Source organism: Euleptes europaea, chromosome 5 (genome assembly GCF_029931775.1).
Source record: "Euleptes europaea isolate rEulEur1 chromosome 5, rEulEur1.hap1, whole genome shotgun sequence".
Classification (NCBI taxonomy): Eukaryota; Metazoa; Chordata; class Lepidosauria; order Squamata; family Sphaerodactylidae; genus Euleptes; species Euleptes europaea.
In genome coordinates this window covers 113528455-113672633 of record NC_079316.1, presented here as the reverse complement: position 1 = coordinate 113672633, position 144179 = coordinate 113528455, and the positions used below count along the sequence as shown (strand labels likewise).

General features: G+C 47.0%; 1 protein-coding gene across 1 annotated transcript; it reads left to right on the top strand.

Moving 5' to 3' along the window:
• Nucleotides 1-55694: 55694 nt before the first annotated feature.
• Nucleotides 55695-143836, top strand: SORBS1 (sorbin and SH3 domain containing 1). The gene is made up of 26 exons (XM_056849463.1): nt 55695-55723; nt 56616-56687; nt 59546-59665; nt 63756-63871; nt 72905-73052; nt 75792-75821; nt 78736-78911; nt 81911-81974; nt 89826-89873; nt 90092-90221; nt 92210-92324; nt 98973-99056; nt 101786-101851; nt 102564-102665; nt 104030-104079; nt 111235-111410; nt 114017-115516; nt 116182-116267; nt 119266-119433; nt 121255-121301; nt 128347-128461; nt 128547-128672; nt 129290-129484; nt 140584-140642; nt 142865-142977; nt 143742-143836. Exons 1-26 carry the CDS (start codon nt 55714-55716, stop codon nt 143807-143809), a joined length of 3984 nt encoding a protein of 1327 aa, XP_056705441.1. The 5' UTR covers nt 55695-55713; the 3' UTR covers nt 143810-143836.
• Nucleotides 143837-144179: the final 343 nt, after the last annotated feature.

Genomic DNA, 144179 nt, shown 5'->3' with positions numbered 1-144179 from the left:
GCAGAGAAGGGTCTGTCTGAAAGACCCCAGTGTGAGGAGACAGGGACATTTTCCAGGCATAACCAAACAACTGCGTGATTTGGGTTAGGTTGGGAGACACCTGTCTGAGGCCAGCCAGTGAGCTGAAATTTGGACTCACCAACCTGGTGTCTATCTGCCACCCTATGTGAGCTCTTCATGCTGTTCGCAAGCAGTGAATGGATTGACTGGTATCAATTAATTACTTTTGCCACCACGATCTATGTGCTGGGGCTTAAACATGGGGATTCTCTCTTGTAGTCGGGGAGGGACTTTGGCTCATTGATAGATTGTCTGCTTGGCATGCACAAAATCCCAGGTTCAATCCCCAGCATCTCCAGTTAAAAGGATCAAGGGAAAGTAAAAGGATCGAGTGAAGATGATGTAAAAGACCTGCTGCCAGTCTGAGTAGACAATACCTGAGACCCTGGAGAGCTGCTGCCAATCTGAGTAGTCAGTACCTGAGACCTTGGAGAGCTGCTGCCGGTCTGAGTTGACAGTACCTGAGACCTTGGAGAGCTGCTGCCAGTCAGAGTAGACAATACCTGAGACCATGGAGAGCTGCTGTCAGTCTGAGTAGTCAGTACCTGAGACCTTGGAGAACTGCTGCCAGTCTGAGTTGACAATACCTGAGACCTTGGAGAGCTGCTGTCAGTCTGAATAGTCAGTACCTGAGACCTTGGAGAGCTGCTGCCGGTCTGAGTTGACAATACCTGAGACCTTGGAGAGCTGCTGTTAGTCAGAAATGCTACCTGTTCCACGTGCAGGACCAGCTAGGCAGGCACAGTTGGTGAGTCTCAATGCGTGGATGAGACGGTGGTGCAGGGAAGAGGGCTTTAGTTTTGTAAGGAACTGGGCAACATTTTGGGACAAGCCGGGCCTATACAAAAGGGATGGGCTCCACTTGAACCAGGATGGAACCAGACTGCTGGCGCATAATATAAAAAAGGTGGCAGAGCAGCTTTTAAACTGAACCAGGGGGGAAAGCCGACAGGAGAAGCATCTGGTTCGGGCAAACTCAGTGCATATGGACAAAGGGAAAATTGCTTCAGATTGCCCACATAGGAATCACTTAGACATGAAAGGGAAAGGAAAAAAAAAGATGGATAGCTACTTAAAGATGCCCAAAGGCACATGCCAGGCAAGTCGAAAGAGAGAAACAGTGTGGAGGTGTTTCTATGCTAATGCTAGAAGCCTCCAAGCAAAAATGGGGGAATTAGAGTGCATGGTTTTAAGAGAAAACATAGATATAGTGAGCATTACAGAAACCTGGTGGAGGGAAGAGAACTAGTGGGATACAGTCATCCCTGGTTACAAACTGTATAGAAATGACAGGGAAGGGCGTATTGGAGGGGGTGTTGCTATGTATATCAAGGAAGGAATAGTGTCTAATAAGCTAGAGACCATAAAAAGGGCAGACTCGTCCACAGAATCCTTATGGGTGACGATTCCGGGCCCCAAAGGAGAATTAGTACTGGGGACATTCTACCGGCCCCCTGACCAAATGGCTCAGGGTGATCTTGAGATGGAGTATGAAATTAGGGAAGCATGTAAAGGTAACTAAGTAGTAATAATGGGAGACTTCAACTTCCCTCATATTGATTGGATAAATGTATGCTCCAGACAAGCCAAAGAGATGAGATTTTTAGACATCCTAAATGACTGTGCCCTCGAACAGTTGGTCATAGACCCAACCAGAGGGGAGGCGATCCTGGATTTAATACTCTGTGGTGCTGCCGGTGACTTAGTGCGGGATGTGGATGTAGTTGAGCCAGTTGGCAATAGTGATCACAATAGCATCAAATTTAATTTAGATGTAAGTGGGAAAGTGACTGGGAAATCTCATACAATTACCTTGACTTTAAAAGAAGGAACTTCTCTAAAATGAGAAAACTGGTAAAGAGGAAGTTGAAAGGAACAGTTAAGAGGGTTAAATCTCTTGAAAAGGCTTGGGGGTTACTCAAGTCCACATTACTAGAGGCTCAGCTAGCTTGTATACCTCAGGTCAGGAAAGGTAGTAATAAGTCCAAGAGGTCACCACCATGGCTAACGGGTAAGGTGAAGGAAGCAATTAGAGAAAAAAAGTCTTCCTTCAGAGACTGGAAAGTTTGCCCAAACGAGGCGAACAGAAGCAAACACAAACTTGCACAAAGGAAATGCAAGCAGATAATTAGAGATGCAAAAAAAGATTTTGAGGGGCATATTGCTAAACACATCAAAACAAACAATAAGAAATTCTTTAAGTATATTAGGAGTAGGAAACCAGCTAGGGAAGCGGTTGGACCATTGGATGACAATGGGAGTAAAGGAACTGTAAGGGAGGATAAAGCGATTGCTGAAAAACTAAATGAATTCTTCTCATCTGTCTTCACTGTTGAAGATACAGGGCAGATTCCTTCTCCTGAACAGAGATTTTGGAGAGGGGAAAATGAGGAACTGAGGCAAATAGTGGTAACAAGGCAGGAAGTCCTAGAACGTCTAGACAAACTGCAAACTAACAAGTCACAGGGACCAGACGGTATTCATCCTAGAGTTCTTCAAGAACTCAAATGGGAAATTGCTGAACTTCTAACCAAGATATGTAATATGTCCCTTCGATCAGCCTCTGTACCAGAGGACTGGAGAATGCCCAATGTAACACCCATTTATAAAAAAGGTTCCAGGGGAGACCCAGAAAATTACAGGCCAGTTAGCTTAACGTCTCTTCCGGGTAAATTAGTGGAAAGCATTATTAAAGATAGAATTGTCAAGCATATAGAAGGGCAAGGTCTGCTGGGCAAAACCCAACATGGCTTCTGTAAGGGTAGGTCCTGTCTCACTAACCTATTAGAGTTTTTTGAAAGCGTCAATAAGTATGTGGACAGGAATGAGCCTGTGGATATTGTGTGTTTGGATTTCCAAAAAGCTTTTGACAAAGTCCCCCACCAAAGACTGCTAAGCAAGCTTCATAGTCACGGGATAAGAGGACAAGTCCTCTTATGGATTGAGAGCTGGCTGAAAAATAGGAAGCAGAGAGTAGGAATCAATGGTCAGTTCTCCCAATGGCGGGATGTGAGCAGTGGGGTGCCTCAGGGATCTGTGTTGGGACCGGTTCTTTTCAACCTGTTCATCAATGACCTGGAGTTGGGGTTAAACAGTGAAGTAGCCAAGTTTGCAGATGACACCAAATTATTTAGGGTGGTTAAAACAAAATCGGCAGGGCCTCTCTTATGTTCTTATGTTCTTATGTGAGTAGTCAGTACCTGAGACCTTGGAGAGCTGCTGCCGGTCTGAGTTGACAATACCTGAGACCTTGGAGAGCTGCTGCCGGTCTGAGTAGATAAGACTGACCTTGATGGACCGAGGAACTGACTCACGATAAGGCAAATTCATGTGTTGGGCTTATTTATTTATTTAGAGTCCCACACTGCACGGTATGGTGGGTACACAAACATGGTTTGCGTTGGCTGCTGGGGAAGGGAAAGCTGCTCAGGTTTGATCCTGCTGCTTATGACTCCCCCCCGCCCTTCCTGGCTGACTGTTCTGATTTCACCACGGAGGGGAGCGGAACAAGCAGTGCTGGCCATTCTCATATGTCTCGCCTAGCATGGTTGCGTCGGAACCTGTGGGAAGGACCCTGCTGGAAGGGGAGCATTGCCATTCCAAGATCTGTGGAAGATGCATCTCTCCATCTGCATCCTTTCTCCCCATTCTTATCTGACTTTCCTAGCCCAAAAAGAAAGGTGGAGATGGACTTGTTGATGAACCGGGCGGCATTTCTGGGAGTTTCCGGGTGGAAGGAGTCACAAACAAAAGGCCCTCTGTTTCCAGATGCCTGTTGTTATTTTAAGGTCTCTGAGTGAGCCAAGGAACCCCACGCTCTGAGGTCTCTGCGGCAGCTCGTGCCCCTCCCCCGCAAAGCCCAACACGTCACCTTTTCCAAGAGCTTTATAAAATAGGGATGTTTTCATAGCTGGAAAGAAGGAGAGTTTGTTCTCGGGACACCTGGCCGGAGCCTGGAGAGAATTCAGAGTTAGATGCTGAGGGCATTGGGGGTCCAGAGCCCTTCTCTTTGGCATTGCCCGAGCGGGGCTTTGGCACAAGGACTGGCACTTGTGGCTTCGGAAGTAGGGGCGTGAGGAAAGGCGATGGGTAGGTTCTGGAAGTTGAAAGGAGTCCACCAGTGAATGCTCACTCTCGCTGTCTTTCACTGAGTCTGTTGCCCGGTTAGATTAATCGTATGAGGGATTAACACACATTAAAGCAGTTAAGTCTGGTGCTGGAAAGGGCTGTTAAACTGCAGCCGACTTACAGCGACCCTGGAGGGTTTTCAGGCAAGCGATGTTCGGAGGTGGTTTTGCCATTGCCTGCCTCTGCAGAGCAACCCTGGACTTCCTTGGTGGTCTCCCATCCAAGTATTAACCAGGGCCGACCCGGCTTAGCTTCTGAGATCTGACAAAATTGGGCTTGCCTGGGCCAGGTCAGGACTAGTTAAAGAAAAGAGCAAGAGTCCAGTAGCATCTTAAAGCCAAACAAAATTTCTGGTAGGGTATGAGCTTTCATGAGGCACAACTCACTTCTTCAGGTACCTCTGAAGAAGTGAGCTGTGACTCACGAAAGCTCATACCCTGCCAGAAATTTTGTTTGGCTTTAAGGTGCTACTGGACTCTTGCTCTTTCCTACTGCTAGAAGAAGAGTTCATTTTTATATGCCGACTTTCTCTACATTTTTTAAGGAGAATCTAACCGGCTTACAACCTCCTTCCCTTCTTCTCCCCACAACAGACACCGTGTGAGGTAGGTGGGGCTGAGAGAACTGTGACTAGCCCAAGGTCACCCAGCTGGCCTCATGTGGAGGAGTGGGGAAATCAACCTGGTTCTCCAGATTATCCACTACACCATGCTGGCAGAGTAACACAGCTACCCATCGTGACCTATCTCAAGGACTAGTGGACTAGTTAAGTCTGCAGACATGTATATATGAATAGAACAACCGTTTTGAAAGGAAAAATAAATCTTTCTTTGGTTTTACATGATGCATTGGTATGTCATGGCAGACACCATATTAGTAATACCCTGTCCATGCATGGTTGGAGAAACTCCATGGAGTGTCTTGTATCGCCTCACTTCTAAGAACCGGGAGACCAATTCTGCTGATTTATGAGAAGGGAACCAAGCCACTGTCTCATATGTGAGTTTTGTTTGGGCTCTTTAACTCCCGATAATTCTAGGGGGAAACGGAATTGTGGTCAGCTTTGTGCAAACTTGTAAATAGCTGCTTTTCTGCTTGCTTGAAGGCAGCTCTTACTCGTCAGCTGCTATCAGAATTTCCCCTAGATTGGAAGAAAATCAGTTTCTTTCATGCCATCATGTACTTGAAGGGCTGTCATATAGAGGATGGTGCCAGTTGTTTTCTGTTGCCCCAGAAGGTCGGACCAGAACCAACGGGTTGAAATTAAATCAAAAGAGTTTCTGTCCAGACATTAGGAAGAACTTTCTAACAGTTAGAGCCTCAGTGGAACAGGCTTCCTCGGGAGGTGGTGAGCTCTCTTTCCTTGGAGGTTTTTAAGCAGAGGCTAGATGGCCATCTATCAGCAATGCTGATTTTATGACCTTAGGCAGATCATAAGAGGGAGAGCATCTTGGCCATCTTATGGGCATGGAGTAGGGGTCACTGGGGGTGTGGGGGGAGGTAATTGTGAATTTCCTGCATTGTGCAGGGGGTTGAACTAGATGACCCTTGTGGTCCCTCCAACTCTATTATTCTATGAGCAACATCAGCCCATGTCGACCCACAGGGTAATAACATTGGTGGTGGAAAACGCCGTCAACTGGCAGCGGACTCACGGCGACCCCTCATGGGGTTTTCAAGGCCGGAGATGTTCAGAGGTGTTTTGCCATCTCCTGCCTCTGCGGAGCAGCTCTGGACTTCCTTGGTGGTCTCTCTTCCAAGTACTGACCTGTGGCCAACCCCGCTTAGCTTCCAAGATCTGTCTAGGTTGGGCTAGCCAGGGCCATCCAGGTCAGGTGAGCATGGGCTAATGACTTCTGTGGATGCCTTGGAAAGACTGTTTTCCTGTTCTGCTGGGAGGAATCTGCCTGAATGCTTGACTGGATGGGCCTAATCCAGCAAGTGCAAGAGATGTGGAAACTACAGGGTGTTGTTTCCATAAGCAAGGCGTGTTAAACTATTTCGGATGAATCAGAGCTATTAATTTCAAACTACTGTTTTCCAACTGCTACGATGTTGTTCGTTTGCTTCAAAGTAATAGAAGCACTCAGCCTCTGTTTTCATTGGATGGGCAGGAGTTCAGTCTAGCTACAAAACTAAGGTTGCCAACCTCCAGGAATTACAATGTATCTCCAAACTACAGAAACCAGTTCCCCTGGAGAAAATGACAGCTTCAGCGAGCAGATTCTATGGCATCCCGTCTCCACTGAGATCCTTCCCCTCCTCAAACTCTGCCTTCTGCAAGCGCACCCTTCCCCCCAAACTCCAGGAACTTCCCAAGCTAGAGTGGTCATCCCAGCACAAAACAGAGGCTGTCCCCCATCTGGCAGGATGATTCAAAACAGAGGAAAGGAAGTATTTCTTCACACAACACATAGTTAAATTGTGGAACTCCCTGCCCCAGGATGTGGTGATGGCTGCCAACTTGGAAGGCTTAAAGAGGGGAGTGGACATGTTCATGGAGGAGAGGGCTATTCGTGGCTACTAGTAAAAATGGATACTAGTCATGATGCACACCTATTATCTCCAGTACCAGAGGAGCATGCCTATTCTATTAGGTGCTGTGGAACACAGGCAGGATAATGCTGCTGCAGCCGTCTTGTTTGTGGGCTTCCTGGAGGCACCAGGTTGGCCACTGTGTGAACAGACTGCTGGACTTGATGGGCCTGGGTCTGATCCAGCAGGGCCTTTCTTATGTTCTTATGATGCTGGGCCCGGTGCTTTCAATGGCCATTTATGCACGGCTGTTTCTTCGCAGCCACCCTGCCAACTACTTCAGGCTTTGCTTTGATTATGCTTGCATTTCCTGACTATCAGAGGTCGCCTCACTCTCCCCACGTGTTTCCGTGCATTTTGCCAGCATTTTCTGAATTTGTGTTAGCCAGGAGAGCGAGGTGACCTCTGACTTTCGGAAAATGCAAGCATAATCGAAGCAAAGCCTCAAAGTAGTCAGCAGGGTGACAGCAAGGAAACAGCCGTGCATAAATGGCCCATGAAGAGCCCTGGAAGTCCCAAGACATACACACAAACCCTTCAGGAAAGCAAAGGTCACACGCATGTTTCCAGATCTTGCCAGGAACCAAGCTTGCATCTTGTAGCAGAATCCACTCTTTCTGCAGGCAGCTTCTGTAGGAATGAGGGTGTGGATTTAGATCCCTCAAGCCATATATTCCTGTTGGGTATTTTAAAAGTCTGTGATCAAGCAACAGCCGCGAAACAGAACTTCAGGATTTGGGGCAAAAAATCAGCCAAGGTCAGAGAACACAGTTTTTAATTTAATCTGAAAATAGCACAAAAGTGTATAAATCTAGATTCAGCTTCCATGCTTTTGGGGAAGTGAATCCTCACCGTTCCGTGACTGGTAAAGACCATTGTTAACTTCTGGAGGGAATGATCGAGTATTCAGGACTACATCCTGTTGGGCTCTGATAACACTGGACTTGCATGGTGTTAGTGGTTAAAGTGGGGGCCAACGTGGTGTAATGGTGAAAAGTGGTGGACTCTAATCTGGAGAACTGGGTTGGTTTTCCCTTCTCCTCCACATGATGCCAGCTGGGTGAACTTGGGCTAGTCACAGTTCTCTCCAAAATCTCAGCCCCACCTACCTCACAAGGTGTCTGTTGTGGGGAGAGGAAAGGAAGGCGATTGGAAGCAGTTTGATTCTTCTTAAATGGTAGAGGAAGTCGACATATAAAAAACAACTCTTCTCCTCCTCCTCCTCCTTTGATACCCCAGACTGGCTTGACCGATCATTTATTTGTACTTGGATCTTTTGTTCACTGACTCTTGTTCTACTTGACAAGCCGGCTGCTGGCCTATTGTTAGAAAGCAGCATTTGATTCCTGCCTTTTGTTTGCTTTTTCGTGATATTTTATCCCACCTTTCCTGGACTCTGAGTGGCTTCCTTAAAAAAAGAAGAAGAAGTAAGTTTAACGTAGTAATTCCGGAACGTCACCAAAAATATAATTTTCAAAAGCAAAAGAACGTTCTACAGCTGAATAAAATCACAAACTAAGAAAGGTTGTTCCTTCTTTTCCAGTTCTTGGGCCTTGTCGCCTGAGAAGAAGAGAAGAGTTGGTTTTTATATGCCAACTTTCTCTACCACTTAAAGGAGACTCAAACCGGCTTACAATCGCCTTCCCTTCCCCTCCCCGCAACAGACACCCTGTGATGTAGGTGGGGCTGAGAGAGCTCTAACAGAGCTGTAACTTGCCCAAGGTCACCTAGCTGGCTTCATGTGGTGGGGTGGGGAAATAAATCCAATCCACCAGATTAGCCTCTGCTGCTCATGTGGAGGAGGGGGAAATCAAACCTGGTTCTCCAGATCAGAGTCCACCACTCCAAACCACCGCTCTTAACCACTACACCACACTGTTTGGGGTTAAAATCAGGAACAGAATGGCTGTTGCGCCACATGACATCGGTCACTGGTGAGAATGCATCACTGGGGGATCCTGCGTTTATTTGCACATGCTGGCTTCTTGATCCTAGGAGTCAGATCCTGCTAAAAACTATTTTAAATCCTGCGTATTTCAGTGTGCTGTCCTCCACCTGCCAGAACCATGGCCAAGGCTTCCTCCTGTTGTGGCTGACACAAGAGAAGGCGTTCAGCGAGACCCCCACCATCACCACACTGCGGCAGCTGACAGTGTTGAGTTCTGACTTCGTCTAAAGAAAGTTGACCGCTCCGTGACCTGGAACTGGCCTCTGTATGCCAGCCAGGGCCATGAGAAGCCTGAAGCCGTATGGAGGTCTTGTGGAATGCGTCCATCAGCAAAGATGTCATCTGGCTGTGGACAGGGTGACGTTCCTTTGGGCTGGTCATATGGGTGTGAAGCCGGCCTAAAAGCCTGGCTTCAGGTTGACTCTGTTTTGTGCTGACGGCTCTCTGAATTTGCTCACTTCCTTTTGGGGAAAGAACGACTGTCTACATTTCCCCAAGGGTACACGAAAGCAACAGCACTCGGGTACGTGGATTCAGATGTGTCCGAGGGTCAGGTCCCAGAGAATTTTTGTGGGGGCAGGAGGGAAAGATCCTTTGCTTGCCGGCCCATACTGGTAGCAGCAATCCTGGCACACGGTCTCCATGTAAGCAGGCAAATCAGGAAAACCTCCAAGCCTCCATTATCTCCCACCGGCGCATGATTCTGTGATCTGTAACCGGCGTGCAAGGCACCACATTTTTAGGCATTTGTACCCTGCCTTTCTTCTTCTCTGGAAACTTGAAGCAACGTACAAAACAAATGCAAAGCCACAGCTTAAACTGGCTAGTGAAAACATGTGCAGGTCAGTGTTCCAGCACTGTAGGCCACTGCATGTTTTACCAGTGTAGCCCACTCTTAGCCATAGGCGATGATCCACAGGCTCAAAGCCAAAGGGCCAAGAGGTTTTTCAAGACGAGATGTTCTGGGGTGGTTTGCCATCATCTTTGCAAATAGAGACACGATCACTGTCCAATCGTGATCACTGCCTGGCCACAGCCAGGCAAAAGACCCGTAGCACAGGAAGAGCTGAAGCTGAGCCCAGTTACTGTACTTCAGCTGGCAAAAAGATGTTCCCAGCCCCTCTCCCTTGCGAGACATGCCCAGGTTCACACCTGCCTTGATTATTCTGTTGTGGCACAGTTATTCTTGGATCTTTGGTTTCTTAGACTTTTGGTTTTCAGAGTCGGCCACTCCTTACCCCTTTCTTTTTCCATTATTAAGAAGGAGTAGGAGTAGGAGGAGTACAATACAATACAATACAAACACCTTTAATCGCATAATACAGTTTTAAAATACAAGGAGTTAGATCGGGTTAAAAATTGGGGTAGTAGTAGTAGCAGTTGGAGGAGTTGGTTTTTATATGCTGACTTTCTCTACCACTTAAAGAAGAATCAAACTGGCTTACAATCACCTTCCCTTCCCCTCCCCACAGCAGACACCCTGTGAGGTAGGTGAGGCTGAGAGAGATCCAAGAGAGCTGTGTTTAGCCCAAGGTCATCCAGCAGGCTTCATGTGGAGGAGTGGGGAATCAAACCCGGTTCTCCAGATCAGAGTCCACCGCTCCAAACCACCGCTCTTAACCAATATACCACACTGGCTTCTCATTTGTCTTCACTGTTGAAGATACGGGGCAGATTCCTTCTCCTGAACAGCGGTTTTGGGGGGGGGGAGAATGAGGAACTGGGGCAAATTGTGGTAACAAGGCAGGAAGTCCTAGAACGTCTAGACAAACTGCAAACTAACAAGTCACAGGGACCAGACGGTATTCATCCTAGAGTTCTTCAAGAACTCAAATGGGAAATTGCTGAACTCCTAACAAAGATACGTAACATGTCCCTTCGATCAGCCTCTGTACCAGAGGACTGGAGAATGGCCAATGAAACACCCATTTATAAAAAAGATTCCGGGGGGACCCAGGAAATTACAGTCCAGTTAGCTTAACGTCTGTTCCAGGTAAATTAGTGGAAAGCATTATTAAAGATAGAATTGTCAAGCATATAGATGGGCAAGGTCTGCTGGGCAAAACCCAACATGGCTTCTGTAAGGGTAGGTCCTGTCTCACTAACCTATTAGAGTTTTTTGAAAGTGTCAATAAGCATGTGGACAGGAATGAGCCTGTGGATATTGTGTATTTGGGTTTCCAAAAGGCTTCTGACAAAGTCCCCCACCAAAGACTTCTAAGCAAACTTCATAGTTATGGGATCAGAGGACAAGTCCTCCTATGGATTGAGAGCTGGCTGGAAAATAGGAAGCAGAGAGTAGGAATCAATGGTCAGTTCTCCCAATGGCGGGATGTGAGCAGTGGGGTCCTTCAGGGATCTGTTTTGGGACTGGTGCTTTTCAACCTGTTCATCAGTGACCTGGAGTTGGGAGTGAACAGTGAGGAGGCCAAGTTTGCAGATGATACCAAATTATTTAGGGTGGTTTAAACAAAATTGGACTGTGAAGGTGCCCAAAAGGATCTCTACAAACTGGAAGAATGGGCATCAAAAAGGCAAATTAGATTCAATGTGAGCAAGTGTAAAGTGATGCATACTGGGGCAAAAAATCCCAACTTCACATATACACTGATGGGATCTGTGCTGGCAGCAACAGACCGAGAAAGGGATCTTGGGGTGGTAGTGGATAGCTCAATAAAGATGTCAACCCAGTGTGCGGCTGCTGTAAAAAAGGCAAATTCCATGCTGGCCATAATTAGACGAGGAATAGAGAATAAAACTACTGCTACCATACTGCCCTTGTACAAATCTATGGTGAGACCACACTTGGAATACAGTGTACAGTTCTGGTCACCACACCTAAAAAAGGATATTGCAGAGCTTGAGAAGGTGCAGAAAAGAGCAACCAAAATGATCAGGGGACTAGATTGAAGAGGGGAGTGGGCATGTTCATGGAGGAGAGGGCTATCTGTGGCTACTAGTTAAAATGGCTACTAATCATAATGTGTACCTATTTTCTCCAGGATCAGAGGAGCATGCCTGTTATATTAGGTGCTTTGGAACGCAGGCAGGATGGTGCTGCTGCAGTCGTCTTGCTTGTGGGCTTCCTGGAGGCCCCTGGTTGGCCCCTGTGTGAACAGATGGCTGGACTTGATGGGCCTCCTTGGTCTGATCCAGCAGGGCCTTTCTTATGTTCTTACGTAAAATTCTAGCGAGTATTGCAGTTAGGTTGCACGCTGATTCTGTTTCCCTTATGATGAAGTAGGCGGTGTCGATCCATTTCTGTGATTTATCCTGTCAGGTTTTTTGTCCATTCCTTTAACCATTTGGGAATATAGTAAAGCTTCGGACTTCCAGTATCTTCTAATAGAATTTTAACGGCTGCAAGCAAATCCAAAATAAATAATCTCATTGCGAAAGGATAATTTACTTACACCTGAGATAAGTAAGACAGACATTGGTCCCGATCTCATATTTACCTCACCGATTTGAGAAACCGCCAGCAGCATCTGGTTTCAGTAGTTTTCATTCCACATGTAAGCTTTCCAGAGTTGGAAAAAGTAACCTGCGCTGGTAAGCATTTCCAGCAGCTATTTGTACATAATATTTTATTTCACATAATTGAAGTCAAGAGCCAGTGAAACGCGGCATTACGTTTAGCTTCCTGTAAAGAAGGCAAATTGAAGAGCTTTTAAACAAACCTTAAATTCTACTCGGCTCCTTTTCCCCAACCTGTTTTATAGAGATCTTTCTTAGAATTCCAGTTTAACAATCTGTTACATCAAACAAGGGGACTCTCCCCCCCCCCCATTATTATGCTTCCAGAGTTTCCATCTTGTTAGCTTCTAAATTTTTGGATGGACAAAGGATCTAATCTGAAATGATAAAGACCAGCCTTCCGGAAGCATGCTTATTTCTTCCCAAGTAAAACAACTGTCTTCTGGCATGGGTTCTTAATATGTTATAAAGAAAAGTCTGTGTTTTTCCCAATCAGAAAAAAACATCTCATTTACTAGTTGGATTAAAAGTGTCTCCAGAACTGAAAATGGGTAGACAATTTCATTCTATTTTTGGCCTGACTTAAAAAAAAAAAAACCAAACAGAAGATTTCCCTTGTAGCCAACTATCTTTTTCGTTCTTCCTCATCTAGGCTAGCCACCGAGCCCAGGGCTGTGATATTTGTCCACGCTTTTAACCATTGTCAATTTTAATCCTTCTTAAACCCACACGCCTCCAAATCAGCTGAGCAGAATCATAACAACATAAAAGATTTGGAAGCGCACAGCCGCCTTTGTTGATTGGCTCCGGCAGGGTTTTTGCCTGCGTCCAGGGATGTTTTGCTGCCCAAGGAGAAATCATATTTTCTGCTAACTCATGACTTCTCTCAAGTCAATAAACAAAGGAAATGGTCTGAACAAAAATGAAAACTTAGGCAGAGTACCTATGGTCCTTTATGCTTGGCTGTTTCACTCGCCATCACCCCTCTGATGACTTCGGGTCTTTGCATTGATTGTGCATGCTGTCATCGACCATCAGGGGCCGCCTCGCTTTCCCCCTGCATTTCCCCGCCTTTTGCCTGCGTTTTCAAATTTTAGATAAAACAGGCCTCTGAAAAAGAGGGCAAAACGCGGGGAAATGCAGGGGGAGAGCAAAGCGACCTCTGACGGTTGGAAACGGCATGCACAATCAACACAAAGACCCGAAGTCGTTGGGGGGAAACAGCCACGCATAAAAGACCTATCTTTAGAGGAACTATTCTTGCAGTTTTCCCAGCAAATGCAATTCACAGTTTCCTGAACTACATGGAATAGTAGTTTATATCTTATCCATTTGTGATCTCTTATTGAACTCCTAAATATCGGATTTTGTCAATTCAAAACCAGATTGTATACTTAACTTGGCATTTCTTGGTTTCTGAGCTATTGATGTCCAAAAACTCTGATTTCTGTCCCAAAAACGGACTGTACATATTTACCAGTATCAAAGAGCTGTGAAAGAGAATGTTCCAACGGCAGGAGAATAGCATCTACATGAAGAGTGATCTTTACCGGGCTGTCTAATGCCTAAACCCATTTAGCAGGTGGATTGGGTATAACTGTTATTGCTAATGGCTTTGTTGGATAACCAAGGGCAGAAGGGGATACCTTGTCTGGTGCCTTATACCAAAGCTATATAGGCTGTCAGTATGACTGATGCTAAATTATTTAGGACGGTGAGACCGCTTTGCACAGTGGTTAGAGTATCAGAGTAGGATCTGGGAAACTGGTAATGAGACAGGAATCCCAGGTCCCTATTCAATCCCAGAGAATGCATTGTCTTGAGCTTCATTATAAATTTTAATTCAGCAGTCTCTCTAATCTCCCATTGAAATCCCTTTGTAAGAGAACTGGATTGAATAGGGACCTGGGATTCCGGTCACATTACCAGTGCTGATTTCTCCACGCCTACCGCCCCTCTGCATATCGCATCTGATCCAGACATGCCTGCTAATGTCATTTACCTGCTATTGACATTTACAGGCTGTTGCCATTGGGTGTGTGAATTCACTCTTCTCTACTTAAGGATAGACGGGCTCACATTGTCAGAAATGGAGACGTTTCTATCCTACTGGGACCAGAGTTGCAGATCTCTCTTCCTGTCTCTGTGCCCTTTTGCAAGTGCTAATGCAAATGTTAGGGCTGTGCAGGGCAATAGAGCAAGAACTGTTAGTGGAACCTGAGTTGCAACTGAGACTCAGGTAAAATTAGCTGTTGGGGGTGTGTAAGATGATCCTTCCGCCGTTATTTGCAGAATTTTACTCACTGGCATAGCGCCTGACAACATGCCCAACAGCAGACACAAACATCTATGAAGTCTAAGGAAGCTGGTTTGGCCGGATACTCATTCTGCCTATTCACATTACACCTGTATTTCATGTTCTCTTATGCAATTATGACAACGGTTCCCTGAGCCTTGGCCAACATAAGGAACATCCACCCACTTACCAGCTCACCCACACTGCATGTAAGAGTTTCAGCCTGCAAGTGTTTACTTGCATTTCAAATAGTTATATTAAACTAGATTGCCTTGGATTGGAAGGTTGCTGCCTGTATGAAAATAGCAGCTTGCGGCACTGTTGCTAGCTAGTAATTGAGGCCTCTGGCTACACGCTTGAATAGCATAGTACCTTTTATGAAGATAGTTTCAGAGAGTAGCTGTGTTGGTCTTCAGTAGAACGGCTAGATTTGAGTCCGGTAGCACCTGAGAGGCAAACCAGAGTTTCATGGTATAAGCTTTCGAGAGTCAAAGACCCCTTTGTCAGACACAGTAGAATAGAAATAGAGATCTGAGTCCTTTTATCCTGGTGAGAAGGTGGGAGGGTTTTTGTAAAAAATGCTAGTAAAGGATGCAGAGGTACCAGGCAGGTTGTAATCAGCTTGATTAGAGCAAAGGAGAAGAAGAGAAGGATGAGAAGGAGTTGGTTTTTTAAACCCCAATTTTCTCTGCCTTTAACGAGTCTCAAAGCAGCTTACAATTACTTTCCCTTCCTCTCCTCACAACAGACACCATGTGAGGTAGGTGGGGCTTAGAGAGTTCAGAGAGAACTGTGACTGGCCCAAGCTCACCCAGCAGGCTTCATGTGGAGGAGTGGGGAATCATACCTGCTTCACATTAGAGTCTGCCACTCATATGGAGGAGTGGGGGATTGAACCCAGTTCTCCAGATTAGAGTCCTCCGCTAATGTGGAGGAGTGGAGAATCGAACCCGGTTCTCCAGATTAGAGTCTGCTGCTCATGTGGAGAAGTGGGGAATCAAGCCCGGTTCTCCAGATTAGAGTCCGCCGCTTATGTGGAGGAGGGAATTGAGCCCGGATCTCCAGATTAGAGTCTGCCGCTCTTAACCCCACTACACCAGGGGGAATGCTTGGAGGCACTCACCATCCTAAACACACCAAACGATCCATCGTCCAAAGCCAAGCTCTGCGCTACAGCCGCATCTGTTCCGATCCCTCCGACAGAGAGTCTCACCTGCAGGATCTACAACAGACCTTCTTGGCATTACAATGCCCACCTGATGTAGTAAGGAAACAGATTGGCCAAGCCAGAACGATACCAAGGGATAACCTGCTACAAGATAAGCCCAAACGAAACAACAAGAGGATGCTGCTGCTGGTCCCATGCAGCTTGCAGCTCAAACCAGTTTAATGCATCGCTAAGGACCAACGTAGGCACAGTCTCCGGGCCTGCAACAAGCCAAGATGCCAACTCTGTCCCCATATCCAGTCTGACAACCCAATAACTGAACCCAACAACACCTGCCATACCATCTCAGGGTTCATTCCCTTGTTGGTCTTCCAACGTTATTTATGTCATCAAATGCCAGCAATGCCTTTCCACTCTCTACATCGGACAAATAGGGTAGTCTCTACGCAACAGAATAAATGGACATAAATCCTACATTAGAAACCGAACACTCAAAAACCAGTGGGAGAATGTTTTATTCTTCCAGGTCATTCCATTGCTGACCCGAAAGTGGCAGTCCTCAAGCAGAGAAGCTTCAAGGGGAGATTACAGTGTGAGATTGCTGAACTTGATTCACAAATTCAGAACAATGGAAACACCCCCCCCCCCGGCTGAATAGGGACATAGGATTCTTATCTCATTATTATCTGCCCCCAAGAATTTCCCCTCAGCTCTGTGGGTGTGTTAAGTGCCATCGCTTCCGACTCCTGGCGACCCTATGAATGGTGGTAGATGTCATTTAACATTTTACCACTTCGGATATCAAGGGTCAGCCTAGAGAATCCCTAGCAAGTGTTCGTTCAGCCTCTGCTTAAAGACGGCCTGTGAGGGGGAGCTTACCACCTCCCCTCCAGGGAAGTCCCATGGGCTCTGACAATCCCTGGGATTTGTGTGTGTGTTACCATCAAATCACATCCAACTCATGGTGACCCTATGAATCAGTGTCCTCCAAAACGTCCTATTGTTAACAGCTGTGCTCAGATCTTGCAAATGGAGAGCTGTGGCTTCCTTGATGGAGTCAATCCATTTCATGTTGGGTCTTCCTCTTTTCTTGCTGCCTTCAACTTTTCCTAGCATGATTGTCTTTCCCAGTGACTTTTGTCTTCTCATAATGTGACCAAAGTACGATAGCCTCATTTTAGTCATTTTAGCTTCTAGGGTCAGTTCAGGCTTGATTTCATCTAGCTGATTACAATGTGCCTGGTACCTCTGCATCCTTCACAAGCATTCTTTACAACACCTCTCCCACCTTCTCACTAGGATAAAAAACCCCTCAGATCTCAATTTCTAGCCTACTGTGTCTGACAAAGGGAGATTTGGCTCTCGAAAACGTATATCCTGAAACTCTTGTTTGTCTCTAAGGTGCGACTGGACTAAAATTTAACTATAGTGTTACGGGGAATGCTGGGGTCTCCAACTTTTGATGGGGAATTAGTCAGTTTGGAGACAAATTTAGAGCACTAACGAGAGGATTTAGCAGGATTTGCAGTCAAAACAGGATGCACTTTATTTAGGGGAAAAGGGGGTACAAATCATACAAACGCAATTGCACACACAATATTCACACACACACACACACACACACAAAAGAGTTCTAAAAGGGATAGCAATAAGGAGAGTCAATGGCTACCTGTCCTGCGAGGTTCCAAGGAGGGAAGCTGTTGAGGGGGGGGGGGCTATTACACGAACCAGCGTGTTATAGCCAAGAAGCCGTGCAGAGACACGGGGCGCTCTTTTTGGATCCGAAGGAGAAGGCACGGACATGTGCCAGGGTTCTTTGCTTTATAGTAAAATTCTGCCCTCGGGGCAGACTGACTCACAGGGCATGTGAGCAGTGGGGCACAAAGGTAACATTGCTTTAAAATTGGAGAAAGATTGAGAGTGAAAAGGCGTGGGCCAGGGTGATCGGAATATGAGGGGATTATTGATGACTGTCAATCCCTCAGTGATTGTGTTATTGGCAGCTGGCAGGAACTGGGAGCAGGGAGGGGAAGGAGAAGATGGGATTAGCCTGCCCTGAGAAGGAATGTAAGGCGTGGAAGGGGAAAACGCTATTGTTCTGAGTCTGAAGTCGTCAGGCAGATCTTGATATGCCGGCTGTGTCTTTGATTATGCAGAGGTGTCCAGGAAGGCAGCTGATCCAGGGGCGAGTCTCTGGCAGAGAGGCTCAGGAGCAGATTTTGGAGTTCCCTGTTCTGCTCTGCATTCAGATCCAAGATGGAGTTCATGTCCCCTTCCCTTCTCGGGGTCTATGTGCTGTGTGCCATTTGCAGGTCCCTGCTGGCTCCGTACAGCGACGTCCTGTGGGGTGCTTGGGATGCTCCTGTGTCTTGGAGTGTGGTGCTGTCTCTCTCCATGCCTCCCCTGCCATTCACCAACAGTCCCAATGTACAGACACAAGAGTCCAAGGGTGTCCATATTACAGGGGGTATAGAAGAGTATCGTTACAATAGTACCTTTTGTGCCTGACGCAGCTACAAGTCTGAATTAATAACTGCACTATGAGCCCTGTGCAGCTCTTGCAGAAGGACACAAATATACAGTCATCTTGACTTTTCCCCCTTGCCAGGGTTATCTCAAGTTTGCATTGAGCAGTGTGCAACAGTCTGGCACAGTTACCTCTCGAATTTTCCAGACTTTTGAAACGCAGTGCTTAGGCAGATTGAGAGAGGGAGGGCGGGCAGGAAGGGTTGCGTCAGTGTTAGGCTCTCAGGGCCCTTTCTTACACGCCCAGGGAAATGCCAATCCTTACTTTGGGGTCAGGAAGCGCCTTTCCTCCAGGCCAGATTGGCCAGGGATCCTGGAGGGGTTCTGTTACCATCTTCTGGGCATGGAATAGGGGTCACTGGGTGTGTGCGTGTGTGTGGGGGGGGAGGTAGTTGTGAAATTCCTGCATTGTGCAGGGGGTTGGACTAGATGACCCTAATGGTCCCTTCCAACACTGTGATTCTATGATTTAGCAACTACTCACACAGTACTATTCCCCCGCACTATTTATTTAGGAAGGGGTGCTTAAAGTAGTAGGAAATAGATCTTGCTGCGTTCCCAGTTTTATTTCATTACATTTCTACCCCGCCCTCCCCAGCCTCCTATGATAGCTAAACAAATATTTATTTTAAAAGCAAGCGTTTAATTTTCTGTTTGGTGTATGTGCTCACGGTGACAGCAGGTCTTTTAAAAAAATAATATTTAGCAGTCCTTTTGATTGTGTGACCTTGTCTGGCGAGGAAGCAGCATTCCTTGATTGGGACTTGGCTGGAGATCTGTCAGGGCTGATCCTGACAACAGGCATTCAGAAATTGCCAGCCATCTGAAACGCGACAGATCTCCAGAGAACGTCAAGGGTTCTTTTTGGGACAGAGAACGTCAAGCGGATTTGCTGGCAGGATGTAACCGAAATTGTGTAAAATAAATAGGTACAAACAAATAAATAATAAGGTGTCTCAGAGTTTCAGTGAGCTTGGGTTACCATTTAAAAGTGGCCGGGGGAGGGGGGCATTATTGTTATAGGTGATGGAGGAGACCTCCATTTCAATCTGACCTCCCAAGACCCTTAAACAGTTTGTAGATTTTGAAAAGGGATCTGAGCCTATGGAGAATTTTTTGGTGTGCTTTCACACATGCTGAATAATGCCCTTTCAATCCACTTTAACGATGGTTTGCAAGTGGATTTTGCCAATTCACACAGTAAAATCCATCTGCAGAGTGCATTGGAAGTGGATTGAAAGTGCATTATTTGGCATGTGTGAAAGCGCCCTCGAGCTTCAGGCATTTTGTGCAATGTCAGGAGCAGTGGCTGTCCGCGGGATGCACGCATTCAGGACTCCGGAGCCATTCTATCAATCGCTTTGAACGCTTGTTTCTTGTGTTAGGGCGTTTAATCGATAGTACTCCTGGCTTCGGAGCAGTGCTTTCTTGGCTAACACCAAGTTGTGTCATTTTGAAAAGTCTCTGGACTGTGAGGTTGCATAAGATGTGTCAGTGGTTGCCGAGTCTGGATTTTTCTCCTGCCCATCCCTCCCATGATGAAGCAAAACCTTTTTTCAAGAGGAGTGAACTTTCTGACTACTGGGAATCTGCCGCTGAACGGTTCCAGATGCCAAGAATTTCAGGAGACGCCACTTCGGACCGTTCCATTCCCTTCTCCAGCAGCTGTTTCCACTCTGCATTTTAATAAGGGGGGTTGAACTTCAGCCAGGGGGGAAGGATTTCCTCTAATGGCAACCCCCCCCCCCCACACACACACACAGGCACACATACTGCGAGTAAAGGACTTCGCTGGCGTGTAATGGTTCTGGCCTTGCGTTATGGGAATGCCTTCAGCTGCAGACTTCCAAAAAAGGGGAAACTTCATGTTCTCCGCCAGTTGAATTCTTGATTACGAGCACTTTTTCTTTCTCTTCACTTCCTCTGGATTTGCAGTTTGACGGGCCTTTGGCCCAGCTGAGTGAGTATTTAAAACTTCCTGAGGTTTAAAAGCCATTGTTGTTGTTCGTCTCCTGCAGTGTAACTTGGATCTCTTGGACTTTTGGAGGCCAATCCAGTTGAAAATGCGGCATTTATTCTGCGTTGCAAAGGTGCCTTTTCTGCACGGTTAGCTCTTAAATTCCGACTTTCCTTCATGGATTTTTTTCCCTTTTAGTATGCTTTACAGAACGTTAAGGACAGAAGGTAATCGGGGCCAACGGGCAGATCCAGAGCGGTTGCATTTCTTTGCATTTGAAATAGTACACGATGGCGAAACTTTCTGATGTGTGCTTAGCCAAGAATGTCATTAAAAACAGAACGCGGGCTCCAGTTTCTCCATATGTTTGACTGTTTTTGTGTGCATATTGGTATTTGCTCTTTGTCTAACATGGGTTGTTTGCTTGGAGAGAAGCGGCTGTCAGTGCAATCCTGAACAGAGTTTCACCCTTCTAAACCCATTGACCTCAACAGATTGAAGAAGCAGGGAACTCTGCTGGGGATCATGGCAGTAACTCGCTTTTATGCTGCAACTCTAGAGTATCTCCACAGAGCTTTGCAAATAGCAGAATTCCCAGGAGAGTACCAAAACACAGCCCAGAAAGTTACCTTCTGCATATGGATTTTATCGGACGAGGGCTTTTAAAAACAACTCCTTAGCATGCTATATTTTAATTGTCAGAAATCATATTCCTAATTAAAGCCATTCTCGGGGTGTCGGTTTTGGTTCACGTTTCTGACGGGAATGCGTTTGTGGTCCTGCTGTCTTGGCAGCCCACTTAGATCAGTGTAGCGCGTGGTGTCGTGCCGTTGGGATCCTTCGCAACCCCTGGAGAAAAGTTAAAGGAAACACGAGAGCCTTTTAAGCTACAGAGAAGACCCAAACACCAATAGGCTCTCTCCCGCCCCCAATACCCATCCTGATGTCTGGGGCGGGCGGGGGGGGGGGAGTTACATTATCAAGATTTTTGTTTTTGCTTGTACTGTTATGGGTCTGTGTTATATTATCAACACTTTGGCTTTTTGCGTTTGCTCATTATTTGGATACTGTAATACTTGTTCTGCAATTTATTTGAACCTTTGTTGTTACTACTATTTTGCATAATTTTGGAGTAGCTACAATTTACTAGGTAAATGCCTTGTAACCTCTGGTGCTTAGCACAATTTTTTCTGTCATCCTGATGTCTGTTCAGGGATCTCAGGACTATGTCAGGGGTGTCAAACACAAGGCCCGAGGGCCGGATCTGGCCCCTTGAGAGCTCTTATCCAGCATGCGAGCCAGCCACCCCCCCACACACACACACACACTCAATCTGGGCTGGTGAGGCACGGCCCAACCGGGTGACATTTATGTCATATCCGGCCCTCGTAACAATCGAGTTCGACACCCCTGCTCTATGTGGTTGTCTCCCTCCTTTTCCCCTTCACAACAACCATGTGAGGTAGGCTGGGCGGATGTATAGTGTCCGGCCTGAGATCATTCAGAAACGGCTAAAGGCTTTGAACCCAAGTCTCTCCGGTCAGGGTCTGGCACCCGGAACGTCATGCTGGTTCGAATGCACCGGCCTCTGTACCTTGGCGGTAAGTGCTGTAGGGAGGGTCTCCCACCTTTGTCTGCCTCCAATTGGTTCTGCCCTGTTTCCTCCCTGGTTGAAATTCAGGTTAGTCTGGAGGGAACCGTGGGGATTGCATATGGTAGCGGGGGAAGAGGGAGCCAGTGTGGGGTAGTGGTTAAGAGCGGTGGTTTGGAGTGGTGGGCGCTAATCTGGTGAACCGGGTTCGGTTCCTCTCTTCTCATGAAGCCAGCTGGGTGACCTTGGGCAAGTCACAGCTCTCTTCCAGCTCTCTCAGCCCCACCTACTTCACAGGGTGTCTGTTGTGGGGAGTGGAAGGGAAGGTGATTGTAAGCTGGTTTGATTTTTCCTTAAGTGGTAGAGAAAACGGGCATATAAAAACCAAGTTGTCGTCGTCATCGTCTTCTTCTTCTTCTTCTTCTTCTTCTTCTTCTTCTTCTTCTTCTTCTTCTATTATTCTTCCTCCTCCTCCTCCTCCTTGCTGGTGTTTCTCTTATGGGCAAAATCCCCCCACAAGTCTTGTGGGTTTCTCATGCCTGTAGAATGTGGTTTGCAAACCAGTTTCCTTGGGACAACCACACACCGTGGTCCAACAATTGTCACACTTGTCTTTGTGTTTTGTTTCTTTGTGTTTTGTTTGTGTTTTTGTTTCGGTCGGAAGGCCCATAACTTAGCAACCTGGCTGAAGCATAACGGCTCTTGCTGCATTACACTGCTTTGAGCTCCAAGATGGGTGGGGTCTAGTTTGTCTCCCCCTGCCCCCAAGCTGTTCCCACGAGCAACCGTGCAGAACACAGAATGCAATGGGATCCCTCTTTCACTGCAGAGGTTCTGTGGAATGTTTTCCTTTTTAAGCCTGCTTGGATTGCTGGATGTGCATCTCAGCACAGAACTGTTGGGTTCAAAGCCTCCTACACATACCTGTTGAGCCATTAGTCAGTGAAGACTCCTATTTCTATGCCAGTCCCCCATTTGTCTTTGCCTTTCTCAGACTTCTGGGTGCAGGAGGGTCCTGGGGGTCAGCGACAGACCAGAAGGGCTCCTGAGATAAGAACATAAGAAAGGCCCTGCTGGATCAGGCCAAGGTCCATCAAGTTCAGCAGTCTGTTCACACAGTGGCCAACCAGGTGCCTCTAGGAAACTGCAGCAGCATTATCCTGCCTGGGTTCCACAGCACCCAATATAATAGGCCTGCTCCTCTGATCCTGGAGAGAATAGGGATGCATCATGACTAGTACCCATTTTGGCTAGTAGCCATGGATAGCCCTCTCCTCCATGAACATGTGCACTCCCCTCTTCAAGCCTTCCAAGTTGGTAGCCATCACCACATCCTGGGGCAGGGAGTTCTACAATTTAACCACATGTGTGAAAAAATACTTCCTTTTATCTGTTTTAAATCTCTCACCCTCCAGCTTCAGTGGATGACTTTGTGTTTTGGTATTATGAGAGAGGGAGAAAAGCTTCTCCCTGTCTGTCCACTCTCTCCAAATCATGCATAATTTCATAGACCTCTATCTTATCTCCCCTTAACTGCCTTCTTTGCAAGCTAAACAGCCCTAAGGGTTTTAACCGTTCCTCATAGGGCAGTTGCTCTAGTCCCCTGATCATTTTGGTTGCTCTTTTCTGCACCTTCTCAAGCTCTGCATTATCCTTTTCGAGGTGTGGTGACCAGAACTGTACACGGTATGCCAAGTGTGGCCTCACCATAGATTTTTTCAAGGGCAGTATGATAGCAGCTGTTGCATGGCAGGGTGTGGTTTTGTGTCTGAGAAGAGTATGATGACTATGTAGCTGCAGGCACCCATAACACGTTGGTAAGTTGGGTGTGGTGACTTTCCAGAAACCCTCAAGGACCACTGGGAAAGATTCCTTGGGCATATGATCCAGTGAGTGAGCATGTCCTGCCTATGCACTCTGTCTGTTTGTTGAAATGGGTCTTGAGGAGTCAGATGCAGGAGGGTGCATGAAACCATGTGGAAAACTGCATACTTCACATATCTCATGAAGGGAGCCGAGACCCTGAAAATCTTGTTGGCCTCCAAGGTGCTACTGGACTTGAATCTAGCTTAGGGTTACCAACCTCCAGGTGGTGGCTGGAGATCTCCTGCTATTACATCTGATCTGCAGCCGATAGAGATCAGTTCACCTGGAGAAAATGGCCGCTTTGGCCATTAGAACACATGAACACATGAAGCTGCCTTATACTGAACCTGATCATCAGTCCATCAAAGTCAGTACTGTCTACTCAGACCAGCAGCGGCTCTCCAGGGTCTCAGGCAGGGGTCTTTCACATCACCTACTTGCCTGGTCCCTTTAACTGGAGATGCCGGGGATTGAACGTGGGACCTTCTGCATGCCAAGCAGAAGCTCTACCATTGAGCTACGGCCCCTCCCCAAACCCCGCCCTCCTCAGGCACCGCTCCCAATATTTCCCGCTGGTGGCGAAGAGGGACCTGGCAACCCTAATCTAGCTATGCTTCACCCCAGATTGTGCAAGTAGGGAACTGGGCAAAAGAACTACGCCAAGCTGAAAAACCAAATCTCGTCTTTCCTGTGGTACAGGAACACATTCAGGGGGTTGTGTGACAAATGTCACTTTGCGCACAGGGCAGGAGATTTTGGGAAGAGGGAGTTCATAAACGGGTAACCATTAAACAGTTCCCTTGGCTTAATATGTGTTGTTTACTCCAACAATTCAGTAACGGTGTTTGCTGAACTCTTGCTTAGAGGCCTCAGCCCTTATTTTGGTTTCTGGGGCGGAGGCTTTACCACCCCGCACCCTTCAGCGTTCCGCACATTCCAGAAAAGGCGTTGGTTTTTCCACCTCACCGTTAGACCCGGCTGCGTCCACTTTCCGGGCGGTGTCTAGGGTGGGAGGCGCAGAGGGGGAGACAAATGCTCAAGCCATTGAAAAGGATGGGAGAAGATGGGGAGCTTCTTCAAGAAATGCCTCTCCCTGTGGTGGGAAGGCAGACATCCCTGGGGCTTGACCTGCCTCTGATTTCTTGGTGCCAAGGTGGAGTCGAACTGGGGCCTGGCTGAAGAGGCAGGAGGGCTGAAATCTCTGAAAAGCAGCCTCTTTTAATAAGGACATAAGAAAATCCCTGCTGGATCAGACCCAGGCCCATCAGTGGCCAGCCAGGTGCCTCCAGGAAGCCCACAAGCAAGACGACTGCAGCAGCACCATCCTGCCGATGTTCCACAGCACCCAACATAACGGGCATGCTCCTCTGATCCTGGAGAGAATAGGCATGCATAATGACTAGTATTCATTTTGACTAGTAGCCATGGCTAGCCCTCTCCTCCATGAACATGTCCACTCCCTTCTTAAAGCTTTTCAAGTTGGCAGCCATCACCACAGCTTGGGGCGGGGAGTTCCACAATTTAACTATGCGTTGTGTGAAGAAATACTTCCTTTTCCTCAGCTGGTTACCTCTTGGAGGGTCAGACGCCTCATATTCCAACAAAGGGAGCCCATGGATGCTTTAAAAAACCTAAACAAAACGCCACGTTGTCTTGGTATTTGTCATTCCAGTACACAATATGAAGAATCCAGTTATCGCTAACTGTGTCTCTTTGCTGCATTTCTTCGTGTATTATAACAAAATGTGTCATTTTTTACATGAGCGCAATTGGCCATAGCCTCTGGAACTGTTTCTATTAGAATCGGTGTCATCTTTCTTTTCCAGTTGGCAGCTGTACCAAGTTTTGCTGTGGTTAGAACTTATGTAGACGTTCTTTATTCATAGAATCACAGAATCATAGAGTTGTAAGGGGCCATCAGGGTCATCTAGTCCAACCCCCTGCACAATGCAGGAATTTCACAACTAACTCCCCACCCCACACCCCTAGTGACCCCTACTCCATGCCCAGAAGATGGCCAAAAAAATCCTCCAAGATCCCTGGCCAATCTGGCCTGGAGAAAAATGGCTTTCTGACCCCAAAGTCATAGTTAGATGCCATTTCCTGTAGGTAACCTAATATTTTTGCTGTAAGGGAATCAAATAACTTCTTCATCTAGCTTTATATTGTGCATCCATAATAAATTTATAATTGATCACTTCCAGAATATATGAATAAAATTGGCATAAATATCATGGTATCGCCCACACTTACTGTTTGTCTGATTATATGCAGCTCTGAAAATAGCTCTGAAAATAGAATTTAAGGAAGTTTCCTCAAGATTTGAGCTTCTATTTTTCATTTTCCGAGAACTGCATCTGCTCATTCTCAGAAAAACTTACCTTCAAGGGCTTTGCCCTACCTTTTTATATCTTTCAGTGTTATTCTGATCCCAAAGTAAACACTTTCCCAGTTAAACTTAGATTTCATGAGATTCTCAGCATTTCAAATTCAATTTTAGTTGTCCTTTTGGTCACAATATATTATCTCAAGAGTTATCTCTGAGAATATATCTGTAGTTTGTGATTATCCCATGCTCGTTCTGCATAGAAAAACCTCATGACCTCATAAATGGATTAACATAGAAGGTTTATTATTTTTTAAAAAAAAGATATCAGTGCAGATAGACCAGAACTAAAAACAAGTTTTTAATTTATACCATATTATCAAGCTGTCAGCACAGATGAAATAATAGCATCATAAATAATAACTTTTAACTTTTTCATACTCTGACCTGCTGTAGTTTTAACTATAGAAAATGGATCTGCCATTTGAGGTCATGGTAATGACGATGAATGAAGAAAGCTTTCTTCTTTACCACTGTTGCGTTGGCGGAATCTCATACGGCTAAATTGTTTGGAGTGTTTAGTGATTTGTCGGAGGAAGAGAATAATTTGGGTTTATCACTGTGATGATTTAGCTAGGTTATTTGCCAACAAATCTCTTGTATTTGCTCCAACTTGGATGCCAAGTTTAAGACGGAGTCAGTGCCAGAACCGTTGGAAGCATCCTCTTCGTCAGTTCCGCTTCAACGCTTCTGCATTTATCTCCCAAATTGAAGTGGACTCTCAGCTTCCTTGGGATTATGGAAGTCACCTTCAGTTAGATGGCTGTTCCTTGCTGCTTAAGATGTCCCTGGCTGTTCCTTGCTGCTTAAATCTTGCCAGAACAAAGTTAGGGTTCCTTTGGCTAGGAATACTGATGCATTGTGAAGGAAGGAAGATAACCCTAAACCCATTAACGAAGCTTAAAAAAACAACATCCCTCTTCTGTGGCACAGGATAGTACGACTAGTTCAAGCTTACCATTCTTGGGCATAGTTCTTGAGTAGGCAGAGGACCTCTAGGCTTACCTGAATGACAGCACTTTGGCCTTTGGCTCATTTCAGTCTGGTTTTAGGCCTGGTTATGGGACAGCAGCTGCTTTAATTGCTCTGCTGGATGATCTCTGGTTTTACATAGGCTTTATAATGCATGGCTGTTTCCCTTGCCGTCACCCCTCTGACTACCTTGAGTCTTGGTTTGAATTATTCATTTCATTTCTGACTGTCAGAGGTCGCCTCTCCTAGGGTTGCCAACCTCCAAGTACTTGCTGGAGATCTCCTGCTATTAAACTGATCTCATAGAATCATAGAATCATAGAGTTGGAAGGGAACACCAGGGTCATCTAGTCCAACCCCCTGCCCAATGCAGGAAATTAACAACTACCCCCCCACATCCCCAGTGACCCCAGCCCTCCCCCCACCATGCAGGATCCCACAATCAAAGCACTCCCGACAGATGGCCATCCAGCCTCTGCTTAAAGACCTCCAAAGACGGGGACTCCACCACCCTCCAAGGCAGTGCATTCCACCATCGAACAGCCCTCACTGTCAGAAAGTTCTTCCTAATGTTTAGGTGGAATCACTTTTCTATTCGTTTAAATCCATTACTCCGTGTCCTAGTCTCTGGAGCAACAGAGAACAAGCTAGTTCCCTCATCAACATGACATCCCTTCAAATATTTAAACATGGCTATCATGTCTCCCCTCAACCTTGTCTTCTCCAAACTAAACAAACCCAACTCCCTAAATCTTTCCTCATAGGGCATGGATTCCAGACCTTTGACTATTCTGGTCGCCCTCCTCTGGACACGCTCCAACTTGTCAACATCCTTCTTAAATTGTGGAGCCCGAAACTGGACACAATATTCCAAGTGAGGTCTGACCAATGCAGAATACCGTGGTAGTATTACTTCCCTTGATCTAGACACAATACTCCTATTGATGCAGCCCAGAATTGCATTGGCCTTCTTAGCCGCCATATCACACTGTTGACTCATGTTCAGTTTGTGGTCCACTAAGACTCCCAGATCTCTTTCACATGTACTGTTGCCAAGCCAACTATCTCCCAACCTGTACCTTTGCCTTATGTTGTTTCTGCCTAGGTGAAGTACCTTACACTTCTCCCTATTGAAATCCATTTTATTACTTATGGCCCAGCTCTCCAGTCTATCGAGGTCATTCTGAACTCTGACCCTACCCTCCGGGGTATTAACTACCCCTCCTAACTTGATGTCATCTGCAGATTTGATTAGCATGCTCTCTATTCCATCATCCAAGTCATTTATAAAAATATTAAATAGTACCGGTCCCAGGTACCCCACTGGTCACTCCTCTCCAAGATGAAGTTGTGCCATTCATGAGCACCCTTTAGGTTCGGTTGGTCAACCAATTACCAATCCACCTAACAGTAGCAGTGTCCAGCTTTACTGAAATCAAGGTATACTACATCTACAGCATTCTCTTCATCTACCATGCTTCTCACTCTTTCAAAAAAAGATATGAGATTAGTTTGGCATGACCTGTTTTTGAGAAAACCATGTTGACTGTCAGCGAGCACGGCATTTCTTTCTAAGTGCTTATAGACCGTCTGTTTAATTATCTGTTCTAGTATTTTACCTGGTATTGATGTCAGGCTGACTGGGCGATAATTGTTTGGGACTTCTTTCCCCCCCTTTTAAAAGATGGGGATCACATTTGCCCTCCTCCAGTCTGCTGGAACTTCTCTTGTTCTCCAGGAATTCTCAAAGATTATTGCCAGTGGTAGAGATCAGTTCCCTGATAGAGGTCAGTTCCCCTGTAGAAAATGGCCGCTTTGGCAATTGGACTCTATGGCACTGAAGTCCCTCCCCTCCCCAAACCCCACCCTCCTCAGGCTCTGCCCCAAAAACCTCCTGCCGGTGGCGAAGATGGAACTGGTAACCCTAGGCTCTCCCCCTGCGTTTCCCCGTGTTTTGCCGACATTTTCAAATTCTAGATAAAACAGGTTCCTCAAAACGCGGGCAAAATGTGGGGAAAGGCAGGGGGAGAGTGAGGTGACCTCTGACAGTTTGAAATGTTGAACTTGTAGGGGGAAAACATTGGGGGAGAGACAAAAATGTGAGGGGAAATTGAAATATAAGTATATTTATGAAATTCAGAAGTATAAAAGCCTTGATTTTCTACAACATAATTGTGGGAAACAGCTGCAAACTGTTGCATCATAAAAAAATAAGAGTTTAAAATAGAAAACTTCCATAGTAAATGAAAGTGTATTGTTTGGATGGAAGCAGTCTCATAAGTCTCAATAAGACTAGCAGCATTTTTGGGTATCAAGTGAAACTTTCTAACATTGATAACTGGATTTTTTTTAAAAATAGCGCATTATTTTATCATGTGCATTATAGCATTAATTGTGGACAAAATTAGTCATGCCTAATCAGTGAACATATCTTTGAGATGTTATATATTTCTACAATATATACAGGGAGCATATAGTTACTGAAGGTTATAAACTCTCTTACTTAAAATGTTCACATTGCGCGTTTTTGAGTGTCCTAAAGCGTTACACTCATGTCAAGAGAGAAAATACTTCATAGGGATCCCCCCCCCCAGAATTTTCCCCAATTTTATTTGGGGGGGGGCTGGAAAAAGTTTTTCAGGGGGAAAAGTAGGACTTACGTTCTTTACCAACCTCCACCCTAAATATTGTCTCTCCCTCAAGTCTTTTTGTTTTCTATCAATGAATAAAATAATTGATACTAGTAATACAATGGGTAAACCAAAACTATTCACAAAGCTGGCATATGGAAACAACTCCCCGCCCCCCGCCCCCAGGTTATATTTTTTCTGCCCTTACTCAAGACTCCTTATATCGACACTCAGTTTTGCTCCCACCTTTGGGAATTTAAGCACAAAAGTATCCCACTTAATCAAGCAAAAAAGAGGGAACTCCATGTGTCAAGGAGCACAGTGGTAAGCTGCAGTACTGCAGTCCAAGCTCTGCTCAAAACCTTTCGATCCCGACGGAAGTTGGTTTCAGGTAGCCACCGGCTCAAGGTTGACTCAGCCTTCCATCCTTCTGAGGTTGGTAAAATGAGGACCCAGCTTGCTTGGGGGTAAAGGGAAGATGACTGGGGAAGGCACTGGCAAACCACCCCATAAAACAAAGTCTGCCTAGTAAACGTTGGGATGTGATGTCACCGCATGGGTCAGGAATGACCTGGTGCTTGCACGGGGGACCTTTACCTTTTCTTTCACCATGTGTCAAACTTTGTCTGTAGCCAATGTTTCCTCTGCCCTCTGCACCCCTGCAATACATGGTGAACTGTATGTTGGCTAAACATGCCTTCCTCCCTTGACAGCTATGAACTCCCTGTAATTTTTTTTAAAAAATTTTTTGGCCTCTTATGAAATGTTCAGATTTAGGAGCACAGCTGGGTGTGAAAAAACTATGAAAATTTTCCCAAGCTGTGTTTTTCATCAGCATTATTTCTGTGCACACACTTGAAAGTAGCGTATGATGCCCACCCACACAGTGTACGCATTCACACTTCTTGAATTCAATAACCTTGAAGCAATTATTATCCCTCACTCATAATACCAGAACGTGGGGTCATCTGCTGAAGCTGGAGGGTGAGAGATTCGAAACAGACAAAAGGAAACATTTGTTCACACAACGCACAGTCAAATTGTGGAACTCCCTGCCCCAGGATGTGGTGATGGCTGCCAACTTGGGAAGAGGGCTAGCCATGGCTACTAGTAAAAATGGATATTAGCCATGATGCAAACCTATTCTCTCCTGGATCAGAGGAGCAGGCCTATTCTGTTAGGTGCTTTGGAAGACAGGCAGGGCAATGCTGCTGCAGCCATCTTGCTTGTGGGCTTCCTGGAGGCACCTGGTTGGCCACTGTGTGATCAGACGGCTGGACTTGATGGGCCTGGGTCTGATCCAGCAGGGTTTTTGGGATGTTCTTATGTTTTTATCTTTTTATAATTAGGTAGCTCTGTAAGACAACAGATTGCATGAGGAAGTTCCGTAGAACTCCGTAGGACTTAATTCTGCAAATGTGCACCCAGGGTTGGGCTGTTAGTTTGCAAAAACATTTTGCCATTATGGTCATCAACAAACCCCATTTTTGATACATTAGTTGGCAAAGAAAACCCATTTTTACAGAAGGAGAACTAGAGATCTGCCACCCACTCAACCAGTGGCTTGGCTGGAATCGCTCTAGGTCATTCCGTCCTGTGCAGGGCTAGATTCCGGGTTCCTCTGTGCCTCAGACCCCACTTGAAGGCAACCATGATGGGAGGCCAAGTATCTGGGAAACCACTGGACAAGTATATCACACCTATCCTGCCATCCACTGGACTTCAACAGAAAAGAAGAAGAGTTGGTTTTTATATGCCAATTTTCTCTCCCTTTTAAGGAGAATCAAACCGGCTTACAATCCCCTTCCCTTCCTCTCCCCACAACAGACACCTTGTGAGGTAGGTGGGGCTGAGAGAGTTCAGAGAGAACTGTGTCTAGCCCAAGGTCACCCAGCTGGCTTCATGTGAAGGAGCGGAGAAACCAACCTGGTTCTCCAGATTAGAATCCACCATTCATATGGAGGAGTGGGGAATCAAAGCTGGTTCTCCAGATTAGAATCCACCTCTCCTAACCACTACTCCACGCTGGCTCATCAGTGCAATCTGGCCTGGAAGAAAATTGGTTCCTGACCCCAAAGAAGTGATCGGCATTTCCCTGGGCAGGTAAGAAAGGGCCACGAGAGCCAAACACTGACACAACCCTTCCTAGCTTTCTTCTGTGATGGCACTCATCTCTGCTCCATTCTACGAGTACTGTTGCCTTCGTACTAAGAAAGAAATTAAGTGCTAAGAGTGGGAGTTCAGTAGGAAGAAAACTTTAAAAATTAAATAATGTATTTTCAAGGATGATGAGGCAATCTGAGGGGGGAACGGGATTTTTTTACCATTCCGTGTGCCCATCTGTTAACTTGATTTAATTTGGCAGTGGGGAGCACCTCTCACAATCCCGCCTCTCATCACTGTTGTTATTTTTAAGAGCCTGAAAAGTTTACAGTTCTTTTTTTCTTCTTCAAAAATATCTGAAACATCACCTCATCAGTTGGGCATTTAACAGCCATATTTGGGAAGTTCTTGGAGTATGGGCGGCCTCGTCTGGTTTATGGGATTCGTTCAGAGAGCATGTGGCAAAGCATTAGAATAATTTGAAAAACAAAATAAGCCGCGAATCTGCAGAGTGTCTAAACAAGAGAACGGCGATCAAAGTTTGGTGGATTCATACACAAATCCTTCTAGAAGTAAGGGAAGTAGAACCATCTAGCTTATGCATGCATAATCTGCTGTCTGGTCTACAAGACACCCTTCTCTGGGCCTATGAAAGACCAGATTGACCAAATTACCAAACGGCAGCGGTGGGGGAGGTTAAATTGGGGGGGGGGGGAAGAGTGTTGGATGGGGTTTAACACCCCCTCTCTCCAGTGATGGGCTCCCAATTGGGCCCTGTGAAGGCCTTCTGATATTTATTTAGGGTTGCCAGGTCCCTCTTTGCCACCGGTGGGAGGTTTTTGGGGCAGAGCCTGAGGAGGGTGGGGTTTGGGGAGGGGAGGGACTTCAATGCCATCGAGTCCAATGGCCAAAGTGGCCATTTTCTCCAAGGGAACTGATCTCTATCAGCTGGACATCAGTTGTAATAGCAGGACATCTCCTGCTACTACCTGGAGGTTGGCAACCCTATATTTATTCCACACCCCTGCATTCACATTGGTAATACTAAGCTTGCCTGTGAACTTTTAGTGACAACAAAAACCAACCACTGGCGTGGATTCCCGCCCCCCCCCCCGCTTTAGAACTGCTTTGTGCAGCATGAAATTGCACACAGGTTGAGTACCCCTTACCCGAAAAATCCGATATCCAAAATGATCCAAAATCCAAAACTTTTTGAGCGCACACAAAGGGTAATAAAACGGCACGTGGTCAGGCCTGTCACGCCAACCGCAGGTTTCCCACAATCCCCCCAAATGCACAAAATTATTTAAAATATTGTATAAAATTACCTTCAGGCTATGCGTGTAAGGTGTATATAAAGCATAAATGAATTTTGTGTTTAGACTTGAGTCCCATCCCCAAAATACCTCATGATATACGGTAGGTGCAAATATTCCAAAATCTGAAATGATCCGAAATCCAGGCATTTTGGATAAGGGATACTCAAGCTGTAGTGGCATGAGAAATCAATCAATCAATAACAGCCAAGAATTTCATCCAAATCTTGTGCTTTTTTGACAAAAAGTATCCAAATTTTAAAAACGAGCCACTGGAAGCATCATTGGTGGGTACCGCTTATTTATCCCTAAAGTGAGTGTTAAATGAAACTCCCTCCGTGCTTAGCCTTTTCCCCCCAGCACCTCTAAATTTAATTGCAGATTAACTCATTTCCTCTTTCGCAAGCGGCGATTAAAATGGGCCCAGTCCAGTACAGGGTGTGACCACAGCCTGTAAAGCACTGCTCTGTATTTATTAGAGAAATGTCTAGAGGTATGGGGATGTGTGTGAGAGAGGAGAAAGTCAAATACTTCACTCCATAAAACACCACCGCTCATCTTTGAGATAAGCAAATTGGAGGAATTTGCTTATGGGCTTCTGTAAGCCTTCCACATATCCAGTGAAATGCCATTTGCTGCCCTGTGGTTATCCTCCAGATTCCTGACAAACGCTGTGTTATTATCACCAATAGCTAGGTTTGCCAACCTCCCGGTGGAGCCTGGAAATCCCCCAGAGTTACAACTGATTTCTAGATGACAGATATCACTTCCCATGGAGAAAATGGCTGTTTTGGAGGGTGGATGCTCTATGGCATTAAATCCTGTTGAGGTCTCTCGCCTCCTCAAGCTCCACCCCCGAATCTCCAGGAATTTCCCCACCCAGAGTTGGCAACCCTACCAGTAGGGGGTCCCACTTCTTTTCCCTTGTCGGTCATCAAAGCATGAGGTTCTAGCAGTTGCTGCTGAAAACAAGAGCTCTTCTCTGAATGGTTTATTTATTAAAATGTTTGAATGCTGCCTTTCCTCTTGGCTCAAGGTGGCTTACAGGAAATAATCAAAACATTACAGATTAAAACCAGACAAACTAAAAAAAAAAAAAAAACCTCCAAATACCTCCCTCCCACCAAATATGCCGGCTCCTTATAGCCCACCAAGAGCCCTGGAAAACAAACACAGCTTGTAGCACTTCCTGAAGGTCTCCCAAATTGTAGCACGTCTTCAAGGAGCCCATTCCACAGAGTGGAGACCATGATGGGAGAGACCCGGGCAGTGGTCCATACTGTATGGGCCACCATGAGTGGGGGAACAACCAGCAACTGGCAACGTGGATACCCTAGTTGATACATGGGGACATATGGGAGGAGTCGGTCCTTCAGATTCGTGGACTGCAGGCCACAAAGAGAATCATAGGGTCGGATGGGACCATCAGGGTCATCTAGTCCAACCCCCTGCACAGTGCAGGAAATTCACACCTACCTCCTTCCCTGCACCCCCAGTGACCCCTACTCCATGCCCAGAAGATGGCCAAAAAAAAAAAAAAAAAACTCCTCCAGGATCCCTGGCCAATCTGGGCTGGAGGAAAATTGCTTCCTGACCCCAAAGTCGCAACTGGCATTACCCTGGGCACGTAAGAAAGGGCCACGTGAGCTGAGCACTGACGCAACCCTTCCTGCCCTCCCTCTCGTGATCTGCCTAAGTTCACAGTTTCAGCCTTGCTGTCAGATGGCCATCCAGCCTCTGCTTCAAAACCTCCAGGGAAGGAAGGAGAGACCACCACCTCCTGAGGAAGCCTGTTCCACTGAGGAACCGCTCTGATTGTAAAGTTACAACTGTTAAGGTTTTAAAGGTTGCAACTGGTACCTGGACTTGGACTTGGAAACAGACTGGCAGCCACTGTCGCTGGTGCAAAACGGGGCAAGACGTCTTCCTGTTTTGAAAGAGCCCTTCATGGACTGGGGATAACAGTATGGTGTAGTGGTTAGACCAGCATCTGGGAGGCCCAGGGTCAAATCCCCACTCTGCCATGGAAGCTTTCTGGGTAGCCTTGGGCTGGTCATGCACTCTCAGCCCTGACCTACCTCACAGGGTTGTTGTGAGGATTAAGAGGAGGAAGGGGGATCAAGGATGCCTGTCTGGGGGGAAAGGCAGGCTATGACCGAAGTGAATTTTTTAAAAAATCTGTGATTTTTTCTTTGCCTTCTTGATCTTGAAGAGTCGCAGGGTGCCGCCATCCTTACCTCTGTTCTGGCTTTCTAGGTGACCTGGGGCCATTCACACCCTTTCAACCTAGCCTACCCCGCAGGGTGGTCATGAGGATAAAACTGAGGAGAAGATATTTATGGCCGCGGCTTTGGGTCCCCATGAGTAAGAAAGTAAAAGAAGTAAATGATAGGTTACATTGGCAGTGGCAAAATTTATCTCAGTCCTTATATCTCTTAAACAATAGAATTAGAAATGTGCTGCTCAAGATTTGTGAATCAAGGAGTTTCTAAGGCAGAAAGGAAAAGGGGAAAAGCAAATGATATCTGAAGGATCGACTCATAGCCATATGGTCAGTTTCTACCTTAACTGATGTATAAAGGCACACAATGTTCCCGTTTTACAGTTTATGTCTCAAAACTGTAGGTAGCTGCCTTGACGGGTGGAAAAAGAAACCCAGAAATGACAATAGCATCTTTTAATTAGGACTATCCAAAATATCACAGTATGGTGAGGCGTTGGCTTGGATCCCGACTAGCGTTTCTGCCAACTCGAGGACTTCGGCTCATAGCGCTTGCTTTTCCTACCTGCCCCCTCAGGAACAGGATGGGGGCATGCTTTTTGGGCTGGTGAGGGGGGGGGGAGGCCAGAAAATGGTGCTCCTGAAGTCTTTGTGCCTGCGGAAACACTAGTAGCGGGGTATCTCTTAAATTCAAGAGGCTTATGGTGGGCAACTGCATGTAATATAAATTTGCAAAGAGCAAATGTGCAAAAAGCACGTATCAACAGAGGCATCAAATCGAAATCGCAAGATGTCACGGTTCCGCTGTACACCACATTGGTCAGGCAGCACCGGGCGTACTGTGTGCAGTTCTGGAGGTCCCACTTCAAAAAGGACGTGGACACAATGAAGGCGGGCGCAGAGGAGAGCGACGAGGATGATCCGGGGCCTGGAGACCGAGCCTGACGAGGAAAGGCTGAGGGACTTGGGCGTGCTTGAATTTTTTGCTGAATTAAAAGGCCTCTATACCGCCCCCCATAGAAGACATTATTCAGTTATGCTAATACGCTGAATTTCAATGTCATGTTGTATTGATGGAAAGCACTTATGCTAGCGAATGGGGATAGCCATCTTCACAAGGGGAGGGGCTGTGGCTCAGTGGTAGAGCATCTGCTTGGCATGCAGAAGGTCCCAGGTTCAATCCCCGGCATCTCCAGTTAAAGGGACCAGGCAGGTAGGTGATGTGAAAGACCCCTGCCTGAGACCCTGGAGAGCCGCTGCCAGTCTGAGTAGACAATACTGACTTTGATGTACAGCTTTGAGTATTCATCTGTACCTATTTCCTTCTCCAGCTGCAGTTCTGCTCTTTGTGCCCCCAAACCAGCCCTGTTCACAAGTTACAGACAATGCACGTTTAGCCTGTGTGCAGCATACATGCAAGTGTTTTTAATACCTGTCTCTGGAAGTTCTCATGTTTTGTTCAGCGCACCTACAGCTGAATGCGTGATTTGAACTCCATATTTGTCCAGGAACTCGTCCCTGGTTTCAAGTGCCAAGGGAATGTGCACCAGCTCTTCCTTACAAACAGATTGTATGTGTGTTCACTGTGACATGTGAACGGGGCCCCCGACCCCCAGGAACAGCATGTTGGCAAGATGAGTGATCAGCAGCAGAAAGAAGGAAGCAGGAAATACCTGTCCCATCAGAGAAGCTAATCTGGATCCAGTCCTTTATATCCATGAAGATTTCCCATGATGTTTTTTTTAATTAAATTTTTATTTTCCAAACAACATAAAGCAGCACCACATAACAACCTTCAACACACACTCTATATACATAATCATTACTCCATGCCTAAAACAAGATCTTCATCCACTACCCTATGAGCAGAGGTACGTCATTCTATACTATTTAGCATTAATCTTTAAACCTTAAAAGTAAATAATTCTTTAAATATTGTCGAAGGCTTTCACGGTCAGAGTTCATTGGTTCTTGTAGGTTATCCGGGCTGTGTAACCGTGGTCTTGGTATTTTCTTTCCTGACGTTTCGCCAGCAGCTGTGGCAGGCATCTTCAGAGGAGTAACACTGTAGGACAGTGTCTCTCAGTGTCAAGTGTGTAGGAAGAGTAATATATAGTCAGAAAGGGGTTGGGTTTGAGCTGAATCATTGTCCTGCAAAAAGTATCAAAGGTAATGTGCTAATCATTGTCCTGTAAGTATCAAGATAATGTGCTAATGAGGGTGTGGAATGTTAATATGGAACCATTGTATCCTGAAGTGATCTGTTAATATGTGAAATCCAAAGCTAATCTGCATGGCTATTGTGGACTGTAGTCTTTGTTAGTCTGGAGGTTTTCAGGACTTGGCTTCCTGTCCTTGGCATGGAGCAGCAATCCTTTCCCTTGGCATGGAACAGCAATCCTTTCCCCCATATTGTTTTCCTAAGCTCAGGCCCTGCCACTTATCTCATAACACACACACACCTCAATCCTGTATCATACCTGTGTGTTTGCTGTGCAGGGGAAAGAGCAGCTGGGATTTGGGAAAAGGGCACAGAAGAGAGAAGTAGAAAAGAGCCAGAGTCTAGTAGCACTTTAAAGACTTAACAAAATTTCTGGCAGGGTGTGAGTTTTCAGGAGTCACAGCTCACTTCTTCAGATACCAAGAGTCCAGTAGCACCTTAAAGACTAACAGAATTTCTGGCAGGGGAATGAGCTTTCATGAGTCTCAGCTCACTTCTTCAGAAGAGAGAAGGTTACACCCCCTACCCGAAATGTTGTGGTCCAATCGCAGGGCCCTCTCAGCTACTGTTAACTTACACAATAAAGATCCGGGAACAAATTTCCCACCCTCCTGTCTCATTTGTTGCTCATCCTTTTGTGAGACCAGGGGACCAGACTGGTCATGAGGCTGAGAGGTCCCCTTGCTTTCAGTAGTAGTTGTTTACAGCAAATTTTAGCTGAGCTGGGATAGAAGCCCTCGCTTGTTCCTGGCCCAGGGAGAAGTGCAGTTCTGTGCTTTGTGCTTTCACAACTTTTCTGGCTGGGGCTTGGTAGATTCTGGGCATTGCCTGAGCTGTAATTGTTGTTCGAAGGAGAGAAGGAACTGACTAATGACTGTGTGTGTGGGGGGGGGGTGTTGCTGATTTAAAGCACGCCACATGGCTATAGCAGAGATGGGAGGTGGAGATGCAGAGTGCTTTCTAGCACAAATTTCTGTATCCTGACCCTGGCTCACTCTCCTGACCCCATCAGGGGCTTCTTCTCATTAGATGGTAGACATCATCTAACATTTTACCACTTCGGATATCAAGGGTCAGCCTAGAGCAGTAGTTCCCAACCTTTTTTTGACCCGGGACCACTAGGACCTTTTTGTTCGGTGCAGGGACACCAAGGTTCAAAATAAAAATTCTGAGAATTTGAAAATAAACTTTAATCATAACTGTTAGTTAAACATTAAACTTAGAATAATATTTGAATATATATTTTTATAATAGAGAACTTTTAATTGAAAATATTAATTTATTATGGGTTTATAACTTTGTTTCACGGACCTTAATTTCGTTCTCGCGGACCCCAGGGGGTCCACGGACCCCTAATTGGGAACCAGTGGCCTAGAGCATCCCTGGCAAGTGTTCGTTCAGCCTCTGCTTAAAGACGGCCGGTGAGGGGGAGCTTACCACCTCCCCTCCAGGGGAGTCCCATGGGCTCTGACAATCCCTGGGATTTGTGTGTATGTTAAGTACCGTCAAGTCGCTTCCAACTCATGGTGACCCTCCAAAACGTCCTATTGTTAACAGCTGTGCTCAGATCTTGCAAATGGAGAGCTGTGGCTTCCTTGATGGAGTCAATCCATTTCATGTTGAGTCTTCCTCTTTTCCTGCTGCCTTCAACTTCTCCAAGCCTGATTGTCTTTCCCAGTGACTCTTGTCTTCTCATAATGTGACCAAAGTACGACAGCCTCAGTTTAGTCATTTTAGTTTCAAGGGTCAGTTCAGGCTTGATTTGATCCCACTGATTAGTTTTTTGGGTGGTCCATGGTATCCATAACTCTCTCCTCCAACACCGCATTTCAAAGGAATCTACTTTCTTCCTATCAGCTTTCTTCACTGTCCAGCTTTCACAACCATACATAGTAATAGGGAATACGATGGCATGAATTAACCTGATCTTGGTGGCCGGTGACACATCCTTACACTTCAGAACCTTTCCTAGCTCCTTCATGGCTGCCCTTCCCAGTCTCCATCTCCTTCTGATTTCTTGGCTGCACTCTCACTTTTGGTTGATGATGGATTTGCCTGAGCCCAGAATCACCAGGATTGGTTCGGTTCTGGGCCCTGGAGAAGCCGGACTTTTAAGGATGGTTGCCACAACAGCCTACTAGTTGTCGAAGGCTTTCACGGTCAGAGTTCATTGATTCTCGTAGTTTATCCGGGCTGTGTAACCGTGGTCTTGGTATTTTCTTTCCTGACGTTTCGCCAGCAGCTGTGGCCGGCATCTTCAGAGGAGTAACACTGAAGGACAGTGTCTCTGAAGGACACTGAAGGACAGTGAGAGACACTGTCCTTCAGTGTTACTCCTCTGAAGATGCCGGCCACAGCTGCTGGCGAAACGTCAGGAAAGAAAATACCAAGACCACGGTTACACAGCCCGGATAACCTACGAGAAGCCTACTAATTATTTGCTGTTGTTGCCATATCCCTCGATCAGTCTTTAATTACCAGTTCTTGTTCAGAGGTGGGGGAAGGCGGCTCCTGTACCCCTTGAATTTCCTTGTGGAAATACCATAACAGGGTATATGGAACTACCGGGGGGGGGGGGGGGGAGTCTCGCAAGACAGAGAAGGCCTATCCGTTCCTTGTACAGTAAAACGTTAGTCTAGGACAGAGGTTCCCAAACTGTGTTCCCCGGAGCACTTGGTGCTCTGCGATACATCTCCTAGTGCTCTGTGAAGAGATTGGAAAGAAAAATAAATAAAATAAATGTGTCAAGATCTCAAAATGGTTAATTTTTGCAGCCATGAACTGTGTGTAGGTATTGAGTAGAAATTATTTAGCTCCTGCCGTGTGCTATGAAGCAGTAACTATAAAGGGCTAGTCAGCGTTCATTGTGCCAAACTCAAATTTGCCGTCTGTCGCCTATCATACCAGCCCTATTTATGTTTTTTGTTGTTTTTTGTGTATATAGTGAAATTAGTGGAGAAAATAAATTTTTTGAATGAAATAAAACTTGATGTTTGACATGCCCAAATGCTTAAACTACCTTCCATCGTCAATACTAGTCATTCGGTTCAGTATGTAGGCGCTAGGTGAAAATTAGTGCTCCGTGATGAATTTCTCTCCTGAAAAGAGCCCCATGACTCAAAAAGTTTGGGAACCGCAGGTCTAGGATATCTAAAAATTCAAAAAGCCCCTGCCCAGTTTGCATCTCTCCTTTGGCCTGTCACCAAGTAAGAATATGTGCAAGGGAGCTCCTAAATCCAGGCTTTGAGCAAGGCGTCTGTAATGTGTTAGATGGCTCAGGCACCGGAAGAGGTGCTCATTCCGGAGAGATGGGTTGTAAGAAAGAGACGGCTCTCAGTCAGCTAGCCGAGGAGCGGTGAAATCGGAGACTTTTTGCAGCACATGAGAGAGGGAGGGAAAGAATGGGCCAGGGCGGCGTCCTCAAAGCGGAGAGCGGATCCACGGGCGCGGCTTTAAAATGCTTCCTCTCAAAATTATTTCACTTCCTTGGTTGATGTGATCATTCCAGCCAAGTCACGTTAGCGCTTTCCCCACATCTCTGTGAGACGCTCTTCAAAATATTCAAAAAGAAAAACTCTTTCTCAGGCAGGATGTGTAAAAAGAGGGGAGGGGAAAAAACGCTTGAAGCGCTTAAGGGCTTTTGCCTCATCCATTTCTTGCCCTTATCATCCCGTATGATGATGAGGTATAAAGAACCCGAAACCTTGAACAATGTTTTGTACGATTTGGGGCCGATTCTGAGGAAAGGTGTTGTGTGGCTTTAGTTTTGGGATTCGGCTGTGGGCCAAGATGGCTACCTGCCGTCTTCGCAGAACGTTGTGGTTCCAAGCAAACAGCAAGGTGGAAGAGCCGGACAAGAACTGCGCCGTTGCGCGCCTGACGGCTGCGGTGTCATGTTTACCAGGAATGCCGGCATGAGGGGTCCCAGCAAAAAAGATTCTGGACTGCTGGTTGTGTGTCAGTTTGGGTTGAGGCCTTCCTAATAATGTAGTGTCTTTGCGAGGAAAGTACCTTTTAATGAGACAAGAAGGCTGAGGCGTTTCAGGTACTCTTAGCGGCAGTTAGAGGAAAGAAAGCCGCCAGTTTTTGTTCTTAGGCCTTTTCTGCCTGGCTGTTTCCCTCGCGGTCACCCCGCGGACTACTTCGGGGCTTTGCTTTGATTATGCTTGCATTTTCCGACAGTCAAAAGTCGCCTCGCTGTCCCTGCTCATTTCCGCGTGTTTTATGGCTTCGTGTTTAGCCAGCATCCAGAAACGCGCGGGGGAAACACGCGGGGAGAGCGAGGAGACCTCTGCCGGTTGGAAAATGCAATCAGAATCCAAGCAAAGCCCTGGAGTAGTCCGCGGGGTGACTGCGAGGGAAACAGCCAGGCATAAATGGCCTTAGATATACTAGATCAAAGCTTCTTAAACTGTGGGTCGCGACCCCGTAACAATGTGGGGGTTGTGAAAAATTTGGCAACAGTAAAAGGTTTCTTTATGATTTATGATCAATAAATGTTTATTGGTTCTTGTAGGTTATCCGGGCTGTGTAACCGTGGTCTTGGAATTTTCTTTCCTGACGTTTCGCCAGCAACTGTGGCAGGCATCTTCAGAGTAGTAACACTGAAGGACAGTGTCTCTCAGTGTCAAGTGTGTAGGAAGAGTAATATATAGTCAGAAAGGGGTTGGGTTTGAGCTGGGTATTGTCCTGCAAAAGTAATGTGCTAATCATTGTCCTGTAAGTATCAAGATAATGTGCTAATGAGGGTATGGTATGTTAATATGGAACCATTGTATCCTGAAGTGATCTGTTAATGTGTGTAATCCAAAGCTAATCTGCATGGCTATTCGACAATAAATGTTTAATTTGTATACTTATTTTATATATCTATGTACCCGGGGTTGCGTAAAAAGTTTTTGGCCGAAAAGGGGTCGCGAGTGGAAAAAGTTTAAGAGGTCCTGTACTAGACAACTGTTAGTCCCTTTTGGATCTTGAAGCGAGGATGGGAGATTCTCCTCTAGGCTGCCTTTGGGAGACCGGAGCCCAACGCTGTAAAATGCCTTGCCTGGACTGCGCTTGGGTTTAGATTACCGGCAGCCTCCCTCGGTGGTTCTAAGATGTGACAGATGACATGAATCATGTCGTCTGCCTTTGGAAAGTCTGGGCCTAGTGGGTGGAGGGTGTTTCAACAGGCATGTTGGGAAGGGCGACTGAGTGAAAGAAAATCCTGGCATTTGCCTCCATAGTCTTAAAGTCATTTGCGATGGTGGTATCACGTGCGAATGGTGATTTTTGGTGACGTTAGACCACGCTGTCCGGAATCTTGCAGACCCCCATTGCCTTCATCATGAACTTTATAACCATTCAAATGTAAAGAAAAGGCTTGCGTCAGAGGGGAAGGTCTCGCTGATTTGGTAAAAGTGTGCCTTCTCCACTAAAAAACAAAACAAAAGCTGCCCAGTGTTTAATATACTTTATTTTTAAAATATGGCTAACGGCCAAACAAATTCAAAAGCATATACAAAAAACAATTTCCAACCGCCCAAACAAATAAAAATACAATAAGACAAGAGTGATCCTACAACAATATTACCGAAACAGATCCTTAAAACACTTGCTATAAAAAAATCTGGTTTTAGTCTATCGTAAAGTTGCTTGGAACAACTTGCCAGATATTAATAGCTGCGGCACAAAACTTAGCAGAGTCAGCAGAGACCCTAGAATTTTCATCTGTGAGTAGCTATTTAGCCCACTGCTCATCCGAGCAGTCTGGAAGTTTATTAATCCAGGGCAGAATAAATTTAGCATGAATCTCCTTATAAAATGGACAGTGAATAAGAACATGCTGCATTGTTCAAGAGAGGAAGGGACATTGCAAGCAGAAGACTCCAGGTTGCTGTGGGGATAGGGTCAGGAAAAATGGCTGCCATGCAGGCCGGAAAATCTGAATTTTCCCACCCGTGCAGCGGCCATTTTACTGAGATCTTTCCTAGAACTTCCGAGCAAAGAAGGTTTGAGAAAGATTGGAGAAAAGCTGGGGAAACCCACAGAGGTGCATGAATGCACTACGACGCTGTGGGGAAACAGAAAAACAAAACACCCAAACCACTTCCCCGAAGCACTGAATTCGGAGCAGATAACCCATGTGGAAGACACCTTTGAGAGACTCACCGGTCTGTCTCAAGAGAATGCATCTTCCCGTGATCGTGTGTCTGTGTATTATCCAAATACATGTTTCAAAAATGAAAGCGTACTCATGAAATGATGCACACCCAGGACTATGAGGATAATCCGCCTTCCTTTCATGACTAAAAATAGTAATTTTTAAAGATGGTTAAAAAAACATTTCCATAGCTGCTCTGAGCAGTGAAGTAGAACAAGCTAGTGTTACTCATCATAACATTCACCGCTTTCAAGTAGGTGGTTCTGACTGCTGGCCAGAAATGGACACCTGTCCGTGTTAGGAGCAATGGGATTTCCAGAGCCTAATTTTTGCTTTTCCTGGGCACAGCTTGAAACGCGACGTGAAGCCACAAATCTGCTTCATCCGGCAACCAGGGCTCAAAAGCAAACCCCAAACATTGCACCGTGGGCAGTAACCGCTCTAGCTAATGCGCTAAGATTCTGAAAATCTGTGGCCTACAAATGGCCTTAAATGTCAGCAAAACTCATTCACAAGTAGGGTTGCCAGCTCCGGGTTGAGAAATACCTGGAGATTTTGGGAGTGGAGCCTTAGGAAGGCGGGGTTTGGAGAGGGGAGGGACTTCCGTGGGGGTATAATGCCATAGAGTCCACCTTCCAAAGTGGCCATATTCTCCAGGTGAACTGGATCAATTGTAATAGTGGGAGATCTCCAGCCACCACCTGGTAATGGGGGGGGGGGGGCTGTCACAGTTTTGAATAGTGGCCCCGAGTGAAGGTTGAAGGGTTAAACACCCTTTCCCTTCCTTATACAGCCTCGAGGCAAATTGAGGCTGCAGGAGCCTGTAATTTGACTTTTATGGACAGACCAAGAAGTCATTATCTTTGTCTCCTCTGTTTGAACCTTTATAAATATATTAATGAGAGAGGAGGAATAGAGAGCACTCAGAACCAACCCCATGGAAGAATCAGGGCCACTTCACACAAGAACAGGTTTCCTTACTTGAAAGATTCATCCATGAAGGACTTTTCCTCCAAGCCAGATTGGCCAGAGGTCCTGGAGGATTTTTTTTTTTTTTTTGCTGTCTTCTGGGCCTGGAGTAGGGGTCACTGGGGTTGTGGATTGGGGGAGGTAGTTGTGAATTTCCTGCGTCGTGTAGAGGGTTGGACTAGATGACCCTGGTGGTCCCTTCTGACTCTATGATTCTGTGATTTATCATATCTGACAAACGTACATGTTTCTGCTTCCCTGTAGGCTCATGGATAGAAAGCTGCTACTATTCATGGATTTATTTTACTTTTTTGGGTTGTACCCTACCTTTCTCCTCAGAGTTTACATTGTTCTCCCCTCCCAATTTTATCCTCACGACATCATTGTGAGGTAGGTTAGGCTAAGAGTGTGTGACTGGCCCAAGGTCACCAAACAAGCTTCCATGGCAGAGAGAGGATTTGAACCTGGGTCAGATCCTCGTCCAGCTCTCTAACCACTACACCACACTGTCTCTGGGCCCAAACCTATATGTGGGATTCTCTCACCATTCTACAAGGAACTTTCTTTATTGCAAACGTTTAATAACTGGCCTTTCCACCACGGGGTTCTTCAAAATGACTGCTGTCTTGTGTGACGTTTCCTCGATATAAACCCCAACAATCTTTAAGCATGGGAGGCTGCAGGCCTCGTGGTCATTTGCCCAAGTAACCAAAGAGCAAGGAAAAGGACTCCCAGTGCAATCCCCCCCCCCACACACACCTGTAGAAAAAACTGTAAAATCTTCCACTGGTTTGGGTGGAGCTGGAAAAAAAATAAAGAATATTAGCAAAAGAAGAGAGGAAACGTTTAGGGCCGGGCTGGTGTATAGTGACAGAGAAATTCGAAGTAACGTTCTTTTAAAATCCTGAATAATGTGATATGGTTCCGTTCCAGGTTTTAAAAGCCAGGGCTTTAAACGAAATCCTTTAAAGGCTATCCCAAAAGTCCTGCAGGATTCCAAGTCCTAATAGGGATTCCTGTAACAGGAAACAGTCGTGTGACGCGCTGCCCCCCCCCCTCCTGATCCAAATAAGCTCCCCTCTGGAGAGACGGCATGACAGGGTTTCAGAGGTCAGTGCTGCGTACACCAGCCCCATTAACTGTCTGTCGTTGTCAGAGTCCATGTACACAACATGAACCTCTGAAACATGCGAATGTTTAGCCTGCTGCATCTCGCAGTTTTGCAAACCTCCCTCAGACTCCCTGTGACTATGCTGCATGAAAACAGTAGGATGCCAGGATATCAGGAGCAAAAACCATACTCAGGGGATTCTGGGAGTCACCCAAGGTAAGCCGCCTCTCCCGGAACGAACCCAAGCCAGCCTACAAAATAAAAATAATAACAACAGAACACTGAAAGATCGTAATTAAAATCCTGCATGGCGCAGGCTAGCCCAATCGCACCAGATCTCGTAAGATAAGCAGGGTCATCCCTGGTTAGTACTTGGATGGGAGACCACCAAGGAAGTCCAGGGTCGCTACGCAGAGGCAGGCAATGGCAAAACCACCTCTGTCTCTTGCCTTGAAAACCCTGCAGGGTCACCATAAATATGCTGCGACTTGACGGCACGCAGGGTCACCATAAATATGCTGCGACTTGACGGCACTTTGCGCCACCCATTAAAACCCAGCATTAAAAACCCAGCCCAGCATAAAAACATAGACTGTAAAAACAGACCTCAGACAGCTTCAAATAACAGTAGGCAGACTCAAAAGTAGTGTTAAAAGATTAAGCCCCTTAACCAGAAGCCCTGGGCGAACAGAAACGTTTTGGCCTGGCGCCTACAAGAGATCAATATGGGTGCCAGGTGAGCCTCATAGGAAAAGGGGGTTCCGTAAGCGAGGTGCCACAACTGGTTGACCCCCCCCACACACACACACACCTTACCTCTTAAGCCGAGGGCACAGAGAGCAGGGTTTAACTGGCGGGCTGGACAATATGGGAGCAGGCCGTCCTTCAAGTACTGGCCCTCAACTATTTATGCCTCCACAACTATTTATGCCTCCAGAGGTAAGCACCAGCACTTTAAATTGGTCGGACGGAGTGCCGAACTTTCAGCGCTGGGGTGATAAAATCCCTGAATCTTCCTCCTGACAATAGCCTGGCTGCTGGCTGTTAGACCAGAGGTTTTCGGACCATTTTCAAAGGTAGCCCCAACATGAAATGCATTACAGTAATCTAACCTGGGTGAGCCAGCATGGCGTAGTGGTTAAGAGCGGCAGCCTCTAATCTGGAGAACCGGGTTGGTTTCCCCACCCCTCCACATGAAGCCTGCTGGGTGACCTTGGGCTAGTCACAGCTCTCTCAGGGCTCTCTCAGCCTCACCTACATCACAGAGTGTCAGTTGTCGGTAGGGGAAGGGAAGGCGATCGTAAGCTGGGTTGAGACTCCTTAAAGGTAGAGAAAACCAGGGTATAAAAACCATCTCTGATCCTCCTCCTCCTCCTCCTCCTCATCATCATCATCTTTCTCCTCTTCCTCCTCCTCCTCCCCCTGCTTCTTCTTCTTGCCAGGAAAATGACTATCCGTGGCATCCTGTAATTTCTTTTGGACCTGTCTCATAGTAGACTATTTCTGGGTACCAGTTTGGCTTCCTCAGCGTGATTCTTCACTTCACTGGCTGTGTGTTGGTGTCCCGGGCTTCTCGTCATCGCAAGTCCTTCAGGCATGAATCCCTGTCCAAGGAACTGGAACAAAAGAATTTGTGATGTAGGGCTGGACTGTAGGCCGTGGATTTTGGGGTGCGCTCAAGATGGCTGCTGGAAGCATGTAGATATGTGCGGTAGGTTGGCGAGTATCTGGTAGAGGGCAGTGCCTATGTAGTTTACCCTTGAAAAGGCTGCCCTGAAATGCCCCCACCCCCCCCCCCCGATAAAGAGGGAGCAAAACATGAAGATAGTTTCAGAGGGTATCCATGTTGGTCTGCCGCAGAAGAGCCAGATTCAAGTCCAGCAGCACCTTAGGGACCAACAAGGTTTTGAGGCGGGGGGGCGTTGAGCTTTCGAGAGTCAAACCTCCCTCCGTCAGATATAAAACACGACGGACTCCTCCTACTTTGCCAGTGTTGCCAAGGGAGGAAATGGAGAACCGCTGTGATCCCTTCCCATTGAAATTGGATCCGTGGCACCCTGTAGTAGATGCCAGTCGTGTGTCGATGTAACGCGAGCGAGCGAGCATGCCCTTCTCGCCTCCAGGGAGAGGCTGCCTATTTCCCTTCAGCCGTGCTTTCCACGTGTTTCAGACGACTATTTTTGTAAAGGCCCTCCTGTCCCCTTTCCTCCCTCTCTCTTCCCCCCCTTGGTGGCGAGCCCCTCTCTGCTGGCTCCCCACAGCTCTGCCGGCAGGGATGGCGAGGACATGATGTCAGAGGGAGAGGAATGCCAGTTATGCTGTGGGTTGTCAAGCCGGCAAGGGACAGAATGACATGACTCAGACATCCCCGGCTAATTAAAGCCCGGCGGTGGGAGGAGTAACGTATTTAAAGGGCCTCAGAGGAGCCTCCTCAAACCAGTCCTGCAGCCGAGCAGCTGAGAGGGACGCCTGCGGAGGGCACTCTCACCTTCGTGGTTAAAAGGGGAGGGGGGCAGGTATGGCACCTCTGACCGAAAAGGCGGACCAAAGGTAAGGATGCCAACCGTCGGGCCTCGCTAGCTGCTTGGTCTTCTGGTGTTGGGTTTAGCGCCGCGCACCCTTACGCGGCTTGGCATTGCATTATCTGGTTTCTTCTTCTGGTTCATTGTTACAAAGCAGTCCCTTTTTGTAAAAAAATAATTACAGGGCTATATGCTATCAGGGTTGGAAGATGGATATGTGTGCGTGTGCGCACATGCAAATGTCCGCGCCTTCTTTCCATGTGTGCCAACAGACTCGGGAGACGTCTGAAATTTCAGAAGTTCAGCTGGACGGAAGCTCTGTGGCTGCTGTAGAGGTGTTTTGCCTGGAGCACAGGTGGCAGAGTTGGAAGGGTAAACCTCGGGATGCCAGGCACCTGCTTTGGGTGGGCATTCTCCCGCTGCCAGGTCTCCCTACCTGCCCCCCGCTACAAGGGCCAGCAGGAGAACATTGTGGGGGTAGGGAGGGGGCGGAAATGACATTGCACATCGTGTCGATGTCACTTGCAGGTGAAAACCTGGACGTGACGCTCTAGAACAGGGGTACCAAACTCATTTGTTACGAGGGCCGGATATGACATAAATGTCACTTGGCCAGGCAGGGCCATGCCTCGCCAGTCCAGATCGGGACGGGGGTGGGGGGGTTGCTGCCCCGGCTGGCTCGCGGGCTGGATAATAGCTGTCAAGGGGGCAGATCCATTCCCAGGCCTTATGTTTGACACCCCTGCTGTAGAAACTATTCTGCCATGCCGTCCCTAAGTAAACCAGGGAGTCCTCAGTTAAAATATTTTGCCATGAACTCCGTAGGTAGCTCCAGGCCAGCTTGTCTCTCTCTCTCTGCCCCCACTCCCAACTGCAGTCCAGGGATAACGATATTGACTTAGCAAGGTTACAGAGGTTACCACAACGTGTATAGGAAGCATCTAATTGTAGCTTGGTGAGTTTTCTTTGCCTGGCCATCTGCAATTAAGCAACCACCCTGAAGCAATATTCGTCTGTAAGGAGATACCGTCATATGAGGCTCCTGCTAAGTGGAGAGGCTTCCGTGGAAGTGATTTCCCGGCCAGTTTGTTTCCTTCTGCATATGCAAATGCATCTGGGCCAGCCATTCAGAATGTTTCCACTGCTGCAACAGCACGTATGAAATTTGATTTGGGGCAAAACCCACTGTGCAAACCCCACTCGCAACTGTTCATCTGAATGGGCTGTTGCGGGAGAATTTCCACCCCAGGGCCTTTTTATTATGTTTTCTTAAGCGTGCGTCTAAATGGTGTAAAGCTTGAATGAGATAAAGTCCTGCCGGTCACCTGCTTGAGGCTTTGGTTCGGAGAGATCCGGGGATGGCTGGGGCCTCCTTTGGACTGTGAGAGATAGACCTAGGCTTGTGGTGGTGTGATGTGTACAACAGCAGCTTGGAAGATCTCAAAACACTCCAAGCATCTCGGTGGAGCCCAGTGTGACTCTTTCCAGAATTCAGAGTAACTATTTCAAGCTTTCTTGGACAGAAATAGTGCACCTCCTTGTGAAAGGCGGCCTCTTTCGTTTCCTCCGGGCCTGGCCCGTGTCTGCCGTTTAAATATATGTTAATTTACTAACCTATTAATATGTATCAGTAATTAAGCCTGCTTTCGCTGATTAGCTGGAGGTTTGTCATATAATTATTTCGGATTATAGATGGCACTCCTTTCAGCTCTTCTCGCTCTGAGAAGCAAGCGTTGTGGAAGCGCACGTGGTGTGAATGTAGAACACTTCTGGGTGGTCTTATTTGTCCCACTGAACACAGGGAGAGTTACTTCCGAGTCAGTGTGTGTAGGATGGGGCTGAAACGTGCGGTTGACGGAGCATCAAAAGCCAGATGAGAGCTGCAGGGTAACTAAGGTAGGGTAACCAGGTCATCTGGTCTGGATGCAACCTGGAGAATGGGCCCCGAGTACCATGAAATTGATTGACAGTTAAATAATATTAAACAATGTCATATTTTCCTTTCATTGTGGAATAATTTTAAGATGGTGGAGAACGCGGTGGGTTTCAGCTTATTTGGAGGCTTAGTGAGAGCAGCCAGCCAGGCAGCGTTAACTCCTTTCATTAGGTCTCTGCTTGCGTAGGAAAATACTTTTCTTCCATTTGATACTTTCAATGCCAAGGGAGAAAACTGGAGACGTGACACTGGACAGCGAAAGATGTAACGTTTTTTGGAAGTTTTGAAGCTGAGGGGGAAAGTTTGGAGGTGTTGTCTGGAAATTTGGGGGGAAACTTGAGATATAGGTGACACTTACTATCCTATCAAACCCAAACTTATTTTACTGTTCTTAACGTCACAATAACTTAGTTATCATATTTGGCATATTGTAGGGTTGCCAGGTCCCTCTTTGCTACCGGCAGGAGGATTTTGGGGTGGAGCCTGAGGAGGGCGAGATTTGGGGAGGGGAGGGACTTCAGTGCCATAGAGTCTAATTGCAAAAGAGTGATTTTCTCCAGGTGAACTGATCTATATTGGCTGGAGTTCAGTTGTAATAGCAGGAGATATCCAGCTTGTACCTGGAGATTGGCAACCCCACATATCAGTGGTATTTAAAAGTATAAATGCCTTTGTTTTCTACAAGCAAAAATGCAAATAATACCCCTGACGGCACTCTGCAGGTGGCTGTAGAGTTTAGTTGTTATTGGAAGCCCTGGCTCTGGAAATAGGGTTGATCAAGCTGTGACAGAGATACAAATTGCATCGTGAAATATAGCAGGTTGTATTGCTGGAAAGACAGAGCTGCCCCCCCACCCCACCCCGGTCTTTATCCCAGTTCCACGATTTGTCTCCAAGGTCTTCAGAGAAGAACTTTCCTGACTGAGAGAGACTTGATGGAGCTGAGAAGGACCATCAGCCCCTAGTGTAGTAGAAGATACTCTAGATCAGGGGTCTCCAGCGTGTTGCCCATGGGCACCAGCAGGGCTTTTACCCAGCAGGGCTTCTGATTCGCACCCAGAGATCTCGACTGGCTGTGCCCATTAGAAGTCATCCTTCCTCAAAGTTGATTCCAAGTTGGATCAGGACTGCAGGGCATGGGGAGAATTTTCTTCAACCTCCCCCACTCCCACACGTTTTCCTCACCAAAAATGTTTCTGAAGAGATGGGGTAGAAAAGGGCAAGAGTCCAGTAGCACCTTAAAGACTAACAAAAATATTTTCTGGCAGGGTATGAGCCTTCGTGAGCCACAGCTCACTTCTTCAGATACAGCTAGAATCTGAAGAAGTGAGCTGTGGCTCACGAAAGCTCATACCCTGCCAGAAAATATTTTTGTTAGTCTTTAAGGTGCTCCTGGACTCTTGCTCTTTTCTACTACTGCAGACAGACTAACACGGCTATCCACTGTGAAGAGATGTGGTTTGCCCAACTGAGGAAACTTACCATGTAGGCCATCAGCACATGCGAAGCCCCTAGTGGAACAAATATAACCCCCTTCCCCCCCAGCCATTTCAGTTTGGGAAAACTGGATGGGGGAGATGATGAAGAAGAAGAGTTGGTTTTTATATGCCGACTTTCTCTATCACTTAAGGGAGAATCAAACCCCCTTACAATCACCTTCCCTTCCCCACCCCACAACAGACACCCGGTGAGATAGGTGAGGCTGAGAGAGCTCTAAGAGAGCTGTGACTAGCCCAAGGTCACCCAGCTGGCTTCATGTGGAGGAGTGGAAAAACCAACTTGGTTCACCAGATTCGCCTCCCCCACTCATGTGGAGGAGTGGGGAATTGAACCCGGTTCTCCAGATCAGAGTCCACTGCTCCAAACCACTGCTCTTAACCACTACACCACGCTGGCTTCAGCACCCTCTCTCCACACACTGTGTTCCCAATCTGAATCAGCCTCTGCATTCCTGGGAATTTTGTACCAAGTGCAAAACTCACAGCAAACATCTCATTTGTGCACAGGCCAGAGCAGAACCCAGAAAAATCCCAACGTGTCATTCAGTAGGTGGTGAAGAACATATGAACACATGAAGCTGCCTTCTACTGAATCAGACCTCCCTTGGTCCATCAAAGTCAGTACTGTCTACTCTGACCGGCAGCGGCTCTCCAGGGTCTCAGGCTGAGGTCTTTCACATCAACTACTTGCCTGGTCCCTTTAACTGGTTATGCCGGGGATTGAACCTGGGACCTTCTGCATGCCAAGCAGAGGCTCTACCACTGAGCCATGGCCCCTCCCCTAAGTAATTTTTGAAGAATGTGTTAGCAGCATCCCCACTTGTATTTAAGACTGGTAGAGGTAGCAGCCTTGTAGCTGCAGACCAACCCAATCTCATCAGAGCCGGGATGCTGAGCAGGGTCGGCCACGGTTAGTATGTGGTTGGGAGACCACTAAGGAAGTCCAAGGTCGCTACGCAGAGGCAGGCAATGGCAAAACCACCTCTGCTCATCTCTTGCCTTGAAAACCCCACGGCCCTGGGCTCGTCATGAGTCGGTTGCGAGTTGAGGGCACACAGTTATTAATAAAGAGAAATAACAATAAACGGAATACTGTGGCATCTTAAAAGAGTAACAGACTTCAGATGCATGAAGCGAATTCTCAGTCAGCAAGATTTTTATACATGGAGAGAAGAAAGAAAGCATTTGTAAAAAGTCCTACTTTGTGACATTTCTATGCTAAGCTCAAAAATATGCTGATATTAACACAGGCCATTTGCCAATGTTTCAGAAGCAATAACAGATTATTTACGTCAAGCAATTTAACACTTATAGAGATTTAAGGAAGTGGTCAGACCTATTCAGCGCCTAGCTAAAACTAATCAAATATGTTGATTTGGGGAGACTTAAATAGCACTGGATTTGTTAAATCTTGTTATGCATAGTAGTAATCCCAGATTTTATCTGTACTGTCTGCTTTAACTATTTTTAAAATTTTAATTCTATGTATTTTTATTATGTAAAATAGATATAAATATTTTTTAAACAATAATTTACTTGTAATTTTCCAGAGTAGCCTAATCCTGCAGAAATGAAATTATTTCTTCCCTCTGAGGAGCAGATATCAGGATCTGAAAAGGCAGTAACTAATTACTGACTCCTAAAAGAGACTCCTCTCGACAACAGAGAAGCCCTTAGAAAAAGAGCCAGCGAAGGGGAGTGGATTTGGTTTGGAGCGCGAGAAGCTGTGTGCAAGGGTGCCCTCATGTGGCAAAGCACATGACCAAGAACAGGAGTGAAATGAACCTCCTTCACTGTGTTAAGAACATATAAAGCTTAATTAAAGGAAAAACATATTATTAAGGATCATTTGGAAACAACTTGAAGGAGGGGTTTGGCTGGGGGTTGAAGAACAGTCTGGTCCGTAGTCGATCTTTGGTCCCACCCATAACCCAAATATTTTTTGAAATCAAAAGTTAACATGCTAAAATAACATGCACCTAAATGCTACATAAAGGACCCCTTGGCACAGAGTGGTAAGCTGCAGTACTGCAGTCAAAAGCTCTGCTCACAACTTGAGTTTGATCCCGACGGAAGCCAGTTTCAGGTAGCTGGCTCAAGGTCGACTCAGCCTTCCATCCTTCCGAGGTTGGTAAAACGAGTACCCAGCTTGCTGGGGGTAAAGAGAAGACGACTGGGGGAGGCACTGGCAAACCACACCGTAAACAAAGTCTGCCTAGGAAACGTCGGGATGTGACATCACCCCATGGGTCAGGAATGACCCTGTGCTTGCACAGGGGACCTTTACCTTTTTAAATGCTACATAATACCTTCCCTGTGCCTAAACTTTACATGGGAATCTGCACGTCAAACACAGAAACCGAATAATTGGTGTGGAAGTCTGTAAGTTTTCATGCTTTTTGGCTTTGGCTGCACAGCCCGCCCCTAATGGCAATTTTTAAATCTTCCATTCATGGCTGGTAAGTTGCCCCTTCCGTACTGGCCTGGGGTTGACCTCCCTCCACCAGTCCACCGAGTACAGCTTCCTCTCAAGTCCCCTGTGAGGCCAAGAGAGCTGCTGCAGAACCCGTTCAGGTTTCCAGAAGGGGCTGGTGCAGTTGGACCCCTTCCAGCCTGGGAAATAACTCTATACTGTTTGTCCCTAGGCTGGAGAGATCTTTCCTTACACACCCATGCACGCTTTCTCCTGGTTGTAAATACCAAGAGAGGAAACTGAGGGGAAGGACACCTTTCTAGGACAACCTTGCAGTGGGAGGGGGAAAGCTGAGCGCATGACGAAACAGGAGGCAGGTCTCAGCCGGACGCAAGCATCGCTTTTTGCCTTCTCCTCCTCAAAAATTCACCAACAGCCGACCTGCTATCAGTTCCCTCAGGTGTAAAAGGCACGCCCACGGACATCTCAGCTACTAAATTCCTTGGACGGTGTTCTCCTTGTAGTCCCTTATTAGCCTATTGTGTGCCTACATGTTTATGTGTTGACATGTTTTGTTTAATTTGCCTGAATGTTTTATACACTGTTTTAATGTTTGAAATGTTTGCAGCTTGGGGGATCCTGAGTTTGGTGGCAGGGCAGAAGAGAAACATTTTAAATAAACGACTAGTGTTTGTTCCAGAAGTAGAACTCCTTTTTGTCTCACATTTATATTTTAGTGTGCATTACCCCCTGAGGGCAAAAAGGAAACAGTTCCTACAGATATTTAAGATGTCTTTTGCGTGGGTTTTACACAGTATACATGTACGCACACATACACACACAGAAATGTTTTGGCCTGGCGCCTACAAGAGATCAATATGGGTGCCAGGTGAGCCTCATAGGAAAAGGGGGTTCCGTAAGCGAGGTGCCACAACTGGTTGACCCCCCCCACACACACACACACACCTTACCTCTTAAGCCGAGGGCACAGAGAGCAGGGTTTAACTGGCGGGCTGGACAATATGGGAGCAGGCCGTCCTTCAAGTACTGGCCCTCAACTATTTATGCCTCCACAACTCTTTATGCCTCCAGAGGTAAGCACCAGCACTTTAAATTGGTCGGACGGAGTGCCGAACTTTCAGCGCTGGGGTGATAAAATCCCTGAATCTTCCTCCTGACAATAGCCTGGCTGCTGGCTGTTGGACCAGCTGAGGTTTTCGGACCATTTTCAAAGGTAGCCCCACCATGAAATGCATTTCAATAATCTAACCTGGGTGAGCCAGCATGGCGTAGTGGTTAAGAGCGGCAAATATTTAAGATGTCTTTTGCGTGGGTTTTACACAGTATACATGTACGCACACGTACACACACACACGCACACACTGATGGGGGGGGCAGTTTCTGCCCACTGTTCAGGAATCAAATAAGCCCATTCATTGCGATCCAAATGTGAATTAAGTCCTGCATCCTTCTTTGTAGTTCCGGGAGAACTCCAGGCCCCATCTCTGGTAACTGTTTTCTCTTGACACAACGTGTGAAATTCATTTCACTATGCTGCCACCAGATATTTATGGATAATCTCTTCACTGTGGGTCTGTTTGTGGGCATGTGCCCACAGTGAGGGGAGGCACAGGGCATTCTCACCATGTTTCCCATTTTTCATTTATCTAGGCAGGACCAGAACTTGGACGTGCAAAAGCCAAGGCTTGCTGCCACCATGACTTCCGGTAAGTGGGATTTCTGTCTTTGTCTGCTTGCCCTTCCCCTGCAAGAAACATCTCAGAGATGTGTCAGGCATCCTTAAAACCAATTTGGACCAACACTTATCCTCCTAAGAGAAGAGTCATATTTGACTAGATGCCCATCAATTTCACCTTTAAGAGACACTGGGGCTGGGGTCTGTGAATAAAAAGAGAAATAGGAGGCATTGACTTGGGTTTCTCTCCCTTTTGATCCCCTCCAACTTCTACTTTTGAAGTTCTAGATTTGCTGTGTTCCAAGGAGAAAATCTATCAACCGGAACATTGACCTGAAAAAAAAAATAGCAAATGCCTTTTTGTTTTTTTGTTATTTGCTTCTACGCTTAGCTTCTTGATAATACCATCCATGTGGTCTTTGAGTGGAACTAATTGTGCAATCCAAAGCAGTTACACTCTTCTAAATCCATTGAAGCCAATGGGCTTGAAAGGTGTAACGCTGCTTAGGATTGTCTTGTAAGTGCTGGAGATTTTTGAGTTACCATTTGAGGGGGGAAACCCCAAGCTATTATCCCTGGCCTTAGCCTTTTTCTTCAGTTGAGACTTCAGTTGTAGCCACAACCCCACACAACTGCCTTTGCCCTTTTAAAAAATCTGGGAAGATCACCCAGCATCATGTCAATAAAATGATTTTATCATATGTTATGTTCAAGCACAGAAATGGTTGTGCTTCTAGTGTATCTCCCACACACACACACACACACCAGGTAATTGGGAGATCTTAAAAACAGATTATTTTCATCTTGTACTTGGATCTTGTGTCTTCTTTCTCCACTGAGTTGGAATTGCTTGGAAATCTTATTCTGCTTTCGGTTGCAGTGTGAAAACACCATGCCGATGATAGTTTCTGTTATTCTTCCAGAACCCGAAGACATTGACGTGGGAAACGCTGTGGTGAATGGATTAATCTCAAGCAGCAATGGACAAGAGAGAGGTGTGTTGAATAGCCGTGGGATCATTATCTCTGTGACCCTTCCCCATACTGACAGTTAGAATACTGCTGTTTTTGACTTGCAAGCTTCAGTCAGGTGGAAAAGTTAATTTGCAAAGCAGGTAAATTAATATGAAATCTTTCTGTTCTGCAGAAGGAATGCAGTTCAGATCAAATTTCAAGGGCACAAAAACAGGCACCGATGGCATGAAGTTGATTAGACCAAGTTCTCTTCCTATTTCCCTCAAAATTTGGCACAGCAAAGGGTAGGGTTGCCAGGTTTCTCTTCGCCACTGGTGGGAGATTTTTGGGGAAGAGCTTGAGGGGGGTGGGGTTTGGGAAGGGAAGGGACTTCAATGCCATAGAGTCCAGCGGCCAAAGCTCCCATTTTTCTCCAGGCGAACTGATCTCTATCGGCTGTTGTAACAGCAGGAGATCTCCAGCTAGTAACTGGAGGTTGGCAACCCTAGCAAAGAGCCCATCGCAGACAACTCGCTAAACTTGCTCCAAGCCAGTCAGAAACTTGTCAGAGTTAGTCAGAGGTGCCTGAAATGCCCCTCCCATGTCTGGAACGAGGTCTGTCTCATCCTAGACAGCATCTAGTACTACAGTATGGGAGGCTGAACTGGAGCCCACAGGCAGTTGGGTTGGCTGATTGGCTTGCTTTAGTTAATAGTTAAGCATGTTTGAAGCGGTGACATGTCATAAAACACAAAAGCAATCCCATTTAAAATCCCATTTTGCTACCTGCAGTTCACAACAGCAACCTTAGTCATTGTCTTCTGTTAGATGGTGAAGACTAGTTTGTTTCCTTTTGATTTTGCATGCCTTTCCTGACTGTCAGAGGTTGCCTCACGCTCCCTGCGTGTTTCCGTGCACTTTTGCCCACGTTTTCCAGATTTTGCCTAAAACAGCATCAGGAAAACACGGGCAAAATGTGCGGGGAGTGCGAGGCATGCATAATGAAAAGGCAGGCATAATCAAAAGGGAAAGGCGTGCATAATCAAAAGGAAGCCCGAAGCAGTCAGTGGGGGTGACTATGAGGGAAACAGCCCTGCATAAATGGCCTATGAGTTACAACTTCTTAAGTCATGTGGGGTGGGGCTGGGGGGCTTGTAACACATCCTGCCTCATCTAGACTAAAATTTTAGCCAGCATTGTTTATAAAATACCATTGCAGCAGGTGCTGCGTTCTCTGAAATGCACATTGGCAGCCAAGAACTAATTGTTCCAGACAGCAGTGCTGCTTTCTCCATAATATGCACATAGTGAATCGGAGGCAACAGAAGACTTTATTCTGTAGTGATTGTATCTCTCCCCTCTGAGCTGCTGTTGCCGATGAAATTTCTGATTGTTCTCAGCTGCCAAGTTGTCGACGCAGTTAGGAGAGTTTGTGGCATGTTTATTCCCGCCCTTATGTTCTTCACCTCTGGATGCACCATCTTCTGTACTTTTATGTTTGCAGTGAATGATGTCCCTTTATGTTCACGCTCTGTTTCTGCTGTTAAAATAATCCCTGTGAAGAAAGTGAAAAGTTCTCCTGGTCTAGTGTTGCCGACAGGTATTTCTTTTTTCCCCAAAATGTTCTTATCAAGCTTTGGCTGTTCATCTACTTGTTGCTAGAATCGTTTCCCTTCGTCTTGTCTCCCTCGCTTTGTAGTCCTACAGATTTCATACTAGAGGCCCATGTTACATTTAAAGGAGAGCACTTTGCGGTATTTTGTTTTCTAAAGTCCTGGACCCAATCTTGGCAGTGTTTTCATTCGTAACAAAAATAAAAATGAAGACAATTTGTTCCTATGCAGCTTGACTTGGTGGATCCATAACCAAAGCTGTGCCTATAACTGGTTTTGCAGAGGTCACTGCTGGCCAATTCTTTCTTCCAGAACCTTGCTGAGGGGTTTTTGCTCCTGTTTGTAAGGGAACTCTTGGGGGGGGGGGTTAAAACAACAGGCTCTGGACAAGACTCACCCCTCGGTGCATAGAAATGGCGTGATGGGGAATGCATACATGTAATCCTCTGCTGGAGCTTTTAGATGTAGGGACTGGCTGCTCCAGAAATCTGTCTCCAAGGCCGGTGTCTGGCGTTGTGCGCTCCTCCTTGGCGCCGGCGCCTTTTAGAGATGCTGCATGAGATTCTCACAGTTCACAGTGGTTGGCCACAAGCCTATAAAGCAGGGGTGTTGAACTCAATTGTTACGAGGGCCGGATATGACATGGCGTATCTTGTGAAAAAGGAAAGGAGGCATTCCTGGGCCGAAAGGGCTCTGGAGGCTGCCTAAAGGCAGCCCCTCCTCTGGCCTTGTGCCGGAACACCCCCGGGAGGCCTGCATTGGAAAGACGGTGTCTGGGCCTTGCCACCAGTGTGTGTGCCATGCTGGGCAGTATAAGTGGCACAGGCACTGGTGCAGGGGGCATGGCTGGCGCAGCCCCTTCCTGGCCTCCAAAGGACTTTTGTCCTTTCGGGCCAAGAATGTGCTGTAAAGACCCTTCAGAAGATGGGACATTAGTCAATAGATCAGAAGAATTATAAAAGCTGGATGATACTTGTCATATAGAACTCTCATCCGTGGTACCAGACTTCTGTCAGTTCCTGTTCTGCTCTGTTTCCCTTTTTGTACTTGTATTGACTGAGTTTGAAAATTTGATTCATACATATCCATAAATAACCTCATTGCTTTTTAAAGCTTGGAATCCAATTTACCTCAGCATCTGGAATCTAATTTACCTCAGCTAATTTACCTCAACATCCATTTGCTCCAAGGCAGCTATGCTAAAATGATGGCAACATCTTGCTCTAACGTTGCATGGTTTGACATTTCTCTCAACTTGTCTGCTATACATTATGTATTTTTCTGTAGACCTGGACCCCGCTAAAGTCTGTGCTGGGAAGGGGGCTGTGACTCTACGGGCATCTCTGACCCATGAGGAAAATCCTGTTACTAGCCCAACATGTCCACCGGTGATCCAGCAGTCCGAAAGTAAGTCCAGCGCTGGATACCAGCCGTAAAATGCACAAAGGTCTTACCTCTTGAGAGATTGCCTGAATGCCCAACTGATTGTGCTTTAACCCTCTTTCCCTTCAGTTAAAGCGTTTGTTTTCTTGCAAAATGTATTCCTAAACTAAATTTAAGATTTTTGTTTTCTTGAAATCAGCACATTTGAAAGCATGGATTTTAAAATTCTGATTTAAAATAAATAAATAATAAATTGTAGATAAATAAATAAATTGTAGTGAGCTAGTTGGTATGACCTGAAAGATTGAGCTTTGACAATGGAATGTGAAAGAGGGGGGGAATTGGTGGCACAAGGCAAGTTTATTCTTTTATGCTTGACTGTTTCCCTCGCCGTCACCCCTCCGATGACTTCAGGTCTTTGTGTTGATTATGCAGGCTGTTTCCGACCATCAGAAGTCACCTCACAATCCCCCTGAGTTTCCCTGCATTTTGCCCACATTTTCAAATTTGAGATAAAACAGGTCTCTGAAAACGCGGGGAAATGCAGGGGGAGAGCGAGACAATCTCTGATGGTCGGAAACGGCATGCATAATCAACACAAAGACCCGAACTCGTTGGAGGGGTGATGGCGAGGGAAACAGCCATGCATAAAAGACCTTTCACTGACGTAATGACCCTTCCCAGACTATTTCCACTGGTTAAAGGTAAAGGTCCCCTGTGCAAGCACCGAGTCATTCCTGACCCACAGGGTGACGTCACATCCCGACGTTTACTAGGCAGACTTTGTTTATGGGGTGGTTTGCCAGTGCCTTCCCCAGTCGTCTTCCCTTTACCCCCAGCAAGCCGGGTACTAATTTTACCACTGGTTAGAAACCCATATATTTAGATGAGTTTTCTCATTTGCAAGGTGTAATGCCTTAGACTCAGCCGAGATACATGGGAGATACAATAAAAGTATCGCAGAAGAACGCAAATGCCCATTTTGTCTGGAGCAAGTGGACTCTCTAGCCTGCATTGTTTTAGCATGTTCACTAAATAATAATATTGCATGAAATAAATATATCACTCCCGGGATAAAAGGGGTAATGACACTTTCTGAGAAGCAAATACTTCGTTATCCGCTGTCAAGTAGATCGGTGAATTGCGTGAGAGATGTGGCAACTTTTCTCTTTATAGCATCAAGAAAAAACTAATCTTCACTTCCCCCTTTTTTGAAGTGTGAAATGGCAGATGAATAGCCAATGGCTGTTAAATCTAGGGAAAATAATAGTGCAGATTTGCATCAGAATTTGAATAGTCTGGCAAAATCTGCATTTTAGAAGTTCAGAATGTGCTGTTTTAGATTTGAATGTGAAGTCACTGATTTGGGAAACTCATCAGATTTCAAAATAGAATCTTGATTCAGCTTAATCTAAAAGTAGAAATGAATTCCAGCCTTCTGCAGCTGCGTGTGTACCTTCACTGTGCTGTGCCCATATTGGGGACAAAGCATATTTTGCCTGGAGGTGGTTGTATTTTCGCACCGCAATGGCATTTTGTTGTGGTCCATGGAAATGGAACAGGATCCCAAGTTGACATCCCCGTCACAGAACTTTGCTGCCCTTTAAATAGCAGCTGTATAATTATAGGAGACCAGCAATGGCCAACAACCTAATTGGGTCATGGGTGTTGAGCAGAGACCAAAGAGGAAAAGAGGTCTCACACTCTCTGTGGCATTCCTGCATCAGTTGTTTTGTAGGAGGCGCCAGAGAGACAAAAGGAAGTAGTTCTTCACGCAACACACAGGTAACTTACAGAAGCCACTGCCACAGATGTGATAGCCACTGGCTTAGATGACTTTAAGAAAGGAGTTAGCAAATTCATGGAGGGTAGAATCTGACGGCAGCTGTTACCTAGCATCAGCAAATTGAACCTCCATATGCATCTCTTAATTCCAGTTGTGGGGAAGCAGATGACAGTGAAAGTGTTGCTTTCTCACTGTTGTTGTTGTTGTTGTTGTTGCTGTTCTTCTTCTTCTTATTATTATTATTATTATTGACAAATGTCTCCCCATCCAACAGTGTTGGAAACTTGATGTTCTCAACGATCCTTTGGTTTGGTCCAGCAGGACTTCTCTTCTTATGCATAATTAATCAAACCCAGTAAGAGAGCCAGCATGGTGTAGTGGTTAAGAGCAGCAGACTCTTAATCGGGAGAACCGGGTTGGTTTCCCCACTCCTCCACATGAAGCCTGCTTGGTGCCCTTGGGCTAGTCACACCTCTCTCCGAACGCTCTCAGCCCCACCTACCTCACAAGGTGTCTGTTGTGGCGAGAGGAAGGGATTGTGATTGGAAACCAATCTGAGACTCCTTAAAGGTAGAGAAAAGCAGGGTATAAAAACCAACTCTTCTTTTTCTTCTTCTTTCTTTTTGTATCCCAGTAGGACCGTTTAAACAGGCATTGTTTATGATGGGTTTTTCCACCTCTGCCAGCATGTAGCAACATACCATTTTAGATTTCCTGCTAGCATCTGGAATCTGAATTCTGCTTCTGCCCACCCCAGTACGGACAAAGCTAGAGGATCCTGTAACATGCCATGCAGATCCTGTCACACTGAAATGAAATAGCTCTGACAGAGTTGGAAGACTTGTGTATAAAACTAGGCAAATGTCTTGCCAGCATGGTGTGGTGGTTAAGAGTAGTGGGCTCTAATCCGGTGAACTAGGTTGGTCTCCCCACTCCTCCACATGTAGCCTGCTGGGTGACCTTGGGCTGGTCACAGTTCTCTCCAAACTCTCTCAGCCCTGCCTACCTCACAGGGTGTCTGTTGTGGGGAGAGGAAGGGAAGGAGATCGTAAGCTGGTTTGATTCTCCTTAAAAGGTAGAGAAAGTTGGCATGTAAAAACCAACCTTCTTCTTCTTCTTCTTCTTCTTCTTCTTCTTCTTCTTCTTCTTCTTCTTCTTCTTCTTCTTCTTCTTCTTCTTCTTCTTCTTCTTCTTCTTCTTCTTCTTGACAAATGTCTCTGTTACTCCCCAAACAACACCCCATTTTGAACCTTCCCCCCTTCCTTCCTACTCTCTGTTTCCCTTCGGTTCTCAGCTTCCGCCCTGCGTGGCCCCTCCCAGTCCTGCCACCAGCCGGTCTGTTTTTCTGCCGGGGCTTTCCAAAACACTTCAGCAACGTGAACGGCAAACACGCCGTTACTATGGCATGAGCTCACGAACACTTGTGCTGACTGTTCCCGTCGCACCGGTGAAAGTGCATTGCTAAGCAAAGAAAAAATGTCTTTAAAGATAGATCTGCACGGGGCTGGAAATAAACGGCACCAGAACGGGGTGCAGGAGAGGGAGAGCGATGAATTTGGATCGGCTTGAAGCCCCTTGCTGCGCTGCAGCGGCACAGTTTGTTCCCCGCCGTCCAACAGGATCTCTGTTTTTTTGGTGGTTTCCAGTATTAGATTCTTCCCACTATGTCAGTATGACCTACATGTAAATAGCACACACTTTCCTGCAGAGCCCTATAAAGATGACACACGTCCTGCCGCCACTTCTAAATCTGTTAGTTTGTGGCTCTCTTCGCCATCTCCCCCGGCAGGGTTAATAAGGACAGACCTATTTTCCCCCTCCCAGCCAACATCACCACGTAAATATTGAGGTCCTTCACTCTTTGACATTTGGGCCCCGTACGGAGAGCTCTGGCTGCCATTTCTACTCGGGAATAAAATGTCAATGGACAATTGTTTCTTCATCACCCTGAATGAATTGCCTTGTGTTTACAAAGGTCAGGATCTGTAAAGGAATCATGTTTAAAGGCCCGTTTCTATGGTAATTAGGCAGCCCCGGCCAAAAGTATTTCATGCACAAGACGAAACAGACAGTTTCTGAACTCGGATTGGTACGTGCTCTCTCCTGATGTCGCTGGCTTTGGGGATTTCATTTTCTATTCCCTCCAATGCAGGAGAGACGGGTCAGGTGTAGAACCAGGAAAAGCACAAACAGGTATTTGCCAAAGGCTTCATTCTTTCCTTATGTCCTTGATGGGCCTTTTGGCTGCATAAGCCAATTGTAACCCTACCCACTAGGACTCCAACCTCCAGCTTTCACCACAGTGGTCTGAAATTCTTCATTTTGCAGGTGACTGGAGGTTATCACCTAACGTTGACTCCAATGGGGATGCACCACCTTCAGCTCTGGCTTCAAAGGGTTATCGCAGCGTGCGGCCAAGCATCCCCTCTGAGACCAAACCACAGGTAAGCACCTTTCGAAAAGTGTGCATGCATTGAAAGATCGCTCAAGTCAGAGCACTGAAAAAATCAAGAGACCCTTGACCCCTTATCACGCTTGGGGAAGCTACTGCTCTGCAACGTGGCAGGGGGGATAATAACCTGGTGCCTGTTAAGGCGAAGAGGAGGATTTAACCAGTTTCCCATCTGTAAAGCATGAACAGCTATTCCTCATCTCGTAGGTGAATGTCGGGAACAGTAGGGAGATTGCAAACAAATAATATTGGAAGTTTTTAAACAGAGGCTGGATGGCCATCTGTCAGCAATGCTGATTCTGTGAACTGAGGCAGATCATGAGAGAGAGGGCAGGAAGGGTTGCGTCAGTGTTTGGCTCTCGTGGCCCCTTTCTTTTTATAAAATTAACCAGAATGAGGATTTGTCAATAAGATGCTGTTAAGATGGCATCTGCTTCCCCAAAATGTAGTTTCTTGTCTCCTGCCCCCCAAAAGAGAGAAAAATTGTATCTTTCTCTGGGTTCCGCAAATTATTTTATGGCTTATCTTGTTCTCAAGGATGGATTAATTTAGAGCACTGTTAACACCTCAGAATTTCCAAAGGAAATAGTACTTGTTGAGGAGCCCTTATCCAGATGGCTTGGGACCAGAAGTGGTCTGTATTTTGGGTCTTTCCATATATTGGAATATTTTGGAATTTTTGCCTATTCATAATGAGATGTCTTGGGGGTGGGACCCAAATTCATTTATGCTTTATATGCACTTTATATGCATACCCTGAATGTAATTTTAAACAATATTTTTAATAATTTTGTGTGCATTGAACCATCAGAAAGCAAAGGTATCACTGTCTCGCCAGAATACCTGTATCAGCTGTTAAACAAGAGCAACAACAAATTAACTAGCAGTGGCCGGCTTCAATCTCCACCTATGATGCAGTGAACGCCACATTTTATTTTTTTAGGTGAATGGAAACATGGAAAGCCGGCAGCACGGCTCTGCCTGCATGCCGGCTTGGAGGGTCTGGTTTTGGATCAGTCCTGGTATGGGATGTCCAGATAAGGGATACTCTACCTGTAGAATGTTTTTGTATATATCCACTTTTCTCCTTGATCGGGGACCCAAAGTTGCTTTTCACATCATTTCCCCCTCCTCCACTTAATCCTTACAACAGCAACCTTGTGAGGTAGGCTGGGCTGAGAGATTGTGATAGGCTCAGGGTCACTTCTGTGTCACTTCAAACCTAGTCTAAGGCTGATGCTCTAACCACTACCCCACCCCAACATGTTGCAGAATGTCTTACACTTTGGATTTGTTATGGTATTTTGAATGTCTTAATATGACAGCTATGGCAAATGTTGGCTGATGTCTCAGTAACAGCCATTTCACTTCTAAAAATCTTGCAGACATACTTGGTTTATGTGGTAGAAGAAAATTAAGAATTATGCTAAAAATGTGCATGTTTTTTAACAGGATTTTCTCTTGCCACCTGTATAAAGAAATTTTAATCCTCGTGACTTTATTCACAGCCAGTGAAATGAATATGTTTGTGTAGGGTGCGTGAATGTGTGTGTGAGATGCTAGTAATTTTTTTTTTGTTCTAGCAGTTAATTACTGACAGAAATAGAAGCGATGCAATGAAATTTCAGGTTTATGTAATTGTGTCTTTTTATTAGACCACAAAACAGTGTTCTGTGCAAATGGGTTTGTTATTCACTGCAGGGAACTTGAACAATAGCGGCCTTTCATTCGGCTTTGGTAGAATCAGAGCTTTGGTATCAGTAAGTTTCATTGTAAAGACCATTTCTAAGGGGAAAGATCCCATAAAAGATGTGCATCACTGTAATGTTGAGAAGATGTATTCCACAAAGCAACAGGACTCGAAGAGGTATCATTGGCCTTTACATAACCGTGGCTTTTGTAGGACTTCTTCAGCAGGCACCTCAATACCTCTGGGTTTTCCATACAGACTTAACACAAGTACCGCAGGTTGTTGACAACAATCCTGAATAAGAACCTGAGCTGAAAACAAATCCCGCTGTCCAGATTTCCTGGGAGGGGCTGCAGGTTCTCAAAAGTAGGTTGTGACTCTCTCAAAGGCAGGTGGCAGGAGGAACTGGAAACCGAAAGTTCTAGCAGGCTCAGTAGCAAATTTGGGCATGCCTCCGTGTCATTTGCATAATAGCCATGAAGTATAGACTGATCCTCAGTAATTCTATGCCTTTATAAATATTAAAAAATAAAATGTAAATGTGTCCAGTGAGAACAGACGTGAGGTTCCTGCATTTTATATTGTGGAAAAGGAAACTCACATCCTGTTACTTTGCAAATGGGTCCTGACAGGCACAATAAATTTAGAAGTAGATCCTTTCTCAAAAGGTTTGAGAACCCCCGCTGAAGATTGCAGAGTTCAGTCCTGACATTCATCTCTAGTAAAAACCCTTCTTGGTTCACTGGGAAATTTTGGTGCTTTTGTGGTCGGTTGGTCAAGTTTTACAAAACATAGGATTCTTTCAGGCCTCGTCCTGTTTTACTCCACAGTACCTCCTGTCGATTTCAGTGTGACGAACTTTCACACTGAAATAAAAGCCAGGTTTGTAGCCAACAAATACGGCATGCCAAAGAGGTGTATTGTCTTTTTAAGAAATATATATTTTTATTGAATATATGGGTTAATATCCCTTAACTTGGGGCCAGAAGTGGTCTGTATTTAGGATCTTTTGGTATTTTGGAATATTTTGGAATTTTTACATATGCATGAACACATGAAGCTGCATTATACTGAATTAGATCCTTGGTCCGTCAAAGTTAGTATTGTCTACTCAGACTGGCAGTGGCTCTCCAGGGTCTCAGGCGGAGGTCTTTCACATCACCTACTTGCCTGGTCCCTTTAACTGGAGTTGCCGGGGATTAAATCTGGGACCTTCTGCATGCCAAGCAGAGGCTCTATATAATGAAGAAGAAGAAGAAGAAGAAGAGATGGTTTTTATATGCCAGATTTCTCTACCACTTAAGGTAGAATCAAATAGGCTTACAATCCCCCAAAATAATGCTCTACATAATGAGATATCTTGGGGATAGGACCAAAGTCTAAACACGAAATTCATTTATGTTTTATATATACTTTATACGCATAGCCTGAATATAATTTTAAACAACATTTTAAATAATTTTGTGTAAATTGAACCATGAATGGCACTCCTGAGGGCCTTTGAGTAACGCCTGCATGCCAGCTCAAAAGGTCCGGTTTTCAGATCAGTCCGCATCAGTCCGCATCCGAAAGCCAGACCTTTTGAGCCAAAACAAAAGATAAAGAGTTATGAATACAAAAAGGAAAAATAGATTAATAAGGTCTGATGTAGAACTCTTGAGGCCATAACATTCATTAAAACATCTAATAGTTTAACCAATAAACAAGAGTTAGCCAACCCTTTATCTTCTATGCAATACATAGTAGTAAAACATTATATGTCAGTGAAATTGCAGTAGTTCTCGAGAGTCCAAGAGGTGTATTGTCAAATGTCAAATGTCAAACTCCTCATGGAAATATCTGGAAATGTTTCAGACGTGGACAGAAGTGAGTGTATTGTGCTAGATGCCGTATTAAACTTTCGTTTCTTGCTGTTAACCCTAATCTAATGACCAACTCAATTTTTTTCCCTTTCCCCCCTTTTTTTGTCCCTTTAACCAAACAGACTCCTTCCCACCCCACTCCTCCCAAAGAGGAGAGCTTTGCTTGGCACCCGCGCACCAACACCAAAATAACCCACCTGCAGCCTGTGCCAATCATGGACTGTGTATACCTCAACGCCCCTAAATCGTCTTCCCCCAACATTGGGGGCAGGCGCAATTTTTCTTCTTCACCTAAGCCCTTCATCGCAGCACCTCACAAATCCGTGGGTTCGATCCACACGGGCAGGGTGCATGCTGGGGAACCGCTTGAGGGGAGCAGCTCCTTGTTACCAGACACATCCCCTGAGTACCAAAACAAACCGGAGGCAGAGCCTCGTAGTGGAGTTGGACTGAAATCCAACCGGGAATCTGGAGCAGAGAAAAAGGTCAGCAGTCTATATGTAGCTTGTTTATCTAACAGCACTGGCTTGGCTGCATCTGAAAATCCCACTGCCTGTGCACATGACCAAACAGAAGGTGCCCGATTTGGAGCCGCGGTCACGGCGGCACCAACCGCCAGCTACGTTTCCTCTGCAACAGATACCGGAGAGCCTCTTCCTCCTCCTTCTCCTCCTCCTCCTCCCGTCCCTCCCAGGCCATTCTTTAACATTGTTCTCAGTGGAGATGCAGTTAGTTGTGGCGAGAGCCATCCTTCCGGGACCCCCCCGGCTGTTGAGGACACACAGATAGAGCCCCCACGTACCAGTGGCAGTGAAGGCAAGATGAGGAAAGACTCGTACGTTACTCAGCACCACCTGCGTGGATGTGGAAGGGTACCTGATTTTCTTCATAACCTTGTTTTGTTTTGTTTTCTTTCCACCAGGCTGATGGTTTTACTGTGACTTGCTCTATCGATGCATTAACCCCTCCGTACTTTTCTCATAATAGCTCCAGCTTGGATGTGTTCTGAGATCTTGGCCACTATTCTGTTTAACAATCTGCCATCTACTCCTGTGAGGTTTTGTGTGTGTGTGTGTGTGAGAAAGAGAGAGAGAGAGAGAGAGAGAGAGAGAAGCTATTGGAAGAGGAGGGATGAGATCTTATGTAAATATTCCTGTTTTGTGTGTGTGTGTGTGTGTGTGTGTGTTAAGAGCCATCGACTCGCTTCCGACTTGTGGTGACCCTACATGAAACCAGCATCCGGTGCTAAGCTGTCTTTGAGGGGGCATCAGAATGCATGATTTAAATTTGGAAGGCTTGATGTGTTGATGATGATGGACTGGGGATGGGGTACGGGGAAAACGGCAGCTGGGCAAAGATTGCTCCTTCTGAAGAAAGGTCGTCTCGTATGAGGTTTGTGGTCTTTGCATGTGTCACTGTGCACCTCCCCAGTTGTGACGGTCGAGGTTTTCCCCCACTGCGTAACGCCACCTTATCTCCCACAGGATGATACCTGCTCCGCCACCACCCCAGCTCAGACTGAGGTTATAGTAGTGCCACTCCACCAGGTTCAGACAGACAGAGGGCGAGAAGCCGGCTCGGGCACCCCGCCACCGCCTCTGGTACCTTTCGGGCAAAGCTCGGCCTGCCCCGAAGCGTCTTCTGCCGGCTTGCACCTGACCTTCCCGACATTAGACGATTTCATTCCCCCTCACCTTCAGAAAGGCCCCCACCACAACCAGCCGTCCTCTGCCTCTGGGACCGCGCCCCACCTTCGCCCGAAACTGCCGTCACTGTCACCACCACCTTCACTGATCCCTCCCGTCACGGAGGGCTCAAGCACAGTCTCGGAGCCCGAAAGCATGGGAGTGACCCTGCGCACAGTAAGCCTCGCTACACGCCGTCCGGACAGCTTTGCTAAATTTATGTGCCCAGGTTACATGACTTTTCTCACTGGCATACTAAACTTGGAACAAAAAGCTCCCTGCCGGCAGCATGACAACCGAGACCTTGTTTATGTCCTGTTATGTTGCATGTAATGTATATCTCTCGCCTCCTCTGCCTGGGAGACCCTTCAGTTGTATATCATTCCCTACAGTCTCTTCCTCTTCTCTGTCCTACTTTTGGCTGTCATCAGCTGTCCTTTTTAAAACTGCCATATAATAGATCAGCAGTTCCCAAACGTTTTGAGTCATGGAGCATTTTTCAGGGGAGAAATTCATCACGGAGCAGTAATTTTCATCTAGCTCCTGTATACTAAACCGAATGACAGTAGTATTTTTCTTTCCAATCTGTTCACGGAGCACTTGGAGATGTTTCCGTAGAGCATAGTTTGGGAACCGGTGTATTAGATTATACCAGGGAAAGTATATAATATGACAATCCTGCCTGTTTCTTAGGACGACTGCCTGTGTTAGTTTCATATGTGCAGATCTGCATTCAAAGATGCGATTTACTTTATTTATTTAGTTAGTTACTTAGTTGTTTGCTTTATTTATACCCTGCCTTTATATATCCTCCACTTGAGCAGTGGCTGCTAATCTGGAGAACCGGGTTGGTTTCCCCACTCCTACACATGAAGCCAGCTGGATGACCTTGGGCCAGTCACAGTTCTCTCTGAACTCTCTCAGCCCCACCAATCTCACAAGGTGTTTGTTGTGGGGAGGGGAAGGGAAGGTGAATGTAAGCAGGTTTGATTCTCCCTTAAGTGGTAGGGAAAGTCGGCATATAATAACCAACTCTTCTTCTTCTGCTGCTGCTGCTGCTTCTTCTGCTTCTGCTGCTGCTTCTTCTGCTTCTTCTTCCTTTCCAACAGGGACCCAAAATGGCTCACATTGTCCTCTTCTCCTCTGTTTTATCCTCAACCCTGTGAGGTAGCTTAGGCTGAGAGTGTGTGACTGCCCAAACTTCCATGGCAGAGTGGGAATTTGCACCTGGATGTCCCAGATCCTAGTCTGACACCCTAACCTGTATGCCAGGGGTGTCAAACATAAGGCCTCTGGGCCGGATCCAGCCCCCTGAGATGTCTTATCCGGCTTGTGAGTAAGCTGAGGCAGCAACCCCTCTCCCCTGCTCCCAGTCTGGGCTGGCGAGGCCTGGCCCGGCCTGACGAAGTGACATTTATGTCATCTCCGGCCCTCGTAACAATTGAGTTCATCACCCCTGCTCTATACCCTCGGGACTCTCTACTTAATTCTGTAAGTACGGCAAATATGCCTTAACATTTTCTTTTGTCTGATACACTCATCTGATAGTGGAAGGGGGGAGGGGGAAGCATAATATGCAAAGGTTTCCATGTTGGTCTGCAGTAGAAGAACTAGATTCGAGTCCAGTAGCACTTTAGAGACCGTCAAGATTTTCAGAGATATAAGCTTTCAAGAGTCAAAGGTATCTGACAGAGGGATCATCGACTCTCAAAAGCTTATACCTTGGAAATGTTGTTGGCCTTTTAAGGTGCTACTGGACTCAGATCTGGCTACTTTAACTGAAGCTCACAGCCAATGCATGCAGTGTGGACTGCATTGCACACATTTGTTAAGTTCCACTTCCCAGGGAAACAAATAAGGGATGTGCTCAAAGCGAAAGGTCGAATGATCTTGCTGCTATGCCCCCTTCATCTTCCGAAGCATCTGCAAACGCTTTCACCACCCCTCTGCTAACAATTAGGTTCTCCATACAAAGTAGATTCAACGTAGCCAAACTGCTCTTTTAGATACTTGTGCGTTGTGGCTTCTTGAATGGTGGGTTGCCCAAGCCCTGCAGTGGCCCGTAGTGAGTATAAAAGATCTCTTTGGGGTTCCTTCCTTTACAGACATGCTCAGAATTGTAGAGGCAGAAGCGGCTGATGGATTCCTTGGTGTGTCACTAGGCTGCATCCTCAGTCTCCCTCTTCCCTGAGCTTAAGATGTAGCTCCGTGTTATTTCACGGCCTCTTTGAAGGCACACCAAAAATTATGATCATTTTACGGCTTAAAGGCTGCATCTGCATACCGGCGCTCTTTTTTGCACAGGAACTGGAGCTCTGTGTTACTTGTTAGAGGGTAACAAGCGTACCTGTGCCCGTCCCCATTGAAAGGGAGGCCCCTGCTATGGTAGAGGCCTCAGCACAGAATCCTGCGTTGTTTAGTTTATTTTTTCACCTGTAAAGGCAAGGAATCTTCTGAGCCTCATTCAGTTGCATGGGAACTGAGCCCCTCGGCGCTTTAAGCTGACAGTTTCCCGAGAGGATTCCAGCATTCACCTTAGAAAAATTCCAAATCTGTGAAATCAGTTGGGTTGCCAACCTCCAAGTACTAGCTGGAGATCTCCTGCTATTACAACTGATCTCCAGCTGACAGAGATCAGTTCCCCTGGAGAAAATGGCCACTTTGGCCATTGGACTCTTTGGCATTGAAGTCCCTCCCCAAACTCCGCCCTCCTCAGGCTCTGCCTCAAAACCTCCCGCCGGTGGCAAAGAGGGACCTGGCCACCCTAGAAATCAGGCTGAGAGAGACCAGCCCAAGGTCACACAGTAAGACTGGGGGGGGGGGATATTGAGCCCCACCTTTATTTTGCAAGACAACCTGGACAGTTAAAGCCCTGCCTGTCCCGTGTGCCATTGGCCACCGCTCTCATTGTCCCAACCCCGGCCTGTACAATAGCCCACAAGCCAAGCAGACAAGCATAGACTGTAGGAATTGTGAGGGTCAACCGCACACTAGATACGCCTCCAACTCTCCTTCAAAATCCTCCTCCTTGCTGGTGTGCCCAAATTCCGTGCCGCAGCCCAGATGCAATTAACTCTGGGCCAAGGCGGTATTCCCCAGCTTTCCCACCATTGTCAGCTGCATAGAAAACAAAAACCTAAATAAACGGGCTCCGCAAAGGGCTGGGGTTGGCCAGTCTTTACTCTGACCCTGGGGCTGGGAGGGGGGCAGGTCATCTGCTGTCCACTCTTGTGTCTCTGCTGGCCCTTACTCCTCCACCTGTTCCCCACATAGTTCTGATCTCGCTGGCGTCCTGCTGTCTAACAGCTTGCGAATGACGGTGCTAAACTTATTTCCCTGATCTCTCTCGTGGAGCCAGCGTCGGTCATCAGGTTTCACTGGGGAACTGCATGGGCTTTGCATGCCCGGTGGCTTGCTGTGAAAGGAATTCCTGTGTTTGAAAAAGGAGAAGGGGTGAGTGTCTGTGGGTGTGTGTGCGTGTGTGTCTCTCTCTGCCCCTCTCTGGACATCCAGAATAGCTCATTCCTGCCACTGAGGGGACATTGGGCCTCACACGATGACTCAATTCAGCGGCACTTCTTCTGGCCGAAGTCCAGCATGGAGGAATTTCATCACGCTGTCCTCTTGTGTGTACTAACTGCAAGGAGCAAGCTGCCCCGTCCTGGCGACTTCTAATGCTCGCACGCCGTACTAAAAAGTCTCTGTGGCCCGTTTGTCCTTAATCCACAGCAGCGCAGAAATCCCAGGTTCATAAGGCGTTAACAACCGGACTGCCTTCTGTGTTTCAGGATCCTTGCCCGGTGCTGAACGAAGCCCCCAGGCTCAGTGGCGGCACCGAAGTCGGTGGTTCCTTCACGTCCGGCAGCAGAACACCCTCCGCTTACCCCTCCACCACCACCGTCAACCCCACCATTGTTCTTCTGCAGCACAACAGAGGTAAAGAACGAGACCGGCGGACGCATTGCCCATCCTCTCCCCCTCTTGGAGCCGTCCTTCCTCTCCAGGCCTTGGGGTGGCCTGTGGTTAGGGTTGCCAGACTCCAGGTGGTGGCTGGAGATCTCCTGTTATTACAACTGATCTCCAGCCGATAGAGATCAGTTCACCTGAAGAAAAATGGCTGCTTTGGCCATTGGACTCTATGGCATTGAAGTCCCTCCCCCTCTCCAAACCACGCCCTCCTCAGGCTCTGCCCCAAAAATCTCCAGGTATTTCCCAACCTGGAGCTGGCAACCCTACCTGTGGTCTCCCAGAGTGGCCCCACTGCGACCCGCGAGAGGCGTGGGCTGCACATCTTTCTTTTTCTTTTTTTAATTTATTTTTATTTTCAAACAACAACACATACAACATACCACACATAATCTATTACATAATCAGTATTTCAAGCTTACAACAAGATCTTCATCTAATACCCAGTGGAGCAGGACTGAATGTCTAATTCTGATCTTAAAAGTGAATAGAACTTTATCAAAAGGAGATGTAAAATTGTACTCTAACAATAACCTTTGTACAAACTAACTAGATTACAAAACTTGAATATTATTAATTTATACTTATGCCATTTACTGAGCCTCTACACCATTACATCTGAGAGATCAATAAACTGCAAATTTGTTATAATGAAACCTAATATACCTATCCCTGTTACCATTTTTAAAAAGAAAAAGCCTATTTTCATTAAACTACATATATTAGTTTGCTTAACAATATTTTATATTTGCAGTTGCTCTATCTTTTACCAGCTTGTTACACCTGCCTTAAATTGACTACATCATAATGCAGTTTCCCATTCTTCTGACATTCTTCCATCGGCCTTTTATTCATGATATTTGTCAGCTTAGCCATTACTGCATATTTTGCTAGTTTTTTCTAGCCAATGGTCTGTTGATGGTATTACTGCTGACTTCCAGTTGAACACAGTTATCACTTTTGCAGCTGTTATCATTTATCTGAACAATTCCGCCTTGTTTTTATCAGTTGCCGATGGTAGTATTCCTAACAGCATTATTTTTGGGTCTGAAGGGCTGCATATCTTGTGACTCAACGACCATGACGGACCGAGGGTTTCTGTGAGATCTGAAACATGGCAGGCCTCAGCGAGACTCCCCCATTCCTGCATTTATTTATTTGTTTTCATTTCTACCCCATCATTCTCCCCAGTGGGGGCCCGAAGCGGCTGGCGTTGTTCTCCATTTTGGAGAACACCCTGCAGGGTGGGGCAGGCTAGGCTGGAAGCGCATGACCAGCCGAAGGTCACTCAGCAAGCTGTCGTGGCAGGGCAGGGATTTGAACCCAGGTCTCTCAGATCCTGGTCTGACAGTCTAACCGCTACACAATCCTGGGTCCCAAGCAGCTGTGTATATGTCAGCCACAGTGCTTTCAGGACCCTCGGGGGCCACGTTGCTGAGGCCCTGTGCTCCTGTGGGAATCTACGGGCGGCGTTGTTCTTTCGTTATTTAAAATAGATTTATTTTATTTAAAATATTCCTGTGCCACCTTTCCACCCAAATACGGTTCCCAAGGCGGCGGACACCCAAAACATTCAACCATTTTAAATTTCATTTAAAAGTAGGTATATATAAAATGTTTAAACAGTCTCCCTCCTTTCTTGACATTTGCCTTCCCATTTATTTGTTTGTTTGTTTGTTTGTTTAAAACATTTATTAGCCCCTTTTCATCATTCAAAAAATTTATTGGCCACTTTGGAAGGCGGACTCTATGGCATTATACTCCACTGAAGTCCCTCCCCTCCCCAAACCCCGACCTCCTCAGGCTCCACCCCTAATATCTCCAGGTATTTCCCAACCCAGAGCTGGCAACCCTAGGTTCCCTTCCCTCCTTCTCCCACTCACTGGTACGAGGGGCTAGTCTGCAGTGGGGGGCTCCTTTGCCTCCCCCCAGCCCTGGCCCCCAGACAGACTAGGCCCTGCTTCTGGGGCCGTGCTGGCTGGTTTTGGAGGGGGGCCCCTCCCATCCTCCGTCAGTCCCCCCTCCTCCTTTCTTGCTAATTTATTTAATTGGTACTCTTAATTCACAACGACCCTACGAGGTAGGTCAGGCTGGGTGAGAACCGCTCCGTTTAAGAACGACTGATATAGTGGCTGAGAGACTAAGGTGCAGATAAGGTTTGAACCCAGTCTTGGCATTTAGAGGGGCCACGATCTCTCTGCCCCAGATCTCTCTCTGTAATAAATGGGCAATAAATGAATTATTGAACCTGCCGTGACCTGTGTTCTAGGGTGGTTGTAAACAGATAACACCTGTGAAATACTTGAGAGCAATATGAATGCTAATTCTCTACCAATTGCAGGCTTTGGCACAGATGTCTCCCGAACAGCATCTGCTGTGCAATTTAGAAATTTAAAAAAAATTAAGTTGTTTTCAGCTTTTAAGAATTTTAAGATCCAACTATACGAATATGTTACTCGCTGACTGTTATTGCGGTAGTGACTTCGAGCCAATGCCGCTATTGGGGTGTGTGTGTGTGCTGAAAGTGTGTTGTCTTTGGTGGGAAGATGGTGGATGTGGGATGGAATTGGGGGGCACCTCAGCACTTTCCACTGGGTGTCGCGTGTGTTTCCAAGCCTGACGTGGTCACCGCAAGAGCCCTGGGTCGTTTGCCACTGCCACGTCTGTCTCACGCACTTGTTCTGTCTGTCGTTTTCTTCCCTACCACAGAGCAACAAAAAAGGCTTAGCAGCCTGGCAGGTATGGTGCCCCTGAATGTCACCCCCCTTTCCCCCTCCCTGCTCTGCTGCCGCCGCCGTGATTTTGCTCGAGGGAGACACGGCTTTGTTCTCTAGAGGAGCACCTTTAGCAAACCCACCTGTGAAGAGCTACCTCTGAAGGGCTGGGGAGGGGCTGTGGCTTAGTGGTAGAGCATCTGCAAGGCATGCAGAAGATCTCAGGTTCAATCCTCGGCATCTCCAGCTTTCTGGCTGTTCCAGTGGGAGGGTCTACTTTCTCGTCTTGACTACAGAAATGTCTCTTTCTTCAACAATTCAACGGCACCTGGAACTTCCATCAAGGCCAGTACTGCCCACTCAGACTGGCAGCGGCACTCTTGGATGTTTGGTCCTTCACATTGCCTACTTCCAGATCCTTTAACTTGAGATGCTGGGGATTGAACCTGGGACCTTCTGCTTGCTGTACATCCAAGGCAGAAACTTTATCCCAAGGAGAAGGATCCAAACTCCAGAGCCAACAAAAACTAGAGGAGAGGAGGGGCCGTGGCTCAGTGGTTAGAGCATCTACTTGGCATGCAGAAGGTCCCATGTTCAATCCCCGGCATCCCCAGTTAAAGGGACCAGGCAAGTAGGTGATGTGAAAGACCTCTGCCTGAGACCCTGGAGAGCCACCGCCAGTCTTAGACAGTACTGACTTTGATGGAACCCAGTGGTCTGATTTGGTATTAGGCAGCTTCATGTGTTCAAAACGGTGATCAGTTCAGTGCCTCTGAAGAATTGCATGTTGTCTGTCTCTTAAAAAGAGTCCAAGGGCCACTTGCTTCTGGCAAGGCCTGCGGATATTGAGGGGCCAGGGAAGCTACCCCCACTGCCACACATGCGCTGAGGGGCATGCCCAGCCTGATCAGCCTCTAACCTCATAACCACACAGCCCTGCCTGGACAGTTCCTTGGGAGGACCTTTAATTGGCTATGAAGGAGAATTGTCACAGGCACCAGTGACATCTCGGAAAAAGAAAAACGTGAGGTGTCTCTACACAAAGATGGATAGGGTGAGCATGGTGAGTCCCACCCTCTCAATAAACAAGCAGCTGCGTTTTATGACTGATTGCCCTTCTGGGTTACCTACAGACGGGGCTGCTGTTATTTTTCCCGGCAGTCCCTTCTGCGCCTTTCTAGGATTGTGTGAGGTACAGAAATGCGACAGGACTTTCTTCAGTGTGTAGATGCGGTGGTGAGAACTGCCTGCTCATTGGCGTTTCTCGTCACACAGCCCTGGCCAGTCTTCTTGCCCAGGGCCATATTTTACAACACTGACCCTGAGCCCTATAAACAAAAAAATTCCCAGCTCCTTCACGGCCTCCCCTCTCCAGCCTTTCTTTCCCCCAGCTTTCTGGCTCTTCCAGTGGGAGGGTCTACTTCCTCTTCTTGACTACAGAAGTGTCTCTTTCTTCAACAATTCAACGGCACCTGGAATTCCATCAAGGTCAGTACTGCCCACTCAGACTGGCAACGTCTCTCCTGGATTTTAGGTCCTTCACATTGCCTACTTCCAGATGCCGGGGATTAAACCTGGGACCTTCTGCATACCAAGCAGAGGCTCTTCCAGGCAGCCACAGCCCCTCCCCACAAAGATACACACGTTTTGTGCCCCTCCTTTAATAAAAATAAACAGTAGCGTGGCTCTTTCCCCTGGAGCAGAACGATTCCAATTTATTTATAACCTGTGTGTGTGTGTGTGTGCAGTGCAAGTCACAGCTTACTTCTGGCGACCCCTTTTGGGGTTTTCATGGCAAGAGACTAAGAGAGGTGGTTTGCCAGTGCCTTCCTCTGCACAGCAACCCCGGTATTCCTTGGTGGTCTCCCATCCAAATACTAACCAGGGCTGACCCTGCTTAGCTTCTGAGATCTGACGAGATCAGGCTAGCCTGGGCCATCCAGGTCAGGGCATTTATAACCTAGAGGATGGTATATTATGGAAATCAGTTACATGATAGTTTCTATCATTCCATCTACGAAGCAGAGCTCAGCTACAGTACCCCATTTCTGCAATCGAGTTCCACAGTTATCGTTTTCGTTTGCAGTTATAAAAATACTCAAGCGGCTTCTGTCACACCTTTCCGACTTCCTGGAGAAGTCAGTAGGGAGGCCAATGCCCTACTGAGGAGAAAGATGTGGCGGAAGTTGCACAGTAGAAGCCTCTTCCCTTGCTGACAGCCAATGGTTTCAAGACAGCCCCTTCCCCGGTCACGAAACAGAGAACGTAGCAAGGCCAAATCCAGCCCAAATCAGCAAGTAGCTCTGGAGTGGGTTTACTCTGGGTGTCCTCGAATCTCCGCTTTGGCTGCCCCCGCATGAGCTGCTCGCAATTCTCCACTCGGTGCCGTACAGTTCTGGTTGGCTTTGGGTATTGCAGTGGTGCGCATGGTTTTCATGCCTGTCCCTGTGTCTCTTTCTAGTTGCATGCTGTGACGACAGAGTTACCTCTACTTGGCAAACTTTGATGAGGCACGCTGTACAGTCCTGCACCCTTCTTACCCCTGAAATCCTTCAGGAAAAATTGTCCCAGGTGGCCCTTTGAGGGGCGGGTTGCCATTTTGTAGCCCCGCATCAGGGTAGCTAGCACACCCATGTGTTCCTTGCTAGACCTCTATGGTGCTTCGAGGATCAGGGCCTAACATGGTTTGTGGATTGGTAAATACAGACGTCTAGGGTGAGAGTTCAGATTTCTTGTGTAGGGCTTAAACGCTGCTACACAAAGAGGTTGTTTTCTTCCTCCTCTAAAATTCAGTGCAGATTTAGTGACATCGTAAATTTTGCGACTAAAGGAAGGACAGACTCATCAATGTTTCACCAATGTTTAGAGTGGTTGGTGTTGGGTGCCCTTGGGTGGCAGTGGACGTCCCGTTGACAAACATTTCCATCCTGCGTTTCCAGAGCCCATGTCAGAGGTTCCAGCGGCAGACAAAGTAAACCACAAAGTAAACCACGCACCTGTCCAAGAAAAAGCCAGCCAGGATAATTCCCAGAGTAAGAAGCGAGCCATGGAAGAGCTGAAGAGCTCACAGTACGTGGTTGATGCCTCAGTGGACGACGTGGGCATTCCACTACGGGTAAGGACCTCGGGCACGTTCACATGTCGCTCCGTGTTCAGTTGTATTTTGGTCAGCTTCAGCCCTTAAAAATTAGGCAATTAATTTCAGTCATGGTGAAACTGGACTTTTTTGTGACAGCTTATTCCATACTGCATGCAACCCTACGATGAACAGCTAGATGGTGAAAATGTATTGAATACCTCAATGTTTCTGAACTTCTCCACTGGAACTGGCATACTGATCACCACTTTGGGGTCAGGAAGCAATTTTTCTCCAGGCCAGATTGGCCAGGGATCCTGGAGGGTTTTTTTGGCCATCTTATGGGCATGGAGTTGGGGTCACTGGGAGTTTGGGGGGGGGAAGGTAGTTGTGAATTTCCTGCATTGTGGAGGGGGTTGGACTAAATGACCCTGGTGGTCCCTTCCAACTCTATGATTCTATGAAAAGAAGCCCCCCCGCCAATAATTGTATTTCCATTTTTAGTGCTGGTTTTATGGTATGTAGTCTTATGGTGTTAAATCGGATTTCTGTCTTTTTTAACGAAGGCATTGGAGACAGAGATCATTTCTTGGTTTCTCTGGACTGTTCTGTAGTTTGTTTCGGGAGGGAAGCAGTTCTTTTGTTTTCCAAATGTTCAGCGCATGTTGGCCTATCTGTAGACCAGTGATGCTCACTCAGTGGGTCAGGAGTTACATGTGGCTCTTCGATGTGCCGTCTCTGGCTCTTCTGAGCACTGTTCCCCAATGTGGCTCCTGCCCCCTTCCAGACAAGTGGGCAAGACCATTGCGGGATCAGGTTAGCAACAAGGTGGATTTGATTTAAATCAAATCGATCACAATTTAAATTGCTAGTCAGTAAGATGGTAATTATGAATGTGGCTCTCTGCAAGCCGTGGATCATGGACTCCTGTGGACAGTTCAGAACTATAGGAGATGTTTTCACGTCGTGTATGCATGAACACATGAAGCTGCCTTCTACTGAATCAGGCCCCTGGTCCATCAAAGTCAGTATTGTCTGCTCAGACTGGCAGCGGCTCTCCAGGGTCTCAGGCAGAGGTCTTTCACACCACCTACTTGCCTAGCCCCTTTGACTGGAGATGCTGGGGATTGAACCTGGGACCTTATGCATGCCAAGCAGAGGCTCTGCCACTGAGCCACAGCCCCTTCCCCACTGGGGCTGGATCGTTGGTCCCTGCCCCCTCCTAGTCCTTCCTGCCAACTCCCCAAAGGGTAGTACTGACCAGAGAGGCCGCTCCACAGTCCCTGGCCAGGCATGTCTCTCGGGGATGCAGTGGGAAGGTGATTGCCAGGATCGGGACCACCAGGACACCAAGGGACCGCCGCTGAACCTAAGGGAGCCCTTTATTGGTCGTTGACCACAAATAAAATTCAATTCTAAGGGAGCCCGAAAGGATACTAGTGAGGGCAGTCAGAGTAATGATGAGCCAATGTATCAATCCCAAACTCAGCGCCCCCAACTCCGAAACTCGCCAGACAGGCGTGGCACCAGCCGCCCCCTCATCTGGCAGCAGATGCGGCGCTCCCTGGCTGGATCGCTGGCTGACGTCTGGCAGAGAGATGGTTTGGTCCTCAGCAGCCTAATAAAATAATCATCACTTCACCCCGGCAGAAGGCAGGGCAGAGCCGGCCTGCGCGCTTCTGGCTCCCGGTTCACTCTGGCCCTTCGACCGCCGCTGCGGTGCATCCTGGGCCAGGCGGGGAGAGGAAGACTGCCTTGGCTAATGCGCGAAGGCATCAAGGATCCCTTCTTGGGTCGCGTTCTGGCCAAGGAGTTCTGAGCTCTGAGACAACCTGGGTGGGCGCGGGAGGCCGAGAGCTGTGGGTTCAGCACCGGGGACAGCGACCTGGGCTGCCCCAGCACCATGCTAGGCAGGCCGACTTGAACACATGAACACATGAAGCTGCCTTATACTGAATTGGGCCCTTGGTCCATCAAAGTCAGTATTGTCTACTCAGACCGGCAGTGGCTCTCCAGGGTCTCAGGCGGAGGTCTTTGGCATCACCTACTGCCTGGTCCTTTTAACTGGAGATGTCGGGGATTAAACCTGGGACCTTTTCTGCCTTAGATGTATAGCTCACCATCATGCTTAAGGCACTGGGTGTCTGTCACAGATAAGCTGAATTTCTGTACTGCTCAACAGCAAAAGTCTCTGAGTGGTTTGCAGTAAAATACAGGCCGTTTATGCACGACTGTTTCCTTGCGGTCACCCCGCCAACTACTTCGGGGCTTTGCTTTGATTCCACGTGCATTTTCTGACCGTCAGAGGTCGCCTCGCACTTTCTGGAAGCTGGCTAAACACAAATCCAGAAAAGGTGGGCAAAACGCGTGGAAACGTGTGGGGGGGGGGGGGAGAGAGAGGCGACCTCTGATGGTCGGAAAATGCATGTGTAATCAAAGCAAAGCCCCGAAATAGTCGGCGGGGTGACCACAAGGAAACAGCCATGCATAAATGGCCACAGAATAAAATTGAACAAGGAATAAAACCTACAAAGCACCATAAATAATGAGGATAAAGAATGCAAGTCAGATTCTCCCGCTAAAACCTTATTCCGCTAAATGCTCTTTGAAATTTAAAAAGAACTAAAAGGAAGGAGGGAGGATGCCAAGGATGGAGCTTCCTGGACAGGAAGTTCCACATCTGGGGAGGGGCCACCACTGGTCAGGCCAAGGGCCAGGGGCTGCTGTCAGCTACCAAAGGAACATCTTTGCTGGAAGAGGGGGGGGCATACACGCCTCCTGGCTGGTATGATATCACTTTTGCTCATCGTTAATCTTAATTTCGCTGAGGCTACAACAGCAAAACAAATCTAGTTTCTGATCCTAAATTCCCTGTGGTATATCTGCCAGCAACATCGGAGGACTTCTGTAGGCCTATCAGGGGATAATTGGGATCTTTTCCATCTATAACATATAACGTATAAGGTAAGCTTATGATATTTTCTGAAATGGCGATTTAATTCACACCAGTGTTTTTGTTTTCTTCTTTTCGGAATTAGAATACAGACCGATCAAAGGACTGGTATAAGACTATGTTCAAACAGATCCACCGGCTGACCAAAGGTACTATTAACTTGCCTTCTGTTATAGATGTGTAGATGCCAGTGGGCATATACGGGGGTCATTCTGCTTTGGATCACCCTGTGAGTCTGGAGAACCTGAGCGGATGCTGAAAAGTTGGTAGAGCATCCCGTGACGGCCTGGGTTGGCACAGACTGGGTATCTGTCAGCCTCGTTCAGGATCCATCTTGACATCATGGCCATTTACTCAGGGACGTTTCCCCATGGTCACCCCTGCCGACTGTTTGGGGCTTCCTTTTGATTACGCATGCCTTTCCCGACCGTCAGAAGTCCCCTTGCTCTCCCCATGGATTTCCGCATGTTTTGCCCGTGTTATCCGGATGCTGTTTTAGCCAGAATCCAGAAAATGCGGGCAAAACATGCGGAAATGTGACCTCTGACGGTCGGGAAAGGTATGCATAATTAAAAGGAAGCCCTGAAATAGTTGGCGGGGGTGACTGCGGGGAAACAGCCCTGCATAAATGGCCCAGCTTTTCTCTAATGGCTGACTGAGCATGCCCACAAGGTCCCGTGTGCCCCCTTCTTACAGCCCTGTGCTTCCAGCAGGATGTTCCCTTGGTGGTGCGGGCGCGTCTTGGTTTTGTGTAGCCAAGGAGAATTGTTTTTAGTTGCCGTCCCCTGATCTTCTCTGTCCTTGTAATTGGATGAATGAGATGGTTTCCTTAGATATTGGGGTGAAAGATATTGGGCATTCCTGATCCAGCTGGACCTGAAAGTGAAGGGGGAATCGGGGTCCCTGCTCTCCTCTTTTCACGCCATTGGTTCCACCCTTCCCTAAACTTCCTTAGTCTCCCACCACTTGGCATTCCTCCTTCCCCCGTACGTTGAGGGCGATGGAGTGGCAGCTGGAGATGAAGGGTAGTGAGGTGAGGCGCTACCGCAGCCATTGGGATGTGTGAAAGGAGTCACCACAGAGGGGAAAAGAGAAGGAGGGCCTGCGTTGGGCTGGCCATATTTGACCCACAAAGCATCGCTTGCATTTTTTCTGGCATTGCTAGCATGCAGCTCTCTGTGTGTGGGTAGGAGGGGCTTCCAGCTGACCTGTCCATCTGTCCATTTAAATCTTTCCTGTCTGTTCTTTGCCCTCTGACGTGCTTTCTCTGCACAGACCCTCCCGAAGAAAACCCTTATTGCCCTACCTACAAATTCCCCGAACTTCCTGATATCCAGCCAAAGCCCGAAGGTACCACACGCTTAGCCAGAGTCTCTGTTGCTTTCTGTTTGGTGTGATCCCTCTCTTATTTCTTGAACTAGAGTGTGCGAGTGGTAAAGCTTTCGGCATGGTTGGACACTGAATGGCATTTGGTGCGTCTCTTTGTATGAAGTGTAAAGAGAGAGAGAGAGTCCTTCCTAACTAAACCATTAATCTCTCTTGAGAGGATGATGTAATATGTTATTATCCTCACCAAAGCGGGCCGCAAAACTTAACTGTGCTGGGACGTTTGGGAAGGGGATGTGTTTCCACTAGTTTAGCGCGGCCGCTATCCAATGCCACTGCTTTTCTCTGCTGCAGAAGAAAATCCTTACTCTCCTACCTACCAGTTTCCTGTGTCTACTCCTAGCCCTAAATCGGAAGGTAATTAGTCCAGTTTGATCCGGTTTTCTATTTGCGCAGCTGCTGCTTCTTTCCCCTTCGTTTTCCAGCCGGAGTTTTCTTTGCCGCCGGCAGTTCTTTGCTTTTCCTTCTAATGATTTTGCTGCCTGTTAACTGTGGCCTTGACTGCTGGGCAATTTTTTCCTGGCTTTGTTGATGTGCTGTTTCAGCTTCCTTAATAGCCTCCTGACTAATGCTTTGGGACCTGGAATTGCCTGGCTTTGTGTGCTTAATCCAAGGTACCAAGCCACGTACCTGTGGTGGTTACTTGTGGACGGAGAGCCCGATCCACCCAGCTTCAAGCCGCAATGAATGGAATGGGGCACACCCCCGTTCTCCATGAGTGGATTGGAAGGCGTCCTGGTCTGAGTTGTGCCTCCTCCTGGCTCCATGGGCAGGGCAGAGGCTGGACTTGTTGGTTTTTTGCGCGAAGGCTTCCACAGCTCTCTTGCCTCGTTTAGAAACAAGCAGAAGATGCTGAAACGCCTGAAGCTGAAACGCCATCAGCTCCCTCTGCCTCTCACTTGTTGGCAGGAGGAGGAGATGAAGGAGGAGGAGGAGGAGAAAGAGGAGAAGGAGAAGGAGAAGAAGCTGTCTTGTATGGGACCCCCCAAGGCCACAACTTGTGCACAACTTCCTTTCCTTCCCCACTCATCATATTTGACAGGGGTGAAAAGAGGAGATGCCATTGAAGAAGGGATGAGGATTTCACACACACACACACACACACACACACACACACACACACACACACACACACACTCTTCTTCTTCTTCCCCACCCCCACACAGGAGGAGATGGGAAAAGGGACCCAGCAGATGCCAGCGCCATTCCTCAGAGGAACCTGGCTGGTACTCCCTGGATCCCAGCACCACCAACTGAGCCTGGCATCACCGCTCCTCTTGGCCCTGCCCACAATCTCCAGGCCTAGACTCTCTGCCCCGTGGAATCATAGAATCCTGGAGATGGAAGGGACCACCAGGGTCATCTAGTCCAACCCCCTGGCACAATGCAGGAAATTCACAATACCTCCCCCCACACACCCCCAGTGACCCCTACTCCATGCCCAGAAGATGGAGGGGGAAAAAACGCTCCATGATCCCTGGCCAATCTGGCCTGGAGGAAAATTGCTTCCTGGCCCCAAAGTGGCTATTGGCATTTCCCTGGGCATGTGAGAAAGGGCCACGAGAGCCAAACACTGACGCAACCCTTCCTGCCCTCCCTCTCATCATCTGCCTAAGTTCACAGAATCAGCATTGCTGTCAGATGGCCATCTAGCCTCTGCTTCAAAAACCCCAAAGAAGGAGAGGCCACCACCTCCCGAGGAAGCCTATTCCACTGAGGAACCGCTCTGTCAGGAAGTTCTTCCTCATGTTTAGCCGGAAACTCTTTTGATTTAATTTCAACCCGTTGGTTCTGATCCGACCTTCTGGGGCAACAGAAAACAACTCCGCACCATCCTCTATACGACAGCCCGTCTGGCCATTTTGTTAGTTGCTGCCCATTCTCTGAGAGCAGAGCCGCTGCATCTGCAGCCTCCCCCTGCCCCTCGCCAGTACAGTGGTTGCAGAAATCTGTAGGGCGGTTCCATGGACATTGACCTCTGCTTTTGTGAAACCCTATAGAATAGACATGTTTGGCTCAGCTGACGTGGCATTTGGCAGAAGAGGCTTCCAAAAAGTATCTTCTCAATTATTCTTCCCCTCTCCATCATTTTCCATCTGGGATAACGGAGTTCTTCAGTATCCTATTCCAGGACACCTTCCTCCACTGATGGAGAAAGAAAACTTGGACTTACCATGAGGGTTCTTCTCATCAGTGGATTGGAAGGTATCTTTCTCCCCATCGATGGGGAGGGCATCTGGGGTTTACTTATCCTGCTCTTCAGAGTTATAGGCCATTTATACATGGCTGTTTCCTCGCGGTCACCCCACCGACTACTTCGGGGCTTTGCTTTGATTATGCTTGCATTTTCCGGCTTGCATTAGTTGCCTCACTCTCCCCGTGCATTTCTGCACATTGTCCCCATGTTTTCTGGATGCTGGCTAAACACAAATCCAGAAAACACGGGGAAAACATGCAGAAACATGCGGGAAGAGCGAGGTGACCTCTGATGATTGGAAAATGCAAGCATAATCAAAGCAAAGTTCCAAAGTAGTTGGCGGGGTGGCCGCGAGGAAAGAGCCACGCATAAATGGCCATATTATCTCCAGTTAAAGGTCTCCAGAGACAAGTCAATCTACATCTATGATTGCTCTGCTAGAGGTGGATGCATCTTCATTAGAAGCTTGGCAAGACATGAACCCCCTGTTCACATTCCTAGGGGGTTCATGTGGTTTGAACTTCATGATAGCATGTCGAAGGCTTTCACGGTCAGAGTTCATTGGTTCTTGTAGGTTATCCGGGCTGTGTAACCGTGGTCTTGGTATTTTCTTTCCTGACGTTTCGCCAGCAGCTGTGGCAGGCATCTTCAGAGGAGTAACACTGAAGGACAGTGTCTTTCACTGCCACAGCTGCTGGCGAAACGTCAGGAAAGAAAATACCAAGACCACGGTTACACAGCCCGGATAACCTACAAGAACCACTGCATGATAGCCTTTGCACACACACAAAATCTGCACATGCCCTGCCCACTGAGGAAAGAGGAGGCACAGCCCATACCAGGATGCTTTCCAATCTGCCGAGGAGAAGGAATCCTCACAGTATGTCCCAGCGTTTTATTGTCTTTCACAACCCCCCCCCCATTTATTGCAATGGAGTGTTCCTAGTGGATTGGGCCCATGATGCTGATTGACTTGATCATTTTGAGAGACAATGTAATTTTAAAGTGTAATTTTAAAATGATGTTACCCGCCCTGAGCTGGCTTGCTGGGGGTCGGGTTATAAGTCTAATAAATAAATTAATTAATTAACCAAGTGTGCGTTTTTAAAAATTTGTCTTGCATTTGTTTTCCAGGCTCCATTGACTACTTTGTTAATGTGGTCATAGAACAAGAGCAGATTGAAAGGAGAGAAACAGTTGCCCGTGGGCCTGTCTGGGTATTGGGGTCGGGCCCTTAGTGAGGGTTTTGAATGCATTCTCTGATTCTTCTTCTTCTCAAAATGCTTAGACTCAGGTCTTTTATGAATGGCTGTTTCCTTCGCCGTCACCCCTCCGATGACTCCCGGTCTTCGTGTTGGTTACACATGCCTTTTCCGACCCTCAGAAGTCGCCTTGCTCTCCCCCTGTGTTTCCCCACGTTTTGTCCATGTTCTCAAATTCAAGATAAAACAGGTCTCTGAAAACAAGGGCAAAACTCGAGGAAACACAGGGGGAGAGCGAGGCGACTGGAAACGGCATGCATAATCAACAAGTGAAGGCGAGGGGAACAGCCATGCATAAAAGACTTCAGAGTAGCTCCCCTAAGCACCCTGTACCCCATTCCTGAGCAGCTGAGAGTGCCTCTCTCGAACATTGGAACTAATCGTCCCAATATTCGAAGAAATTAGACTGTTTTTGTTCTCTCTGCATCCATGATGCCAAATGGTTGTAAGTCGGAGCCTTCAGGCTCTTCTGCGTCCTGTCTGCTAACTGCTGGGTGCGAGAAGGGCTGTAGCTCAGTGGGAGATCTTTGCATGTGCGAGGGAGTTTTGCAGAGTTAAAAAGGGTCTTCCGTGTAGCAGGGCCAAGGAAGACCTCGAAAAGATGGCGTACAAAGGTCAGGGCCAGGTTCTGATCCAGGACGAGGCCTTCTGTGTAGGGATTGGAGGTCCTCAGATGAAACGTGATTGATGACTTACATATTTAATTTGACGCCTGGGTTGGTAAATCTGTCTGTCTTGTCTTTGCAAGCTTATTGCACTTATCACAATTCCCCCCATTTTGTTTGCGCAACAGTCCTATGAGGGAGGTTAGGCTGAAGCAGAACAACTGGCTTGAGGTCACCCAGCAGACTTTGTGGCTGAATGGAGATTTGCCGAGCAGTGTTGCATTTTGTGAGGTTGGCCCGGTGTTCCGCGTTGACCGTTTAACAGGACTGCAGCCTCTGAGAAAACTCCCCCACAGCACCACCTCGCTTAGAGGCAGGATCCTTGGAGGCGTTTATTTGACTGTGAATTCACAACGTGGCAGCAGGCATTGCCACGAGCCAGCAGCATAGGATGGACGTGGCCTGTTTGCCAAAGGTGGGAGGCTGTCGTTGCCTCTCTGCCTACAACAAAGCGCCACGTTTCTAGTTTGCTGCAAAGCATCTGGGCCAGTCTGAGAGCCAGCGTGGCATAGTGGTTAAGAGTGGCCGACTCTAATCTGGTGAATCGGGTTTGATTTCCCACTCCTCCCCATGAGTGGTGGACTCTGATCTGGGGAACCTGGTTCGATTCCCCACTCCCACACATGAAGCCAGCTGGGTGACCTTGGGCTAGTCACAGTTCTCTCCGAACTGTGTCAGCTCCACCTGCCTCACAGGGTGTCTGTTGTGGGGAGAAGAAGAGAAGACGATTGTAAGCCAGTTTGAGTCTCCTTAAAGGTACAGAAAATCAGGGTATAAAAACCAATTCTTCTTCTCATTTCTCCCCATAAAAAAAAAGAGTTCTTACAAAATCGTGCCAGGCCCGTCAGGAGGAGGCTTTTACTGCAACGGCAAGAAAAGTTTCCCTTGCTTGTTTTCTGCGTCTCGGGCTGCTGTGGAAGGCAGAGGGGTGTGGCCGTTTCAGAAGGTTTGAGCTTGGTGCCAGCATCAGTCTGTCTTCTCACCAAGGGCACCCTCAGGTGTGCATTGGCGTGTGGGTGAGCTGGGACTCCCATGAGCTGGGACGCACCGTGAAACGCAGGTGTCCGTCTGTTTGTTCCAGCCCCTGGATGGGAATCTCACTAGGCCTAATTCCTAGTATGCCTGTGTTTGAAATCCCGCAGGGGGAATAGCTTTTGGTGGTGTACTTTGGAGACAACTGCGTTGTTCGTGATGAGCAAATGTATTTCATGGCATAACTCTTAGTTAACCAGTGGAATTCGCCACCAAAAACTGTGGCAATGGATGAATCGCATGAGTTTAAGGTGACTTTCCAGCTGATAGAGCAGAAGACCATTGACAGCTACAGTATTCATGCTAAATTCGAGCCTCCATACTCAGAGGCAGCGCAGTATATTCATTGCTAGGGGACAAGCAGCAGAGACGGTTGCTGTCACACCCTGCTTTTGGGCTTCTTAGCTGACTACTGTCGAAGGCGGGAGTCTGAATTTAGCTGAACCTTTGATCCAGCCCAGCAAAGTAATTCTTAGGTTGCTGTGATCAGGTGGAGAGCCAGCGTGTGGTAGTGGTTAAGGTGTCAGACTACGATCTGGGAGGTTCGAATCCCCACTCCGCCGTGGAAACTTGCTGGGTGACTTTGGGCCAGTCGCACACTCCCAGCCTCGACCCTGGCAAGTATTTGGATGGGAGACCTCCAAGGATCACCAGGAACGTGACGCAGAGTCAGGCAATGGCGAACCACCTCCGAACATCTCTTGCCTTGAAAACCCTATGGGGGACACCGTAAGCCAGCTGTGAGTTGATGGCCCCCCAAAAAATCATCTGGTGTGGGGCAGGGATGGGCAAGGAAAGGGTTAAACGCTCCCTCTCCTCCCCACCCCTCCCCAGCCTTTTTTGAGGCAAATCACAGTTTTCTGTGATCCAGAATGAGTTTGAAACCGTCTTTTGATTGTGGTTTCCAACTTTGGTTTGAGATTGCCTTCCAAACCGTAGTTAGTCAGTTTGGATCTGGTAGAACCCCACAGTTTGCCTTGAAACAGGAAGGGAAGGAGGGTGTCACAGGATTGAGGAGCAAGAAGAGGGGGCTTGCCAAAGTTAGGGATTGTTTCTTGTTTATGTATTTACTTCATTTATCCCCCCAATTTTCTCCTCAATGGAGACCCATTCATTCTCCTCTCCTCCATTTTATCCTCACAACAACCCTGTGAGGCAGGGTTAGGCTGAGAGCATGTGATTAGCCCAAGGTCACCCAGTGAGTTTCCATGGCATGAGTGGGGATTCGAACCTGGGTTTTCTAGATACTAGTCTGACACTCTTAACCACGACACCAGATTGGCTCTCACCGGTCGCCTGCCTGTCGTCATCTTCTGCTACTAAGGGATGTGTTTGCTAAAGGTGATATCAGAATTGACCCTAAGAATTATGTAGGAGCCGAAGGGAAAACCCCTCAGCCTCTTTCTTTGCATAACAAAACTGCCACAGTGATTGCAAATTATTTTGGGTTTTTTTCAGATGAAGATTCTGATTCTTATTTTCCTCGTTACTCCTTCCATGAAGACAGTAAGTAGCCGATCCTTGAGCACTCAAAAAAGCCCTGTGTAAATTGCTAAGGATTGTGTGATTGCGCAAAATGCAATGTTCAGAGGGACTGCTAAGTGCATCCCGTGGCAAAATCACAGCGCTTCCAGAATGCAAAAGCCTCGAAACTTTTATGTCGTCGACCCACGTTGTTCTGCTTCCAAACTTACTGTGACGGTACAAAAACTTTCCTTTTGCAGCCCGAGTTCCATCTTTGGTGCCTCGCTCCAAAAGCGAGAATACCACCATTGACGCAGAGAAGGTGGTCAAGAGATCGGCCACTCTGCCGTTGCCAGCGCGTTCCTCATCTCTGAAATCCAGTCCCGAGAGGTAATGCACTTTCTGAAGAAGGGTCTAGAGCTTTGGGGCATTACCAATTTCACTATTATTATGGCTATTTATGCAGGGCTGTTTCCCTCGTGATCACCTCCGCCGACTGCTCCGCTTCTTCTTTGTGATTGTGTATGCCTTTCCTGACCGTCGGAGGTCACCTCGCTCTCCCCAGGTGTTTCTGTGCATTTTGCCTACATTTTCCAGATGCTGTTTTAGCTAGAATCCAGAAAATATGAGCAAAACATGCGGAGAGAGGCGGCCCGACTGGCGAAAAAGGCATGCATAACCAAAACAAAGCACCAGAGCAGTTGGTGGGGGTGACCATGGGGAAACAGCCCTGCATAAATGGCCTATTATTTCTTTTCTTTAAAACAATTAACTGCTCTTTCTGCCTGTCTGGGACTGAAGGCAGCAAGTGAATTATGGCAGCAACTGATTGCTTTTCTCCATTATTCTTATACATTATTCACAGGCATCCAGAAACACCACTGGACTAAGCAAAATTACTGTGTAATAAGTTGACTTAAAGTTACAGCCAAGTAAGCATGCTTAGTATGTTGGTTCTTGTAGGTTATCCGGGCTGTGTAACCGTGGTCTTGGAATTTTCTTTCCTGACGTTTCGCCAGCAACTGTGGCAGGCATCTTCAGAGTAGTAACACTGAAGGACAGTGTCTCTCAGTGTCAAGGGTGTAGGAAGAGTAATATATAGTCAGAAAGGGGTTGGGTTTGAGCTGAGTATTGTCCTGCAAAAGCCTTCGACAATATTATGCTTAGTATGCCCACTTAATGTGCAAACTCCATAACTGATTGCCCTTTTCTTCCTCACAACACCCCTGCAAGGTGTAGCAGGTGCAAATCATTTAGGTTTTAAATAAGCCCACCACCTCCTGAGGAAGACGGTTCCACAGGGCAGTTCCTCAGTGGGACAGGCTTCCTTGGGAGGTGGTGGGCTCTCCTTCTTTGGAGGTTTTTAAGCAGAGGCTAGATGCCCATCTGTCAGCAATGCTGATTCTGTGAACTTAGGCAGATCATGAGAGGGAGGGCAGGAAGGGCTGCATCAGTGTTTGGTTCTCAGGACCCTTTCTTGCATGCCCAGGTTAATGCCAATCGCCACTTTGGGGTCAGGAAGCAATTTTCCTCCAGGCCAGATTGGCAGGGATCCTAGAGGACTTTTTTTGGCCATCTTCTGGGCATGGAGTAGGGGTCACTGGGGGTGTGGGGGTGGGAGGTAGTTGTGAATTCCCTGTATTGTCCAGGGGGTTGGACTAGCTGACCCTGGAGGTCCCTTCCAACTCTTATGATTCTATGATTCTAAGTGGCATCTTGAACACAGCAACCAATATTGGACTGGTCATCTATATGTTCTTGCCAGCCCACTCCCAACTAGGAACGACCAGGTGATAAAGAAGAGGTGATTACATACGGTGGGTGTTGGGGTTCTAAATACAAGTCAGTTTTGCAGCTCAGAAGTTCCAGCACGCTTTAATACTGGGATTGCACACCGTCAAAGCAGTGACCGAGTAGGAAAAGAAATCCTTTGTGACCTCTGTGAGGTCCCTTGGCCCAGCAAAGTTCAAAACATAAACTCCACAGGGAGCATCTGAGGAAGTCTGGAATGGATTCTAGTTTCAGAGCGTAGTCATGTTGATCTGCCTTAGAACAGCTACATTTGAGTCTAGTAGCAACTCCGAGACCAACAAGATTTTTGGGGTAGAACTTTCAAGCGTCAGAGTTCTGATTCTCGAAAGCTTATGTCTCATGATGGGAGCTTTAACTCTCACTGTGCCAGGGGGTTGGACTAGATGACCCTGGTGGTCCCTTCCAACTCTATGATTCTATGAAAAGCTTCTATGCTGAAAATCTTGTTGGTCTTGGCAGTGCTACTGGACTCAAATGTAGACCACGTTGTCTTCTTCTGCAGAAGGAAAGAGTCCGTTTCAATGGCAGTCTGCTCAGGTATCAATGAACTGGATTCTCTTTCCCAGGAATGACTGGGAGCCTCCGGACAAGAAGGTGGACACACGGAAATACCGTGCAGAACCCAAAAGCATCTACGAATACCAGCCAGGAAGGTCCTCCGTTCTGAACAACGAAAAACTGGTAATACAGATTTTATCCTATCTGGTGTTTTCTCCCCTTCTCCTGTGCTTCTGGCTTTCTTTAATGGGGTGAGGTTTGACATTGGCCTGCTCTGGAATTCCTGTCTCAGTTATATGTAACATCTTAATATCCCCAGTCTCGTAAAAACAGCTGGCCGACCTGCCGAAAGTCCTTCCCCTTGTGGACGTTTTGTGTGTTGAGTGTGGATCGCTTGCCTAATGTGTAATCCATGTTTGACACCCCAGCTTGCTGGACAGTGGGATCATTCCCAAACGCCCTTCAGTAGGTTAGAGGCAGCTGCAAAATGTAAAGCGGCCGTCTGGGTTCAAAACCCTTCGGTTTTCTAAGTCAAGCAGGAGAAAGAAGCTCCAGACTATTTATGCAGGGCTGTTTCCCTGCAGTCGCCCCTGCTGACTGCTCCAGTGCCTTGTTTCAATTATGCACGCCTTTCCCGGCCGTCAGAGGTTACCTCGCTCTCCCCACATGTCTCTGCACGTTTTGCTGACTAAAACAGCATCCGGGAAACGCAAGCAAACCATGCAGAAATGCACGGGAAGAGCGAGGCGACCTCTGATGGTTGGGAAAGGCATGCATAATCAAAACAAAGCCCCAGAGCAGTTGGTGGGGGTGACCGCAAGGGAAACAGCTTTGTATAAATGTCCTTGGTTGGGTCTTTCTGTGGACCGCCCCGATTCAGTAAAAAGCATCTTCATGTCTTTTGTTACCCTTTTTTTCTGGAGGATGATATGGCTCATCTTTTGGGCAGAGAGGAAAAGCTGCTACTTCTTAGTTTCACAGAGGTACAGATAACAGCTCTCGGTTACAGATATTTTGAGGTTAAGGTGTTGTTATGATTGGGCACCCTGAAACCGTGGCAAACATTTATTTTCCCAAGAGAGGGGAAAAGCAGAGAAAACAGGAATGAGATTTCAGGGGGAAAGCAGTCCCTTTGGCCTACCCATGCAAGGAGCTGATGAACGGGCATCATAAAAATCTGATGAGGGGGGGAGAGATGTGGGGTACATGCCAAAGGACCTCATTGACAGAGCTTATGGTATTTCCCGAGAGGGTTTTGAAGGGAGCCAGCGCGGTGTAGTGGATAAGAGCGGTGGACTCTAATCTGGAGAACTGGTTTGATTCCCTGCTCCTCCACATGAAGCCAGCTGGGTGACCTTGGGCCAGTCACAGCTCTCCCTGAACTCTCTCAGCCCCACCTGTCTCACAAGGTGCCTGTTGTGGGGAGGGGGAGGGAAGGCAATGGGTAAACCGGTTTGATTCTCCTTGAAAGGTAGAGAAAAGTGGGGTATAAAAACCAGCTCTTCTTCTTCTAAATCTGGATTGGGGGGAGGGCAGGACATTTTCACCTTGGCAGGCAGAAGTTTTAAAAGGTAGAATCTTCCTTTGTTCTTCTGGGTTCAAACACTTTGCCCCCCCCCCCCATGCCGTGACCTGTGGGACCCATCCTTCTCTTTCAAGGGGGCAGCGGGGGGGGGGTTTGCTCCATCTGAAGTAATTGTCTTGTAATGCAACTTAGCTAGACTTGTGTTTCCTTTTATTTTCCTTAGATCTGTCTCTCTCAACAATGATAGCTATGTTCCATTTTAATCCCTAGTAGTAAAGCTTCTTTCCTGTTTAAGAAAGCAGACGGTGTCTCAGATCCAGCCCACACGCTGAAGACTTACACGCTAAGGCCACACACACCGGGGGTGGGGAGCTAAAGTAATTGGAAGCTCTGCCCTTTGTACTTGCTCAGAGGCAGCCTTACCAGGGTACCCCAAGGGGCAGGTTACTTGAGAGGCTGGGTTTTATATCTGTAGGTGTAGTAGTAGTAGTAAAAATTTATTGCGGCGTTTTGCCAATAGAAGGTTAAAACAAACGATATAAAGATGTTTCAGAAGTTAAAAACTATATAGATTATATCATCGTAGTTTAAAAAGAAACATATATTTAAACTGTTTTGTGGTAAAATAGAATACAATATCAATTTGCGCACTATTTGCAGGTTAAATTTAATAATTTCTTTGGGAGTTTATCTTGAGGTGGTGACAAGAGGAAACGTTCTTTTGCATGCAGGCAAACAAGCATGTGATAACACACAGAACCAGTGTGGGCTTGTGACAGTAGTATCTTTTGTTGACCACAGAAAAAGGGAGAGCTAGAACAGACCCCCTCACACACATTGTGTCCCCTCCCCTCTTGTTGGAAAGCTGGGGCAGCTTTTGAGATCCCGCAAGGTATATCTTTGACTGGTTTAAGGGACTTTTTTTTAACTAGTTCAACTTGATAATCATATACACTGATATACTTACCTACTTTGACAGGGTGAGACTTGTTGTGTCCAAATAATGCACTTTCTTTACTTCAAAGTTCAACTATATTTTATTTTATTCAGGCGGCAAAAATTAAGATCTATATGCTAAGGTAGCAGAGGGCAGTTTTCTGCTCTCTCCCTCTCTCAAATACTGGGAGTATTTGTCCTGTGGCCTGTAGAAAACATAAGGCATTTTTAAAAATTCCATAAATATGCCACTTAGTACAATTTTATATTCTAAATTATAAATGATTTAAAGCAATAAAAATCAGTTTGATAGGGCAGTTAGTAGGGGAGGTGTGCATTCTGCAACTTCAAGGATTACTGGCACAGAATGGAAGAAATGGACACAGATGGTTTAATACCGGAGAGTCTTACATTCTGTTGTTGTTTTTGTTAATTAACAGTTGTATAATCAAAGAATACTATTCCATTGTGCACTAAAGATGTTAGTTGCATATTCTGCTACATTACTTGCCCATTCAACTGCATCTGGATAATCTGCTTTCTACTTTCTTGCGTACTCCAAGATTACGTAGTGTCAGTCAATGCATATGTTCTCCAGTATGTTCCCCAGAGAACTTTATGAACATTGAATACCAACCTTCTGGCGATCCCGTGCCTGAAGAATGTCTGGCTGGCCTCGACCGGGGGCAGGGCTTTTTCTGCCCTGGCCCCTGCCTGGTGGGATAACCCTTCCGGTGAGACCAGGTCCCTGCAAGACAGATCTATTCCGCCAGGCTTACGGTTGAGGCCAGCGATGGTTTTTCTCTCTCTATAAACGCTGGCCTCCCCAGCCCTCCAGTCCTCCACTGCTGATTCCCCCCTCTTACCATCTATGGAGGGGGCCTATCCACTGTTTTAATAATGTTTTAGATGTTTTATGCTATTTTATTTGTATGTTGTAATGTTGTGTGAGCTGCTCTGAGCCAGGCCATCGGCTGGGGAGGGCGGGATATAAATTGAACACAACAACAACAACAACAACAACAATAATAAGTGCAATCAATAGGATGGGACATCCTATTAATAGTACAATAGGGTTCGGACTATAGAAATCTGAAAACATATTTTGAAAGTCTGGTGAATGTTGCTTCGGAGGGCAGGCTGTGTTGGTCCGCAGTAGAACAGCTAGATTTGAGTCCAGCCTCACCGTAGAGTCCAATGAAATTTTCAGGGCATAAGCTTTAGAGAGTCAAAGATTATACCCGGAAAATATGGTTTAAATGGCCACTTCGTAGAAAAGAGCAAGAGTTCAGTAGAGCCTTAAAGACTAACAAGATTTCTGGCAGGGTCTGAGCTTTCGTGAGCCACAGCTCACTTCTTCAGATACAGCTAGAATGCGAGTCCATCTATCCTTAAGTAGAGAAGAGTGAATTCAAACACCCAATGGTAATAGCGTGTAAATGTCAATTAGCAGGTAAATGATATTAGCAGGCGTGATTGGATCAGGTGTGATATGCAGAGGGGTAGTAGGCATGGAAAAATCAGCATCGGTAATAAGACATGAATCTCAGGTCTCTGTTGAATCCAGGAGAATGCATTGTCCTGAGCTTCATTATTTATTGTAATTCAGCAGTCTCTCTTTCTAATGTTGTAATATTTAGTGGAAAGCTGTAATAAACTTGTCCACTCATATTAAAATCTGAAGCCATTTAAATATGTTCAACTCCATTTTATTCCTTATACAGATTCCATATGTGCACATTCATTAAGAACTACATCTTGTGGAACATAGGCATAGAAAAGGAAGTTTTGATGGTTGTTGTTCTGCTCCTGTCCTGTCTTGTTTCTCCTCTCTGTTCCATTTCATCAGCCATTTCTAGAGAACATTCTGACTGGGCGTATTTATATCCATATAGGTTCAGAGAAATAAATGCAAACAATGGGATCAAAAAGCCATGAAACCCAAATGCCTCTGATGTTTTCGTGCAAAGCTCAAATGTATACAAGACCAGACCAGTAACCATTCACATTTATTGATGGTATTCATTTAGGTTTAATTGAGATAGTTTTCTGTTGGCAAGTACTGATGGTAATTTGACTTTTGCACAGAAGAGTTAGAGAAAGAAGCCCCATGTAAGCTTTTTACAAGCATGTACACTTGTACATAAGAGCCCCGTGGCGCAGAGTGGGAAGCGGCAGTACTGCAGTCAAAAGCTCTGCTCACGACCTGAGTTCAATGCCGACAGAAGTCAGTTTCAGGTAGCCGGCTCAAGGTCAATTGACCCTACAATCCTTCTGAGATTGGTAAAACGAGTACCCAGCTCGCTGGGGGTAAAGTGTAGACGACTGGGGAAGGCAATGGCAAATGACCCTGTACAACATAGTCTGCCTAGTAAACTCCGGGATGTGACGTAACCCCATGGGTCAGAAATGACCCAGTGATCTACCTTTACCTTTACACTTGTACGTGCACCCTGCAACTGTATGCACATGAGCTCTTCTATGTAGTCAGGAATGCTTCAAAAAGCGGGGACCCATTTTCCTGAAAAACCCGTGTGCTATATAGCTAGCTGCAGATGTGAAGCTGAAGGCCAATGAATGTGATCCAGCCATGTAATGTCTGCATAATCCTTGAATAATCTAGTGAGCACAAAAGCTTGTACAGGGGTCCTTTTTCTGTTTGTCGCAGCAGACTAACAAACTACCCCTTTGGAATCTCTTTTTTTTCCTCCCCTTTTCTTTTTGTTACTTTTGTCTGCACACTTAACATGGACTTGTGAATCGAGTGTTGGTGATCTAACAAAGCATAGTGTGCCTGTGTCCATTCTCTTTAGAGACCACGTGCCCTCTCTGACCGTGTCCTCTTTGGCTGAGAATTCCACCCTCCCCTCTGTTTGTTGTGTATGAGGCAGGGTTTCTCACATATCCATGTGCTGTTAAAGATGCTGTCTTCTGTGGGGAATGCACGATTGCGGTCCTAGGAGGAGGGCAGGGAACGGTCCAAACGCAACCTTTAGCCTGCAGCCTTTCCTTGGGGAATGGCATCCCGCAACTGGAGAGCCGGCCATCTTGAATGCTCGAGCAAGATGGCTATACTTTGTCCGTATGTTATATTTGTTACAAGGGAATGAGTACACCATTGTGCACCTGCTGCTGTTGTTCAAGACATAGTCCGCTTTTCACACAGCCCAGGAGAAATTTTATTTCGATAACTCTTCTTCCAGGAGGGCCATTGCCATTAGCGAAGAGGAGGGTCATGAGCGGACTCAGTACTTAAATATCGTCCCGCACACAGGCACGCCACAATCCGTGTTGCCTTTCTGTTGGACTCTCACTAATGCCGCTCCAGACTTGGAAAGGAAGAGCTGGCAATCAGCTGCCCCGCTAGAAACAGAAGAGGCACAGAGCTGGGGTGGCCAAACTCCAGGTAGAGCCATGTGTTCTGTCCGAATTATGATTGGTCTTCAGACTATGGAGCTCAGTTCCCGCTGAGGAAGCAGCCGTTTCCGTAGCCCTGCGCCAGGGTTCATGCCACGCCGCAAGGGGCAGAGACGCCAGAGCAGGGGTCACGCCGGCTCCTGAGCAGCTCCCCCCTCCCACTCAGGATTGCCCGGTAAATGTACCTAGTGTGTGCCTCCATACTAGTGGCACAGATACTCACTGTATCCTTCCTCCTCAGAAATGCTCTGAGTATTTATGCTAGTATTCCTATACTGGACCCTGAATTATTTACGCTAGTATTGATATCCTGGGCTCTTGCCTTCTGTGTTCTGATGTGGTAGATTCAGAAATTGGGGAGGTTATACAGTATGCAAGGAACATGGATGGGAGACACTTTATCGCTGTTGTTTTCAGAGGGTAGCCGTGTTCGTCTGCAGTGGAACAGCTAGATTCAAATCCTGTAGCACCTAAGAGGCCAACGAGATTTTTGGGCTATGAGTTCTTGAGATTCCTACTTGTATCTGATGAAGGGAGCTTTGACTCTTGAGGTCTCTGAGGACTTGAATCTATGTGTTGAATTGCTATCGAAAACTGAAGGTCACCTGACACATAAACACATGGACAGATGAAAGGGCCCCTAATGTAGAAAGGGCCTCTAGTTACCCCCTGCTCTCCTCTTACTTTTTTGAGTTGCTGTCAGCCCACGGGAAAGATCCCAGAAATATAACATTGGGAAAGCTTTAAATTTCTCTAAAACTCCATGTTTCCGTCTACAGCGTTGAAACGGAGCTTTCTGTTAGCTGCTGTTTTCGCTCAAGCTGCGCTCTAAGTCAACGAGACCTTGGGAGAAAAAATACAGAATGCAGCATTTTTAATGGTTCTTTCTTATGTATTCTTTGCATAATGTTGTCCTTCTCTTTCTTCCACTCCTGTACCGCCACTTCCTTTAGACTCTGGATATAAGCACAGAAGAGATAGATTTAAAGAATGAGCCTTGGTATAAATTCTTTTCGGAGTTGGAGTTTGGGAAGCCGGTAAGTTCGCTAGCCACAACCCTCAATGAATAAGCCTTCCTCAAACACACGCTTGGCTGTACCTCCCTCCCTTTTTGGAATATATGGCTGCGATCATAAGACACGTCGATGAAACCTGGTCACCATTTTGCCTAAAGTAGCGGAAGAAGGTTTTTATTTGGACATCGAAACCTTGAGAGCCAGCATGGTGTAGTGGTTAAGAGTGGTGGTTTGGAGCGGCGGATGCTAATCTGGAGAACCAGGTTTGATTCCCCACCCCTCTACATGAGCAGTGGACTCTAACCTGGAGAACCAGGTTCGATTCCCCACTCCTCCACTTGAGCAGTGGATGCTAAATTGGTGAACTGGGTTTAATTCCCCACTCCTCCACATGAAGCCAGCTGGGTGACCTTGGGCAAGTCACAGTTCCCTTAGAGCTTTCTCAGCCCCACCTACCTCACAAAGTGTCTGTTTTGGGGAGGGGAAGGGAAGGTGATTGTAAGCCAGTTTGATTCTCCCTTAAGTGGTAGAGAAAGTCAGCATATAAAAACCAACACTTCTTCTTCTTGAAATGTGGCTAATATTTCATGGCCGCTTATAGGGGGCAGTTGCAATTCACTGGAAACCTCTTGAAGATAGTTTCCGGTGGGCAGCCATGTGGGTCTGCAGTAGAAGAGCAAGATTGGAATCCAGTAGCACCTTAAAAGACCAACCAAAATTCCAGGGCATAAGCTTTAGAGCACGCGTGGTGAACGCAATTGTTATAAGGGCCGGATGTGACATAAATGTCACTTGGCCAGGCCGGGCCATGTCTCTCCAGCCCAGATTGGGCCGGGTGGGGGTGGGGGTGGCTTGTGGGCTGAATAAGAGCTCTCAAGGGGTCGGATCCAGCCCTCTGTCCTTATGTTTGACACCCTTGACTTAGAGAGTCTCACTGAGGGAGTTGTGACTCTCCAAAGCTTATACCCTGGAAATCTTGCTGTGGACCAATGAAGGAATTATGGTATGTGTGGGGGTTGCTTTTCAGAGCCTGGTTTGCTCATTTTTAATTAAAGAGAAGTATTGTTTCGAGGATCTTATAAACTTTTCCAGTGACTCCCCCCACCCCCCACCCGGCTGCCTAAGAAGAACAAAGATGACCATTATCTGTCAAGCTGAAGGGCTTCAAGTGGAGAGAGTCTCCATCTGTTCAGTGTTCCAGCCCTCGTTGACGAATCGCAGTCAGTCCCCATCATGGGCTCGGCCTTCCCTCTCCGACGCTGCCACTTTTCTCACAGGAATGTCCTCTGATGAAGCCGCAGTTGTGCCTCAGTTTCCCCCCCCCCCCCCATGTTAGGTCAAGTGGACCTGAAGGACTTCTCTCACGTCTCAGGCATTCAGTGCTCCGCCAGGCCCTGCACATCCGCTATGAGACATGGGATCTAAAGGCTGATGATTCCATTGCCATGCTTTATCTGTGTGCAGCGCTTAGTGTATTGGGGGCACCCTAACAGTGGTGGTTCAGAAGGGGGGCGACGTGGCGGGTACGCGTTTTACTTTCCACATTGCTCCAAAATGCTCTCGAATAAAGAGCGTTCGTTCTGTCTGCTCACGAGGGAGGGAGGATTTCCAGCCTCTGGTTTTAAAGGCTGAGGACAGAAGGTTCTGGAGGGCAGGCGGAGCGTGTGGGGAGGACCAAGTCCGATCTAGAGAAGGAGGGAAAGGAGAGCAGGCAAGTGAAGGGGGGTGGGAGGTATTTGGGGTTTGGGAAAGGGATGGCTAGAAATGAGGACTTGGACAGATAGAGGAGAAGGAAGCACATTTGGATCAATGCCTGAGAGGAAGTCGTGGTTTAGTTTTTCTCCAAGATCAGAGGAGCATGCCTATTATATTAGGTGTTGTGGAGCACAGGCAGGATGGTGCTGCTGCAGCCGTCTTGCTTGTGGGCTTCCTGGAGGCAGCTGGTTGGCCACTGTGTGAACAGACTACTGGACTTGAGGGGCCTCCTTGGTCTGATCCAGCAGGGCTTTCCTTATGTTCTTATGGTTTTCTCCAAAACCACCCCAAACTAAACCATGGCTTCCCCTCAGGCATCAATCCAAAGGCTCTGGCCTTTGCTCCAGTCCCATCTTTCCGAGGTTCTTAAGCAGTTTCCCCCGAATCAATTCCACCTTCTGTTTCCTTGAAAGATCAATAAGTAGCCCCAATGGTGAAATGAAATAACTCTGCATTTTCATTGCCCCACACTGCCGACTCTGGAAACCCAGTCCTTTGTGAACGTGGTATGTATTCCAGGTCTCAAAAACAGCCAGGGGATTTAAAGAAAAAAGACAAACCTGCAATTTACTTTATTTTTTAAAAAACCTTGTTGTACCCTTTCTTTTTCAGAGGGTGAGTGAATGAGTAAAATATTTTTTTTAAAAAAAATTAATTTGCTTCAGTTTCTTTACTTTAAAAACGATTTTGCTTCGAATGCTTTTGTCTTCAAAAACGTTCCTGTGTGGCGCAGCTGGCCCCCGAAAGCCAAACGGAAGCGAGCCCCCCGAAAGAGTGCATGCCCCCCAATCCCCCTTCCCCCATAATCTTCCGCGTTTGTCCTATAGCAGGTTCCCCCTCCCTCCCTTCCTTTCCTCCTTTAATTTTATTTCTGATGTTGATGCAATTCCCTTTAATGTATCCCCCCCACACTCTGTTCTAATCCAAGTTTCCATATTCTCTGTGATGTCTTTCCTTATCTTCATTTCCTCATTTCCTCCTCTGCTTTCCATCAGCCTCCCAAAAAGATATGGGAATATACTCCTGGAGATTGCTCTATCCTTACTAGAGAGGATAGAAAGGTAATTCAAACATATGTTGTACTATGGTTATGTGTGTGGGGGCGTGTGTGTGTGTGTGTGTAGTGTCGGCTTTCAGTCTCCAGCGATTGTGTAGAGCTCACGGGTGCTCGTGCGCCTTTGACTTAGAATCCGCTCAAGCCTCATTATACTGTGACGTGTGCTGTAAAGAGACTTAAAACCATCGTTTGGTGGGGGGGGGGAGTCATCTGCGTCAGATCACGGCAGCTTCTTTGCACTCGGGGCTAACTGTACTAATGAGAGTTAACAGTGGTTGCCTGCCTTTTCCTGGTGATTTTAAAAGACAATGTTTGTGTGTGGCATAACACTTAAGAGCTTAACAGACTCGGCGGTGAATCTAGACTGGAAGGAATCTATAGCAGGGGTGTCGAACTCAGTTGTGCCAAGGGCCGGATACGACATAAATATCACTTGGTCGGACCGGGCCATGCCTCGCCAGCCCAGATCGAGAGTGGGTGGTTGTGGCTGGCTTGCGGGCCGGATAAGAGCTCTCAAGGGGCTGGATCCGGCCCTCGGGCTGTACATTTGACACCCCTGATCTATAGATTTTTGAGTATTGAAAGGAACAGAATACTATCTCGAAGAATAAAAGGCCCTGTTGGGTGTGTGTTTTTTAACTTCAATATTAACCTTCCTTTGTTTCCTCTAACCCTGAGCATTGTTTTCCTCTTCCTCTTCTTCCTTCTTTAACCAGACCGATCTAGAAAAAGACATCTACCTCTACCAGACTGAGTTAGAGGCAGATATAGAAAAGATGGAGAAGCTTTATAAAGTACCCAATAGGAAGCCGCCGAAGGTACTTCCTCTTTCATTTCCTGCCGCTGGTTCCTGCTGTTTCCCCTCCCTGCTCTAATCGGCTGGGCGATGCTTGCGAATCCAGGCGGCGGGGAAAGAACAGCGTCCCCCCCCCGCTCAGCTGGCTGCACATCTGTCAGAACTAACAGAGCAGGAGCCTCGATCAAGCCCCCTCGGAGCGCTCCGGCTACAGAAAACACAAAAGCCCCTTTGCAGCTTTTCACACGAGTAGACTCGAGGCAGTCCATATCAGATTCTTGCTGGGGCCCAGTTATGTTGGGGATGGGGTGAGGGAGGCGCTTTCTGCTCCTGGGGCCAGGGGTGGTGGTCAGATGTTGTTCCCGAAACCGTCCCGTCTCTCTAGCAGAGCCCTCCACCAATCCCAAAACATGTGGAGATTTTATTCTTGCCGTTGTTGGCTCCTGATCTGCATGGTTTGTCAAAACCAAGAGCAAGAGGATTTACTCCTTGACCACTCTGGCTTACTGTTTAATTATCCCCCCTTTTTTTAAAAACAAACAAACGCCAAAGCAGAACTTTGCAGCATGCAGAAGTGGCTGTTCAAGTGGACCTGTTTTCTTTCTGAGCCAAACGGGGCCAGACGGAGAGGGAGCTATAAAAATATAGCCATCCTTTAGCTGCTGTGAGCTAAGAAACTCTGCAGGGAGGCTGTGAGCTGATTCTGCAGCCCATTGACTAAGGGTGGCTGCGATTCTGCTCTCCCGTGTCGCTGGCCCCGCAGAGAAGAAACGACCCAACGCAGACACGTTTCGTGTGAGCATCTCAGTGGATGTGTCCCTAACTCCCAGCAACGCACCATGCTAGAGAAACATAACCTTCTTGGGAAAGGGAGCTGGGCAGAAGGAAGGGAGGGCCTGCGGGTAGGGTTGCCAATTTTGGGCAGGGAAATTCCTGGAGATTTGTGGACGGAGTCTGAGGAGGGCGGGGTTGGAGAGGGAAGGGACCTCATCAGGGTCTAAGGCCATAGAGGCCCCCTTCCGAAGCGTCCGTGTTCTCCAGTGGAAGGAGTCCGGAATTCAGTTGTAATTCAAGATCTCCAGGCCCAGGTGGAGGTTGGCAACTCTACCAGCTGGCTTTCCCCCCCTCTTTTGGGAGTTCTTTGCATGGAGCCATTCGTAGACAAAAGTGTCGTTACCATAGAACCGCACGGACTGCGCCAAAACCCTTTCCTCTTGCAAATGAGCCCCTGAAACCGTCACTCCTCTTGAGATGCCGGCGCCAGGACCTGTGTGTGCCAAGGCCGGGACTTGAGCTAAAGACGGAAAACTCTCCAGCGAGCTTTTTGTCTTTTGTTCAGCGTGGAAGTTGTGCGTGTCAATGGCTTCTTTGTTTGGACTCTTGCAGAGTACAGCAGACTCGACTCCGCTGGAAACGTTTTCGGACCATTCACCCCAGTAAGTTTTCCAATGCTGCTCTTTGGTGTTTATGTTAAGGGTTGCCGGGTGATTAGCATGGCGGAAGTGACATCTTTGGGTCTTTTACAGTTCTGGGGTTAAGTCTGTTTTTGGCTTCATTGGCGTCTTGTTCAGAGTGTGAGAGGGAAAAGACAGAGAGCGGGAGAATCCCAAGGAAGTTGTCTCTCAGCTGCTGAAATAACTGAAACGCATTGGACTCCTTAAAAGGTCCAAAAGTTCCTTTTTTCTTTCAACATGGGCTCTAGCCTCTCATATTTTCTTTTCCTTTTCCCTTTTTTTAAATGTAAAAACTGACACATAGTCATATATCACCCAAAAGAGAAATACAGTCAGACAGCAAAGTTCAATGTTATCCTCTGTTATTTTTACTGCAGTGTCTAGAAAGAAATGTAAATACCTGCATCTTCAGTGAGGCAGCATGGTGTAGTGGTTAAGAGCGGTGGACTCTGAGCTGGAGAACCAGGTTTGATTCCCCACTCCTGCACATGAGCGTCAGACACTAATCTGGAAAACCGGGTTGGTTTCCCTACTTCACACACGAAGCCAGCTGGGTGACTTTGGGCTAGTCACAGTTCTCTTAGAGCTCTCTCAGCCTCACCTACCTCACAAGGTGTCTTTTGTGGGGAGAGGAAGGGAAGGTGATTGTAAGCCGCTTTGGGACTCCTTAAAGGTAAAGAAAAGCAGGGTATAAAAACCAACTCTTCTTCTTCTTAAGTCTCGCAGAACGGTTTGAAAAGGGAGAATTAATTCCTCAAGACATGCTCTCTGCTCATGCGGGTTAAAATGACTTGCCAATGGGGGGACTTTCTTAGCTCTGATATCTGATATTTTATTTTAATTTACACCGAATGTTGGAATTCTGGAAACAGACACCCAGGGGCATTTCCTCTCTTCAGATAGAGCAGTGGTTCCCAACCTTTTTTTGACCAGGGACCACTAGGACTTTTTTGTTCGGAGCAGGGACCCCAAGGTTCAAAATAAAAATGCCGGGAATTCGAAAATAAACTTTAATCATAACTGTTAGCTAAACAATGAACTTAGAATTATATTTGAATATATATATTTTATAATAGAGAACTTTTAATTGAAAATATTATTTTACCATGGGTTTATAACTTTGTTTCGCGGACCTTAATTTAGTTCTCGCGGACCCCTGGGGGTCCACGGACCCCTGGTTGGGAACCAGTGAGATAGAGAGAGAGGTCAAGGAAGTTTGTGTGTGTGTGTTAAGTGCCGTCAAGTCGCTTCCGACTCATGGCGACCCTATGAATGAAAGTCCTCCAAAATGTCCTATCTTTGACAGCCTTGCTCAGATCTTGCAAATTGAAGGCTGTGGCTTCCTTTATTGAGTCAATCCATCTCTTGTTGGGTCTTCCTCTTTTCCTGCTGCCCTCAACTTTTCCTATCATGACGGTCTTTTCCAGTGACTCTTGTCGCCTCATGACGTGACCAAAATACGACAGCCTCAGTTTAGTCATTTTAGCTTCTAGGGTCAGTTCAGGCTTGATTTGATCTATAACCCACTGATTTGTTTTTTTGGCAGTCCACGGAATCCGTAACACTCTCCTCCAACACCACATTTCAAAGGAATCTATTTTCTTCCTATCAGCTTTCTTCACTGTCCAGCTTTCACACCCATACATAGTAATAGGGAATATGATGGCATGAATTAATCTAGTCTTGGTGGCCAGAGTCACATCCTTACACTTCAGAAACTTTTCTAGCTCCTTCATGGCTGCCCTTCCCAGTCTCAATCTCCTTCTAATTTCTTGGCTGCAGTCTCCCTTTTGGTTGATGGTGGAGCCAAGGAATAGAAAGTCTTGAACAATTTCAATTTCCTCATTGTCAACCTTAAAGTTGTGTAATTCTCCTGTAGTCATTACTTTTGTTTTCTTGATGTTCAGCTGTAGTCCTGCTTTGGCACTTTCTCTTATAACTTTCAGCAATAGTTGTTTCAAATCTTCACTATTTTCTGCCAATAATGTAGTGTCATCAGCATATCTCAAATTATTAATGTTCCTCCCTCCAATTTTCACTCCACCTTCATCTAAATCTAATCCAGCTTTCCTAATTATTGTGAGGGTTCCCAACCTCCCTGTGCAAACCCTGTGACGGACCCATCCTTCCACATCAGGAGGGTTACCTTGCATGAAAGCCCAGTGTTGCAATTCCGGGTTCAAACCTTCGCGGAAACACTGCACCCTGGTAGCTTCACTCCAGTCCAAAATTCGACTCGAGAGCGACTGAAATTCGCTTGCATACTGCGTGACAGATTTAGTCCCTTGGCGCAGTTGTTGTAAGGCAGTTTTTGCTCGCTCACCCAAATGCGGGTCCTCAAAACGGTGTCGAAGGGCGACCATGAAGTCATCGAGACTTCGCAAGACCGGGGAGCGGAGCTCATACTGCTGTACCATCCAGGCGGCTGCCTCACCTTGTAGGAGAGACGCCACGTATTGGACCCGGGAGTCTTCCGAGGTAAAAGTCCGGGCCTGTTCGCGCATAAAAACGTCCACTTGCACCATAAAAAACGTCAGCTGGTCACTCGACCCGTCATACGTGATTTTCAAATCTCGGCGGGCCGGTGGAGCAGGACGGATGGGAGGTGCGGGGGCCACGGGTGGCTGTTGTCCTCCGTCCGGCGGAGCCACGGGTGGAGTCTGAACCTTCAGTTCATCCATGGCTTGGGCCATGTCCAGCATCACTGCTTGCATGGTATCCATCCGGTCCAGTAAATCCTGGCGCTCTGTCTGCCAGCGCATCCGCTCCTCATCCATCTGGTGAAGTAGCAGGGCTTCCTTTCGGGCGGGATCGTCCTCGAACCCCAACCCGTGAACCACAGTCCGTCTTGACTGCGCGTCGCTCTTCGAGAGCGACCAATGCCGGGGAGATTCCAGCCAGCTCTCCAAGCGAGTTTGCTTGGACTTTGCACCCAAACCTGACCCTGAGTCAGCTCCACTGGGCGTCTTCCCAGTCAACTTCCCTTCCGAAGGGGGTAGGTCAGGCTTTTTGGGTACAGTGTTGTCCTTCTTGTCGCTGTCGTCCGGCTTGCCATTGTCATCCCCGTTGCCTGCCATAGCTGTCCAGGAACGGTACAGGAGCAGGTCAACGAGGCAGAGACTTGCAACTTAATGTGAGGGTTCCCAACCTCCCTGTGCAAACTCCATAAAATCACTTGCTCGGACGGTCATGCAGAAACAAGAAACTTTATTGGAAGCTTCAGAGAAGTACAGGCCTTACACTGGTAAAGTTGCAAGTGAATCCAGATTCACAAAAGCAGAATTATAACCCCTACAGGGAAGCAGATGTCAAACGTGTATTATGGGAATCTACGAGATAATTGTGCATGGTACAAACATCAAAGAACTCAGAGCTTGTTAGTACTATCTGCCTACCAAGGCCACAGTGGTGGAAGGGAGTCAGCGAGAGCCAGGGAGGGACGTGGGAAGAGGGGGGAGACATTCCAACCTGGGGCCCGTCAGACGCTGCGCCTGAACCAAGGAAAGTCAAGAGACCTGGACTGCTTTTACGAGTCCAGGGGGGGGGGGAAGCATACAAGGCAAAGGCCTACCAAAGGCCAGGCATACAGACCCTCACATTTATATGTTCTGCATATAGATTGAAGAGATAGGGAGATAAAATACATCCTTGTCTGACACCTTTGCCAATTGGAAACCATTCCGTTTCTCCATATTCTGTTCTAACTGAGGCCTCTCGTCCAGAGTACAGGTTGCGCATCAAAACAATCAGATGTAGTGGCACACCCATTTCCTTTAAAACCAGCCATAGCTTTTCATGATCCACACAGTCAAAAGCTTTGCTGTAATCTATGAAACACAAGCTGATTTTCTTCTGAAATTCTCTCATACGCTCCAGTAACCAGCGTATATTTGCAATATGATCTCTAGTGCCTCTTCCTTTTCTGAAACCAGCTTGAACATCAGGAATTTCTCGTTCCATATATGGTAACAGCCTTTGTTGTAAGATTTTGAGCATCACTTTACTTGCATGAGAAATTAATGCAATGGTCCGATAGTTGTTGCAATCTTTGATGTCTCCTTTCTTGGGAATTGGAATGTAAATGGATTGTTTCCAGTCTGTGGGCCATTGTTTTGTTTTCCATATCTGTTGGCATATTCTTGTCAAGATTTTGATGGACTCCGTTTCTGTGGCTTGGAATAGCTCTATTGATATCCCATCTGCTCCTGGTGATTTGTTTCTCCCGATTGCTCTCAATGCAGCTTTCACTTCACTTTCTAAAACTGTAGGTTCTTCTTCAAAAGATTCTTCTTGGAAAGAATCTTTTATCCTTTCATCTCTTCTGTATAGTTCTTCAGTGTATTGTTCCCACCTTTTCTTTATTTTGTCCTGTTCAGTTTATGTATTTCCATGCTGATCTTTCAGCATGCCTAACCGTGCTTTAAATTTCCCTTTGATTTCTTGGATCTTGTGGAACAGATCTCTTGTTCTTCCTTTTTTGTTGTTCTCTTCTATTTCTTTACACTGGTTATTATAATAGGTCTCTTTGTCTCTGCGTGCTAGTCGCTGGAACGTTGCACTTAGACTTTTATTCTATTTCTGTCACCTTCTACTTTTGCTTCTCGTCTATCTCTGGCAATTTTAAGAGTTTCCTCAGACATCCATCGAGGTTTTTCTTTTCTTTTGGCTACAGGAATAGTCTTTGCACATTCTTCCTTGATAATATCTCTAGTTTCCACCCATAGTTCTTCAGGTTTACATTCACTTGAACTTAGTAATGCAAATCTGTTCCTTACATGGTCTTTAAACTCTTCCGGAATATTGCTTAGATTGTATTTTGGTGCTATGAATGTTTTGGTGTTTTTCTTAAGCTTTATCTTTATTTTCGATATTAGCAATTCATGATCTGTACCGCAGTCGGCTCCTGGTCTTGTTTTGGCCGAGAGAATAGAGCTTCTCCATCTTCTGCTTCCAATTATATAATCTATTTGATTTCTATACTGGCCGTCTGGTGATGTCCATGTATACAATCGTCTATTTGGTTGCCTGAAACATGTGTTTGCAATGAACAGATAGTTGTCTTCACAGAATTCTACGAGGCGTTCTCCTGCTTCATTCTGTGCTCCTAGCCCAAATCTGCCAACAACATTTGATTCTGCTTTGTTTCCTACTTTTGCGTTCCAATCACCTATGATTATCAGCATATCTTGTTTAGGTGTGTGATCAATTTCTTCCTGAACACTGGCATAAAAACTTTCAATTTCTTCCTCATCAGCATCTGTAGTTGGGGCATAAACTTGAAGGATGCTTATGTTGATAGGCTTTCCCTGAAGTCTGATTGATATTATTCGGTCAGACTTTGCATTATAGCTCCTGACTGTCTTTGCTACATCTTGCCTCACTATTAAAGCAACTCCGTTTCTTCTCTTTTTGTCATTCCCTGAATAAAACACTTTGTAATTTTCTGATTGAAAATGTCCTAATCCAGTCCACTTTAATTAACTTATTCCCAGGACTGAAATGTCCATACGTTCCATTTCTTGTTTAACAATTTCAAGCTTACCCTGATTCATGCTTCTCACATTCCATGTTCCTATTTTATGCGTCGAACAGCTTCGGACTTTCCTTTTGCATCTATTCATGTCAACCACTGAACGTCCTTTCGGCTTTAGTCCAATCGCATCATTAAGAACAGCACTACTCGTACTTGTCCTCTGCTCTACCCCAGTAGCAGATTGAGTGCCATCCGACCTAGGGGTCCCATCTTCCAGCACTATATCTTTTTTCATTTTGGTTTGTCTCATCATAGGGTTTTCAAGGTAAAGGTTGGTCAGAAGTGGTTTACCAGTGCCTTCTTCTGCGCAGTACTAACCAGAGTTAGCCGTAGTGGCACTGCCGTTGTCTACGAAAGATCTTCCGCCAGTGTCACCTTCCACTACTGCTGCTGCCCAGTAGCTAACCTTCAGGGATTCCTCTACCCCCATCCCCATTGGAACTGCTGTTCTCTTCTGCGGATGTGGCCATTGATCCCTTAAGGGGATGGATGCATCTTCGTCTGGTGTCTCAGCTGTGACCATTCCGTCTTGAGTGACTCTGCTAGGAGTTTAGTCTCTTGATAGAGTCTAGACCCCTTACGGTATTGCTCTCAGCTTCCCTGACACTCACAAACCCCCTCACCACGTTAAGGTGTGCATCCAGAAGGGGGGGTCAAGGAAGTAGACTCCAGCTATTCTGAGTTCTATTAATTTTACGTAAAGAATTATTGTAAATTCCACTTTCGTGCTTTTTAAGGAAGGATTCCAGTCCTTGGATTCTGTGCGGGTGGTAGAAAGTTGCAACTGACTTATGGCGACCCCTCATGGGATTTTCAAGGCAAGAGTTGTTCAGAGGTGGTTTGTCCATTGCCTGCCTCTGCGTAGAGACCCCGGACTCCCTTGGTGGTCTCCCATCCAAGTACCAACCAGGGCCGACCCTGCTTAGCTTCTGAGATCTAAGGAGACCGGGCTAGCCTGGGCCATCCAGGTCAGGGTAGAAATGAGCAGAGGTGGTTTACTATTGCCTGGCTTTGTGTAGCAACTCTGGACTTCCTTGGGGGTCCCCCATGCAAGTACTAACCAGGGCGTCCCCTGCTTAACTTCCGTGATCAGATGAGATCGGGCTAGTGTGGGCCATCCAAGTCAGAGCCTTGAGTAGATACTTTCTGCTAGCTATACCAAAACAAGAAATGATAACAGCTGTCAATTTTGGCAGTCATGGAGTGAGATTTCCTCATTCAGCACAGCTGTTGTAAAGTATAATGAAAGGGATGAACTTGCATATACCAGGACTGGACTCCAGTGGACTCCGCTTAGCAACTGAGAGATCTGACGCTTGAGGCGATAGTCGGTTCTTATAGCAGATGGACTATATACAGTTGAAAGCAATGTTCTGAGAAGCTGGATATGAATATTTTAAGCAAACAGATAAATAAATGAAGCCCTTTGCAAATCTGGAAAGAAGCTTGCTTTAGAAATTCCAGGGGTTTGGAGTCCGGTAATCCTGCATTAGTCATTTGGACTGCCAGAATGTATATCAGTGTGGTATTACTGCTTTATAGCTCTTTCAATTGCCAAGAAAATTAATTCTCTTTCCCCGCACATACCCCCTGCTTGCTTCTAGCTCACCGTATTCCCCCAGCTACCAGTACTACAAGAGAGAGCTGGAAACGAGTCCTGGGGATTCGGCTGGGCTGGAAAATGAAAGGCAGATTTATAAGAGCGTCTTGGAAGGAGGAGACATTCCCCTGCAGGGGCTGAGCAGTCTCAAGCGCCCCTCCAGTTCAGCTTCCACGAAAGGTAGGCCGCTGAAGCAACGTGGTTCCTCATGGCTGGTTGTTGGAGGACAAATTTTTTTAAAGGGGTTGGGTCGAAATATTCATGCTGGAGCTATGTAGCTGACGTGGAGATCCAGAACTCAGATATGTCATGGGAATGAGTCATACAGGCAAGAGAATGAGGCACAGGAACCCAGAGGTGATAGCAGGGGCTGTACCACTTCGCACTGTGGATGGGGTAACATTTCTGAACGCTTCTCTGGGCACAGAAAAAACCCAGCATCCCCTACAACTGGAAACCGAGGGCTCCCTTGTTTACCAGTTTTATACTTGGCAGGATTTTTTTTTTAAAGTAAGGGAATATTGATGGACGTGACCCTTTCCCAGCTGCATAGGAAAATGGTACAACACCTTTTAGCACTACGCCACTCTCTTCCTTCCTTCCAGTCGGGCGTCACCCTGCATTTTGGGGGATGTAGAAAAGTGGATCCCAAATATTTGGGGTTTTAAGCCCAGGGGTTTTGTCAACTTGCCAATCAAGGAAGTTAACACAGATCAAGACTGGATGTATTTGGGTTGGGGAAGGCGGGGGGATGACAGATCCACTTTTAACTGGACCAGCCCATTGCAGGTCTTGCCTTCTACCCTTCTGCGTCCAACGCCCTCTTTCAATTATAGCCCAGTCTCTTGCGCATTGCAGTAGTCATGTGTCTGCATAGCGGGTTGCCAGGTCCCGTCTGGGAGGTTTAGGCAGGCCCGTATGCTATCAGCATTCTCCCTTCCCGTGATATCCCATCTCTCCTTCTCCCTTCCCCTTTATCTTTCTAGCATTCTCATGACCCCACAGCAGCACCTTCCCCCCCTTTCCATTCCCAGTGGCCCACCCCTCCCTTTCCCCTGCCGGCATCCTGATACTCTTCTTGGCTGGCAACCGATCCAGCACTGCTTTGCTTGCTGACCCTGCTTCCCATTGCTATACCATGAGGGACACTAATGCGGGTGGGAGGGGGCCTAATAATGCTAACAGTTACCTACAAACTAGAAGCATAATAAACACAGGAAAACATGTTGTTCGCCTGTTTGGGTTGCTTGGGTTCAGTATGCCAAAGTGAAAACATGTAAAGCATGTTATGAAGGCAAGTGCCTCGGCTTATTCTGCAGTTCACTTGTGAAACTGTTTGTTGTTGTGGGTGAAGAATTTGAATCCCCTCCATTTGAGAAGTCTTGAAATGTGGACTTAGAGATCCCTGGAATTGGAAAGCAAACAGCCCGGCCTCGATCGCTCCTGATTCTCTCCTGTTAGATTTCCAAATTTCCAGTTGTAATTTAGTAATACATTTTTTTCGTTTTAACAAATTAATTAAATCCGAGCTTCCTAGGATTCTGACAGGAGCCCCGTCCCCTCGGGCCCAGTTGTATGTTGGTCATTCAAGGACTGTCATGTGCCCCCCACCCCAGCCTCATCTTGCTGATATGAAAAATGCCCATATTGGTCCCATAGATTGTGGATTACAAAATAATTATGATGTTTTTTATGGGACCAACTTCACTTGATAGATTGGCAATGAAACATTGGGCAGAATAATGAGTCCGCTCTTCTTCACTGAGTAGAATAATGAGTCCACTAAGTTAGGTTCAAGTTCATTGCATTTGGGCCAAAGGCTGTTATGAGAACAGATAAGAATCCACACAACAGTCATTGAGAAAAGTTACATTTTGGTAAAACGAGTCCGCTAATTCTCAGTTATTTGAATAGCAACCTTGCCTTTGAATGCAAATTTATTTTAGCCAGCTATTCATTAAGATGGTTGTCAAATCACAAGCCCATTCAACTTTCAATGTGCGTAATGCATTGACTAGGGATTGCTGACCTGTAAATATACCAGACCTTGTGCATGACAAGGTTATGAATTTTAGTTCCCAGCCAAATTCTCCAGGATTGTCTTGGAGGTTGAGAGTTGCTGTTGAGAGAAGTGCTCGCCCGCCAACAGCAAGCTGTTCTTTTCCATTGTCTTTTTTTTTTTAGTGTGTTAGAGATCTTCAGCCCTGTTTAAGCCTGAAAGATCTTACAAACCCATGGGAGTCAAGTAAACATAAGCCACCATTGACTGTGATGGGAGCAGTTAGCACTTCTGTTTTGCTGAGAATTGGCTACTTTTCCACTTAGCTTGATGAAAGTGTCACTCTCGCTAGAAAGCTTGTGTGTGTTGACCTCTCAGCAGGTCATGAACTGCAAGAATATGAATCCTGTGTAGGGATTTTGCATAACGGGCTCAGCTGGCCCAGTTGCGGGCGCAGACTAGTTTTTCCCTGGGAATCCTTAATCTCGGGATACCTAAAGGAGCTGCCTTCCCTTAGAGGAATGACTCGTTCTGGCTATTTCTTTTTAGTCAAGAAGTTTCTCTGCTGGCTCGGGATTTACCCTCCTGGAACACGGCTTGTCCCATCCTGCGGCAGTACAGCTTGGCTGTTTTCTTGCTCCCTCACATTCCTCTGGAACGCTGCCTCCCTTGAGATTGCCTTGTGTGAAACCCAAAGCATGCCATTCCCCACCCCCTCCCCTTTATCAAGAGCTTTGCCACACTTAAGCTAACAGGTTGTGTTTATTTTATTCTGCATGCTTTCCAGTGGATCGTAAAGGTGGGAATGCTCATATGATTGCATCCTCTTCAGTTAATAGTCGAACCCTTAACCCTAGCAATACCAGTACACTAGGCCGCCCATGTGTGCATAAGAAACCTTTATCAGCTGCAAAAGTCTGTATTGCTGAAGTACTTCCGTCCAAATTCAAACCCAGGCTGGCCGCTCCACCTTTTCCTGGGCAGGACCAGAAAAGTAACCTCTTGCCTCACGAGAAAACTCAGAGCTGCGAAAACCTCCGCAACTCGTTTGCCTTCTTTGACAGCAGGAAACCCTTCCGGACAGATGCAGGGGAGAGCTTTGAGAACCTGCTGATGAAATCCAGGCGAGAGTGCTCCATCAAATCTTGCAGCACTCAGAGCCTGCAAGAATATGGCTCATCTAGCGTCAGGAAAGGGTACGGCCCTGGCTCCTGGAAGAACGGGGCCGAGTTTACCCTGCTGTACAAAAACATGCACCAGATCGACCGCTCTGGGATCCAGCTGGGCACCGTCTCGTCCTGCAGTGTGAGAAACCTTGCTTCCCAATTTGAGAACGATCTGAAGGACAAGAGGGAGCCTGCTCCCAACCGGGAGAACCTGGAGCAGATCCCCAAACACACGGTCTCCTCACGCATCACCGCCTTTGAGTTGCTCATCCAGAGATCCCGATCCATGCCCGCGCTCAACTTCTCCTGTGCCCGGAGCAAGTCCCCAGCTCCTAGTCTCTCGAACAGCTGCCTGAGTTCGGCTCGCTCCGCCGAATATCTGCTGGATTTTTCCAAGCCCGGTCTGGAAGACAAGGATATCGCCCACCTAGCTGATGATACCTCGTCCCAGTCTTTTAGCAATACAGAGGACGTGGCATCCGAGTTCAGCGACATGGTTCCCGTGGACACACTCTCGGCCTGCACTGACCGGACAGACCTCTTATCGAATGCATCCAACGACAGCGGAGGCAGCATCAACGGCCCTCAGAAGTATAAATTAAACAAGTGCAAAGGGGCCTGCCCCGCTTCCTATACGAGGTTCACAACCATCCGGAGGCACGAGCAGCAGCAGTACGGGAGAGGAGACACTTCCGGTGGCATGCGCCTTCTCCCCAGGAACGTCTACCTGATGAGCCCGCTTCCGTTCCGGTTGAAAAAGCCCTTGCCGCATCATGCCAGGAAAACGTTTTTTTTGCAGTGTCCGGGAGACCGGCCAGGATGCGGCTCTGAGAGCCAGAATGACCTGGTTCGGTCACGGGGAAGCCTGGCAGACAGGGACAGCCCCCTTTTCCATGAGCCGTATGCCCTGGAGAAACCTCTTGCTCCCATGCGTCTCTCTTCTTATGACATTGTCAAAAGCCTGAGCCACTTCCCGGTCTTAGAGAGTGGCCGGAATAGCTCGGTTTCCTTCATGGACATTCCAGATGCCTTTAATAATGGGAATGTTGTTCCTTACGCTTTATACCACAGTTTGGACCCAAACAACAACCCGCAAAGGGAACTCAGGACGTACCTCCGAGGTGGCCTTTTTGTGTACCTTTTCTGTTCCTTCATCTGTCTCCCACTTGGGTTGTCCTTTCTGTTTTTCTCTGCCCCCAACCCCTGGCACCCCATCTTTTCCCACGTGTCTCTCGGCCTGGCGTGTCTTGCTTAGCTTTGCATTTCAGGATATGTCTGAGCTTGTGAGGTTTTTTCCTACCTCCTTTCTCTCAAGAGGCAACAGATGGGAATTATTTACAAAGGCCAGCTTTAAATCCCTGACCATTCACATCCTAAGGAACTAAATGAATATACCCAGGTGTCTTTTTAAGGAACAGTGTTTCTGGTACTCGGGGTGTGTGTGTGAGTGTGTGTGTGCACATCTGTGTCTTTGCATGCAGTGATGCAGTTTTCTTCAATGGTACAGCGTTAAATCATATTCTGTAAATGACAAGTCTTTTCTTTACGTCTCCTTGTGGGTTTTGGTGTGTGGGGGGGTATGTTCCCTACTTTAGCTCTAATTTGCCTCAGCATTTAGGCAAATATAGCCTCCAAAGAATTTTTTTAAAACCCCAGATGTGACTGAGATTTCTTTGCAAATTGCCCAGCGGGAACCGATGTGTTCTCTCCCCCCTCCCCAATTTCTTTTCGGGTTCTGTTGGTTGAATCTGTTGGTGTTTAATGACGCTGTGTTGTTTTCAAGTAGATTCAGAATCGCCCAGGCATTTTGCACCACTCGATTACATGGAGAGTCCGGAAGAAATTCTCCGCAGGCGCCATGACGATAAAGAGGTATTCCAGAATTATTGTCTTTTTTCAGAGAATTGGGAGTGTGCAGGGGATTGCGGGGTGTGGGGTGGGGATAGATGGAACAGTGTTGGACCAGAAGCAAAGCTACTCAAGCAGGGATATCTGGGCGGGATTTTGATTAGTGCAGGACACTAAAGAACTGCTTTGCCTTTTAAAATAGCCAATTTAAGATTAAATCGTGACCAGGGAATGGATGCAGAATACCAAGAAAACAAGTAACTAACGGACTGGTGAACTAAAAGAGTAGGTAAAACTAGGGAGCAAGTGAAGAAGCCCCTCCAGTTAGGCAGCATGAGAGGAACCATAACTAGTTAGTTGCTCGAAGGTGAAATTTGGCTTGATTGTACTTTCCCCTTGAGAAAGAACTTACCTACCATAATTTTCTCCCTAAATATAATCAAATCTCTTTGAATAACTTGCTTCCAGACCTGCTAGGACTGTTGCCTTCAACCTATGGGTCTCAGATCCCCCACGTGCAGGGTCGTAGAGGCCCTATGGATAGGGTTGCCAGCTCCAGGTTTGGAAATATCTGGAGATTTTGGGTGTCATTTTCTCCAGGTGAACTGATCACCTGGAGATTGGTTGTAATAACAGGAGATCTCCAGTCATTACCTGGAGGTTGGCAACCTCTACCTATGGAGCGGACAGCTTTATGGGCAGAATCCACTGCTAGTAATATGCTCCCCACCTCTCTTTGCACACGGACATTGAGAGGTGCGTCAGGAGAGCCATGCTAGGTCCATTAAGGTGCTGTAGAAGATGTATTTATTTATTTGGGGTTTTTTTAACCCACCCTTTCCTGACCAAGGCCGGGTTCAAGGCAGCTTGCATCCAAATAAAGTTTGGATTCCTCTGTGACCCTGATCCTTGGCTTATTCCCCATTGTGGCATCCGTCCTGATGCTTGGCTTGTGTTTCCTGCCCCCCCCCCGCTCTCTTGGTCTTCCACCCATCTCCTAACTCCAGCTCCCCCTCTTCCTATGTGACTCTGCTCCCATGTGACTTCCTGTCACATGATAGCACTTTGATGTCTCCTGGGGGGTTAAAGGTGGATTCCAGGTGTGGAAAGGTTGAAGACCACTGTACTACAAGACAGCAAGCGGGTTGTTCACTATAACGTGCCTCAGTTTAGCCGTAGTGGAAAATGGGCTCACAAATTCTGAACAAAAAGTAAGGGGGCCGCACCGAAACAAAACAGAGACAAAAAGCAACGATTGGTGCAAGGGAAAAGTTTAATAAATAAAGTACTCCTATGCATTTTGCGCAAGCTTTCTCGGGGGGAAGTGACCCATGCTAGCAATAAAACCATTGTTAAATTTTTCCATTGCACCAATCATTGCCTTTTCTCTCCGAAATACTTAGCCATCACACAAGAGTAATTGGGAAAAACTCCGAATATTTGTGCACATTCTGTATCCTTTAGAGGGATTAAAAAAAATTAATTTCTGCTTGCAGTTTCAGTGTTAAGATCGCTTGGTCTATTGCCAATCTCATTTTCTGACTGCGGTCTGTCCTGAGGAATGCCTGGAGGCTGCAGTCCCACCCCTTGCTAAAGTTTTACTTTGTTTACACAAACTGTCAGCTGAAGCAAGTTAATCAGCTGGGCACACCTTTCCCATTGGGGCATGTCTGGATAACAGTGCGAGAACTGCCTTGCTGAATCAGACCAAAGGGTGTCTCTGTCCCAGGTCGTTTATGCATGGGAGTTTTACCTGAGGTTCGTTGCTCACTGGACCCACACTTTCCTGTTAGGAATCTATGTACCAGCAGTCTACAAGCTCAAATCAAGTCCCTGCCCCGTTAAATGCTGCTTTGTAATTGGCTTATTTTGTAGTGCTTACTGTGAGAGAAAAATCCCCCCCCCAAACCCAACTGCCCCATAAAAAAACATTTTAAGAACATAAAAAACTGAGCAATCTGAAAAGAAGTGGGGGAGAAATCCAAGCCTCGGTTTTAAAAAGCCTTTCTTCTGCTCAGAAAGAGCTTCCAGGAAGCAGGGAGCATTTGAATCCCCGCCTCTTTACGCACTGCTTTGTAATTGGCTGTGAGCAAAACCAAGCTTGTGTGTCCCGTGCTTTGCCTTATGCATGGGGATTTCACCTGGGCTGAGCTCAGGGGAGAGGGAAGAATCTGGTTAAGAGAGGAATGGGAAGGTCCAGGATTTGTGAGGGCTGGCAGTGAGGTCATCTCTAATGGACGGAAAACTCATGCATAACTCCAAGGAACAACCGAGACAGACTGGGGACAAACGTGAGTGAAAGTACCCATGCATAAACGACTACAGTATCCTGGTTTCATCCGCAGCCAGCCAGATGTCCTGGGAAGAATGCACAACAGAGTTGGTCGATCCCTGGTATCCGGTGTGCAGAATTACACTGCCAGAGATTCTCCATGAAAGAGTCTAAGGTCTTTTATGCATGGCTGTTTCACTCGCCATCATCCCTCTGACGACTTCGGGTCTTTGTGTTGACCATCAGAGGTCGCCTCGCTCTCCCCCTGCCTTTCCCCACTTTTTGTCCGTGTTTTCAAATTCGAGATAAAACAGGTCTCTCAAAATGCGGGCAAAACATGAGGAAATGCAGGCGGAGAGTGAGGTGACCTCTGACATGTCATAAACGGCATGCAGAATCCAAACAAAGACCGGAGGTCATTGGAGGGGTGACGGCGAGTGAAACAGCAATGCATAAAAAGACCTAATTCTTCTAAAGACCGTTCAAGCTAGGGGCTACTACTACAAAGGCCTCTGATTTCTCTGCAGCACTATTCTGCTGAGTTCTTAGTGGTTGGTCCAGTCCTGCGTGTGGGTCACTTATATTTAGCCCTGTGTGGTTTCTTGAAACTTTTCCGTTATATTTGTTGGGATATATTGGAGAGTAATATATCTATATTTATATATTTGGTTACTGTTAATAATCTGCTGGCAATTTGTAAATGCCATAAACTAGATGATTTACTGCCCATTTTATGCAATTTTATGGCAGAAACTTTTAGAGGACCAGAGACGGCTTAAGCGAGAGCAAGAAGAAGCCGATATTGCAGCTAGAAGGCACACAGGGGTCATTCCTACGCACCATCAATTTATCACTAATGAGCGGTTTGGGGACCTCCTAAATGTAGACGATACTGCAAAAAGAAAATCTGGGTCAGAGGTCTGTTCTAGTCGCCTCGATCTGCTGCTTGACCCAATGTCATACTTGGCTCTCGTAGCGTTGTGCTTTTAGGCCAACATTTAGCTGTCCGAGAAGTGTGTTGGTTTTTTTATTTCTTTTGTTCCCCCCCCCCCATTCTGGCTTCACTTAGAAATTGCTTTTGACTTTTGGCCGTGTTCAAATGAATTAATATCTCTGTCCGGAGCTGTATATGATAAAGCATGCCTGCTAAAGACTGCCGGTGCATGCCTTTAAATATCAGCTATAGCGAGCAAATCAGAGGGCGTTTGTTACATCTTCTGCATCACATAATGCTCCGTTCTCTCCTTGTCTGTGCCTGACGCTTAGAAATTTCATTGTCTTGTTGTTGATTCTGGCCGTGTGAGTGACTGTCTCAGTTAACCAAACGGCGCTGTTCTTTCTTTTTCCTTTCTTTTGTTAATTTTTTCCTCCATGTCAGGGTAGAAAATGTGATGATATCTCAGCATGTTTCAAGGTTTTTTTTGGGGGGGAGGGGTGTTTTAATCAAAATGCAGTGCTTTCATTCTCTTTAGAAAGAGACAAAGGAGAGAGGTATTTTTCGAGGGGACATAATTCAAAAGAACGGGGGACCCTGGGCCTCAGTTCCTAACAGAGCCCAACCCAAATCACAGGAGAAGTATCAAACTTTCTGAAGTATGTCCTCATGCCAGTAAAACCAACCCAGCAGTGTTTTACCTTCTTGTCAGACCATTTGAACCGGGCTGGGGAATATATCCTGCAAGCCAGCACTAGTGTGTCTAGGATATGTGCACAGGTTTCCTTGCATGCAGCCCGTGAAGCCATGAAGCCCATCCTACTCAGACCCAAAAAACATTCCTTCGGAAGTGCAGACTTGACATTCGAAGATCCTGTTTCTCTGTTCTACTTCCTCTCCATTGTCTCTTTCCAGGCAATCATTAACAGAAATGAGACAGTTCGCAGCGTGCTTGGCTCAGGTGTGCCGTCGGCTTTTAGGGAGGACTTCTGTAGCCCCGGGGAAAATTCAGGGTGTGCTGCTGGGAGGGGGACAATCTTGCAGCCCTGTCCTCAAAAGAGAAGTTGATCCTAAATCCTGTGGATCTCGTTGTCACTGGAGCAGTGGTCATTAATTATAGTCAAGTGCCGTCAAGTTGCAGCCAACCTGTGGCGACCCCGTGGGGTTTTCAAGGCAGGAGACGAGCGGAGTTGCCTGCCCTTGGATAGCAACCCCCATCTTTCTTGGCAGCCTCCCATCCAAGTTCTAACCCAGGCTGACCCCGCTTAGCTTCTGAGGCCTGACGAGATCAGGCTACGCTGGGCTATCGGGTTGTTACTAAGCCGCCGGCTTTTCAGATTAGGGCCCAGAAAGCAGATTAGGGCCCTCGATCAACAAGGCCTGCCTTGTGCTGCTTTCTGATACAGGCTTAAAATAGTTCCTTCAGAGCTGCGGAGGCAGCGCTGTAGAGATTCGTTTTGTGTGCCTGGCTCCGGTCTCTGTGAAAACTAGTTTTGCTGGTTTTTTTGTAGCACTGGAAAAGCTGGACGAAGGTCCTCTTTATAAGCCTTGTGCTTACCTTTCAGTTTTCATTCATGCCAGGAAGTGGGGGGAGTTGGGGTATTTCCTCCCTTAGACCCATACATAAGGCTCAGAATCTCCAGTGACACATTTAAGAAAAAACAAAAAAAACCAAGAGGTATGTCTGCCCCCCCCTCCCCATCTGTGCTTGGCATCGGTATGGCTGGAGCGAATTTTACATACCGTTTCACCATATGTAGAGAACTTTGACAGTCCTTTTAACAGTGTCGTTTTTCCACCTTCAGATGCGAGCTGCCAGAGCAAAGTTTGACTTCAGAGCTCAGACACTAAAGTGAGTAAAAAATGGTTGGCTGTTTGTTTCCACCATCCCTTTCATGTCCAGTGCACATGCGCGCATGCTCACACACCACCCTACCCAAATGACAGACTCTAGTCAGTCAGTCAGTCTTTATTTCAATATGAAATCAGCTCCATATAGATATTTAAAAAGGAAAAGGTAGTAAAATAAGATTAACAGGTGATAAATTTAAATCAATAGAGTAGGCTATAAAAGAGGAGGTGATGCCATCTACAGAGAAGGATTGTTAGTCTCGGTTTGCCGTTTGCCTATTCCACTTGCCCGAAGACAAAATTTGGCTACCTGGATGGTTTATCTACTGGGAAGAGTCTGTGAGAAGAAGGGAAGCATATAATTCCTAGGGCTGTTGAATTAAAAAAAATTCGGTATAGTTCGGATTCGGCTGAATTCGGCCCGTTTAGATTCAGGATATGCTGAAGTCCGAACTCCCCCACTTCGGGTCCGTGCAATTCGGCGGGAATTCAAAGTTCGGGGAAAAAATTCGGCCGAATAAAGCCATTAAAAACACAACCGCGCCTTTCCGCGGCTCTCGGGGGGCATTTTTGGGGGTAGAGGTCCCAAACTTTCAGCAGAGCTTCAAAGGACGTTTCTTGAAAGACCCCCCCCCAGTTTTGTAAAGATTGGGTCAGGGGGGGCTGAGATATGGGCCCCGAAAGGGGTCCCCCCACCCTTACTGTGCATCTCTGAGCAGAGCTTGCCGCCCACGCACAAAGCTCCCAGCCCTGACAAACAGCTGAGAAGTTTGCAAAGCATTGCAACACAACTGCAAAGCAACACGACAGCAACACCTTTGCAACTGTGCAAAGCAACACCTGACACCTGGGAGTTTGCAAACCATGGAAAGGGACAGAGGCAGCTAGCTATGCATAATGAGCAGGAGGGGTGGAATTTCCCCTTTTGCATGGGACTCCAAATGCATTCTTTAAGTCACCATTTGAAAACCAGTTTTGAGCAAGCATCCAAATAGACCTAACCGCTCTTATGAATGAGGGAAAACCTGAAGACACACAACTGAAACCCCCCCTCAAACCAGGGAGAGAGAGACTCGACAGGGAACACACACCCCAGGCAGAACCGGCAAAAGCCCCCTTTGGCTTTCCCCCCCCCACCCACAGAAACTGCTCCCTCCCCACACACACACAGACTCTGCTTCCCCCCCCCCACACACACACACAGGAGAAAAATTATAGATTAAAGCCCCCAAAGGGGTCTTACTGTGGCTGTCTTCTGTTCCATCAGGAGCGGCTGGGGAGGACTGGGTAATCCAAGACGATTCCATTTAGGCACGGGACGTTTTGCTCTGGAGATGCATACAGGATCCCATTCATCCCAATAGGGAAAAGGGGAAAGGGGAAAGCCCATATCTCGGGACCCCCTGACCCAATGTTTACAAAACTTGGGTGGTCTCTTAAGAAGGCTTGTCTGAAGCTCCGCTCAAAGTTTGGGATCTGCACCCCCAAAAATGCGCCCCCTGCAGCCACGGAAAGAGAAAAGGGGGGAGCCGATATTTCTGCCCCCACTGAACCCATGTTTACAAAACTTGGGTGGTATATTAAGAAGGATTGTCTGAAGCTATGCTGAAAGTTTGGGGGCTGTATCCCCAAAAAAGTGCCCCCTGCAGCCACGTAAATGGAAAAGGGGGGGAGGGAAAAGGGGGGAGCCCATATATCAGGACCCCTGACCCAATGTTTACAAAACTTGGGTGGCCTCTTAAGAAGGCTTGTCTGAATCTCTGCTGAAAGTTTGGGGTCTGTACCCCAAAAATACGCCCCCTGCAGCCACAGAAAGGAGTGAATGCACAAGCACCCACCCACACACACACGAGGATTTCCCTCTCTCTCTCTCTCCCCGCCGGGCTGCACATCAGCTGATTCCTCCAGTACTCAATCCTGACTGATTGGCCAGAAGAAGACCCAGCTTGGCCACCGATTGGCCGGGGAAGGAGAATGCTGCTTACTGACGGTTATGCTGCTTACTGCCTCCCCAAATTGGCCAGATTTATTCGTGAACTCCCGAACTCGCTGAATTCGGCTCCCCGGTTGCCCACCATTTTTGAGTTCGGTTCGTCCCGAACTAAAAACCGCCGAATCAGGGGAAATTCGGCTGTTTTTCAGTTCAGGCCGAACCGAATCAACAGCCCTAATAATTCCTCAGATCTTCCTAGAAAAATTGACAGGATGGGAACTACATACTGGGATCTAATGTCATGATAGAAAGGGCTGAGCAACAAGACACCTCCTGTAGTTTCCACTTTCCCTGTTTTGTACGGACAGAGACATTGGGAAAGAGGAATGCGGTGGAATCTGCCACCAAGAAGAGCTGAAGGTAGAACATTGAAACGTGCGAGGATGTAAGTTCTCCGGTATTTAGGAATTTCAAGAAATTTGAGATAGACAGACTCTAGCCGGGAAACCAGCTAGGCTCTGTGCTCTGTAAGGATTGTTCTCGTGATCCGAGTCTCACTTTGTGCTGCCATATAAAGGGCTTTTCCAGATGCTTATTTAAGGGTTAAACATCAGCACAGTGGGTGCTGTCTTGTTGCATAGGATTCCCAACTGTTTTATTTAATGCAGCCCTTCCATAGCTGGGAAAATCTGAGGATTCTTAACCCTTAAAAATATTGTCGAAGGCTTTCACGGTCAGAGTTCATTGGTTCTTGTAGGTTATCCGGGCTGTGTAACCGTGGTCTTGGAATTTTCTTTCCTGACGTTTCGCCAGCAACTGTGGCAGGCATCTTCAGAGTAGTGTCTCTCAGTGTCAAGGGTGTAGGAAGAGTAATATATAGTCAGAAAGGGGTTGGGTTTGAGCTGAGTATTGTCCTGCAAAAGTATTGTCCTGTAAGTATCAAGATAATGTGCTAATGAGGGTATGGTATGTTAATATGGAACCATTGTATCCTGAAGTGATCTGTTAATGTGTGTAATCCAAAACTAATCTGTATGGCTATTGTTGAATGTTGTCTTTGTCTGGAGGTTTTTCAGGGCAGGAAGCCAAGCCTTATTCATTCTTAAACTCTCCTCTTTTCTGTTAAAGTTGTGCTGATGTTTATGAATTTCAATGGCTTCTCTGTGCAATCTGACAAAATAGTTGGTAGAATTGTCCAGTCTTTCAGTATCTTGGAATAAGACCCTGTGTCCTGTTTGTGTCAGTCCATGTTCAGCCACTGCTGATTTCTCAGGTTGGCCAAGTCTGCAGTATCTTTCATGTTCTTTTATCCTTGTTTGTATGCTGCGTTTTGTGGTCCCGATGTAAACTTCTCCACAGCTGCAAGGTATACGATATACTCCTGCAGAGGTGAGGGGGTCTCTTTTGTCTTTTGCTGATCGTAGCATTTGTTGTATTTTCTTGGTGGGTTTAAACACTGTTTGTAGGTTATGTTTTTTCAAAAGTTTCTCCATCCTATCAGTGACTCCTTTAATAAATGGCAAGAATACCTTTCCTATGGGAGACTGTTTTTCTTGAGTTTTCTGATTTTTGTTTGGTTCAATGGCCCTTCTGATTTCATTCTTGGAGTAGCCGTTTGCTAGCAGTGCGTGATTTAGATGGTTAGTTTCTTCCTTGAGAAACTGTGGTTCACAGATCCGTCTTGCACGGTCCATTAATGTTTTGATTATTCCTCTTTTCTGTCGGGGGTGGTGGTTGGAGTTTTTGTGTAAGTAGCGATCTGTGTGAGTTGGTTTCCGGTAGACCTTGTGACCTAACTGAAGGTTTGATTTACGGATGACAAGGGTATCAAGAAATGGGAGTTTACCCTCAATTTCCTTTTCCATGGTAAACTGAATGTTTGGATGGATATTATTAAGATGGTTTAGAAAGTCCATTAATTTTTCTTCACCATGGCTCCAAATGGTAAATGTATCATCTACGAACCTGAACCAGACTGTAGGTTTGTAAGGTGCTGATTCTAATGCTGTCTTTTCAAAATATTCCATGTAAAAGTTTGCTATTACTGGACTGAGTGGACTTCCCATAGCTACTCCATCAATCTGTTCATAAAATTCTTGATCCCATAGGAAATAACTTGTTGTCAAACAATGGTGAAATAAGGCTGTTATAACTTCTGGAAAAATCTGGTTAATCAATGAGATTGTGTCTTTAACTGGAACCTTGGTAAAGAGGGATACAACATCAAAACTGATTAATATATCCTTTGGATTGAGTCTTAACGGACTGATTTTGTTGATGAAGTGAGTTGAATCTTTGATGTAAGAAGTGGTTTTTCCAATGTGGTCCTGTAGGAGGGTGGTCAAATATTTAGCTAATTCATATGTTGGGGAACCAATGGCACTCACGATGGGTCGGAGTGGAACGGAATCCTTATGAATTTTAGGTAGTCCATATAATCGTGGTGGTTGTGCTTCAGTCTTGCATAGTTTTCTGTGTGTGTCGGGATGAAGAGTGGAATTCTTGATCAGAATGCTAGTTTTCCTGGTAATTTTGCAAGTTGGATCTCGTTTTAGTTTTTTGTATGTGGCAGGGTCCAGAAGTTCCTCAATCTTCTTTTTGTATTCTTCTGTTTTCATGATCACTGTGGCATTGCCTTTGTCAGCTGGTAGAATAATGATTTCTGGATCTGCATTGAAGGTCTTGATGGCGTTTCTCTCCTTGCGTGTTATATTGCTAGCAATGCCACAGTGATCATGAAAACAGAAGAATACAAAAAGAAGATTGAGGAACTTCTGGACCCTGCCACATACAAAAAACTAAAACGAGATCCAACTTGCAAAATTACCAGGAAAACTAGCATTCTGATCAAGAATTCCACTCTTCATCCCGACACACACAGAAAACTATGCAAGACTGAAGCACAACCACCACGATTATATGGACTACCTAAAATTCATAAGGATTCCGTTCCACTCCGACCCATCGTGAGTGCCATTGGTTCCCCAACATATGAATTAGCTAAATATTTGACCACCCTCCTACAGGACCACATTGGAAAAACCACTTCTTACATCAAAGATTCAACTCACTTCATCAACAAAATCAGTCCGTTAAGACTCAATCCAAAGGATATATTAATCAGTTTTGATGTTGTATCCCTCTTTACCAAGGTTCCAGTTAAAGACACAATCTCATTGATTAACCAGATTTTTCCAGAAGTTATAACAGCCTTATTTCACCATTGTTTGACAACAAGTTATTTCCTATGGGATCAAGAATTTTATGAACAGATTGATGGAGTAGCTATGGGAAGTCCACTCAGTCCAGTAATAGCAAACTTTTACATGGAATATTTTGAAAAGACAGCATTAGAATCAGCACCTTACAAACCTACAGTCTGGTTCAGGTTCGTAGATGATACATTTACCATTTGGAGCCATGGTGAAGAAAAATTAATGGACTTTCTAAACCATCTTAATAATATCCATCCAAACATTCAGTTTACCATGGAAAAGGAAATTGAGGGTAAACTCCCATTTCTTGATACCCTTGTCATCCGTAAATCAAACCTTCAGTTAGGTCACAAGGTCTACCGGAAACCAACTCACACAGATCGCTACTTACACAAAAACTCCAACCACCACCCCCGACAGAAAAGAGGAATAATCAAAACATTAATGGACCGTGCAAGACGGATCTGTGAACCACAGTTTCTCAAGGAAGAAACTAACCATCTAAATCACGCACTGCTAGCAAACGGCTACTCCAAGAATGAAATCAGAAGGGCCATTGAACCAAACAAAAATCAGAAAACTCAAGAAAAACAGTCTCCCATAGGAAAGGTATTCTTGCCATTTATTAAAGGAGTCACTGATAGGATGGAGAAACTTTTGAAAAAACATAACCTACAAACAGTGTTTAAACCCACCAAGAAAATACAACAAATGCTACGATCAGCAAAAGACAAAAGAGACCCCCTCACCTCTGCAGGAGTATATCGTATACCTTGCAGCTGTGGAGAAGTTTACATCGGGACCACAAAACGCAGCATACAAACAAGGATAAAAGAACATGAAAGATACTGCAGACTTGGCCAACCTGAGAAATCAGCAGTGGCTGAACATGGACTGACACAAACAGGACACAGGGTCTTATTCCAAGATACTGAAAGACTGGACAATTCTACCAACTATTTTGTCAGATTGCACAGAGAAGCCATTGAAATTCATAAACATCAGCACAACTTTAACAGAAAAGAGGAGAGTTTAAGAATGAATAAGGCTTGGCTTCCTGCCCTGAAAAACCTCCAGACAAAGACAACATTCAACAATAGCCATACAGATTAGTTTTGGATTACACACATTAACAGATCACTTCAGGATACAATGGTTCCATATTAACATACCATACCCTCATTAGCACATTATCTTGATACTTACAGGACAATACTTTTGCAGGACAATACTCAGCTCAAACCCAACCCCTTTCTGACTATATATTACTCTTCCTACACCCTTGACACTGAGAGACACTACTCTGAAGATGCCTGCCACAGTTGCTGGCGAAACGTCAGGAAAGAAAATTCCAAGACCACGGTTACACAGCCCGGATAACCTACAAGAACCAATTCTTAACCCTGTTCGCGCAAAGAAGAAGTCGTCTCACACACCTTACAAGGAACGTAGTGGTCAGCTGAACATGTGTCATTTTTTGTAATGTGCGAAGCTGCCCTGAAAACACAGAATGAGAAGGAAGACCCCTGAGTTGTCCAGAGGACATTTGCCCATGTCTTCCGGGTGCTGTTTTAGTGAGAATGCGGGAAAAACGCGCAGAAACACACAGAGAGAGCGAGGCGACCTCTGACAGTCGGGAAAGCCAAGCATGATCAAGACGAAGTACCAGAGCAGTCGGCGGGGTGACCATGAGGGAAACAGCCCTGCACAAATGGCCTAAATCTAGGTCTCCCTCTTTTTGGAGAGCTGCCTTAATTTTAGAGGGAATTACCCAAAAGATTGCTTTCACTTTAATCTGGCCTTAAGCCCTGAGGATAGGACCATTATTGTATGTTTGCTGTCTACATTTCAGTTTTTATCCTACAGCAATTAACGTCTGACCTGTATGTTATTAACAGGGAACTCCCATTGCAGAAAGGGGATATTGTTTACATTTATAAGCAGATTGATCAGAACTGGTATGAAGGAGAACACCATGGCCGAGTGGGTATCTTCCCACGATCCTATATAGAGGTAATTGCTTTGCTGTTAAGACACTGTGGGTCAGAGTTATGAGTGTCGTTCAGAGTCCTGATGTCTGTCTACCTTTCGTCTTCAGCTGCTTCCCGCCACAGAAAAATGCCAGCCAAAGAAAACACCACCGTTGCAAGTCCTGGAATATGGAGATGCAGTTGCCAAGTATAATTTCAGTGGGGACACTCAAGTGGAAATGTCTTTCAAAAAGGTACGGATGGCGGATCTTGTAAAACCAGTGAGGATTTTTGTTTTCCACAGGAGCCTTTCTAGGTGCTGGGAAGAAGAAAGGTTGTTTTTTATATGCTGACTTTCTCTACCTTTTAAGAAGAATCAAACCGGTTTACAATCTCCTTCCCTTCCTCTCCCCACAACAGACTCCTTGTGAGGTTGAGAGAGTTCAGAGAGAAATGTAACTAGCCCAAGCTAGGAGGAGTGGGGAACTGAACTCAGTTCTCCAGATTAGAGTACACCGCTCATGTGGAGGAGTGAGGAATCGAATCTGGTTCTCCAGATTAGAGTCTGCCGCTCATGTGGTGGAGTGGGGAAACCAACCCAGTTCTCCAGATTAGAGTCCGCTGCTCTTCTTCTTCTTTGTGGTCTCCCATCCAAATACTAACCCTGGCCTGCTTAGCTTCCAAGCTCTGATGAAATCAGGCTGGTCTGGGCTATTTGGCTGCTACTGAAAATCCAGATAGCTAGAAAAACCAGGCTTGTAAAAGCAGTCTCTGTTGGTGAGTGGGGCAGAGTTGAATGCCATTCTTCCCTGTAGATCTTGAGCATCAACTGGAACCTCTCTTATTCTTGTCCGATGGCTGTTTCCTGCAGGGCGAGAGAATCATTCTGCTTCGGCGAGTGGATGAGAACTGGTATGAAGGAAGAATCCCCGGCACCAACCGACAAGGCATCTTCCCTGTGACGTATGTCGAGGTGTTCAAGCGCCCTGTGGTGAGGAATGCGCTGGATTATGCCGACCTGCCGCTCACACACTCTCCGAGCCGCAGCATGACGGCTTCCCCACAGGTACCTGCGTGCCTTAGATCTGGCCGATAGCAAACTATATGGGGTCGCTGTTCTCTATTAAAAGTTCATGTTTTCCCAGCTAATGCCAAAGCAGAAGGCATCTTGTTCTAGCGTCTTGCTATAGGGATAAGCCTTATGAGAAGCAGTTAAAACACTTAGGGCTGATTAGCTTAGAAAGAAGTCAGTTAAGGGGAGACAAGATAGAGGTCTATAAAATTATGCCTGGTATGGAGGCAGCGGACAGGGAGAAGGATGTGGTGATGGCTGCCAACTTGGAAGGCTTTAAGAGGGGAGTGGACATGTTCACGGAGTAGAGGGCTATCCATGGCTACTAGTCAGAATGGCTACTAGTCATGATGCATAACCATTCTCTCCAGGATCAGAGGAGCAGGCCTATGATATTCAGTGCTTTGGAACACAGGCAGGATGCTGCTGCAGCCATCTTGTTTGTGGGCTTCCTAGAGGCACCTGGTTGCCCCCTGTGTGAACAGACTGCTGGACTTGATGGGCCTGGGTCTGATCCAGCAGGGCTTTTCTGAAGTTCTTAAGATCTTTTCAGTCTCTGACTGCTGAATCATATCTGCTAAAGGTGGACTACGTGGAAGATCACAACCATTTGCTCACTTAATGTGGGTTCAGATGCCATCTGTGAATTTCCAAGCGGAGGTTTTTCTCCTCTTGTCCTCACATGCTGAAAAAACTACCCATGGGCATACCAACGTACTATGGGAGCTTGCGTTGACCTGGCTATCACAATGTGATTTGAAGTTTCAGAAGGTAGCTATGTTGGTCTGCAGTAGGGCAACTAGATTCGAATCCAGTAGCACCTTAGAGACAAGAAGGTTTTTGAGGTATGAGCTTTCGAGCGTCAGCGCTCCCCTCATCAGATACCAGCTTTGACTCTCAAAAGCTCATATCCCGAAAATCTTGTTTGGTCTCTAACGTGCTACTGGGCTCGAATCAATATGATTTAAAGTGTCACAGGAATTTGTCTTAAGGGTTTTATCGTTATGTTTTATTCTCCCTCAGCGTCAAAAGGGCATGTAGCAGTTTAAGAGTAGCAGGGTGGTGAACATCCTTCTGGGGAAAAGACAGAGGAGAAAGAGTTTTTTTAAATGCAAAAGGCTTTTGAAATGAACAAGCAAAATATAGACTTGAGGTTGTTGTTTTTTTAATATAAAGGTCTACATGGAGAAGTAGCAGAAAAGAGCCAGAGTCCAGTAGCACCTTAAAGACTAACAAAATTTCTGGCAGGGTATGAGCTTTTGGGGGCCACAGCTCATTTCTTCAGATATAGCCAGCTGTATCTGTATCTAGCAGTATCTGAAGAAGTGAGCTGTGATTCACGAAAGCTCATACCTTGCCAGAAATGTTGTTAGTCTTTAAGGGGCTATTGGACTCTTGCTCTTTTCTACTGCTGGAGACAGACTAACACGGCTACCCATCGTGATCTGTCTCCGTGGAGAAGCAGGTAAGCTATTGCTCATTATCAGGCCATACACTCATCACTTTTGAAAATCATCCCAGAACTGCATGAGCTATGAGGTAGACTTATAATCTTCCATTGTCAGTGCTGGCATGGATACTGTCCAATCAGTGCCACTCCCAGCTGCACACAAATGTAGCACCTTCTGTCAGGACGATGCTGTTTGTGCCTATGAAGAAGAAGCGGGTTTTGGACTTTAGCTCCTGAGTTACAGTAAATCCTGGGAAATGCTTGGACAGCAAAGGAAATACGGTGTCTCTCGAAAATGAATCATCTGTCCAGCTCCATAAGTCTACGGTCACGCTTGCAAGCCGCTTTCGTCTAATGCAGAATTGCAGCCTTAGTTGGCTGGGGTTGGCGCGATGCCAGCCTGCATAGGGGTTGCCAAGGTAAAGCTGGAAGGGGGTGTTCTCTGGACCATGGGGGAGGGTTTTCTGGCATTGCTTTCCATGGCCTTTGGGCCTAGATGTCATTAAGCAAAAGGATGCTTCGTTAACATTGAGAGCCAGGAGATCTGTGCATTGGACTTACACAAAGTGCATCTTGCTAGGTTATACATGGTCACAGGCCAGGTTTGTGAGGCAACCTTCATAGAATTATAGAATTGGAAGGGACCACCAGGGTCATCTAGTCCAGCCCCCTGCACCATGCAGGAAATTCACACCTACCTCCCCCCCACACACACCCAGTGACCCCAACTCCATGCCCAGAAGATGGGGAGAAAAAGCCCTCCAGAATCCCTGGCCAATCTGACCTGAAGGGAAATTGCTTCCTGACCCCAAAGTGGCAGTCAGCATTTCCCTGGGCACATAAAAAAGGGCCACGAGAGCCAAACACTGCCGCAACCCTTCGGCAGGCGGCTCCACCCCTTTCAATTGTGGCAGGTCATGCCTTGCAAAGACTCTGGGCCTCCATTGACTTGAGACTTTCATTCAGTTAACAATGGGGATGACAGACAGACAGGAAGGTGAAAATGTACGCATGGAAAGCCACAGTGGGAAAAACTAAAAGGCAGGTTCTGACTCAAGTGGAGGCATGCAGTTTGCCCCTCTTCTTTCAGTTCCAGCCCTACTCCAGGAGAATTCTCTGCCTGTTTCTTAAAAGCCTAGGCAGGGACCCTGTGTGCAGAGGGAGCAACTTCGCATGGATTCATCTTTAGCTTGCAAGGTCTGTGTGCAGAATGGTTGGAAGACAGGTGTCCGGCTCAGGCTGGAATCACAGGGTGTGGCCTGCCCAGCACGGATGTGCCTCCTGGTGGCTTCTTCTCGTTCATTCCTTGAGCAAAAATAAAAATCTTACGGGATACGTTGCTTTGTTTAAAAAAAAATCTGTCAACTATGGCAATGATTTTATTGTGAAAAAATGCCGCTACACCTTTTTCTGCCAAAAGAATGGCCTTCGTTCTAGAGCAGGGGTGTCAAACTTAATTGTTAACGAGGACCGGATATGACATAAATGTCGGTCGGGACTAGGGGGGGGGCTGCCTCAGCTGGCTTGCGGGCCAGATAAGAGCTCTCAAAGGGCCGGATCCGACCCAGGGGCCGTGTGTTTGACACCCCTGTTCTAGAGAATGGTCTTCTTGTCCCCTTTCTTTTTGGGGAGTTCATTTTTATCCAATGATATATTCCATTGGAAGTTTCCATATCTCTGGGCAGAGATTTGACGAAGGTGTATATTGACATCCTGTCTCCGAAATCAGTCGTACCCATCAGGGCAAACCAAACTTCACTGTTTGTTGTGTTCTGAGAGCGACGCTGCTAAACTTTGCTGTGAAGGAATGTCTAGTTTGTGGGCAGAGTCGGTTTAGACTTGGCAGAGATCATAGATCTCTGTTAGTCATTTGATGGTGAATTACAGACATAGGCAGCCCCGATTTGGGTTGGGGCCCCTCAGGTAGTAAAGGAGTTTTAACTAGGGATGCCAGCACCAGGTTCAGAAATACCTGGAGTTTTGAGGGTGGAACCTGGGAGGGCGGGGTTTGGGGAGGGGAGGGACCTCAGTAGGGTATAATGCCATGCAGCCCACCTTCCAAAGCAGCCATTTTCTCTGGGAGATGGGATGAGTGACAGCTATTCCTCACAAAGCAGGGAGACGGGAGGCCACTTAAAGCTCAGCGTGGGCAGGTGTGAGGAAACCCATCCCTGTGTGTTTCCGCTCACATTGCTTTTTTTCCCCTAGCTGCCGCTCGGCTATTCCAGCAGTGACTTGTGGCCTCAGCTCCAATGGGAAAATAATGGCTTTATTAAAAACTCTCGGGTTCCCAGTAGGGCAGGGAAGGGCTTAGCACCTCCTTGGGCCCATGCTACGTTTCAGATCGATGTTCCCACTTCATGGGGAATCAGCAGCCCCTCAAGTTGTTGCATGCAAATATGCGCACAAAACATCTAGTTTTTCTCCTGAGAATCATGGTGATTTTTTAAACAAATTCTACCCTATTGCAAAGTTTATATGGCAGCCACTGAACTGTAAAACAGATGTGGGGTGAAGGACTGAGAAACCCCAGGCCTGGATTGTGGTCTCATCTGGTCACCACCTCCCCCTTTCCCCCCACTCTCAGAACATGCATAGAACTCCATAGTTCTGCAGAATTTATGTCTCTCTGCCCCCAGCTCTGCAGCGCTTCAGAAAACGCCACTTCCAAACCAGCACTTTTCCTCAGCTTTTCTATGCTTAGCCATGGACCGGCTTTTTAAAAACTCCCCCCCCCCACATCGTCTTGCTTGTATGCCATGTATTTATTTATTTATTTATTCATTCATTTGTTCGTTTGTTTGTTTGTTCGTTTATTATCTGCCTTCTTCTTTTTTGCTTATCTCTTCTCTCTCTCTCTCTTTCCCTCTGTTTTGTTTCCCTCAAGTCTCCCAGTTCTGAGCTGCTTTTCACACCAACTCCTCCGCCTTTACCTTTCACGCGCCCGGCCCTGTCTCCTGAGTTGCACGCCGTTACCACAGAGTGGATTTCCCTGACCCTGGGGGTGTCGCGCAGCAGCACGCCGGCCGTCACCCCTCCCTTGCCCCCTCTTCCTGATTCTTCTCTGTGTCACCTCAGCCCGTGGCCTCCCTTTGGCCTCCCTTCCAGCTTTTCCAGCTCCCCCAGCTCAAGGGGGGTCATTTCCCCACTGCCTTCTTGCCCTTCCAGGCCTCAGTCATCTGCTCAAAACCTCCGCCTGAGCCCTCTGCAAAGTGAAGAGAAGTCGGTTAGCTCCCTTTCCCCCCACATTAGCCACAGTGGCTCACCTTACTCTGCCGTCGGCAGCCCTGACAGTTTCCTCTCAGAGCTCGGTGATGTCCTCGGCCAGCGAGACAAGGTCCAAAGGAGCCGAGGGGTCAGTCAGAGCGTTGCCAGTGAGGACGGGATTGCAGCCAGCCGAGACTGCAGTGGCGTGCCTGACGTCTCTAGACTGAGGTGCCACAGGCCAGAGCAGTGTGTTAACTGGCCAAAGAAATCTCTTCATGCCTTTGAGGAGGGCAAGCTAATTCAGGAGCAGGGAGATGGTCCCAACCAAAGGAACGTGGGCCATGATAAGCAAGGTGACTGGAAGGAGAATCCAAGCAGGGCCATAAAGGTACTGGACCTGCATGCACGTGTTGTAGTCCTGCAGTCTTACAGTAGCGTGTTTGTGCGTGTGGGCTTGTGGGTGCACAACAACAGCTCTCCGCGAAAGCCAGTTGCAGCCGATGAGTCTTGAAACGCTTCTCCTTGTTCGTTAGCTGCTGACAGCAAAATATTGTCCCTGGCGCCTGTTTGGTTGCAAAGTCCTAGGAATTAACCCTCTGAGGATTGTTTTGGATGGGGATAGGAATTTAGCCCTCTGTGGCCCAGTCCCATAATCCTGGGGCCTGGTTTGCTAGACGGTGGCAGTCCGAATGCCCTGAGGGGAACAGTTCTTTCCCGAGTCTTCATCGAGGCAGTTATACTCAGCTTTTAAATAAGGTGCAGGATTCCTACTTTAGGCTCTGATTTAGGGAACAGAGGTCTATAGACTGGCTCCTAGTAGCAGTGCCCGTTGTGTTCATCGCAGTCTGCTCGTGGGAATCTCAACATGGGCTAGGAAGAGTTGAGTGAAGCAGTTGGCACCATAACTTTGTCAGACCTCACAGTTTTTGGCCTCCTGTTTGAGGGTTTAGGTCTCCTCAGGCCCTCCAAGGAGAAAGGCCTCACTGAAGTGAGACGCTTGAATCAAAGGACCTAGCTGTCTTATTCTTCCTTTCAGGGTTTTTTTGCCATTTGCTGTCCATAAGAGGCAGTCAGGTTCTTCTGCTGACCTGACGGATCCATGTCCTGCTCCCACCAGGCAGGCACCATTAGGGTTTGCCACTATCCTACCCGTCTGCTTCAGGGTCTGAGCCTGAGGACACCCAGCAATCCTGTGCTACCAAGAGCAAGACAGTAAATCTAAATTGTAGTTGTAAGAGGCTGGCGAGCACACAAACACATGAAGCTGCCTGATACTAAATCAGACCCGCGGTCCATCGAGATCAATATGGTCTCCTCAGACTGGCAGCGGCTTTCCAGGGTATCAGGCGGAGGTCTTTCACAACGCTTATTGCCAGATCCTTTTAACTGGAGATGCTGGAGATTGAACCTGGGGCCTTCTGCAGGTGAAGCGGATGTTCTACCTCTGAGGTATTTAGAAGTATTGTAGGGGATGAGAAGGAGGGAAGGCAGCGTGGTATAGCCCGATCTCATCAGATCTCGGAAGCTATGCAGGGTCAGCCCTGGTTAGTATTTGGATGGGAGACCTCCAAGGAATGCCAGGGTTGCTATGCAGAGGCGGGCAATGGCAAAACCACCTCTGTTAGTCTCTTGCCTTGAAAACCCCATAAAGGGTCGCCATAATCGGCTGCATCTTGACAGCCTTTTACACACACACAGAGGGGATGAGAGCCTGAACTGGAAAGAAGTTCATCAGCTTCTGTTCATCTGGGGAGGGGATATCCTACCACTCTCCAAAAGGGTCCTGACCAGCAAAAGAAGCTGTGTGTAGAACCAAGAGGGCCAGTTTCCATTTCTACTTCCTAGTCCGTCACGTCCCTCTGGCACAGTTGGTTCCTGCCGAGAGCTCGCTAGAGAGAGATCCTAAACTTGATAAAAGGGAAAAAGTAAAATTATAAACAAATAGACTTTGAAATGGGGAGCCATGACATGGGCCCCGTACCCGTAGCCTGAAGCGCTAACATAGTACAGACAAGCTCGGACTTGGCATGCCTGCTTTTGCATGGTTGCTTGTTTGCTAAGGTTGCACTGCGTTTTGGAAAAAAGACGTTCTTGTTTGCGAGAGCATCCGGACTGTAATAAGGATGATAATGCTCTCCATTGATCATCTTTTCTTTCCTTTTCAAAGACTATCGAAGCACAACCATTCTCTCCATGCGCTCCTCCTCTGTCTCCCTCTGCAATTTCTTCTTCTGCCGTCACCGCCCATCCACCTCCTAGACTCACACGCAGGGTCATTGTGCCACAGGTAACCATCGGAGGGGGAGGGCAGATTGCTGCTCGTTTCCACTGGCATCTCACGCAATTTGCTGATCCATCTATTAATTCCACAGGTCGAATGCATCTTTCCTTCATTAGAGCATGCCTGTCAACGTTCCTTTTTTAGTAGTTCCTGGCATTGCCTCAGCATAGACATGGTGCACACAGTGGTATCCTCCTCCTGTGAAACAAGTCAATATGTGAAGCTGCCTTGTATTGGTCTATCTCAAGGGTGTCAAACATATGGCCCGTGGGCCGGATCCGGCCCTTTGAGAGCTCTTATCTTGCCCATGAGCCAGCCGAGGCAGCCATCCCCTCAACTCTCAATCTGGGCTGGCAGGGCGTGGCCCGGCCTGACCAAGTGGCATTTATGCCATATCGGGCCCTTGTAAAAATTGAGTTCAACACCCCTGGTCTATCTGGTCGATTGATAACAGGTGCCTGTTGTTATGGGCAGTCGGAGCGTTGCTTCCCAGACTTTGTTTGAGTGTTTGTAGCTGAACATGTTCCACGGGTTGAGCCTTGGATTATTGTCTAAGGAAAACACACGCGTTACTCGAAGCTTTTCTCCCTCTCCCATAATACTAGAACCCAGGCTCATCCGCTGAAGCTGAATGGTGGGAGATTCAGGACAGACCCAAGGAAGCGCTTCTTCACACAGTGCATAGTTAATTTGTGGAACTCATTGCCACAGGATGTGGTGATGACCGCCAACTTGGAAGGTTTGAAAAGGGGAGTGGACAAATTCATGGATGTTGTCCAATGGCTACTAGTTCTGATGGATATCTACTCTCTCTAGTACCAGGGGCAGTATGCCTCTTTGTGTCATAGAATCACAGAATAGAACCATAGAATCATAGAGTTGGGACCACCAGGATAATCTAGTCCAACCCCCTGCACAATGCAGGTAATTCACAACTTCCCCCAAACCCCCAGTGACCCCTACTCCGTACCCAGAAGATGGCCAAAAAAAATCCTCCAGGATGCCTGGCAAATCAGGCCTGGAGGAAAATGGCTTCCTGACTCCAAAGTGGCGATCGGCTTTAACCTGGGCATGTTAGAAAGGGCCACGAGTGCCAAACACTGACGCAACCCTTCCTGCCCTCCCTCTCAAGCTCTGCCTAAGTTCCCAGAATCAGCCCTGCTGTCAGTTGGCCATCTAGCCTCTGCTTAAAAACCTCCAAAGAAGGAGAGCCCACCACCTCCCGAGGAAGCCTGTTCCACCGAGGAACCGCTCTAACTATCAGAAAGTTCTTCCTACAGTTTAGCTGAGAACTCTTTAGTTTTAATTTGAACCCACTGGTTCTGGACCGACCTTCTGGGGCATCAGAAAACCACTCCGCACCATCCTCTGTAGGACAGCCCTTCAAGTACTTGAAGATGGTTATCGTATCACCCCTCAGTTGTCTCCTCTCCAGTTCGTGGGAAGCACAGGCGGGAGGATGCTGCTGCAGTCGTCCTGCTTGTGGGCTTCCTAGAAGCAACTGGTCAGCAGCCACTGTGGAAACAGAATGCCAGACTTGATGTGCCTTTGGTCTGATCTAATGTGGCTCTTCTTATGTTCTTGTTATCAATTAATGTACGTTGATTAGTGACCAGCTGTAGTTGACTATGCAGACCTTCTCACTTACATTTGAGGGGATGAGAAAAATTTCCATCCCTTGTGGTAGATCTGTAGGGCCTCATCCGCACGCGCAAGTCATTGCAGGTCACTGGCTTCATTAAAGTCCATGTGTATGACAAAGGGACTGCTCTGCATGCAGAAGATCCCCGGTTCAGTCCTCGCGCCCTTTCGTTAAAAATACCCTGGGGTGGTTCAGTTATGGAGGAGCGTGAAGACCCTCAAGAGGTTCTGCTGGCCAGAAGAGTAATCAGTACTGGTCTGGATGGGCTGATTCAGGATTACGCTGCTTCATAGATTTAATATGGGTGGCAAGTGTGCCTGTCTAGACCAGGGCCTGCCTCTCGGTGTGCTAAAATAGAGGAGTTGGTTTTTATACCCTGATTTCCTCTACCTTGTAAGGAGTCTCAAAGCAGCTTACAATCGCCTTCCTCTCCCCACAACAGACACCTTGTGAGGTAGGTGGGGCTGAGAGGGTTCAGAGAGAACCGGTTCTCCAGATTAGAGTCTGCCGCTCTTAATCACTACACCACGCTGGCAGATGGTATTAATGTCATCCAAAATTGCCATCCAAAACGATAGCAACACAGGTTTTTCTTGCAGCAGACACTCAACGTTAATGCATTCATCGTATTTGTTGTGGCCAGGGTCAGGAATTCAGGGTGAAATTTGGGAAATGGGAGCAGGGGGTGTCAGGATTCCTTGCTCTAGGAGGAGTTTTTAAGACTGTGCTCTTCCTGGCACAAGGGTCATGAACGTGATCCGAATTCCTGGTTCCACTCATGAGCTCATGATGCAGTTGCCTCATTCTGTGATAGATGGACGGTCGGCCGTTCTTCTTGCGGGCTGGCGTTTATTTCGGAGGGCGCTCCTGATTCTCGCTTTCTTTATTACAATGACGGACACAGCAGGGAGGAGGAGGGTTGTGGTTTTCCCCCCACATTATCCCATTGGGGGCACCTGAAGGCGGCCATCTCAAAGATGTGCCACCTGTGGAAACTCAAGGAAGTGGCCCGGTTAAACCTAGGTGTTTCCATGTGGCAACACAGCATTTGAAGAAGAAGAAGAGTTGGTTTTTATACCCCGCTTTTCTCTACCTGTTGGTCACACGTTGTACTCTGATTTCTGTGTCTCCTGGCAATCCCCCCTCCAAGCCTGTGTTGTTTGTGTCCTTCTGCCGGAATTGCCTGATAACATTGTCGGTCATCTGTCTGGAAGTGTGTTGCCAATTCATTATCCCCTTCCTCTGGTTCTCTACTTCTAAACCCCCCCCCCCCGTTTTTGTGGCTCCTCTCACCCCCTACCACATGAGTTGCTGTGCTACAGACGATAGTCCCCCCCCCCCATGTCCTCTCTGTTTAAAAATTCTGTTGTCTGAACTCAGGCAGGCGATGTCATTCACGTCAAGTTTGTTTTCCCCTCTCTCCATTTTTTTTGTTCTGTTTCATTTGGTTTTTTTGGTGTGTTCATTTCGGTTTGAATTTTGACTCGGTGGTGCATCTGCTGAACTCTCTCCCTTATCATGCGCTTTGGTGACCATGCAGCCTTCCCATCATTCATTGAGGCCAGGACCCGATCTCACAGAGTCTGAAAAGAGCTATGTGGTAAGAGCACAGTTTCCCCGAGATTCGTCTCCGTCGCCTACGTAGAGCGCCTTTGGCCCGCTTTCTAATACAGCGGCCAGTGCCAGAGCCTTGGGAAGCCAGAGGTGCACATTAGGGGGGTCTCCCTTCTCTTATCCCCTGGTGTTGACTGTTCGAGGAAAAGCCTCCGAACCAGACGGCCGCAGAGATCCTCTCGCCCCCACAAGAGTTGGGTGGCTTTGTCCCTTCTTCCTGCCCACTAGCTGGTTACGCTTCTTGCATCTGAGATGCTCCACATGAGACCCGGAGAGCAACTCTGCGCTGCTGGGGAGGGCAGTCCAAGGCCCCCTCTCGCACCCAACACAAGTTTCCAGTAGAAAAAGGGAAATGCAGAAAATAAATGTTGTTGAGGGACAGCTTCAGTATCGGGGAGGGGGGCGGTTTTGGTAGATTGTTGCATGCTGGAGATTTTGACTGAAATGGTGGCAATTTGTGGTTTGGAGTCCCTGGCTAACTAACTGCAACCTCTCTTGCTTCTGCTCAGTGATACAAAACCTGAAACTAAACGGCAAATTCTTCTGTATCTCGCCTGTTTTTTCCATGCTTACCACCTGGATTCCTTCTTCACTCCACTGCCTGGACTGTGTACCGGGACCTACAACTCTCTTCTCTCCCCGGACTTTTGTGCTGCGTCTGGATTGTCTCGTCTCTTATTGACTGTTTCCCCTTCCTCCCCCTTCCCCTGTTGACTCTCCTCTGGGTCCCCTCCCTTGGATGGCCCTGCCTTGCCTGTACCTCCCAGGAAACTGTTTGCAATGAGATCATAAACATTGCTGAAAAGTCTGTGCATTACTGCAGCGCCATTTCTCAGCCTCTGGCCTCTGGCCTCCAGCGGCCTTTTAGTGACCATAAATCATCTCTCATCATTTCTCAGCAACCGCAAGCCCTGCCTCTCGGAACCAGCCCCGACAGGAGTCACACCCCACAAGACATGTAAGTCGCCTGGAGTTTCTCCCACCCCCCTTCCCCTGGAACCGTGTTTAGAAGCTTGCGACTATTATGCTTTTTGGTAAATTGTTGTCTTTTTTTTTGATACGGAAGTCATGGGCTTATATGGGTCCCAGTTTTAGTGTTGTTCCTATTTGTAAGCCTGAGTAGCCCAGGCTAGCCCAATCTTGTCACATCTCGGAAGCTAAGCAGGGTCGGCTCTGGTTAGTACTAGGATGGGAGACCATTGAGGAAGTCCAGGGTTGCTGTGCAGAGGAAGGCACTGGCAAACCATCTCTTCATGGCTTTTGCCCTGACATGGATGGCCCAGGCTAGCCTGATCTCATCAGATCTCATAAGATAAGCAAGGTCAGCTCTGGTTAGTACTAGGATGGGAGACCACCAAGGAAGTCCAGGGTTGCTGTGCAGAGGCAGGCAATGGCAAACCACCTCTGTTCCACCTCTTGCCCAAGAAGTGTCCTGCAGTCCTCAACCAGGGCCAGGGCTTTTTCGGCGTGGGCCTCAGCCTGGAGGAACACCCTCTCAAATGAGACCAGGGCCCTGCAGGGTTCAACACGGTTCCGCAGGGCCTGAAAGACCGAATCGTTCTGCCAAATTGTTCTGAAGGCAGCCACAACTTCCACCATAGCTGGCCTCCCTCCCCTCTGTTTCTTTCTTCCATCTGATTTTTAGAGGGGTCCCCGGTGGATCCCCAAGGCTGGTCCCTTGGTCCTGTGGGCAGCTGGTTGAGCGCCGTTGTTTTAAACTGATTTAAACTCTTGATCTGTCAAATTGTTTTAATTGAAATTAATATTGGTAATTTTAATGAGGGTTAGATGTTCTTGTATTAGTGTAGATGTCATTCTGGTTTGATGTGAACCGCTCTGAGTACAGCCTGGGCCGGGGACAGAGGGCGGTCTACAAATCTACAAACAAATAAATAAAACCCTACAGGGTTGCCGTAACTCATCTGCAACTTGTGTGTGTGTGTGTGTTAAGTGCCGTCAAGTCGTTTCCAACTCATGGCGACCCTATGAATCAATGTCCTTTAAAGTGTGCTATCCTTAACAGCCTTGCTCAGCTCTTGCAAATTGAGGGCCTTTATAGAGTCAATCCATCTCTGCAACTTGGCAGGACTCAATTATCATTATTTATAAGCATGTGAATGAGTAGTTTTATTTGCACATAGCCTTAGGCCATTACAAACATGTCAACAGTATCACAAATGCATAATAAAAGCAAAACACTAGGTTAAAAATTGCCAGATTAATTATAAATATACATAATAAAACTACGGTAAATTGATGCATACATAGCAATAATAGCTAAAAATTGTGGTGGTGTCCCAATCAGCCAATGAGACCTAGCATTCAACCATTAAAATCAACTCGAAGGGTCGGCTCTCTTAGCAGCCATATAGGACCTTATTTTCTTTGCTGCCAGGGCTTTCAGGGCAGGGAGGTCCTGTAAGAAACAAACCCCTCAGAGTCTTTTAACAAAAATACTAATTTCTCAGTACTAGGACAAGTGTTTAAGCCAGAAACCAACCCGGCAAGAATTTAGCACATGTGAAAAGGGATCTGTGTGGAATTCCTCCTGAGCGATGCCGGTCGTTCCTGATAGGAAAGGCTCCGGACTCCCTTAGAGGGTCTGGCCGGGGTGTCTGTCCGCCCCCCCCCCCTTCAGAGGCACAGGCTTCTGGGGGGACTAGATCGGGAGTTTGGTCGTGAGCCCTTGCCAACAATCTCGTAATGACCTAGCTGTGCCCCTCCTTTTCGCCTGGCCCTATAGCCTCCAGGTTTACACCTGGCTGTGGTGTGGGGTCTGGTGGGGCCAAGGTGAGCTAATGATGGAGCGGGGTGGGCCTTGGGGCCTAGGAAGGAGATCGGCACCCAGGCTCCTGCTGTGAATGAGCAGCTCATCCATGGATAGGGTTGCCAGGTCCCTCTTCAGCACTGGCGGGAGATTTTTGGGGCAGAGCCTGAGGAGGGTGTGGTTTGGTAAGGGGAGGGGCTTCAATGCAATAGTGTCCAATGGCCAAAGTGGTCATTTTCTCCAGGTGAACTGATCTCTATCGGCTGGAGATCAGTTGTAATAGCAGGAGATCTCCAGCTAGTACCTGGCGGTTGGCAACCCTATCCGTGGATCTCCGCTTGAGGGTCTCTGGTCAGAGGGCTTGTGGTTTGTCGGCCAGACATGGTCATCTCTTTCCATTGGCATCTTTCCAGGCTGAGCTACCAAGCGCTGTACAGCTACATCCCACAGAATGATGATGAGCTGGAATTGAGAGACGGGGATGTTGTAGATGTCATGGAGAAATGTGACGACGGCTGGTTTGTGGGTGAGCAGAGAACTGTGATAGATCCTTCCCCTACGCTTGGAAGGAGTCTGGCTGGGTCTTTCTTACACAGTGGGGTGGATTGCTTGATAGGATCAAGTTCTACAGGCCCCTGCCACTGAAGGGTTGTAAACAAACAAAAGCCACGGCCCATCTGGGCAGAGGGATTCCTGTCTCGGGGTCTTCCCGCTATGGGCCCATCTTAGAATCATAGAGTTGGAAGGGACTACCAGGGTCATCTAGTCCAACCCCTGCACAATGCAGGAAATTCACAAAACTTCCCCACACACCCCCAGTGCTCAGAAGATAGCCAAGATGTCCTCCCTCTCATGAACTGCCTAAGGTCATAGAATCAGCATTGCTGTCATCTAGTCCATCCCCCTACACAATGCAGGAAGTTCACAACTACCTCCCCCCACACCCCTAGAGACCCCTACTCCATTCCCAGAAGATGGCAACAATAACCCTCCAGGATCCCTGGTTAATCTGGCCTGGAGAGAAATTGCTTCCTGACCCCAAAGTGGCAATCGGCATGACCCTGGGCACGCAAGAAAGGGCCACGAGAGCCAAGCACTGACACAACCCTTCCTGCCCTCCCTCTAATGATCTGCCTAAGTTCACAGAATCAGCATTGCTGACAGATGGGCATCTAGCCTCTGCTTTAAAAGCTCCAAAGGAGAGCCCTCCACCTCCCGAGGAAGCCTGCTCCACTGTCAAAAAGTTCTTCTTAATGTTGCTGAATATCTTCCTTTTTTCCTTTTCTGTAGGCACATCCAGACGAACAAGGCAGTTTGGTACTTTCCCAGGCAACTACGTGAAACTGGTGTCCCTATAGAAGCCACCGTTGCTCTCCTCAGGGAAGAGAGGGCCGTGGGTTGGGAAATCCAGAGACTTTTTTTGGGGGGTGGGGAGAACAAGACGATTTATGAATGTTGCAGAGGAGAGACGTGGACGTGGAATGTGTTTCCGTGGTTTAGAGTGGGACTGTTGGAAAGCCCTCGCTGCCTTTGGGGATTTACCGGGCTCGTTTGCCGAGCAGGAAAGAGAAGAGCATCGAGCTGTTTACAATGCTGCCTTTGTATCTGTTTTATCCTCCAAGGACTCACGGGGCAACCCTTCCCATTATGTCTTGCCCTGCAAGGTGATACTGGGAGAAAACAGCTGAATGGAGAGACGTACCATTTAGGGTGAGAACAAAATGAGCA

Excerpts from the sequence above, each read along its gene's own strand:
- SORBS1 (XM_056849463.1), top strand. Across the intron at positions 59,666-63,755 it reads GGTGATCCAGCAGTCCGAAA|GTGACTGGAGGTTATCACCT; the intron begins GTAAGTCCAGCG and ends TTCATTTTGCAG. Across the intron at positions 140,643-142,864 it reads AGTCACACCCCACAAGACAT|GCTGAGCTACCAAGCGCTGT; the intron begins GTAAGTCGCCTG and ends GCATCTTTCCAG.